The sequence below is a fragment of the Equus caballus genome, chromosome 5, assembly GCF_041296265.1.
Source record: "Equus caballus isolate H_3958 breed thoroughbred chromosome 5, TB-T2T, whole genome shotgun sequence".
Lineage (NCBI taxonomy): Eukaryota > Metazoa > Chordata > Mammalia > Perissodactyla > Equidae > Equus > Equus caballus.
This window is the reverse complement of record NC_091688.1, coordinates 12959365-13090555: the sequence shown is the minus strand read 5'-3', so window position 1 is coordinate 13090555 and position 131191 is coordinate 12959365. Positions and strand designations below refer to the sequence as shown.

Sequence of the window (131191 nt, the reverse complement as noted above, 5' to 3'; positions counted from 1 at the left end):
GGGCTCCTGTGAGGCCAGAGCACCTGCCGTGCCTCTTCCTGCCCAGTTGCCACGTTTTCACCTGCTGGGGGCTGCATGCCCTGTGGTTCTATTTAATGATATGCCTCTCCCCAAACTTACTTCTGTGAGCTATTTTTGTATTTAAATGAAAGTTGGTTTTCAAAAATATCAAGACACCAACTTTGAGGCTAATTTTAGAATTTCCTGACACCGTTTGGGATAATTGAAGACATGCTGGAGAGACCCCGGGAGAGAAAGAAGAGAAACCAGGGTTGGGAAAAGTGCACAGGCCCTGCTGGAAGCCACCTGTCCCACTGTTCCGTGCTGATCAGTAGGTGTCACTAGTAATAAAGATCGATTGTCCCCAGCTCACTAACGTCAAAGTGACTTAGATTGAAAGAGGCAGTCATTAAGGAGAGCGAGTTTCCTCAGGTTTAACAAGTATTGGTTAGAACCCCTAATGACCTCCTCTCTGCTCGCCTGTGTTCCAGCTTCATTGGAATGATTTGATGTGAAAGCATTTGACTCATATTTTAGTCATTGTTTGGTGGTTCCATCTGAGCCATTAGTTAGTCTGAAAAAAGAATCAATGCAGCTCCAAGTGACAGCACTGGTTCTGTATTCACAGACTTGTCCCAGCTCTCCCTTGCAGGCTGGCTGCTGGAGACATCGCTCCCACATACCTGCCTCTTCTTTTTCAGTAGCTGAGGGTCTGGCCACCTGCACACACTTCAATCAACAGCTGAAGTGAGGTTTTGTCCTATTAGCTGTGGAAAAATCCTGTCTACACATCACCAGTATATTTGTCCCTGCTCCTTCCCTGCAATCTGCATGGTTTTAGAAAGCTGTCTTTTCTCTTGAAGCTATGGTATAGCCAACAAAAGATTTGTTATTTGGCAAGTGAAGGAAAATAAAGGTGTCTTCACATAATCACTTTTACTTAACCAAAAAATCTAAGTAAACTAAGAAAAATTCATGCTATTGTTTCTTTCTCTTATTTTTCCTTCTAAGGTTGTCTAAGAGAATCAAAAAGCAGTGAGTTTTCAAAATGTTTATTGTTTATAAAGTCATGTGAGGGGAAGACCTAATTAAATGATCAAATACTGGCTTGTCTAATTGTTCTTTTCCATTTGGCTTCTTTATCACAGCTTCTTGCTAGAGTGAAGATCTGAATTGGAAATATGCTGGTTTCTGGAACTTTATCATTGTTGAGGAATCATATATATACAAAGTGGTTATTTTAACTGTTTTTCTTTCCTGATGTATTTAGAAATAGTTTCCTGAACTTTAGTGAATTGCATCCTTATTTCTAAAATAGTGTTGTTAAAATAATTACAAGAATACCGCATGGTCATTGAAAAAAGTCAAACCAGCCAGAAGTTTATGAGTAGAAATTGTTCTATTTTCCTCTATCCTGTCTCATTCCCATTCTCCAAGGAAACCACTGTAAACAGTTTGGTGTTAGTCTTGCAGATCTTTTAAAACTCATACACACAGGTTTGGTTTTTTTAAATAAAGACGTACATAGGTTTTAAAAATGAGTGATCATAGTACACATGCTGTTCTGTAATGTGCTGTTTTTAATCAATAATATGCCATGGACATCATTCCATATTAGTAAATATAGACATCTCATTCTTTGTGACAGCTGCTTAGTATTCCACAATGAGGATGTATATCATACACAACCATTTCCTTATTAGTGGGCTTATGCATTCATTTAACAAACATTTATTGATGTGCCTGTATGTGCCAAGCTCAGCACAGCACAGGGCATACAATGGTGAGGGAAAGGTTACAACTCTAGTGGAGGAGACAGACATTAACTAAATTCACAAAACCTTGCCAATCTAGTGCCGTATAAAGCATCATTGGGAAATTTAACTCAGGAAGGTCAAGAAAGATTTCCCTAAGGAAAGACCTTGAACCTCTATCTGAAGATTGAGGCTTCCAGGAATTAAATCCTAGGGATTTTGAATAGGCAGGGAAGAGAGGAAAGACTAGCATCCCATGGCTAATGAAAGCACGGCAAGTAAAAGGGGCTGAAAGAAGGCTGGTGGAACTGTAGCTTGAGAGATGAAGGCAAGTGCTGTGAGATGAGGCGGGAGGTGGGGACAGATTGGGCAGGGGCTTGTGGGCCAGTTATGGGAGTTTTGCCTTTACCCTAAAAGCAATGGGATGCTATTGAAGTGTTCTAAGCAGGGGTGGGGCAGAGGCAGCATGACCAGAATGGCATTTTGGAAGAATCCCTCCAGCTAGAGTGGGGAGAAAGGATTGGAGAGAAATAGACCAATAGGAGTCTGTGAAAGTCCACATTAAAGATGATGGCATCTTGGACTAAGGTGATGATGATGGGGAAGGGGAGAAATGGACCTTGGTGTTAGATTGGGTATAGGGGCGGGGTGAGGGGGAGTGAGAGGGAAATGTCAAGAGGACTCCTAGGTTCCCGGATAGATACTTGAGAGGAGGAACATCAAAAGAGAATTGGGTTTTGGCAGTGGAAGGGAATATGATGGGGGCAGAAAATTAAGTTTTGTACATAGTGAGACATCCAGGAGATGTCAAGTATGCACTTTTATATACCTGTCTGGTGCTTGGAGAAGAAGTGTGGCCAGAGATACACGTTTGTGAGTCACGTGCATGGAGGTGCTATTGATGCCGTGACATGGCTAAGATCGCCCTTGGAGAGCCTGCAGAGAGCAAAGAGGGTCTAGACTAGCCTTAAACAGTTTTCCTTTCAATAGAACTACAGAGTGTTTCGTGAGTGTGCTGTGGACCACTGAAAGAGACTTAGAGAGGTGTAGTTTGGTGATTTGAAATAAATCCCAAGTGGTTATAAGGAATGCTGTATTGCACAGTGGATAACACTGCATTCTCTCTATGGAGGGCCAGCGTCTGGGGCTCTGATTCCAGCTGTTTGACCTTGGGATGGACTCATTTTTTCACTTTTCTCACGTGAAAAATGAGGATAATAGTATGTGTTTTCTACCTTATATGGTTCATCTGAAGGTCAGATGAGATAATGTATGTGAAAGTGCTTTGCAAATTATCATTTTCATAATAGATTACAAGCTCGCCTAGTACCAGTGTGTTCAAAGTCATTTCAGAGTTGAAGCAAAATGTGCATTTTTCACCATGCACTGGGATGGCGTGGAGCAAAAGAGTTGTTTGATTTTTAAAAGTCTCTCTCAAATATTTCTACATTTTATTTTAGCTGAAGTCATTGTGTTCTTTTATACAGAATAATGGACAGAGTAATGGGGGCCTGGTGATCTGATGTACCTCAGACATACAGAGCCAGACAAGGCCTGTGCAAGGACGCCTCAATTGATCCAGAGGGTAGGGAGTGTTCTTTGTGAGGGATGATAAAAGAATTAGGGCTCTTCATTCTGGAAAGACACAGGCTGAGAGGGGAATATGATTGAAATTTGTAAAGTAATGAAAATCATAGGATAAAAATATGAACTTATTAAATCCCAGAGCATAAGAACTAGGGACAACTTTATCATTTTAAAGAAATAGTTTTAGGGCAAAGTAAAAATAGCACTTCTTTACACAGGAATAGTAAGCCTATGGAACTTAACGACTCTCAAAATTTGCTAGGACCGAAACCAAATAGAAGAGAAAGACTTAAATTGTTGGAGGATAGATTCATAGGAGATTATAAAATAAAATTAAAACTATTTGGGTAAATCTCCCTGATCTTGGAGGATGGCACCATAGGCAGTGACCATTAAGCTTTCCCATCCCTATCTGGCCTCCTTGTCCAAATCAGGAGTTCTGAGTGGATATGCCGGAGAGGACAGAGCACAGAATTTGAGCTCAGAGGGTGTGGCTGCAAGTTTGACCTCTCTGATCTTAGGGAGTCACTTCCTTTTTATGTACCTCAGTTTCCTCATATGTTAAACAAAAATTAATATCAGCAATAAAACCTGCCTAACTATTGTGAGAGATTCAAATGAAGGGATGTTTCTAGAAGTGCTTTGTAGTTGATAAACAGATATTATTTGTAGGAGCATAAGAATTTCCACTTTTATTGTAGCATTTCCAGTTCTGTGTCCTCCAGGTGGACTGACCTTCACCTTGTGCTTTCTGATCCTGACCTCATTAGGCAGCAGTATTTCCCAACTCGGAAATGCAGGAGAGGACTGAGGGCAGGGAACAGTCCCCTGTCCTCCAGGGAGGCAGAGAGAGCGCAGACCCTCTTCTCTCATCCCCCTTTCCTCCCTGCGAAGGTGGAGAATCACAGGTAAGGAGAACTTTGCAAGCATCTCTTCTCCTTTGGATGTTTTGGGTGGTTAAATGCCACTTAAAAGACTGGAGGGTTCTGGTGTCTGGGTGACTTCCAGGATTCTTGGGGATCTTAGGAAAACAAAAAGGCCAGTACAGGGGCCAGATGAGGAAAACCGTGAGGACTGGTTTCTTATGGCTTCTCATAGGTTTAGGATTTGAGGGAGAGAGAAAAATATGACTCTAAAGTCTCCTTTCAAGATGGCCGTTGCAGTTCACTATGGTAGGAAAGCTGATGGAGAGCTGGAGGGAGAGAGTATGTCTTACTGGGAGGGTCCTCTGAGTTTCATGTGTAGCTGTTGGGAATCTGACTCTGGCAGAAGGTATAGTGACAGGAGGAAGAGAGAACTGATAACAAATAACTTCTTATTTCCTCCATAGCAAATGTGAACTGTGTTACCTGGCTTCCCAGCCCACCACCATACAACCTCACCTGACCTCATTTCCCATGGGGTATAGTGGAAAGAGAATGGCCCACAAGCCAGGCAGCCCTGGATTTGAATTTGGCTTCACCACTAATGAGCTCTGCGAGCTCAGTTTCCAATCCATAAAATGAGGATGATAGTAACCCCCTCATCCTTGGGTTGCAGTGAGGATCAAACGAGATTATATTTGTGAAGCACTCCACATAGTCCTGGCACATCATAGGCCCTACATCAATGCCAGCTTTTGTTGTGACCCAGCAGCACCTCTACTCTAGGGAGACTGATTGCCAGCCTACAGGCTCTGTAAAAGCAGGGACCAGGTTGGGGCCGGCCCGGTGGTGTAGTGGTTAAGTTTGTGCGCTCTGCTTTGGCCACGCGGGGTTCACAGGGTCAGACCCCGGGTGTGGACTTATGCACCGCTCATCAGGCTGTCTGTGGTGCATCCAACGTACAAAATAGAGGAAGATTGGCACAGATATTAGCTCAGGGTCAGTTTTCCTGACACAAAGAAGCAGGGACCAGGATATGCTTTGCTCATGTTGTGTTTGTGGTGCACGCATAGCGCCTAAAGAAACAAATCTCTTGGCACCAGGAACCTGTCATTCCCTTTCTCTGCGAGTTGTATCCATTCAGGGCCCAGCTGAAGGCTCACTTCCTCAGTGAAACCAGCTTGCATTGATCTTGCTCTCCTAGGACCTCCCAGAGCACACAGTTGCGCCCTGAGACAGCCATGGGTTTGAAGAGTTGTCTTGTGGCGTTGTGTAGGTTAGTCTATCCTTCAATGATGTTCAACAGTTAGTGAACATTTTGCTGTGACCGGGGCGCTGGGTGAGAGATACAACCAGGGAGTAAATTCCTTAGACTCAGGACCTATATCAGAGACTTTCCCCCAACACGGGACTCAGTGCAGGAGAGTGCCCATCTTGCCTCTGGCCTGTTCTGTGCTGCTTTTGACACGTGACACAGTGGGATGCTTTGCAGGAAAGGTCCTGGGAGACAGATTTTCTGGCACTTACAGCTGCTTCATTCCTGGCATCTTTGAGTTGATGGGAAAGCTGTGCAGGGGGTTTGTATTATTGCTGATTAGTCTTAAAAACATAAAGCAGCACTCAGAATATCTTTTTACCTCATAAGAACAGCATTCACATGTCAATTGGTGCCACTTTGCTGTAACACAGGGCGATTGCTTAAAAGATTCCCTGACCTTTCCTTTTGTTCTGAAAATTGCAAAAGCTAATGGTAGAACCTGGAACACAGTCACTGAACTTCTTTCTCTGAAGAAAGGATCCAGGGCAATGTCTTTTTGAAGGCAGATATGGGGAAGTGGCGCTGGCACCTGCGTGCCTCCTGCCTTCACTTGCTGCTCATGTCTCAGGTCCACTTTCTGATGTCGATTCCAGGCCACCCTTCCCAGTTCTGATGGAGCCAGGAACCATTATGACCCACCAGGGACCCCTCCCTGCGGCTTCCTAGTCAGGGTCAATAACCTAGCTGTTCCTATTGAGCGGTTCCCTTTTGACTTCAGCTTGTAAAATTTCTGACATTTTTTTCATTTTTATCCTCTCCTTTTCTTTAAAGGTTATTTTTTTTTTTAAGTTAAAAATACCCATAAGGAGACCTTGTGATCCTCTTCTCACTGACCCAGATATTTTAAGAGCTGGAGGATTGACAGCAGCTTCTCATCTGGGGATGCAGGCCGGCTCTCTGGAGCCGATTAGCTAAATGTAATAATAAAATATTAATCCTATTTCCCACACATAAAACACTCTCCTCGCTTTTCCTTACCTATCCAAACCCAACTCATCCTTCAATGCATTGTAGAAAAAGTCATGGACTCAAGGACAAAGGACTTGGGTTTAATTCCTGACTTGGAAACTCACAAGCCATCTGACCTTGGGCAAGTCCTTTATGCATGTGAACTTCACTTTCTTCACCTTTGAAACAGATGCTGATGATCTTCTGGAGTGAGGGTTGAGGGTTCAGGGTCCAGCCCGGTGACTGGGGTGCACAGAATAGGCTCCGAAGAGATACTTATCAAAGTCCAGAAAGGCCAATTTGAGTAATTCTGGAATCATTCATCTCTCTTATTTTTGGAATTCTGTATTTTTGAGTCTGTCTACACTGGACAATTTAACAACGAACTGTACCTTCTCTTTCATATGTGGCTCTAGTTTCTTCACATGCTCAACTGGCAGACAGGTTCTTTGCAGGATGGTGCTGTGCGTTTTATTTTTTTTGTGTCAATGTTGCAATAATAGGCTCTCAATCCTTGATAACTGATTGCCAGAGGACATTACCCATTTAACTAAACTTGGGTTCTGCAGCACGACACAGGCTATTGTCTTTGTCTCTGTCTCTCTAGTTTCACTGCTTGTTGTTAATGGTGAGACAGCAGGAAATCTTTTATGCTTTCATTATCCTGTCAATTTGTAGCTTCTCATCAAATATATGCTATACACGTGTGTTCAAAGATACTGCTGGCCTGCCACGAACACAAACTTTGAATTGTTTACCAACTATGAGGATGGCTTTTCCCTGAATCAGATTGTTTTCCTACTGGGGCGGGGTTGAGGATGGCCCACCAAGCTGCCTGTGTGCCTGGTGAGACCACCCTTTGCTCTGCGCGGGCACTGAGGTCCATAAGGGAGGCCCAGAGCAGCCCTGTTCTGCCATGACAAGCTCTCAGCAGATTTAACAGCAGCCCGAAGAGCCTTTGTTCTTTGGGTAAGAACACTGTTCCCAGCTGTCACATCACCTCCAGGAACTGCCTGTTGTGCATTGGATTGTGTCCCCCCAGAAGACATGTTGAAATTCTAGCCCTTGATACCTGTGAATGTGACCTCATTTGAAAATAGGGTCTTTGTAGATGTAATCAAGTTAAGATGAGGTCATATTGGATTAGGGTGGCCCTCATCCAGTGACTGGGGTCCTTTAAGTAGAGAGAGATTTGGATGCACACAGGGAAGATCTGGCCATGTGAAGACGGAAGAAGATACTGGAGTGATGCATCTATAAGCCAAGGAGTGCCAAGGATTGTGGGAACCACCAGAACCTACCAACAGTCAGGAAGGATTCTCCCCTGGAGCCTTCAGAGGGAATGTGGTCCTGCCGACACCTTGATTTCAGACTTCCAGCCTCCAGAACTGTGAGAAATAAATTCCTGCTGTTTTAAGCCACCAAATTTCTGGCAATTTTTATGGCAGCCCTAGGAAACTAATACACTGCTCAAGAGTCTAAATGAAATGCGAAAGGGAGGCTCCAAATACAATTGGTTACCCATCTTCCCCTGAAAGTCCTCGGTACTAATTCCATCATGTCTTCCCTTGTCATCACTTCAATCCAAGACCCCCGGATCCTCTTTCGCCACACAGCTCTGTACATCTCATTTGATGTTATCTCCCACCCACTTGAGCCCCAAGCCCTTCCCCCTATGTCCTTGGCCTCTTCTCTGAGTGTCCCCCTCACCTTTTTGCTCTTACTGATACCTGATTCACTCCTGGGGACATGGGGACACCCCTCAAGTGTCCCAGGGCCTGACGGTGGGGTAGGTGTCTGCTTTGTTCCTCATGGCCACTCCCAGGCCATTGCTCCTCCCTAGCCACCCTCTGCACCCCAGCTTTGAAGCACAGGCCATTGAATCTCCATAAACCTCCCATGCTGTGGTCCTCTGCCAACCTGTGGTCACTCGTCCTCATCCAGGGATGCTTTGAGCCCCACTGGCTCACTCTCACCTTCTTCCCCACCACTTCTTCCCTCACTCTTGGTGGTTGGTTCACTTAGATCAGTTGGTCCCAACCCCGGCTGCACTTTAAAATTATTTGGGAAACTTTTTGAAAAAGCCCAGGGACTACACCCCCTGCCTCCCAACCACTTGAGCCAGAAGCTTTGGGGGTTGGAGGCCTGTGTATTTTTTTTTCCCCAAAGATTGGCACCTGAGCTAACATCTGTTGCCAATCTTCTTTTTTTCTTCTTCTTCTCCCCAAAGCCCCCCAGTATGTAGTTGTATATTCCAGTTGTAGGTCCTTCTGGCTGTGCTATGTGGGATGACACCTCAGCATGGCTTGAGGAGCCGTGCCATGTCCAGGCCCAGGATCCATACTGGTGAAACCCCAGGCTGCCAAATCAGAGCGCACGAACTTAACCACTCGACCACAGGGCGGGCCCAAGACCTGTGTATTTTTTAAGAGCTCCCCAGGTCATTCTAGTATGTCACCAGGTTTGACACTACTGGCCTAGGTGATCCAAGTGATATTCTGGCCTCTTGGATCCTTAACTTCTTTATTTCCAACAGTCCTTTCTCCCACCTTAGCTGCCCACTCTTACGGTAATACCCTGGAGCTTGTCCTTACTAGTACTTGCCCCAACTCAGAAATGTGTGTTTCCAGCATCCCACTCTGACCGCTTGCTCCTCACTTCCAGCTCAGTCCCTCTAGAACGCCAACTCCAATCGTTTTTTGACCTCACCAGGTCCACCAGTCCATCATCCCTACACATTTTCACTGAGACACAGCGTTCCCTACACCAACATGAGTCCATGGCCCTGGCTCAACTCCCTTGCTCTCTCTCCCTCTGCTGCTCTCCCCTGGCAAAGCCCCGGACCTGGTAACACTGTACTCACCTGTTCATGCCTGGCCCCAAGCACCAAGTCTCAGAAAGTGGCTAGATGATATTGGTCTTAATTTTATGGACACAGATTCACGTGGACTCCCAGTGCTTCCTGGCAGCGCTGCCTCTTTTCCCTGGTCAATCCCCTTTCCTAATCTTTGAGAGGCTTTTTTACGTTTTTCTGTCTCGGAACCAGCTCCCTCTGCTCCCTCTGACCGGCTTCCTCCTCCAACAGGCTGAACTCGTTCCTGCCTGGGGACCCTGGCACTTACAGTTCACCCTGCCTTCCACACTTTCCTCCAGATCTTGCCATGGGACACCCTCACTGGATTCATCTCCCTTCTCAGGGGAATATTCCCTGACTCCTCTACCTGAAATATCCTCCCACCTCCACCCTGACGCTCTCTGTCCTCTGACTCTTTCTCATCGTCTTTATCGTACTCACCACCATCTGATATTACCGGATGGGTTTATTTCTGTTTGCCTGTCTGTCTCCCTCGCTAGCATGTGGGTTTCATAAAGGCGGTTCCTCCTGGTCTGCCTAGTTCATGTCCAGATCCCCAACACCAGGTAAAACAGCAAAACAATTGATAAATTGGACTTTATCGAAATTAAAATTTTTTGCTTATCAAAAGACAGTTAATAAATGAAAAGTCAAGCCATAGACTGGGAGAAAATATTCCCAATACATATATCTGACAAAGGACTCACATCCAGAACTAGAACTTCCACAAATCAATAATAAAAACAAAAATAAAGTTTAAAATGAGCAAAATTAAAGAAAAAAAAAAAAAGAGAGAGAAAGGGGATAACAGGAGCTACTCCATAAGGCTGCTGTGTGGATTACATGAAATTATATATGAAAGACACTTAGCCCAAAGCCTGGCACATTGTAAGTGCTCAACAAATGGTAAACAATAGTAGCAGTAGTAATAAGGCTATAGAATAAGGCTGATTATTAGGCTGGAGGTATGAAGCACAGACTGCAGCGCTTTTCTAAGTTCTTTACCTGTAGCGATCCAATTATTCGGGGTAGTTGCTATCAACCCCATCTTACAGATAAGGAAACTGAGGCCCAGAGAGATTCAGTGAATTGCCCGATGTCAGTGAAGCTAGGGAGTAGTGGAGGCAGGACCCCAGCCTGGCAGTGTGGATCCAGAGACCACGCACGGAACCGCTGAGGTAAGTTGCCTATGCTCAGAACCTTTTGCATAATCTCTCCTGGGGAGTTCCAGATGTTCTCTCATCACCGGACTCAGTCTCATGGTGGGTAAACAAGAGATTTTTGGTCTGTCTTATAGAAGTAACTTAGTTTAAGGGATGGAGCTTAGAATTATTTCAAGGAGAGACATTTATACCTGTTTCCTGCCACTGGTTTTGGTACAGCGAAGCCTGAGCTGGTACCTCCAGTCTGCTGACAAAGCTGGGAAGAATGTGCCTACAAGACCCAAAATGTATGTGTCTGTGAGCTCAGCAGTCACTGCATTTTCCACTTCGTGGTCAGTTGTTTAGTTACATACAGACAAGTCTGTAACTTCCTCAATTTACCCGAGATGTCTGAGCCAAGGAAAATGCAAGTTTATGAATATATGAGTGTAGGTTTTTTGCACACTTTTCAAATGTGTCTGCTTTTAAGTGAGTGGAATGTGTGGAAAATGAGACTGCTGGATTGTCTTCGGATCAGGGTCATGAGTCTTGTGTAAACTAAGGCCCAATATTGTCAATAATAACCTGAACAGTAGAAAACTTCTCCAAAAAGGAACTTTGTATTGTTAATATTCTTTCCTAACTCTTTTTTCATTGATTTCTTTTCTCACCCTCAGAATTACCTGAGATTTATCTCCCTCTCCTGATCTCTTGTGGCACCTATGGCTGCCATCACAGATTTGGCATTTGTCTACATTCTGGTTTTATGGATGTCTGTTTGTATTCTTCATTTCATCTAATTGAGTGATTATTAACAAGATAAAGGAGAATAAACTAATTGTAAGACAAGATGGCACATGCAGGTCATAGCTAACTATGAATAAATCTGAGGAGGTGCTCTATGCATACAAAGCAAGAATGTGATAATTATGAGTGTCTTCTCTAGTTATGACAAGTCAGGTTGGGGTCTGTTCTTAATATTTACAGCACAATGTTGTGGGATGACCTCTGAGAGTCAGAAGTTCTAAGGTCCTACTGTGTGAGCTTCAGTCCTACTGAATCTGTAATTATTTCTATGTAAAATGATAGATTGAATTAAAGATTCTTTTAGGATAAAAATTTTTTTGGACTCTACTGTGGATTATTTTTACAATTGAAAGTAAAAGAGCAATGTTTCTTTTTAAAAAGCTATTTTTAAAACAGTTCTATAATTCAGACATTTTACCTAACTCAGGCCTTTTCCCCATTTAAGTTTAAAATTGAGAGCTTCCCCCACACCAGGGTAATGGATAAATACAAACAAGATATGCCTTCTGTTTCATCACATATCTACTTCCTACACAGCCTTTATGATGATGGGATACCTTGAATTTTCTACGATTACTCCAATTGAAATAACCTCTGTGTTGATGTCCATAAAATTAAGATAATGTAATGTCCGAGTACATTCATATACCTCCCTTCATTTTAATTCAGAAAATGTGGCTGTGAACACATAGTGGCCTTTCTTGTGTTCTAATTACGTAAAATGTGTTGATTATTTGGTGATTGATCAATAAGAGCTTATTTCCCAGCTCCTGGCTCTGTTGCTGAAATACAGGGATTGGTTGGTGAATTCCAACTCCCTTCTTCTTTTCCTCAATTGGCATTTTCCCGAGTGATTTCTGAGTTACCCCTAGAGGCATCATCTGAGACAGTATGGCTTGAACAGCACTGTCAGCAATATCCCTCTGTGTGCCTGTGCTGTGGGGCCCTCCCCCTGCACCACACATCATGGAAGGGCGTGAAGATGTGACCCACTTCTGACATCAATCTCAAAGGACAGGCGGGCAGTGTGAGGTCTGGGCTAGAAAAGGGTTTTACATTTCTCTTTGGCCTGGCCTGTCTGTTCCAGATAAGCACAAGAACCTCTTTAGAATTCTTGAGTGTATTTGGAACACAGAGAGGAAAAAAACCGGATCTGTTTAAGATTCAGCAGAGGAACTCAGAAGCACAAGAGTCCAGGCGAGCTACCACTTGTCAATAATTTTTACATAATAGAAACAGCTTTATTGTTTCTTCTGATTACATAAATAAATTTTGGGAGGGCCAGCCCAGTGGTGTAGTGGTTTAGTTCACATGCTCCACTTCAGCGGCCCAGGGTTCATGGGTTCAGGTCCTGGGCGTGGACCTACACACAACTCATCAAACCAAACTGTGGTAGCGTCCCACATACAAAGTAGAGGAAGATGGGCACAGATGTTAGCTCAGCAACAGTCTTCCTCAAGCAAAAAGTGGAAGATTGGCAACAGATGTTAGCTCAGGGACATCTTCCTCACCAAAAAAAAAAAAAAAAGTTTTTTCTTGAAAAAATTGAAGTATACATGAAATTACAGTCATGCGTCACATAATGAGGGGGATACGTTCTGAGAAATGAATCATTAGGGGATTTTGTCATTGTGTGAACATCACAGAGTGTACATACATAAAGCCAGATGATTTAACCTATTACACACCTAGGCTATATGGTACTGATCTTGTAGGACCACCGTCATATATGCAGTCTGTTGTTGACTGAATCGTCGTTAGGCAGCGCTTAACTGTGTAGAGAATAAAATAAAAGTTACCTGGAATCCCACCAGATATATATCTTTTGTATACTTTTATCTATATAGATGCAAACTACTTATATATAATCACATATATGCATATATAATAGCATATGGGATAATATTATCCTTTTTCACTCAGTAATATGCCATAGAAACCCCTCCAAGTCAACTGGTATAGCTCTAACTTATTATTTTTTATTAGATATCCTAATATTCCACAACATAAATGTCTCAATCTATTCAACCATTTCTCTATCATGAGCACTCACTTTTTCATTTTTTGCCACTCCAAGATTGTAATTTTTTTCCAGCTTAAGCCCATACTTTTTTAATGACCTAAAATCCTATAATGTTAAGAGTCTCTAAATTTTACTTTTTCACCTTCTAATCCTGATTTTTTTCTGCCAGTTATTAACTTGCTGTCATGATTGTTTAGAAAGCTAACATAATATTTAGATTCTCCTTGGAACTCTGATTTAAACACACAAGGGGTTTGCGTGGTTTCTTTCTGTGATCTCAGGTAGTGGCCTCTTGTACTCAGACCTTCTCATTATGGAGGTCAGATCATGTTTCCAGCCTCAGGCTCTACATACAAAATCATTCCGTTGGGAAACTGTTGCTGAAGCAGAAAGATTCTGGGCGGCTGACGTGGCAGCGCAGTTTACAGCGTCTGCCAGTTGTGAGTAACAGCAGGCTGTCATGATGGGATAGAGCAGCGGCAGCAGCAGCAGCAGCAACTCCTGATTTAGGGGCAAAAGATGTAAGTACTTATTTTACCATTAACCAGTTAACCCAAATCAAACCCAAACTGAAGAATACTAAGAGGGAATACAGTTCCCGCTAGAGACCTTTCCAGCAGATTCATTTGAGAAGCATTTATTCTCAACCAGATTAGTAAAGCGTCAAGCCAGCACATGGTTTTCAGCAAAATGAAGAACCTCACAGGGTCTTGTTTGAAAAACAAACTTCGACAGTGGTTAATGCCACTTTCAAACCCTAACTCCTCGAAGTGCCTGCACTCTGGCAGGGGCTGTCCCTGTGGGATGGAACGTGTCGCTAAGGTGCTAAAGGACGTGTAATTTCAATTTACATCAAGATTTTAGGCAGGTGTGATTATGGGAAGATGAAAGGAGGCTTAGCGGGTTTAGCGTTTAGGGGAGAGGAGAGAGCCTGTTAAATATTTTAAGGAGGATTCAAGCTGGTTAAAGCCGACTTAGAGGCAAGTGGAAACCTCTGTTCTCCAGCTGTACAGATGACTAGGGGCATGGTGCCTGCCAAGCCAATGACAAACGAAACCCTGGCAGGGATCCATTAGCAGGAGGTGGCTCTACAGCTGCTGTTCCCAAGGTTTCCAGCCTGGAAGTCCTGTCTGGAGTTTCTGGAATTTTCAGAGTTCATAAAGCATGTGTTTATGGGTTGGTGATTTTTTTCCTTTTCTGTGGAGACCTTTAGCTCTGATGTTCAGCTCTGCGTGAAACCTCACAAATGACGAACTGTGATCCACCCTGAGTGTGGTCAACTTACTGACACATATTTTTGATGGTCACCCTTATGCTGGGGATACGTAAGTGACAAGATGGACGAGGTCCCTGGCCCTGTGTCATTTGCTGCCCTGCAGGAAAAACAGATGTTCTGAGAGGAGGAAAGAATAGTGGGTGGGTGGCAGGAGACCTGGATTTGAGTCCTGGCCCTGATCCCAATTAACCATATGGCACCCTGGGCTTCAGTTTATGTGCTATAAAATGAATGGGTTGGAAAGGATAACCTCTTCAGTCATGGATTCCTCACCCTCTGTGAGTTTTTCCCCTGCTGAACAGCTTTTCACACAGCATTGAGTGTGCTCCCCATCCAATATGGAAACAGGTGCTTTATTTATGAAAGGGACCTCACATCTCACCAACCAGACTTCATCAGATTGTGAGTTTCTGTAACAGAAACTTGAAGGGTCCTCCTGGATGGGCCCACATACAATATGATACTAGTAGGAGGAAAGGCTGCTTCTGAGAAAGATGTCTTAAAGCTAGCAATTCCACACAGACTCATGTTAAATATCCGTGTTCTGGTTTTCAAATGGTTACAGATTGGAACAAATACCTTTCCAACTGCTGTTGATTGTTGAGGGGAAAAGACACAAGAGCCTGACACGAAGGAAAATGAAATTGCTTGAAATAGGTGTTATTCATAGGCTGCAGCTTGAAAGAAATTAAACTGAGTCAAAAAAAAAGCCAGGTTGTGGTTTCAAACAGAATAGAAATTACCAAAAAAAAAAAAAAAAAGCAAATAGCCACCACTGATGACTGTGCTGTGCATCGTTAGCTTCCTGAAACTCATCACCATCAGCTCAGTCATTTTTAGCTTTGGAAATTGTGGGAGTCTCATTAGCATGTTTTAATAGAATGAAGGGTAAAATCAATTTCTTTAACATAATTAGTACGCATACGTTTTTCCCATCGGCCTTGCCTAGCCTAGCTCACAAAATATCCCTGTGGGCATTCATATATCCCTTCCTGCCTCCTTGCTCCGCAGTGGCAGACGTGTGCTTCCTGACGCCTGAGTAATCTCTTCTCTCTGGCTATGAGCTCCATGACCCTTGGCCTCCTGGGGAACCACGTCCATCCCTCATTTCCTTTATTCCTCCATCTCTTCAGTCTCTCCCCTACAGTGGCTTTCCACCATAGGTAAAAACGCATTTGAATGTCCCCCATTTATACCAACCAACCAGCCAGCCAATGAACAAACACTCATGGTCCCTCTTTACTGTCCTATCCTTTTCTGAGCATCCCACCAGCCCTATGTAATCCAGTGGATGCTCTCAAGTTCTTATATAGCTTGATCTCTTATTGTGTTTGTTCTCTTTACCTCACTCCTCCCTTCACTTCCTGGATGCTGTTTTGACTCTGCCTTCTCAGTCTTCACAAACTTCTCTTTCTCTGCCTTTTACCTTGAACTATTATTTTCTTACTTTGAAGTCCGTGCTCTTCCTTGACAATCTCATCCATATCCATGGTTTTAATTATGATTTGTGTGCTGATCAAAGCATGTACAAATCTTCAGGAAAGAAGCAACATATAAACAAATGAGTACTACCCACTGCAAATGTGAGTCCCTGCAGACGTCTCTCAGGAGCTCCTGACTCATCTCCATTGCCTGAGACACCTCCAGTAGACTGTCCAGCAGCCAACTCCACTCACCGTGGCCCAGCCTGAGCTTACCTTGCCTCACAACATCTGCTTCTTCCAGTAAAATGCATTTCAGTCTTGTTCAGGGACATTACCATCTACCATCACTAGGCCAGAGCTGCGTAAATCCAATCAACCTCCAAATCCCATTTTTTCTGCTTCATCACTCTCTCCTGATTCTGACACCCACCCCCTGCTCACCTTTTCCCCTCTACCAGTGCTTTCCTTTGGCTTGCATTGACTTCAAAAAGGAGGATGATGGCAACTGCCCCATAAGGCTCACGCTGCCTGCAGTCTGGGGGTCCCCAAGCCATTCTCTACAATGGGACTTGTGTGGTTTTCTGAAATGCCAGCTTGATGGAGTCACTCACCTGCTTTGATCTTTCAGAAGCTCCGTCAGTAAGAATCCAAGGCCTCCGTGACTTAGTCCCAGCTTGGCCATCTGGCTTCCTTTCACTTACCTTCCTGAATGGGGATTATCTTCCAGTCTGATTGAATATGGTGGGTCACCAGAACTTGCCCAGCTGAACCCCCTCTCCAAGACTTTGTGCTTACTGATTCCTCTTCTGGAACCACCCCCATGCCCAAATTGACCCGATTAAGTCCTAATTATCCAACAAGTTCAATGAGTGTTTTCTTCCCCGGGAAGCCTTGCCTGAGTTGGCTGCGCCTTCCTGCACAAATAATAATCTATGTAACGTTGATCACGTGTTATTAAAGTGATTAGTTTACTTTATTTACCTCTACAGTTGATGGTGAAAGCCTAAAGGACAGAATCATGTCTTTTATTTCTGTATCCCTAATGCCTACAAAAGCATGAGCCATGTAATAGTTATTCAGTCAACTATTATTGACTGAAGGACTGGAGGACAGATGGCTGCCTGCAGCTCCAGGTCGGTGTTCTGTCATCTCAGTGAACCCTAATGGAAAGCACGCTTCTTTCCTAGTAGTTCAAGCATAAGTTCTGGGCACATGCTTCTTAGACATGTCCCTGGACATACACTAGCCACTGAATTAATCACTATGGCCAAGGAGCTGCAAAACTCTTACTATCCAGGTATGAATTTTGTGTCCATTCTTAGATCAAGGGATGGGGTCAGTCCCACACATGCTATATAAACTGAGAGGGGGCAGGGAAGTTCATCAAAGGAAAACTGATGATTTATTACCAGAAGCCAGAGGTTAGGATGCTGGGCAGGCTGAAATAGCACGTGCTCACCATAAGTGTGTGCACATGATCTAGATATTGGGGAGAGCTGGGCTGCACTCTGCTCTTCTTGGCCGGGTGAGGCAGCTAGGACAGTGTCTTCAGCATCAGTGCTCAGCACTTCTGTCTTAGTATGTTTGAGCCGCTATAAGAGAATAACATAGGCTGGGTGGCTTATAGGCAAAGGAAACATTTCTCACAGTCCTGGAGACTGGGATGTCCAAGATCAACGCGCTGGCAGACTCGATGTCTGGCGAGGACCTGCTTCCTGGTTCAGAGACAGAGTCATCTTCTCACTGCCACTTCACATGGCAGAAGGGGCAAGGAAGCTCTCTAAGGTCTCTCTTTTTTTTTTCCTATTTAAAAGAATTTTTTTTATTGAGTTTATGATAGTTTACAACCTTGTGAAATTTCAGTTGTACATTTTTGTTTGTCAGTCGTGTTGTAGGTGCACCACTTCACCCTTTGTGCCCACCCCCCACCCCACCCTATCCCCTGGTAGCCACTAATCTGTTCTCTTTGTCTACATGTTTAACTTCCACATGTGAGTGGAGTCATACAAAGATTGTCTTTCTTTATCTGGCTTATTTCGCTTAACATAATTCCCTCAAGATGCAACAGTGTTGTTGTGAATGGGATGATTTTATTCCTTTTTACGGCTGTGTAGTATTCCATTGTATATGTATATACCATATCTTCTTTTTCAATCATCAGCTGATGGGCACTTAGGTTGCTTCCACGTCTTGACTATTGTGAATAATGCTGCAATGAACATAGGGGTGCATCAGTCTCTTTGAATTGCTGATTTCAAGTTCTTTGGATAGATACCCAGTAGTGGGATGGCTGGATCATATGGTAGTTCCAGTTTTAGTTTTTTGAGGAATCTCCATACTGTTTTCCATAGTGGCTGCACCAGTTTGCATTCCCACCAGCAGTGTATGAGGGTTCCTTTTTCTCCACAACCTCTCCAACATTTGTTATTTTTTATCTGGGTTATTTTAGCCATTCTAACAGGTGTAAGGTGAAATCTTAGTGTAGTTTTGATTTGCATTTCCCTGATGATCAGCGATGATGAACACCTTTTCATGTCCCTATTGGCCATCCGTATATCTTCTTTGGCGAAATGTTTGTTCATGTCCCCTGCCCATTTTTCGATCAGGTTGTTTGATTTTTTGTTGTTGAGTTTCTTTTTTTTTTTTTAATGGACATATAACTGACATATAGCATTGCATTAGTTTTAGGTGTACATGATGGTTTGACATATGCATATATCCTGAAATGCTTAGCACAATATGTTCCATCACCACACATAGATACAAATGTTTTTTGTGATGAAAACTTTTAAGATCTACTCTCTTAGCAGCTTTCAAATATGCGATACAGTCTTGTTAACTGTAGTCACCATGCTGTCCATTACATCGCCAGGACTTATTTATTTTATAACTGGAAGTTTGTACCTTTTGACCACCTTCACCCATTTCACCCACCCTCCACTCCTTACCTCTGGTAACCACCAATCTGTTCTCTGTACCTGTGAGTTGTTTTTTTTTAGATTCCACATATAAATGAAATGATACAGTATTTGTATTTCCCTGTGTTACTTATTTCACTTAGCACAATGCACTCAAGGTCCTCCCATGTAGTGGCAAATGACAGGGTTTCCTTCTTTTTATGGTTGAATAATATTCCATTGTGTGTGTATCTATCACATTTTCTTTATCCATTCATCCGTCAGAGGATGCTTAGGTTGTTTTCATGTCTTGGCTATAGTAAATAATGCCACAGTGAACATGGGGGTGAAGATATCTTTTTGAGATAGTGATTTGGTTTTCTTTGAATAAATACTCAGAAGTGGAGTTGCTGCATCATATGGTAGTTCCCTTTTTTTTTTTTTTTTTTAAAGATTTTATTTTTTCCTTTTTCTCCCCAAAGCCCCCCGGTACATAGTTGTGTATTCTTCGTTGTGGGTTCTTCTAGTTGTGGCATGTGGGACGCTGCCTCAGCGTGGTCTGACGAGCAGTGCCATGTCCGCGCCCAGGATTCGAACCGACGAAACACTGGGCCGCCTGCAGCGGAGCGCGCGAACTTAACCACTCGGCCACGGGGCCAGCCCCTGGTAGTTCCATTTTTAATTTTTTGAAGAACCTCCATCATGTTTTCCATAGTGGCTGCACCAACTTACATTCCCACCAACAGTGCACGAGGTTCCCTTTTCTTCACATCCTCGCCAACACTTGTTATTTCTTGACTTTTTGATAATAGCCCTACTAACAGGTGTGAGGTGATATCTCCTTGTGGTTTTGATTTACATTTTCCTGATGATTAGTGATGTCGAGGACCTTTTCATGTAACTATTGGCCATCTCTATATCTTTGGAAAAATTCAGAAACTCTGCCTAGTTTTTAATCAGATTTTTTTTTCTATTGAGTTGCATGAGTTCTTTATATTTTTGGATATTAACCCCTTATCAGATATGTGATTTACAAATATTTTCTCCCATTGTGCAGGTTGTCTTTTCATTTTTTTGATGGTTTTCTTTGCTGTGCAGAAGCTTTTTAGTTTGATGTTGTATCACTTGTTTATTTTTGTTTTTGGTATCAATCCAAAAAAATCATTGTTAAGACCAATATCAAGGGGCTTACTTCCTATATTTTTTCCTAAGGGATTTATGGTTTCAGGTCTTATTTTTAAGTCTTTAATCCATTTTGAGTTGATTTTTGTGTATGGTGTAAGATAGTGGTCCAGTTTCTTTTGCATGTGGCTGTCCAGTTTTCCCAACACCATTTATTGAAGAGTGTGTCCTTTCCCCATTGTATATTCTTGGCTCCTTTGTCATAAATTAATTGACCACATATGTGTGAATTTATTTCTGGACTCTTATTCTGTTCCATTGATCTCTGTGTCTGTTTTTATGCCAATACCCTACTGTTTTGATTACTATAACTTTGTAATATAGTTTGAAATCAGGAAGTGTGATGCCTCCAGCTTTGTTTTTCTTTCTCAAGATTGCTTTGGCTATTTAGGATCTGTTGTGGTTCCATACAAATTTTAGGGTTATTTGTTCTATTTCTGTGAAAAATGCCATTGAAGTTTTGACAGGGATTGCGTTGAATCTATAGATTGCTTTGAGTAGTGTGGACATTTTAACAATATTAATTTTTCCAATCCATGAGCATGGAATATTTTTCCATTTATTTGTGTCTTCTTCCATTTCTTTCTTGAATGTCTTATAGTTTTCAGTATACAAATCTTTCATCTGAGGTCTCTTTTTAAAAGAAACTAATCTCAGTCATGAGGGTTCAACCCTCAGGGCCTAATCACCTCCGGAAGGTCCCACCTCCAAATACCATCAACTTGGGGATTAGGTTTCGACATAGGAATTTTGGAGTGACACAAACATTCAGTCTATAGCAACTTCCTTTTGCGCTCTAGGCTCCAACCGCACTGAACATAAACCCATTGACGATGTGATGAATGCACACGCCCTCCTTCACCCTGGAGCCCTTCTGTATCCCTCTCTCTGCCGGGAACATACAAATTCTCTCTTGCTCTCCTTCCCCTCCTTCCAGGCTGATGCTCTCGCACCCTTCAATTCTTACTTGAGATCTCTTTCTGCTGGGAAGGTTCTCTGACTAGGTCTGGCACCTTTGCTGTGTGTTTCATCTGTTTTTCACTGGCATCCTCTTCCAGCACTGATCATTGGAAATGCCCGTTACCTTGTTTGCATCTCTATTAGGCAGTTGGCTCCAAGGGGACAAGGAAGAAGCTCACCTTGGTCACTTAGTGTGGCCTGCATGTAACACCTAAAGCAATGCTTGGCACATAGTAGGCACCGATAGATACATGATGAGTGAAGTACTCGGTTTCTCACCCATTCCTGGGTTATTAAAGAGGAGCAGGGTCTTTTTGGGTTTCTTCTGCATAGTCCAGGGGCTTATAAGCTTTATTAGAGGAGCCATGGAGAGTCAGCTCATACAGGAGAAAACACTTTTATTATAATGAACAATGACAAAATTTGTCTAAAATATTATTTGTTGAATGAAGAAAATAATATTTTTCTCTCCAGGGGTAAGACAATATACCCCAGTCAGATTAGTTTAGTGACATCATTCATTCAATGAATGACATTTAGACCAGCACTAGGACGTGGTGTCATAGTGGCATAATGTCATGGGGCATACAAAATATTGCATCCTTAGTGAAATAGGAAATATTCTTGGGAAGCTTGTACGGAAACTATGTCACAGAAGCAATGTTGAGATATGTACTTACTCAGCATGCAGAGAATCTATAGCATTCATCTATGGGATGCTCCCAGAAAATGATGAACTTTGTCCATCTCCTTTGTGATGGCTGCAGATATTTGTGCTTAGAAAAGAAACTTCTCCATCATCTTGTTGTGCCCTTCAATGTCCTCCAGAAATTGAAATTTGAACTTTGTGTTTTTGGCTCCTATGGGAATGGCCCTGATGTGCTAAATTCAGCATTAGAATGGCACTCCTGGGGATCTTTGCTCTATCTGCAGTCACTTATTCCAGATTGAGAGAATAGGGCTGTGAGGGCCACTAAAATACGTGCATGCACTCATGCTGTGCACACACACGGGCTGTTTCTGTACATGGAACAGTGGGCAGAGAATCGGAGCAGCGAAGTGCTGTGCACCTTTATTGACTGACAAATGGGACAAGGGGAAAATACAGAAATTAATCTTTGAGTTCTTATTTTGTGATTCTCTCGCTCTCTTTATATATATCAGGTTGAATGAACCTATTTACACTGGCTGGTAGCTTTGAAGATTGTAATCGTTGTATTTGCATGGAACGGATTTTTAAATAATTGCATTTTTGTGTTAAATCTATCACCAGGCTATTACTAACCAGTGTCCTTTTCTGAAGAAAGCTTTGACTAGAAGTCCTGTGATTGCTTTTCCTCTGTTTGATCACTGATATTGACACTGTGTGAGCTTGGTGAAATCTCTTACCCTTTCTGGTCTCACTTCTAATTACTCCCCAAATGGACAAACTCTCTACTGATGACACTGGGTAGTGAAAATAATGAGCCAAGGATGGGCGTCTCTGGGGATGACAAGCTGTGAATGCAGTGGATTACTATTATTTTTTTAAATTAATTTTATTTTTATTTATTTTTTTATTGAGGTTATGATAGTTTACAACCTTGTGAAATTTCAGTTGTACACTATTATTTGTCAGTCGTGTCGTAGGTGCACCACTTCACCCTTTGTGCCCACCTCCTACCCCCCTTTCCCCTGATAACCACTAATCCGTTCTCTTTGTCCATGTATTTTCTTATCTTCCATATATGAGTGGAATCATACAAAGTTTGTCTTTCTCTATCTGGCTTATTTCACTTAACATAATACCTTCAAGGTTCATCCATGTTGTTGTTAATGGGACGAGTTTATCCTTTTTTATGGCTAGGTAGTATTCCATTGTATATATATATATATATACACACCATATCTTCTTTATCCAATCATCAGTTGATGGGCACTTAGGTTGCTTCCACATCTTGACTATTGTGAATAATGTTGCAGTGAACATAGGGGTGCATCAGTCTCTTTGAATTGCTGATTTCAAGTTCTTTGGATAGATACCCAGTAGTGGGATAGCTAGGTCGTATGGTATTTCTATTTTTAATTTTTTGATAAATCTCCATGCTGTTTTCCATAGTGGCTGCACCAGTTTGCATTCCCACCAGCAGTGTATGAGGGTTCCTTTTTCTCCACAACCTCTCCAACATTTGTTATTTTTTATCTGGGTTATTTTAGCCATTCTAACAGGTGTAAGGTGAAATCTTAGTGTAGTTTTGATTTGCATTTCCCTGATGATCAGTGATGATGAACATCTTTTCATGTGCCTGTTGGCCATCTGTATATCTTCTTTTTTTGTTTTTGTTTTTGTTTTTTTTTGGAGGAAGATTAGCCCTCAGCTAACTACTGCCAGTCCTCCTCTTTTTGCTGAGGAAGCCTGGCTCTGAGCTAACATCCGTGCCCATCTTCCTCTAGTTTATACGTGGGACGCCTACCACAGCATGGCTGCCAAGCAGTGCCATGTCCGCACCTGGGATCCGAACCAGCGAACCCCGGGCCACCGAGAAGCGGAACGTGCGAACTTAACCGCTGCGCCACCGGGCCGGCCCCCTGTATATCTTCTTTTTTTAAACTAAAAAAAATTTTTTCCTTTTTCTCCCCAAAGCCCCCCGGTGCATAGTTGCACATTTTTTAGTTGTAGGTCTTTCTAGTTGTGGCATGTGGGATGCCACCTCAGCCTCCCTTGATGAGCAGTGCCGTGTCCGTGCCCAGAATCCAAACTGGTGAAACCCTGGGCCACTGAAGCAGAGCGTGCAAACTTAACCACTCGGCCACAGGGCTGGCCCCTGTATATCTTCTTTGGAGAAATATCTGTTGATATCCCCTGCCCATTTTTTGATCAGCTTGTTTGATTTTTTGTTGTTGAGTTGTGTGAGTTCTTTATATATTAAGGTGATTAACCCTTTGTTGGATGTATGATTTGCAAATATTTTTTCCCAGTTGGTGGGTTGTGTTTTTGTTTCAATCCTGTTTTCCATTGCTTTGTAGAAGCTCTTTAGTCTGATGAAATCCTATTTGTTTATTCTTTCCATTGTTTCCCTTGTCTGAGAAGATATGGTGTCCGGAAAGATCCTTTTATGACTGATGTCAAAGAGTATACTGCCTATATTTTCTTCTAGAAGTCTTATGGTTTCAGGTCTTAACTTTAAGTCTTTGATCCATTTTGAGTTTATTCTTGTGAATGGTGTAAAAGAATGGTCTGTTTTCATTCTTTTGCATGTGGCTGTCCAGTTTTCCCAACACCGTTTGTTAAAGAGATTTTCCTTTCTTCATTGCATATTCTCAGCTCCTTTGTCGAAGATTAACTGCCAAGAGATGTGTGGTTTTATTTCTGGGCTTTCAGTTGGGTTCCATTGATCTTTGTGCCTGTTTTTGTACCAGTACCATGCTGTTTTGATTACTGTAGCTTTGTAGTAAATTTTGAAGTCAGGATTGTGATGCGTCTAGCTTTGTTCTTTTTTCTCAGGATTGCTTTAGCAATTCTGGGTCTTTTGTTGCCCCATATGAATTTTAGGATTCTTTGTTCTATTTCTGTGAAGAATGTCATTGGGATTTCGATTGGGATTGCAGTGAATCTGTAGATTGCTTTAGATAGTATGGACATTTTAACTATGTTTATTCTTCCAATCCGCGTGCACGGAATGTCTTTCCATCTCTTTATGTTGTCATCAATTTCTTTCAGAAAAATCTTGTAGTTTTCATTGCATAGGTCTTTTACTTCCTTGGTTAAATTTATTCCAAGATATTTTATTCTTTTTGTTGCAATTGTGAATGGGATTGTGTTCTTGGGTTCTCTTTCTGTTAGTTCATTATTAGAGTATAGAAATGCTACCAATTTATGTAAGTTGATTTTGTATCCTCCAAATTTGCTGTAATTGTTGATTACTTCTAGTAGCTTTCCAATGGATTTTTTAGGGTTTTCTATATATAAGATCATGTTGTCTGCAAACACTGAGAGTTTTACTTCTTCGTTGCCTATTTTGATTCCTTTTATTTCTTTTTCTTGTCTAATTGCTCTGGCCAAAACCTCCAGTACTGTGTTGAATAAGAGTGGGGAGAGTGGGCACCCTTGTCTTGTTCCTGTTCTCAGAGGGATGGCTTTCAGTTTTTCCCCATTGAGTATGATGTTGGCTGTGGGTTTGTCATATATGGCCTTTATTATGTTGAGGTACTTTCCTTTTATCCCCATTTTATTGAGAGTTTTAATCATAAGTAGATGTTGGTTCTTGTTGAATGCTTTCTCTGCATCTATTGAGATGATCATGTGGTTTTTGGTTTCTCATTTTGTTAATGAGGTGTATCACATTGATTGACTTGTGGATGTTGAACCATCCCTGTGTCCCTGGTATAAATTCCACTTGATCATGGTGTGTGATCTTTTTAATGTATTGCTGTATTCAGTATGCCAATATTTTGTTGAGGATTTTGGCATCCATGCTCATCAGTGATATTGGCCTGTAGTTTTCCTTCTTTTTGTTGTCCTTGTCTGGTTTTGGGATCATGGTGATGTTGGCCTCATAGAATGTGTTAGGGAGTGCTCCATCTTCCTCAATTTTCTGGAATAGTTTGAGAAGGATAGGTATTAAATCCTCTTTGAATGTTTGGCAAAATTCTCCAGAGAAGCTGTCTGGTCCTGGACTTTTATTTTTGGGGAGATTTTTGATTACTGTTTCAATCTCTTTACTTGTGATTGGTCTATTCAGATTCTCCATTTCTTCTTGATTCGATTTTTGGAGGTTGTAAGAGTAAGAATTTATCCGTTTCTTCTAGGTTGTCCAATTCATTGGCATATAGTTTTTCATAGTATTCTCTTATAATCTTTTGTATTTCTGTGGTATCAGTTGTAATTTCTCCTCTTTCATTTCTGATTTTATTTATTCAACTCTTCTCTCTTTTTTTCTTCATAAGCCTGGCTAAGGGTTTGTCAATTTTGTTTATTTTCTCGAAGAACCAGCTCTTTGTTTCATTGATCCTTTCTACTGCCTTTTTTGTTTCAATTTCGTTTATTTCTGCTCTAATTTTTATTATTTCCCTCCTTCTACTGACTTTGGGCTTTGTTTATTCTTGTTTTTCTAATTCTTTTAGGTGTAGTTTGAGATTGCTTATTTGGGATTTTTCTGGTTTATTGAGGTGAGCCTGTATTGCAATGAATTTCTCTCTTAGGACTGCTTTTGCTGTATCCCAAATGAGTTGGTATGTTGTGTTTCCATTTTCATTTGTCTCCAGATAATACTTGATTTCTTCTTTGATTTTTTCAATGATCCATTGGTTGTTCAGTAGCATGTTGTTTAATCTTCACATCTTTGCCCCTCTCCCAGCTTTATTCTTGTAATTGATTTCTAGTTTCATAGCATTATGGTCAGAAAAGATGCTTGATATTATTTCAGTCCTCGTAAATTTATTGAGGCTTGCTTTGTTTCCCAGCATATGGTCTATCCTTGAGAATGTTCCATGAACACTTGAGAAGAATGTATAACCTGCTATTTTTGGATGGAGTGTTCTGTATATATCTATTAAGTCCACCTGGTCTAGTTTTTCATTTAATTCTACAATTTCCTTGTTGACTTTCTATCTGGATGATCTATCCATTGGTGTTAGAGTGAGTGAGGTCCCCTCCTATTATTGTATTATTGTTGCTATCTCCTTCTAGTTTTGTTAATAGTTGCTTTACGTGCTTTGGTGCTCCTGTGTTGGGTGCGTATATATTTATAAGTGTTATGTCTTGTTGGTGGAGCGTCCCTTTTATCATTATATACTGCTCCTCTTTGTCTCTCTTTATCTGTTTTGGCTTGAAGTCTACTTTGTCTGATATAAGTATGGTGACATCTGCTTTCTTATGTTCACTATTAGCTTGGAGTATCGTCTTCCATCCCTTCACTCTGAGTCTGTGTTTGTCTTTGGGGCTGAAGTGTGTTTCCTGGAGTCAGCACATTGTTGGGTCTTGTTTTTCAATCCATCCTGCCACTCTGTGTCTTTTGATTGGAGAATTCAATCCATTTACATTTAGAGTTACTATTGAAATGTGAGGGCCTAATGCTTCCATTTTATTGCTCATTTTCCGGTTCTCCTGCATTTCCTTTGTTTATCGTCCCATGTATTTTGCACTACCAATTCAGTTAGGTAGTTTTCTATGTTGGTTTTCTTAGTTTCCTCCTTATTTGTAATTTGTGTCTCTGTTCTAATTATTTGTTTAGTGGTTACCATGTGGTTTGTATAAAACTTCTCCTAGATGAGACAGTCCATTTTCTGATAGCCTCTTATTTCCTTAGACTAAACTGGTTCCATCCATTTCCTCTTCCCCTTCTAAGTTGTTATCATCACATCTTTTTTTCTCCTTGTGTCCTGAATTTGTGGTTAAAATGACAAGATTATATTTATTCTTGGTGTTGCCCTTCCCTTTATCTTTAATGTTATACTTAAGCATTTGCTAACCTGTTCTGATGGAGAGCTGCAATTTTCTGATTTTGTCTTTCTACTTATGTCCTTGCTTAGGGTTTTGTAACCCCTTTCTTTTCTTTTCTTTTTTTTAGGTATTAGGGCCTTCCTGAGGATTTATTGTAGGGGGGTCTTATGGTGATGAACTCCCTTAACTTTTGTTTATCTGGGAAAGTTTTTATTTCTCCATCATGTTTGAAGGATATTTCCGCTGGATAGAGTATTCTTGGCTGAAAGATTTTGTCTTTCAGAATTTTGAGTATATTGTTCCACTCTCTCCTAGCCTGTAAGATTTCTGCTGCAAAATCTGCTGACAGCCTGATAGGGGTTCCTTTGTAGGTTATTTTCTTCTGTCTTTCTGCCCTTAATATTTTATCTTTGTTGTTGACTTTTGCCAACTTCACTGCTATATGCCTTTGGTCTTTTTATATATGGGTTGGTCTTTTTACATTGATAAAGTTTGGGGATGTATTGGTTTTTGTCACATGGATTTCCAGCTTCCTCCCCAGGTTTGGGAAGTTCTCAGCTGTCATTTCTTTGAATAAGCTTTCTGCTCCATTCTCCTTCTCTTCTCCCTCTGGGATATCAATAATCCTTATGTTGCATTTCCTAATTGAGTCAGATATTTCTCGGAGAGTTTTTTCATTTCTTTTAGTCTTAGTTCTCTCTCCTCCTCTATCTGAAGCATTTCTATATTCCTATCCTCCAGACTGCTAATTCTGTCCTCCATATTATCAGCCCTACTATTCATGGAGTCCATATTTTTCTTAGTCTCCTCTATTGTGTTTTTCATCTCTGAGATTTCTGATTGGTTCTTCTTTATAGTATTAACCTCTTTTGTGCTGTAGCTCCCGAACTCGTTGAGTTGTCTATCTGTATTCTCTTTTAACTCATTGAGTTTTTTTAATGATAGCTATTTGGAATTCTTTGTCATTTAGGTTATAGATTTCTGTGTCTTTGGGATTGTTTTCTGGGTAGTCGTCATTTTCTTTCTGTTCTGGAGATTTAATATATTTTTTCATACTGCTTGATGGTGTGGATTTGTGCCTCTGCATAGAGATAGAGTTTGGCTACTGCTTCCACTTGCTGCCAGTGGGGGGAGGGGGCAGGAGCTGTGTAATCTGCACCCCCCAGGATCCCTGTCAGCTGTTCCTGACTGAGCCTGGGACACTCCTTGGGATTTCAGTTGTCCGTTGGTGTCTCCTGTAAACTGTGGGCACAATCACATGGGGACTTTGGGGTGCTGCTGCCTGCTCCCACAGACCTGCCTAGACACACTCCCTCCTTAGGGACTGTAGCAGTGTTGTGGGCTTTCATGGCAGCCGGAAGCTTGTTTGCCCAGACTCACAGCTCTGCCGCCATCTGGTCCCTCTGGATCTCACTTGCCCCCTCTGGGCTGCAGCAGAGCTATGGGCATCTAATGTAGCCAGTGGTTAGCTTGCCCAGCTGTGCTTCATCTGCTCCTAGGTTGCCCAGCCTTTGTGCTTGGTGGGCGGGACCTCTCAATAGGGCCGAGCCAACACTCTCCCTGGGGCTGCTGTGAGATTGTGGATTTTCCCACTGGACCAAGAAGCAATCATGCTGGGGCTCCAGATTGTCACAGCCTGCTCATGTGGTCCCACTGGATCTCACTTGACCCCTCAGGGCTGCAGCGGAGCTATGGGTGGGTAACGCAGCTGGTGGGTAGCTAACCCAGCCCAGCCACTTCTGCTCCAGCCTTTGTGCCTAGTGGGCGGGGCCTCTCCACTAGGGCCAAGTGGAGACTCCCTGGGGCTGCTGTGGGACCGTAGATTTTCCCACTGGTCCACAGAGCAATCATGGTGGGCTTAGGGCTGTGGTGACCTGTTTCCACAGTCGTATAAATGTGCATGCCCACCCTTGGGGCCATGGCAGTGCTATGAGCATGTCAACTGGGAGAGAGTCACTCACAGGTACTAGGCTGTCTGGGGGCCCCAGAGTTCTCACTTATCTCCACCTCCTCCCTGGGGTAGTCCATCTATCTTCTGACGTAGAGCAGCATGGGTCTCTCTGGCAGCCTGAGGTGCTGTGTGAGTATCCTCTGTTGATCAACGAATGTCCATTTAGCTGTAGTTCGAAGGGGGAGAGTCAAAGAAAACTGCTCACTGTGCCATGTTGCTGATGTCACTCCTCAAGCCACAATGGATTATTTTGATGTGAGAGAGGGCAGAATAAAAATAAAAACAATCACCTCATTTTAGATTCTATGCCAATGATAAAAAAACCCAGCTGAGATAAAAATTAAATATCAATTGCTATGATAAAAGCTAAGTAAGAACAGATCCCCTGAATAGCCCAGAAAGTGCTTCTTCTGCTCTGCTCTTTCCAACAACAAAGTTGACAACACCATTTGCTGAATGCTTACTGTGTGTGGGCACTGTGCTAAGTGCTTTTCCTTGACCATGCATTCATCTCTTCATCGAATGTTAAGTGAGCAGCTACCACATGCCATGAATAATACATTATCTCATTTATCCTACAACAACCTTGTGATGATATCTATTGTTATACAGTCATTTAATAAATGAGAACCCTCGGCCTGAGAGGTTTAGCACCTTGCCTGAGGACTCACAGCTGGTCAGTGGAGGGACTGGGAGTCACTCCAATTCTGACTGCAAAGCCTGCCTCTTCACCACTATCTGCTACCAGACCCTGAGCTTTGGGTACATTCAGCTTGTCACACCTTTAACGAAATGTAAGGAGCCTGGAAGAGGGAAAGGCAAAGATTGATTGAAAACCCACTCCTCTATTTAACAGACACTTTGGTGTTTTTCCATATAGCATTTCTTTTCATCTATGCTGCAGCCTGCGAGGTATTTTTAGACTCATTTTAAAGATGAAGAGACTGGGGCTCATAGAGATTGTCATTTTTTTCCCCCAAGTCTCATGGCTGGGAAATGACACAGTTAAAACTGAATCCAGGTTTAAATTCCTATTTCTTTTTCCCTGGGCCTTTGCTGCCACGCAAAATGATTGCGGGAAGGAAATTTTATAAGGAAACCTACTAGGATTGGGATGATGGAACCTGGAAAGGAGCAGGCTGCTGAGGGGCACGATGACTGTTTTCCCCTATTCAAGAGTTCAAATGAGAGTTTGTCACCCATGTGTTATACAGCAGGAAGAGCATCTTGATGCTAAAATATTGGGGTGTGTTTCTGTAAGGAGCCTGAAGACCTCTCTTCACTGGAGAATAAACACTCCCTGCCCAGGTGAACCGAGAAAGTCCCTGGACTCCTGGGTCCCCCAGACTGTCTTGTATAATAGAAGATTTTCATACAGCCTTAGAGAGCTTGTAGTGCTGGGTCTGTAAATGAAAGAGCTGTATGTGCCCGAGGGCCTTGGCCCCTGGCGTGGACACTGCCTCACCTGCAGGGATGGCCTTTTTCCAGCTCATCAGTTATGTGTCTGAATGTCTGCTCCTGTTCAGAATGGGTTCTCAAACATTTCCACCAGATGGCAGGCAGCGACTTCTGGGAGTGCAGGCTGTGTGTAGGTGAAGGCGTGCTCTGTCCCATTGAAAGCATGAAATTTCTTTGAAGTCTCATTCTTCACTGTAGAAATTAATACAAATTTGAATTTTATTCCATAATAGTCAATAATACAGCATTTGTTTAAAATTAAAATACATTTTAAAATTGCTTATATAATAAAATTAATGCTTATCCTGTGGCATCCTGCATTGTCCTTGGGGCTACAAGTACTCCTGTGTGAGAAGCACTGGGCTATATTTTCTTGAAGTTTCTAATTCTGATGTTCTTAACTTAACCCATTCCTTTTTCCTATGTAATCATGTGATATAGTTTCTCTATTTTCTCCTGATCTCATGGCTCAGTGGGGCACTGAATTAACAGTTAAGGAGGAGCTGTGGATTTCACAGCAGCAATGGATCATCAATCCCTTTCTGATGTCTTCTGCAGAAAACTTCCTAGACGCTTTACAGTATTTCCAGGGAAATGATAACAGTTACCATTTATTGAGCATTTGCTAAATACCAAGTACTTTGCAGGTTTTTTTTTTTCATTTTATTTTTGGTGAGGAAGATTAGCCCTGAGCTAACATCTGTGCGAATCTTCCTTTATTTTGTATGTGGGACGGCTGCCACAGCATAGCTTGATAAGCCGTGTGTAGGTCTGCACCAGGGATCTGAACCTGCGAACCCCCTGGCCACCAAAGAAGAGCTCAAGAACGTACCCACTTCGCCAGCAGGCAGGCCCCCTTTGTAGGTTTTTAATCTAATTTTACCCTTGTAATGACTCTGTGAGGTGGATTGCATCATTATTCCCATCTTATAGACGAAGTAAAGGAGATACAGGATAACTTGCCAACGTTCACACGGCCAGCAGATGGTGGAGCTGAGAGGCACATCCACGCAGCCTTATTCTGGGGCCACCAAGGTCTACCACACCTCTGGGGAATTTATGTCCCGTTGGCCCCGGGGGCTCAGAGAACACTCAGAGCATGCTACAGCCCTTTATTTCATTTAGGAGGTGTGTGAATCACCAATGTCTGCGCATGTGGGGTCAGAAGTCACAGCAGCATCCATCTGCCACCCCACTTATTCTGGGTTCAGGGGCGTCAATAAAATGGGAGGGGGGAAGAGAGGTGAAGTTGGGGCGGCCTCTGCCAGCCCAGGGCTGAGAAAGAAGGATGGAGGTTTTCTTCCTCTTGACGGAATGCGCTACTTCTCCAGCTCTCGGCAGCAGAGGTGGAGGCAGGGGGCAGGTTTGCAGGCAGCCAGGTAGGTGACATTTAAAGGAGCCCTTTTGTTGGGGCTCATTCACAGGGTTCCTTGAGCCTGTAGGAAACCTGCATTGTGCCCAAACTTTCACATCTAAGACTGAGGGAAGAGCAACAGTTCCAGGATTGGCACTGGTAGCTTATGGCGCCTGTGCCAGGCTAATTGTCTCTGGCCCTCAGACCATGTTTTCCTGGCGCAGTCCTTCCTGATAAATGGAATACTGACTGGCGCCTGCTGCTCTGCATCTGGCATGCCACGCAGCTCACCAGAAGGAAGAGGTCAAAGCCTTGGCACCCATCACTGGCCAAGGCCACGAGCTCCATAGCTGTAAAGCTGGCTCCAAGTGGTGGCTTTCCTGGAGTCATGAGGCTGCTCTGCACCACACCTTCACCCCCTGACTCATTCTGGGAGTCAGGTATGAGACACTTGCTGACTGAAAAGAGCCTCAATGTATCAGATGTTGTGGGAAATGCAGATGTGGACATTAGCCAGTCACTCCCAATTTGACTGAGGTTTTGTTTTGCTTTTTCAGTTGTGGTTTCATGTTTTTCTTTCACTGTCCTATTGGAGTGTCTCAAGTATCGGTAGGGACCTCAGTTTAACCAGGTATGCAGATAACTTGCATCTGTTTTTGTCTCATTTGTGTCCCAGATGGCATCTCTTTAACCATTCTCTGGTCAGTCCCCTTAACTCACTGCCTCAACTTTCTCTTTTACTTTCTCTAGAAACTGCCTGTCAGAGTCTAATTCTGTACTTAGGATAACGAGAAGGAAAACTGCTGCATGCCATCATACAGCCAGGCTGTTGCAGCTATACATTCTAGCTGTCTATTGATTCAAAGATGAAATCTGTGAGCTCTTGTCATTTGTCAGGCCCTGTGCTGGGCACTGAGGGTGTAGCAGAGAGCAAAGCACAGACGGTCAGTGTCTCCGTGGAGCTTCAAGTCTGTTAGGTGAGCACTAACGCTGCATCTCCAGCCTGCTGGTTACTCTGAGCACGTGTTCCTAGTTAAAGCACACCTCCGTCTTCCACACCGGCCAGTCCAAGTCTTCACAATGTTTCTCGAGGCTCTTGCCAAATGCTCACCCTGATCTCTAGCCAGTAGAGCTCGGCAGTCTGCTCCACAGAGAGTTCTCCGTATCCGGTCCCTTTACGTGCAAATCTATGGGCCTCCATCTATGCCCACCTTCACCTCCCTTCATTATCCCTTTCTCTGAGGAAGAGGTGCCCTTCCTCTCACCTGGGCTTAATTTTTGCTCCTATACTCTGGATCCCATGTGACCAGCCTCTTTTGAGATTTATTCTTTTAGTAATGATGTTTCTTTTCTGTATCTCCATATGAATCAGCATGTAACTCTCTTTTGTCTTTTCCGTCCTAAACCCATTCTTCAAACCTGGCTGCCTCAGTCTTCCCAGCTATTGCCCCCTTTTCTTCACACTCAGGCTTCTAGAAAGATGAATTTTACTTGGAGCCCCCATTTCCTGACTTTCCATTCTCTGTGTAAGTGATTTCTGTGTCTAATTCCTCACTCCTTTGACCTTAATTCTACTGAAATTGTTCATAATATGATCATCAAACCTTCTAATTGTTGAATCCAGTGAGGAAGAGAATGCTTTTGCTTATTGCCTTTCTCAATATTTCTCCTAAGTTTGGCGTTGTTGACCACTCTCACTTTTTTTTTTTTTTTAAAGATTTTATTTTACTTTTAAATTTTACTCCCCAAAGCCCCCTGGTACATAGTTGTATATATTTTAGTTGTGGGTCCTTCTAGTTGTGGCATGTGGGACGCCACCTCAACGTGGCCTGACAAGCAGTGCCATGTCCGTGCCCAAGATCTGAACCAGTGAAACCCTGGGCTGCTGAAGCGGAGCGTGCGAGCTTAACCACTTGGCCACGGGGCCGGCCCCCACTCTCACATTTTTGAAGCCACTACCTCTCTTGGCTCTGGGAACACCATCCTCTCCTGGCTGTCTGCTTACCTTTCTGGCATCTGCTTATTGTCTTTCCTAGGCTCCTCTTTCTGTGTTCAGCTCTTAAACGTTGGTGTTCCTCAGAGCTCTTTCCTAGGACCTGTCTTCGAATTCTAAGCTTTTCTTAGGCAATACCATCTATGCCTGCGGCTTCATCACATCTCTCTCCTCAGACCTTTCTTGAGCTCTACACTCTTACAGCCAACTACTTATCGACCATCCTTACCTTTGTCAACACACAGAGACCCCTCACAATTAGCATGTCCAAAACTGGAGCCATCTTTTTCCCTACCAAAGCGGTTCTTCTTCCAAGAGGATTATCCAAAAAAAGGCAGCGTGGTCCCCTCTTTACAGCCTGAAAATGGAGCTGGACTTCACTTCTCCTTCACCTTCATTTTCTACGTTCAACAGAGTGTGGTTTCATGTTGATTCTATTTTATAAACATATAATATGTGTATACGTATATATTTCTCCCTCCCCTCTCCTGCAGCCTTTCTGCAGCTGCCCTAGTTCAGGTGTTCCTCTGTCAGGAATAACCTTGAACAGCACACCTCCCGGTTTCTACTCTCGTGCCTTCTCTTGTGCATCCTTCCTTTAGAAAAATCAGTGATATATCCATAGAGTAGTGATTGCATTGCATAAGGATTGCATATTTGAGTGTCTGCTGCTCCACTGGACTGAATGATTCTTTGGGACAGAGATTGTATGTTATTTATCTTTGTATCATCAATGCATGTGACAATGCTGGGCATAGAGTGGCTGCTCCATAAACATTTGTTTAGTGCATGATTTCCAGAATCTTCTTTCTAGAAGAGCAGTGTGAGCACAGTTAACTAATCTCGAACTCTTTAGGGAGTCGTTGCCCCATTTTAGCAACTTGGGTGCGTAATTACTTAATGATGTGACAGTACCACATTTGGATATAGTATTGATTAAAAATAATGTTGATTTTTGTCTTTCAAAATGATACATGCTTATTGTAGAAAATTAAGTTAGAAAATACGGACAAGCAAGAAGAGAGAAACAAAATCATCCACAATGCCATCACCCAGACTGGAGTAATTGCTGTTAACCTGCTGACAGAGAGCCTCTTGGTTTGTTTTCTAAATTTTTACTTTCAGTAGAGGAATGAGATCAAGTCTGAGGGATGTCTCAACTGCTGAGCTGTCCCTTGCAAGTGTAACTAGTCATTAAGTCATAGTGCTCAGGATTCATGGCAAAGCTGACCTGGATCTAGGTAGGTGATCACATCCAGCAGTGTTGACCTGGTGGGTAGGGATTAGCAGCATCATTAGTAGTGATGGTAATTTTGTTAGATGTCAAACTAGGGTAGGTACTCTTGTTTGATGCAAGATCTTCTCAGTGGTTTGGCATTTGGAAAGGGGAGCAGGGTCTGGGAAAGGAAATTCAGCAAGGGGCCAGGGCTCCAATTCTGGTGACTAGTTGGGATGCAAAGCAGGAGTCAGGCATGAGGACAGGACACTCAGGGGAGGGATCCCATAAAGACTATAGCTGTTCTGGCACCAGGGAGGGAACTGCAACCAGGACTTGGGGTGGCAAAACTGATTGTAGCCTATCTCTTGGTGGAGAGGAGCTGCTCATGTACTGTCAAGCTGGATACATTTGATTGGAAATCAGGAGGAATTGAGCTCCCAAGTTGAAAGACTTAGTAACTGTAGATATGTGGGACTGGGGAAAGCAGGGACTGATAAATAAATCCCAAGCCTTTTGGAGTGATAAGATCCCACTACAACCTATTTCATTCCATGACCCATATAACTGTTGAATGCCATATGTCTATATAAAATAATTAAAGCTAATTAAAATTAATTTTGGTTAGTGAATGTTTGAAGAGTTTCATAATAACTCTTGAGATAATTAGAGATGCTTTGGGATGTCACAAAAGGAGCATTTGGAATAACTGGGCTAGATGTTTCAACTAGAGATGTGCAATGAAGGCTAGTCACAGAATGACAATTCTGTAGTTGAAAGAACACTGAATTAGGTACCAGGAGTTTGGGGTTATAAGCAGGATGCTGGTAAACTGGCTTTCTGAAAACAACAACCTTGCTTTGTAGCATTTGCCAATTTCTGTGTAAATATTCCCATATGGTGGATTTCAAATTACCAATGTTTTAACTATCGGTACACACGATTCCTGAATATTTAATAATCAGCTCTTGTAATTCTGGTGCGAGCTAACTCCAGCACACCAATATAATGCTGCCTGAGCTTCTAGTTAGCTTTGTGATCTTGGGTAAATCACTTCACTTCTCTGGATATTAGTTTTATTATCAATAAAGTGAAGTTGCTAAAATAACCTCTAAGGTGCCCTCCAAAGTTAACATTCTGGTAATGTAGCTGGTGTTATAGGGGCAGGACTAACATCACCTTATAAGTCAAAAGGGTTACAGCAGACTCTCATGAATGTTGTTGTGACATATCAGAGCACATAATTTGATATCTGAGTTTGTGTCATAATCAATCAAGTTTTGATTTCTGTTTTTTTTTTTTTGAGGAAGATTAGCGCTGAGCTAACTACTGCCAGTCCTCTGCTTTTTTTGCTGAGGAAGCCTGGCCCTGAGTTAACATCCGTGCCCATCTTCCTCTACTTTATATGTGGGACGCCTACCACAGCATGGCGTGCCAAGCAGTGCCATGTCCGCACCCGGGATCCGAACTGGCGAACCCCAGGCTGCCAAGAAGCAGAATGTGTGAACTTAACCGCTGCGCCACTGGGCTGGCCCCCTGATTTCTGTTTTTAAGGTGTGTGCCCTTCTCCAGTTATCTCTTCCCAGGAGGATTAAAAGTGGCAGTGTAGCCATTAATGAGACAAGTTTCACAGCCTACCAGTGGGGTAAGAAATCCTTAGCCACAGTCAGAGAATTCTGCACTCAGTTGTCAGGTCCTAGGAGTCAGTTGAGGATCTGAGACAAAATCATATAGTTTAGGTTCATTACATGATCTGACCACGAGACCAACCATGTGGTCTTCCCTGGACTAGTAACAACATGAGAAGTGAATTTGCTCCGAGCTTTTTTTTTTTGCTAAGAAAGATTAGCCCTGAGCTAACATCTGTTGCCAATCTTCCTCTTTTTTTGCTTGAGGAAGATTAGCCCTGAGCTAACATCTGTGCCAATCTTCCTCTACGTTATATGTGGGTCACCACCACAGCATGGTTGATGAGTAGCATAGGTCTGTGCCTGGGATCCAAACCTGTGACCCCGGGCAGCCAAAGCAGAGTGCACGAACTTAACCACTATGCCACCAGGCCAGCCACTGCTCGAAGCTTTTTTGAGGGCAAGGACTGTGTCTTATGTATTTATGTGTGTCAAATCATGACACACAGTAGGGACTCAGTAAGTGTTTGTTGAAAAAAAGAATAGACTATTTTGGCCTTTTTAGAGCAAATTCTAAATTTTGTTTATTTTTTTCCCAGCTTTATTGAGATGTAATTGACATATAACACTGTGTAAGTTAAAGGTGTAATAACATGATGATTTGCTGAATTTTAAATAGTAACTCAAAAGTAGACACGAGTTTCTCTGTGTTTACCTTAATAATGATGAAAAAATGCATTTTTTGAACATGAAAAGTATTTTCTTGTTGTGAGAGAAAACTTTTCAGTGCCTTCAGTTCAATATTGGGCTTTGGAATTTGCCTTCCATCTGGATAACACAGTTGATATACAACCAGAACCCAGTGGATAGAAACATGGATGAAAAAATCCCAAACCAGACAAAGCGGGTATTTATTCCCCACCTGTGAGTACCCCTGCCTCACTCAGTGGAATAGCTTATCTCTTTTGAAAGGAAAAGATACTACTTATGTATAGAGCATACATATTTATATATCAGGTGCCATTTTACCAACATTTAATCCTCATACTGACCTTGATACGCTAAGCATTGTTATTCTCCTTTCAGAGAAGAAGAAATTGAGACTCAGAGAGGTTAAGTAAGAGAGCCAGCCAGTGGGAGAGCCATGAGTCAACAGCCCAAAGATGGTTCCCCTCTCACCAGGCCAGGCTGCCTCAGGGCTTTCTGGATGTCCTCTCCTCATGTCCCTGTTCCTTGTTTGTGTGGGGTTTGGATCCTTTCTCATGTGAGTATGTCTGGTTCAGCCCTCGACCAGGCAAACAGAAACACGAGTCTCCGACAGTGTTCTGAGCAAATATGTCAAGTCACGTCAGTTCCAGACTGAGGTAACTGAGCTGTACTTTGCCCTAGTGAATCAGCTCCCTGGAGGCCGGGCGGTTGCAAAGGTAACTGCCAGGCTGTAGATCTGAGGGCCAGGTAAGTCTTGGTAGATGTGGCACTCGGACTTTGACAGTCTCCAAGAGGAGAGGAGACACTCTTGGGCCAGGTTCCGGAGCTGTGCCGAAGGAAGGTGGGGAGCCGTCAGAGCAGGTGTGTGGGAGCGCTGGTTCCGTTGTTTTCTTTCTTTTAGCTGTGCTTGCTGTGCTGTAGATTAGGAAAGGCGATATTACTCTTCCTGGGACCAGGGAAGGTCATTTACGTGAATGCACGTGTGAGACTTCTCAACGTAGACGTAGTTCCTTCATTTTGAGAGTCTGTGGTGCTTTTCTCTTGGTGTCTTTAATTATAATCCGAGGTCTAACCTACTGGAGTTGAAACATCTTGGCAACAAGATGATGTGATTCTGGTGGAGAGATCCGGTATTGTGCCTTTGCAGTCGGGGAAGGCTGGCTGATGAAAATACGTGGGGACAAGGTGAAAGAGGCTTCCTTCTTGTTAAGATTACTTGCGTCCAAACGGTGCCGAGTTCCGTGGGCCTCCAGGGAAGAACTACTCACCCTTTTCCTGTGTCTGGGGCATTTGGCCTTTGCTGGGGTTTACTGGAAAAAGCTTTTTTGCACCTGGTTTTTTCAAGGAAGTGGGCTGACACGGAAGGAAAGTGCCAGCTCCCTGAACCGTGATTGATGTTGAAGTGGAAGTCACTTCTGCGCCTTGCTCTTCTGGCATGTTCTGCTTACAGCTCTTGGCTCAAAGCTGTGGACCCCGGCTCCATGGCATTCAAGCAGAGTGACGTTTTGATTTCGACACACACCCTTTGACCTTTTGTTCCAACAAGAATTTTTATATTAGTCTGGGAGTTTCAGGAGCGGGAGCAAGTTAACTGGATTCAAGGAGAATCTTGCAACCGAAAACAGTCCCAGGGAGAAAAAACGCGGGGTCTGACTGAGCTAACGTGTGTTCTTGACACAGGAGGATCCCCGAGCCGGGGTGGGGTCTGTGTGCTTGCCTTTTGGGAGCAGCTGGAGGCAGGCGCTCCTCTTGATGTGGGCAGACGAGCTCGGAAGGCAATCCATGCTCTGGCGCTATGTCCCATTTTGGAGGATAAGTGGAGAATATTAGTTTGATTTGGGGAGAATTCCAGGGTTTAAAAATCTCCAGCCAGGAAGATGACTGAGACGTGACTCTCTGGTTTTTCATGTAAGCAATCCCAAACCTAGAGGGGCAGGCGTGCCCACATCGTAGGGCCTAGTTTTTCTAAGAGGTTAATTTAAGGATTTAGAAACGAGGTCTCCGAGGTCAATTTAAGTTTCTTTTTGTTTAAAATGTCTTTAGCCACTCACACTACCCTGTCTTTATCTCTGATAACACCACTATTTATTGAATGATTACTGTTTACCAGGCAGTGTTTTGGGCAATTTTCATATATCTCCTTTTTTTTTGGTGAGAAAGATTGGTACTGAGATAATATCTGTGCCGATTTTCCTCTATTTTGTATGTGGGATGCCTGTCACAGCATGGCTGGATGAGCGGTGGGTAGGGCCATGCCTAGGATCCAAACTTGCGAACCCTGGGCCACCAAAGCGGAGTGTGCGAACTTAACCACCACGCCAGCAGGCTAGCCCCTCCTACCTTATCTCTTGATGGAGGCTTGAAAAAATTAATTTTCTAGTAAGTGGCAGAGTTAGGATTTGAACTCTGGTCTTTGAAGGATCTGAACTCTTTCCAAGGCCCACTCTATTTCTCTGATAGCATGGGGCCTCCCTGGGAAGTGTTGAATAAATATTTGCTGGTGGAGTAAATGAACAAACGCTTATTTAACTGGAATGCTTTGACGGTGTTTTGGAGTTTCTCTTCTCTGTCTCCCACGCCTCCCACATCCATTATTGCTCCAAATAGACTTTAACATCTTTTAAGCCACATCAACGTAATCGTCTAGCCTGTTAATTATTTCATGTATCTGCCTGAGATTTTTTTCCCAGATATCTCTGTATCAGTGCCCATGTGGTTTGTTTTAGATAGAAGATTTTGAGGCTCACAGGTGCTTTTTTCATCAAACCTAATCAACCATCACATTTGGATATAGGCCTAAAATGATGATAATTTTTTTGTCTTTTTGTTTTGTCTACAGGAAGATAAAATAACTATACGACTGACTCAAAACACGAGAGAAATTCTGAGAGTCAAGGATGGAACCTTGGGTCCCCCAGTGGCCACCTCGGCCCCGGGGGTGGCCCACAGCACCGTCAAAGGATCCAGACCGAGGGCTTTGGAGAGATGGATATCATCGGCCTGTTCCTCGCTCTTGGCACGATGGAGAGAGGTTCCAGCAATGGCAAGACATCCGCCAGAGCCCCCAGCCACAGCAGGACCCCAGGGCAGACCACCAGCAGCCTCCTTATGCATCCAGGCCTGGCGAGTGGCGTCAGCCTGGGTCTGGGGTTGACTATTATGAAGGTTATTATCCCAGTCAGGTGTATTCAAGGTACGGTTTTAGAGCTTGGAATTGACCCAACTCTCCTAAACGCTTATGAACAGATTGTTCTTTTCATTCTTCCTTTTCCTTTTATTTCTCCTCTTTTTCTTCTTTTTCCTTCTCTACCCTCCGACTTTGACTTAGCTAAACCCTTTCCCCTCCCAAATTGGATTTTGGCGACTGAAGATAGTATTTCCCTCCTCTGTATCCCCTAGTGGGGCTTCTTAAGGAAGCCATCATAATGTGATTGGGTGTTGGGGGCTGGGGAGAGGGTAAGAACAGTGAAATTCAAGATGGCACAGGGGTCCCTCTTACTCTGGGATTGCAAAAGGCAATGTTTGTAGACTATGGAAAAGCCTTTCCTCCTAAACAGAGTTTTGTGCCATCTTTGGATGACTCTGACCCAGGGGGAGCGTGACACCACCAGCACCACGAAGAGCTGTGGTGCCTGGGACAGTACCTAGAGTGATGGGCAAACAGAACAACAAGCGTGGAATGAAGGAAAGGGAACTTAGAAAAAATCAGCCTCTGAGAAAGCAGATAGAAGCGTGCAGCCTTCAAGTTCAGAATGAAGAGGTCTCGGTGAGGTTGTTCTGGGAGAATCTGGAATTTCTGCTCCTAATTCTGACTGATAGCACTGGACTTAATATTTTATGGAATATTGTAAGCCATCTATGTTATACTTAAGCTTTTGAGGTGGGGTGATACTTACCTGCCTACAGATTTAGGGTTCAAATTATGACAATTATTGTAAAGAATTTTGCCCCTATGAAATACTAAAGAATTATTAATTGGTGTAAACACTAACAACAGGATGTTCCTTTCCCCAATCTTTCTGTATTGTTGAGTTCTCGAAGGAAGATAGGTTAAACTCAGAGGTGTTAAAAGCAATCAGATTTAAGGTAGTCCAACTTAACTTTTTCATCTCTTTCCATCTGCGATATGCATGGGAATTACGATGGCATATTGAGCACTTATATCGTCATCCCAGGAAGGGGTTTTCTAAGATAATATCAGGGCAGTGTTTTCTAAGATAACATTGGATGTGTGTATTTGAGGAGAAAGCGGGATCATGGGGAAGGAGAATGAGACACTCGGCTACGGTTTTGCTATAAAAATTCCAGCCTTGTTCTGAAACAGAGGTCCTACTCCTGCTCTGGTTCTGAATTTTGTGTTTATAGGATCTAGAATTAACTGTGGTTTTAAAGCAGATTTTTTTTTTTTATTTAAAGACTTTATTTTTTTTCCTTTCTCTCCCGAAAGCCCCCCGGTACATAGTTGTATATTCTTAGTTGTGGGTCCTTCTAGTTGTGGCATGTGGGACGCCGCCTTAGCGTGGCTTGACGAGCAGCGCCATGTCCGTGCCCAGGATTCGAACTGACAAAACACTGGGCCACCTGCAGCAGAGCGTGTGGACTTAGCCACTTGGCCACGGAGCCGGCCCCTTAAAGCAGATTTTTGAGTGGGGTAGTAATTCTGTCCTCTAAAATTGTTTAGTTTGTCAAGTCCTCCAATGGTTTCTCTCTTTACCACACTCATCCTTGAATGACCAGCCTTCTTTGTGCTATTTTAGGCCAGGCATCGAGGATCCATATCAGAGCTATCATTCTCCAACCCCAAGGGAAGAATATGCTTATGCAAGTTATTATTACCATGGATATCCACGGCAGCTACAGGAAGAAAGAGGTATGGAATAATCGCCAAGAAGCCTTTGGGATGGTGCGGCTGGTCTGATAGGCAGGGCAGAGGCCAGAGGAGCCGTACTCAGAGCCTCTGCTTGGGCATCCTGCTCGGCTGATGTACAGCTCCTGCCCCCAGCTGCTTCTTTCTTGGCCAGACCAGGCCATGACAAAGACACTGCTGCTAGATGTCCTGAGGAGAAGAGATAGAAAGGAGTCATTTTTGTTTGTACATGTAGATGGTAGTACTGAAACTATCATTATGTTACTAGTATTGTGGATAGTTTGTACTTCATCCACATCTTTTGTTCTGCTCCTGATTATAGCCAAGATTATAGTCTCTGACCAAGTAACAGTGAAGTCAGTTCTTAACGGTGATGTCATCCAGTGTGTGGCTGAGCTGTAATGAGTCTGACCATTATTTACCTTGAGGGTGGCAGAAATGCACCAATAGAAATTTATACCCTACACCAAGAGTAAGGCTTTAGGTATGTGCTAATGGCAGCTTCTGACCTGCTGGCAAAGCGAAATCTGTTTCAACATAGAAAACACAAATAGACACACACACACGATTCCCACCGTTGTACAGTTGTACAAAGCCATGCTATTGGTTCAGAGAGAACTGAGGGGCATTTATGGACTTTCATTGGTAGCTCTCACTTGTCAATTTTATTCCATTTGGCAAATACGTTTTTATACCAATAACAGCCTCACAGCTTGCTAGTGTCTTTCTGAACTTCTAGGAAGAGGAAGTGACCTGTCTTTATTTTGTTTTCTCTGAGGGTGCAGTGCCAAGGCAAGGGAGTCCTTATATCTGGCATGAGGATTATCAAGATCAAAAGTACCTCAATGAACATCATCATGAAACCCAGAATAATCTGTTTGGAACAAACAGTGAGACCCGGTTCCAGTAAGTGTGAAAGGAGAGGCTAGTTCAACACGATTCAGCCAAACTCAGACTATGTTAGGCAAATCTATGGCATCTGGTGCTGGTCCCTCATCTCTGGATGCCTTGTTGCTTTTGTTCTGGCCACAGGGACATGGGAATAGCCTAGGATGGCCTGGGACTCTTAAGAGGGACCCTGGGAGGAGAGATGCTTAACTCTGAGAGGAAGTTCCCACACCTGGGCTAGTCCGAGTCCTGGGAGGTTACTTGAGGTCCATCCTAACGGAGGGCCTTAATTTACGTTGGCCTCAGAACAGATGTGGCCTTGCAAACGTCCTCATGATTGGGTCCTGCCTGGGGCTGGGGTGATTCTCCTCTGCCCACTCCTGTGCCCCGAGAGTGGGATGAGGCGAGCAGGGAAGTGTCTTTTGCGCAAGTACCTGTCCTGGTGCCCTTAGGCCTGGTGACTTTACCCTGCTTGGAACTCACCTACCCAGCTCCTCCCATAAAAGCCATTCCTGGCTGTCGGGCTGCAGAGGCCAACCCTTCTCTACGGGGTTTGGGGCCGCTTCTAGCAACTGCAGTATTGAACCCAGGAGCTCCTGTTTTTCTGGTGTTGATAGATTGAGGAGCTGAACAGCAGGACAGTGCTTTTTGCTGTGGCACACAGGCTGACCTGACACCTGCCGGTGCAGAAGAACAGCCTCCAGCAGAGAGCAGCTCAGCCTTGCTGGCTTGCCCAGGACCCCCTCTCATCTGCTCCTGTCATTTTGCTGCAGATCTCAGAGTCGGAACCCTTATAAAGACAGTCCTGCTTCTAACTCTGGACAGGAGAGGCCTGGGGACCTGCTTCCAGAAAGTCTGCTAACTGGGGCCCAGAAGAATAAGGTAACCTGAAGTGACATGGGGGTTGGTGGCCTGTGACAGTGCATCAAAACTGACATCGTCAGTGGTGGGAGGGCAGGGCCCTTGGGGATGGGGGTCTCTAGCGGCCATCAGTCTGAGAGGTCCCATTCCTCCTCTCTCGGCAGAGCCTCAACTCCCACCTCCTCCTTTCCCTGCGTTCTTGTCTCAGTATTGTGGGTCTGGGGCCCTGATCTGACCTTTTTGCACTTATGTCAAGTTGGCTGGATCAGGAAATGTCACCCAAGTCACTCCAAGGTGCTGGGAAAGAGGAGAAGAGGCTGCCACCAATACTCCAGTGGACTAGCAATTGGGTTTACCCAGGGAGTTGCAAGAATCTTTTAATTTAGGTCTGAAAAGCAGAGGTTGAAGCCTTTCTTGACTTTTCCATCTCTTCTAAAATCTTACTGTGTGTACCAGCTGGGCTTTAATTTGGAGATCTTAAATTTATAAAAATAAACTTTTATTTTGGAATAATTTTAGATTTACAGAAAAGTTGCAAAGATACTATAGAAACCAGCTCTTTAATTTTTGACAGTCTTGTGTTAATTTTCTTTCCCTGATTGGATTTACATGATTTTGAGAACAGTTTCTTCCGTATACCTAATGCTGAACAGGGCAGGGCACATCTCATGTGACTAAGAGTGACAACCACAATAACAGCAGCCACACACGTGTACAGCACTTTACAGTGCACGGAGAGCTTTTGCATCCATTATTTCATTTGTACCCTCCCAGGATGTAAGTTCCGTGAATTTCTCATACACCTGTATCGTCAGGGGAAGGACGGTGCCTGCAGCATAGTGAGTGCTCATTAAATAGTTGGTGAATGAATGCACGAGTACGTACTTGAACTGTACAGGGCAGATGTGACAGCTATATTACAGATGAGGGTACTGAGCTCAGAAAGCCTAAGTCGCTTGTCCAAAGTCACAGCAGCTAAGGGTTGATAAAGCTGGGATTTGAATTCAGGCCGCCGGACCTGCACTCATTCCCCTAGGACATAATGGATCCTTTAGCAAACACATGTCAGTTGAATTATCCCTTCTTCTCCTTTCAATACATCCACCTTAACTGTATTTATTTGAAAGTTTGAATTTTGTTGCTTTGGAGGAACCCTTGGGAGAACCATCTCTTTAAAACTGCTTCTGATTCTTCTCCTATGTTCTCATTGTTTTTAACTCTCAGTTATCACCGACCGATGAGTCCAACCTTCTCCGGCAGCACGAGTCTGGTCTCAGCTCCAGCAGCTATGAGCTCAGTCAGTACATGGCAGATGCCTCTGAGCCGTATGACCGCATGGCTTCAGCAGCTTGGAGTCCCATTCAGGCTGGTGGGTCCTGAAGAGATCAAAGGAGTTGGTTGAGTCTGATGAGAAGAGGGTTGGGTGGCAAGTCTCTTGGAAAGTCGCCCTTAGCCTGTGTTTCCCAGAGTGGATCATTGTCCACCTCATTTGCTTATGTAGGTCTCCTGGGCAGAGAGGCCAACTTTGGCTCCATTTCCCACCTTTTCTCTTGAACTGGATATTGCATCACAGCTGATTCTTGGAAGGGAACAGTGCCCCTAGCCATCTTCAGGCTGGGAGAGGAGGCCCTCGGAGGTACTTTTAAGGACCAGGCGAAGACAGTGAAGACCGGAGTCAAGGTGGTAAAGCAAAGGCAGCCCACAGGGCGTAACTGCTTTGTCTGGATATAGGAGACTCGTCAGGAGTATCGGGGCTATGAAAGCCAGCGAGTCCCCAGCCTCTCACTGTCACTGAGAGTCTGGGCCTGATGCATTATAATTTGGACCAAACCATCAAATCCTTGCATTATATTCTGACATAGTCTTAGAGGCTTAAATCTGACTTGGAGCATGGTCTTCTTATAATGATGTAGCCCTTCCAGAATCTTATCTTGGTCCCAGATGGAATTTGGACAGAAAGGTGTCTGTGGTCTATTTCTAAAGTAAAAAAGAGCAGTGCCAGTAATGCTCACAATGTCCACCTGTGTCTGTTGGTCAGAGGAAGTCTCGGCAGCTGGTCCCAAGGCACCCATGAAGTTCTATGTCCCTCATGTGCCTGTGAGTTTTGGACCAGGAGGTCAGCTGGTGTGTGTGAGTCCCAGCTCTCCCCGTGATGGACAAACGGCCCTTGTTGAACTGCACAGCATGGAGGTAAACAAGATTTGGTGTCCCTGGAATGCCAGCACGCTGCTCCCTGCTTCCCTTTACCTGAGCCTGGGCATCTCCAGGAACGGGGTGCTCTCATGGGGAGCTGGGCCATGCACCCTGTGGATTGGGGAGTGTATGTGTGTGAAGGAATGGGTGGGGCTCTTCTCTGAAAGAAGTGATGCTAGACTTATGTTTTTCCTGATATGCTATTGGCTCATTTTCAGCAACTGGAGAACTCACTTTCATCCTCTGCTTTCTCCATGAGGCACTGAGCCACATCCTAGGACCACGGCTTGGCTTCTGATACTAGACTTGGCTGAAAGGAGCATTGAGTGGCCATAGTCTTGAAGACCAAATCTTATTTTTGTTCCAGATTATTCTAAATGATTCTGAGGAACAAGAAGAGATGAGGACTTTCTCAGGACCCCTGATCAGGTAAACTGCCATACGAGCTGCCGAGTACGGGCTTTTGAAAGCTGCAGAATCTTCCGGCACAGCAAATGTTTCCAGAACAGCATTTTGGGATTTGTTCTCGGCTTCCTGGAAAGAAAATGTCTATCCCCATTGGAGCAGAATTCTCTGTGCTACAAGATAGAGCTCAATGTGGCCTGAGCCATTTTGACAAGCAATTCGATAGTTGAAGGGCAGAAAGAAAAATTAACTTAAAGGTTTAAATATCTGAAATCAGTTCCATTTTGCAGGGGCTACATGACAGGAAGTTTTAGCATTCCGTGTACTTAATAGATATTAATGGAAAAGCGGAGGACAGCCTGGGAAATCATAGTCAAATGGATCACAGTGGAAAAAGCTCTTGCCTTGTTCTAGAGAGAACACGGTCAGTTTGTTACTGGATAGTGTGCAAGTCTGCCCTCTGCAGGATTGAGTTAGAACTGCTTTTAAATTCCTAGTCATTTCTGCTAAGTATTTAGGGCGGCCATTGTTGTGAAGAGTCCTGGCCTGTGTCAGAGGACCTGGGTCCTAGGCCCAGGCACCCTGCTAACTAGAGGTACCATGGCGGACAGGTCAGTTAGCCGTCTCCGAGCCTTAGTTTTCTGTTTAAGAAATGATGTAAAACCGGCTGTGCCTACTCCAGGCAGTGACTATGCACGTGGAAGCCCTTTAAATATCATCACTGTTATATAAATGTATTCTTATCCTGAATCTCCTCCTCCAAGAAAATCCCACATAGTATTTTGACAGTTCCTTCTAGTGAAAATGAGTGTTGTCTCCATTTCTTCCACACAGGTACACAGATGTGGGGTACAGACGAGTTGGGTATTTTGACACTGGAGTACTGGGCCCAACTTGGCGTTGATTTTATGGGATGATCTGGAGTAAATTATAATGCCCGTTTATTGAGCACTTCAAATATGCCACACAATTTGCTAAGGCCTTTTTGTATGGAGATAGATTTTTTAAAAATTATCCCTATCTTGGGGCTGGCCCCGTGGCCGAGTGGTTAAGTTCGCGCACTCCGCAGCAGGCGGCCCAGTGTTTCGTGAGTTCGAATCCTGGGCGCGGACATGGCACTGCTCATCAGACCACACTGAGGCAGCGTCCCACATGCCACAACTAGAAGAACCCACAGCGAAGAATACACAACTATGTACCGGGGGGCTTTGGGGAGAAAAAGGAAAAAATAAAATCTTTAAAAAAAAAAATTATCCCTATCTTAGGGGGAAAAACTGAGGCTCAGAGGAGAGAAGAGATCGTGTAAGCCTGGAAGCGCAGGCCAGATTTAAGCCCGGGGTATCTAACTCCAAAGTCTGTGCTTTGACCTGCTACCTTCTGTAGTCATTTCCGGTACCCGGGCATCAGCCTCCTCATCCGGAAAATGGAGAGGGTGTGTGAGAGAATGTCTGGAGTCCCCTCCCGTTCTACGAGGAAACAACTAGCCTGTAGCCAGAGGCTCATTCCCCAGTCCCGGGTTGTCAGACTTGCACCTCAGTCCCAGCGCCCCCGGCGCCCTCACGCTGTGGGAGGGGCCAGCGGCCCTGTACGGGGAACCGTCTGCCCCTCACTCTTTGCTCCCTGAATCTCTCCCCAGGGAAGACGTACACAAGGTGGATATCATGACGTTTTGCCAGCAGAAAGCAGCTCAGAGCTGCAGAACTGACACACTGGGGAGCAGAGACTCGGCTCTGCTGTGGCGGCTGTTGGTTCTTCTTTGTCGGCAGAATGGGGTGAGTGTCACCGCCCTGACGCGTGGGCACAGGCAGGCTGAGTTGAAGTTGAAGTCTTCCCGGGACGGATAAGATTCGGCTTATGGGATGATTATAAAAGGTGATATTAAAGAAGCAACAAATGGCCTCAAGGGAAAAATTGCTCAGATGGCAATGCCAGTCTGCTACTGCTAACCTTTCCGCTGCCCTCTGCCGTGGCCTGGGGTTATTGTACGGTTCTTGGGTTACCGCCCCAACCAAGTAATACACCTGTGAGAGTGTGAATATTTCACAGAACCTTTGTGGCCTCTGACAGGCAGAGAATAACCATGAGAATGAAGCTGCAGCTTGAAATACAGCAATCCAAGAAAGGACTGCCTTGTGTTTGCCTGTTGGCCTCCTCATGAAGGAGGCAGGTGATCTGGCGCCTCCTTTCTCAGCCTGCGCTGCCAGCGTGGGGACGAACAGCAGTGTTCCTCAGGATGTCTGTCTCTCTTTGCCTTGCAGTCCATGGTGGGGTCTGACATTGCGGAGCTGCTGATGCAAGACTGCAAGAAGCTGGAGAAGTACAAGAGGCAGCCCGCTGTGGCCAACCTCATCAACCTGACCGATGAGGACTGGCCGGTGCTGAGCTCGGGGAGCCGGAACCTGCTCACCGGGGAGATTCCCCCCAGCGTGGAGACGCCTGCGCAGATCGTGGAGAAGTTCACTAAGCTGCTGTACTATGGAAGGAAGAAGGCAAGTCAGGGCCCCCGCACGCTGTTTTTCAAAAGTCACCACCATCCCCACTACTCCCCCCTCTCCCAATTATATATGAGTACCAGATACTCATTTTACAGCACTGTAAGTTCAGAAAGCTGCAAAGAAAAAAACATCCACAGTCTACCATTAAATAATCGTGCCTGTTAACATTTTGATATATTTACTTCTAGCATTTTTCTATGCATATATATTAAAAATCAAATTAAGTTACATACACAATTATTTCTGTTTTTCACTTAAGATTATGTGGTGAAATACTCTCATGGCATTAAAATGCATCACTTAAAAAAATGGTTGGACAATATTCCATTGCATGAGTGTATCATATTTTTTTTAATCAATCCACTATTGAATATATAGGCTAGCTACAATTTTGTCACCCATTATAAATTATTCATTTTGAACATCTTGTTACATAAGTCATTGGCAGATCTTTTTATTATTTTTTTTAGGATAGATTCCTACAAGTGAAATTACTGGGTTAAAGGGTATGCACTTTTAAAATGTTCTTCCTATATACTCTAAATTAGTTTCCAGAAAGTTTGTTTACAAATGATACCCCCACTAGCTATATCTAAGGAATGCCTATCAATATTGAATACTTTAATTCAACAGATGAAGAATGATGCTTCGTTTAATTTTTTGATGTATAAATTGGGCTATTTTTATTAAAAAAATTTTTATTGAGGCATATTTGACAGATAACATTGGAAGATATTTGAAATGTACACTGTGATGATTTGATATATGTATATATTGTGAAAGGATTCCCCGACTGAGTTAACACATCCACCACCTCACGTTTACCGATTTTTAAATGACTTTTTAAAAGTTGAAGTTGAACTCACATTTCAGAAAAGTCTTAAAGCAAACTTAAATATTTGAATATATGATTAAAATCAATTTTATTCAAAAATCAAAAGATAAAAGATATAATAGGGGCCATGATGCTCCCACCCCTAGCCACTCAATTTCTCTCTCTGAAATATCCAGAGATATTTTACGTATATCCAATTATTTCCTCTTTTTTTTTCTTATAGCATACTATATTACCACCTCTTTAACTTCTTTTTTATTAAAAAATATCTTAGAAAATATAGTGGCTTGGCAAATTTTTTTCTGTAAAAAGACAGTCAGTAAATATTTTCAGGTTTGTAGACCATAGTGTTTTTGTTGTAATTACTCAATTCTGCCCTTGTAGTGTGAAAGCAGACACAGACACTGTGTAAATAAATGGGTGCGGCTGTGTTCCAATAAAACTTTATTTATGGACATAGAAATTTCAATTATATATAATTTTCATGGATAATGAAATACTATTCTTTTAATTTTTTCCAATCGCTTACAAGTGTAAAAACTATTCTTGGCTTGTGGGCTTTACCAAAATAGGCAGTGGGCTGAATTTGGCCTTCAGGCCACATATTGCTGACCCCTGTTCCTTATATATAAATACCTTCCTCACTATTTCTTATAGCCACACAGGTTTCTATAGATAAATTATAATTAATTTAACCAAACTCCTCTAGATTGATGTTTAGATTCTTTCCAGTCTTTTGCTATTACAAACAACAGCTGGAGTGAAGAACCATTGTCATTTTGCCCAGTGTGACGGACTCTATCTCTGAGAGATTTCTAGAAGTGGAGGTGTTGGGTCAATGGGTATGTGGTTTGTAATTTTGATAGATAGTGACAAATTGCCTTTCTAGAGGATGACCCGTACCCTACCAGTGCTGTACGAGGCTCCCTGTTTTCCCACACTCTCACCAACCCTCTGTGTTTCCAGTCTTTTGATATGTGCCCATCTGTGGGGTGAAAAAAATATATAATTTAGTGTAGTTATTTGCATTTCTCTTGTTGTAAATGAAGTTGAATATCTTTTAATCTGTGAATTTTTTTGTCATGGATTTTCCACATTTTTCTGTTGGGTTTTTTATCCTCACTTATTGATTTGTAGAAGCTCTTTATTTTTTTTACGACTGTCTGTCCAAAATCTAATTTGGGGGGGCCATATTTAGAAAGACTTTTCCTACTTCAAAATGAATTTATGAAAATGAAGTTGAAGTACTTTTTTTTTTTTTTTAAAGATTTTATTATTTCCTTTTTCTCCCCAACACCCCCCAGTACACAGTTGTATATTCTTCGTTGTGGATTCTTCTAGTTGTGGTATGTGGGACGCTGCCTCAGCGTGGTTTGATGAGCAGTGCCATGTCCGCGCCCAGGATTCGAACCAACGAAACACTGGGCCGCCTGCAGTGGAGCGCGTGAACTTAACCACTCGGCCACGGGGCCAGCCCCAAAGTTGAAGTACTTTTGTACTTCATTTAAATCTTTAATCTCTGGGTTTTTTGGTATATGATGTTATCTTTTTTTTTTTTTTAAGATTTTATTTTTTCCTTTTTCTCCTCAAAGCCCCCCGGTACATAGCCGTACATTCTTCGTTGTGTGTCCATCTAGTTGTGGCATGTGGGACGCTGCCTCAGCGTGGCTTGATGAGCAGTGTCATGTCCGCGCCCAAGATTCGAACCAACGAAACACTGGGCCGCCTGCAGCGGAGCGTGCGAACTTAACCGCTCGGCCATGGGGCCAGCCCCTATGATGTTATCTTTTAAATGAGTGTTAGACATGATACTCAGTGAAAATTAGTGGGATCAAATTATAGCCATCCTATATATATATATATATAGGTGAAACAGCAATATATATATATTCACTATGTAGTAGAGACTTGCAATTTCACCAGTGATTTACTTATTCAATAAATATTTATTAAGCAGCTCCTACTTCTAAGGTATTGAATCCAGTGGGGGACACAGAGATATATCAGTGATGATCCCTTTAGAAAGATAAATAATGACCACCACCACCACAATAACAAAAGCAAAAATTTAACAAGTTCTTTCTACGTGCCAGATGCTCACTTAACATGTTACATACATTATTTCATTTATCTTCACAGAAACCCTGTAAGTTAGGTTCTAAACTTGTTTTAGGTATTTACAGATGAGGAAAGTTAGTAAGTGATAGAGCCGGGGTTTAGATCTAGGCGGTCAGATGCCTGAGTTTGGGCTCCTCACCACCCGCCACACCAGTGTCATCACATTGACCCAAAGGTGAGCGCGGGATAGATATGGGAGATCAGAGAGATTCATGAGGAACTGGATACCAAAATATCTTTAAAAGCTTTATTAATATTTGACTGGGGTCTTATTTCTGGCATTGTGCGAGATTGATAGCCTCGATATAAATTCTCAATTTCTTCACTTATTCTTAAATTATATGTTTTGGAGGAGCAGATTTTTGAGTAAACTGGTGATTCCCAGCCAATCATTACTAACTCCTTTTTAAAAAAATCCTATTATGAAATAGTTTAAACACACAAACAGAGTAACTCTTAATGTCATTTTTTATTTACGTTGGATGTAAGGCTGAATTCCCTGTGGCTGTTTAAATTTCTTCTCTCTTTCTTTCTCTCGTCAAATAAGAAAACATGGGGAGATGTTGAGATGATCAAAGACATCTTCATTTGGAGGTGGAATTACCTCATTAGTGACTTCCTGTCCCCAAATCACATTATTTGGGGGCACTAAGGAAATTATTAATACCAGGTCAAAACCTCACAAGTAAGTTAAGCCCCTACTAAAGAGTTCTGAAAATTGAATGAAAAGGTGAATATGTGTATGTTTTAAAATTTACAGTTCTAGTCCATCTTGCTACATTAATGGTGTCATTAATTTGGCATATGAAGGCACTTGATAGTTAACAAACAGTTATGGTGTTCGGTGGGCAGGTTAACTGCTATGTGTACTGGCTCAAATGTAATAGCTTCTTTCTATTTGTGTGAGAGTACTGGGCAGGAAGTCTCCACGTGTGGGCAGCCCTCCTCCATGTCGTCGTTCAGGGCCTGAGGATGTAGGAGGCTCTACCATCTCAACACATAGTCTCTAAGGTTTCTCAGAAGCATCTTCATTCCAGCCAGCCGGCTGGGGAAAAGGCCAAGGAGGACTGAGCGGGGGGGTGGGGGTGGGTCTATGGCCAGACCGGAAGCGGCACGTGTCACTTCCGTTCCCATCCCACCGCCTAGAACTCAGCCACATCTAGACACAGGGGAGGTGGGAACATGTAGTCTAACTCTTTGTCCAGGAAGGAGAACGTGGATTTTGGTGAGGAACTAGTGGTTTCTGCCACAGTTATAAAGAGAAACTCATCCTTTGACATGCCTCCACGAATGCCATCTTGCCACTCATGATCTGAGACTCAGTCCTAGGGGTGCGGTGCTTCTCTTCCTTTTGATGCTTCGATTCATAAGAGTTGTGTGACTCTTGCTAAAGAGATAAAGCTAACTGGAAACTATGTTTGAGGGGGAGACATGACATGCTAATGAAATAGCACAATGGATTTTGATCAAGTGAAGACTGGAGAACGGGACAACTTAGAGAGAAATATGTGCCAGTGAGGCCTCTTTCCCCACTATTGTTTTTCACATTCACCTGTGATGCTCTCAGAGTCTTCCTGGAAGCCCAGCCCTGACTGCTCGGGAGCGGCAGGACCTGAGCACAGTCATCTGTTGCTGTTGTTAGAGGAAGGCGAGTAAGGCAGTACTGAATGTGATGCTTCTGTTGTCAGGAAGCCTTGGAGTGGGCCATGAAGAACCATTTGTGGGGCCACGCTTTGTTCCTGGCCAGCAAGATGGACGCAAGGACCTACAGCTGGGTTATGAATGGGTGAGTTGAGGACTTGCAAAGGAGACCAATGGAGCAGAGAGACCCCCTGCCAAAGGTGGGGGTGAGGGTGGGGAGAAGTGCCAGATGCACTGAGAAGCCCCATGCTCAAAGCATCTTTCCAATTTCTCTTTTCTGAGCTGGACATAGCGTTTCTCTTCTCCAGATTCATACAACCTAGACACAGACACATTCTTTCTACCTGCTAAGTTGAATAAAAGATTTTAGTAGTATTTCCCAGGGTCAGAGTTTCCAAAAATTAAGTTTCTGCGTTGCAGTAGCCCTCTCTCTTTGGGAGGGGCTGTTCTAGATAGTTCCATCAGTGAGAGAATAGGTGATCACTTCAGGTTAACTGACGGAGCCTTAGGACTGACAGTGAGTAACTGTCTACAGCTTAGTCTTGCAGTGCAGATGTGGGTGCTGAGAAGAAGGTAGAGATACTGGGTAGCAGGACCATAAACTCTGGCAAAGGGGTTTATAGGGCTGGGAATTAGACCCAGAAGTCTTCCTCTAGGGCGGTGGGAGATGACGAGACTGAAGGGGTGCATTTAGTCAGAAATCACGCTGGCACACTAAGATCCAGGAGCCAGGCTGGACCAGGAGGAATGCCCAAACAGGGACGAGATAGGAATGGAGTGAGTCCAGAACCAGGAGTTTGGAATTAGCGGGGTGAAACAGCAAGGAGAATCAGGATCGAATGGAGATGGTGGGTGTAGGGGAGCTGCAGTAAGTCCTTCAGGCTGCTCTAGTATCCATGGGTGGCAAGGACAGATACGTGGCAGCAGTGGGGAGACCGGAGTGGGGGGACCCTCCTATAAGGAGCAGGCTTGGGTCGGACGGTGAGAAGGATGTTACCTCAAAATGTCTATCTTCTAGTGTTGGTTAAAGCTGTGAAGCTACCCTCTCAGCTTAACCTATATTTGAAGCGGCCACAAACCCTATTGGGTGGAGATCTAGCTGAGAGAGCGACACTCTAAGTTCTGCAAGGGTAAGGGCTGTCACACTCTCAGAAGCCTGTTCTTCACGATGGCCCCCGTCTTCATTCCTCTAACCCTCGTCTTCCCAGACTAGGAACACCACTGTGCACTTCATTATGTTCAGAGACCGGAAGGGCAAAGGGCACTGAATTTTATGATAAGTGCTCCGAGCTCCCGGGCAAGGGTGCTATGAAATAAAAGATGCTGTTCTGAGGGACGATTTTCCTCTGGGTTTTGGAAATGAACATCCCACAACCCCACGTTGTAGCATACATCTCCGTTACAGATTTTTGCCTTGGGCCATTGATTTTTGATGGGGCCCAGTGAATTGTGAAAAATCTCTCTTACTGAGTATGCTTAAATCTCAAATCAGCTATAGAGCTTATTATATCCTTGTTAGACATATCCCACGGTTTGTCATCAGCAGGATCATTTCTGGTCCCTGTTCTACGCCTCTTTGGTTACTGAAATGGCTATTTAGTGCTTATAAGTAAAAGCACTACAGACCTAGGCTAGTGATGAGCCAGAAAAACAGCACCGAGCGCTGTGGGCTTGTCGTGGAGGAGGGCTGCTGTGGGGGAGGGGAGTGGAGGGTCGCTGGGCAGGAGGGACCCACAGAGAAGAGGTCAGGTTAACTGCGAGGGCTCTCCAGGGGTCTCTGAGATGTTGGTGGGTCATCTCTGTGATGGAAGAAGGCCCACAGAAATGGTTACTCGAGAGTCAGGGTGTCAGTGCCAAGGTGCAGAAAATATCCCCCAACAATGAGATCTACCTGGTGTGTGCGGTAGAATAAAGATCCTGCCAATCCCTCACTCCCTAGGAAAGGGGGTGTGACAGAGGCACAACTGAAAAGCTCCCTTTCCAGAAGAAGCTGCAGGAATCAAATAGAAATTCACGAGGACTTATACCTCACTGGTGATGGTAAAAAGCTCTCTGGCGTGGTCCCCACTGATGGTCCCCTCTCTCTGCAGTTTCACCAGCACGCTGGCGCTCAACGACCCGCTGCAGACCCTTTTCCAGCTCATGTCGGGGAGGATCCCACAAGCGGCCACGGTACCCTTTGTGACAGGACTCCTCCAACACCCCAGCCTCCTAAGGGTTTCGGGGGTGGGGACCGCTCAGGCACGAGGTGATGGTTTTGAAGACGAAAAATAAATAGTAGTTCTTTGTTAATCACCTACCATGTGCCTGGCCCTGTGCAAAGGGCTTTGATGCGTATCATTTCATTCAATGTACAGAGGCAGAAATTCTCATCCCTGGTTTGCACACGTGGAAACTGAGGTGCAAAGGTGTAAAATGACCCAAGATCACAGAGGTAGCGAGTCGTGTAGTCAGGATCAGCTCAGGTCTGTCTGATTCTAAAGACCCTGCCCTTTCCATGATACCTTGGCTGCCTGCTTTGTCGTGAGAAGCGAGAAAACCGCCCTCCAGGCTTCCCCCAGCAAGGTTGCCCTTCTCCTGCACCGCTGCTCATGGATCCTTCACAGCTGGACAGAGATGTGACCTCTCGTCTAGAATTGCCTATGGCTCAGAAGTCTGAGGCCAGCTGGATAGTTTTCCCTTTGTAAGAGACTTGATCTTTTTGCCCCTAAGTATTCCTTCCTTATCTTTGAAGTCCAATAACTGTGCTAGGACATATCTTGGTGTTGACTGTCTAGGTCAGTTTTTTCTTGGGGCACACCCTACTCTTTTACTAGGTGCATTCATATCCTACAGTTCAGGAAGATTTTCTTGAATTATATTCTCTAATGTTTGTTTTGTTTCATTATTTGGTTTTCTTTTCAGGAACTCCACTATATACTTTACATATATATGTACATGACATATATGAACTACGTATATATATATGTGAATTATATATAATTTTCTCTTTAAAAAAACCTTTTTTGTTTCATTTCTTCTTATTTGCTTTTTTTTTTTTTTTGCTTTTCTCATTTCCATCCTGTAGCCCTTACTGTGTTTTCATCAGTGTCTCCTCACTTTCGTGCTCTTTCCCTTTCTGTCTTTATTTCTTTGATTTTCCTCCACTTCTTTCCTGACCTCTGCAGGTCACATTTATCCCCTCGTGTTGTCTGCCGTCTCTTTCCTGAGCTCTTAGAGCTCAGCTTGAGGCCCTTGCTTCAGAGAAGAAATGGTTTCCGTACTTAAATTCATGATGAGAGTTTGGTGACCAGTTTTCGTCTGTTTTGTGGTAACATTTTTTCTGGCAAATGTTCTCTCCATCTTCTGTTTATTTTTCCAGTTACCTCCCTCCTTTTATCTTTCTAGGATGTTTGTACAGATCCTGTGCTTGTCCCTTTACAGGAGCCGAGTCTTCCCTGGACCAGTTATTTATGGGAAGTTTGTGCTGGTGAGGGGCTGGGGCCAGATTCCAGGCTATCTGGCAAGTTCCACACGACCTAGAGTTTTCTGGGAGCACTTGTGTAGCCTTTGCTTTTCCCCAGCCAGCGGAGATGGCTATGGGGTCCTCTCCCTCTGGTGTTCTCTCTCTGCTTCCTCTTGAACCACCTCTGTTCCATCTCCGTTACCTTTGGCCACCTTTTCTTGTATTTTGAGGCTTGGGCTTTTGCTGACAGCTAGTTTTAATGAAAATGGACTTCACGCTTTTGCTTTTTACTCTTCTTATTGCTTGTGAACAATTCCAAGAAAAGAAAAGAGAAATGATAACTTTCATGCCCCATCATCAAACCAACTGGCTATTTTGGAAAACAGAACGCGCCTCACAATTCAGCTGAATGGCCTGTGTTCTGCAATGAAATTCTGTCATGTCCTGAAGCACTAAATGCAGGAAATGATGTCATCAGCTTATGGTCCATTGGGTCTCACTGCAATGGTAGAGTTAGCTAAATGTTCCTTATTTTTAGGTGAGAAAACTGATGAGCCAGAGTTGATGTGCTGATGCAGTATTTGATCTTAGTGTCGGAGAGTTTCCTAGCATCGTAGCATCCAGTAGAAGGCTAGACTTTAGCTACTTGTAATGAGTGGTGAAGTGGAACAGACATGGCAGCTGGAAACAGACTTGGGCTTCTATCTCAGGTTTAAACTCCACTCTTCTTACTGCTGTGTGAACTTGGCCTTGTTCCTTAACCTCAGAGTCTCAGTTTTTCATCTTTATAGGCATTTTGGTGCCTAACCAATAGAGTTATTGTGGAAATTAAAGGAGACAATATCTGAACATTATCAACCACCACGCTCGGCCCATTGCTCTCTCTCTCTCTCTCTCTTTCTTTATAGTTCTGCTTCTCATAGTTTGACTTTTTTCCAAATCACTTGGGGAGGAGACAGAAGAATGACTTCCAAGTTTTTGTTCTTTTTAGCAAAAGGGCTTTTCCTTTGCTGGTTCCTTTAGTTCTAGCAAGAAAGGGCCTGGCTGACATGTTCAATGGTGATAATAATAGGACCCTGTGCATGTGACTGTTCACAGGAGAATTACTTAGCACAGAGAGGGTCTGGTTCATGGTCAGAGGCAATAAGTGAGACCGGCTATTATTTTTGTGAGTTATTATTATCATCATCCTCATTCACACTGCATTGCCCAGATAAACAAAGAGTAACTATAAAATGGAGTGGAATTAAGCATCTTTTGTTCCTTGGGATAATTGCAAAGACCAAATCACTGTGAATTGTTTGACCTCCAAGTCTTAGCTATTACTGTCAATCTCCTGCTCTACTCGTTCTCTGCAACAAATTGGAAGATAGACGGGTCTGCAGATCACCTCTTTCCTTTGCTGGGCTTCCCTCCGTGTGCGTGCATGGGTGTGTGTGTGTGCATTTATACCTACATGTGATTTATAAAGTGCAAACCTAGTGTAAAGCATTATGCTATGTGCTTTACCTACCTGTCTTATTTTATTATCAACAATAACCCTGTTAGGTAGGAATATTATCTTCATTTAAGAGAGGAGGAAACAAAGGTTCAAAGATATTAGGAAACTTGCTCAAGGTCACACAGCTAGTAAGAGGCAGGGCTCCAGTTGAACTCAGGGCCTGGGTTGTTTCTGTGACATTATGTTGTTTCTTTATTGATATTTTCTGCCCTGAAATTCCCCTTCATTCGGGAGAAGCGTGGCCCTGGCCCCATTTGTGTGGGGCTTCTTCCCACTTCTCTGCTAGCATTCTATTGCCCCCTTGTGGAGTTCTGCTGCTGCATTGTCACCAGAGGGAGGCGGCACAGTCCTCAGTTGGGAGGAAGATGATTGGGGACTGAGTGCTGGCTGGGCCACTCGGCTTGGTTTTCTCTTTCCTCAAGTTGCCATAGGAATTAGACTTCATGGGGTTGTTTTGAAGATTAAATAAGGTGATGGGTGGGAAAGGGCTTTGTAAAGCCAGAAGACACAAGCAATTGGGTAAGGTATCGAGGAGCTCAGTGTTCCCCTGCCTTCTAACAGGCTAATGTGGGCTCTTCTTCTCATGAGCCAAGGATGCTTGATCTTCCTTCTCTCACTGGAACATCAGGGTTTTCCAAACTTTTTAATTTTTAAAAATTTTGTCCCTAGCTATTGGGTTTAGGGGCACCAGGAAGAAATTTGGAAATTAGTAAGTGAGCAATAGTGTCATTTTATTTATCTCCCAATATCCCTATGTATGTATGTATGTATGTATATATATATATATATATATGTATTTGTCTGTCTCCCTATCCATCCTTCCAGAATTTTTGCTTTTTTAAAAAGAGAACTTGAAATCAATGACTAGCAGCATTGCAGGAGGTATAACGGGCGTTCCCTGAACTCCTCCAAACCAGGAAATAGAAAACAACCTTTACCTACATTGTGTCTAGTATGACATTATTCAGTAAATCTTCAATTCTTTCTGCTGCTTTTCAGTGTTGTGGGGACAAACAGTGGGGAGACTGGAGGCCTCACTTGGCTGTGATTCTGTCAAATCAGGGTGGGGACCCGGAGCTGCATCAGCGCACGATTGTCACCATGGGGGACACCCTGGGTAAGCAGAAGGCAGCACTGTCCCCCTCTCCTCTAGGGTATCTCCAGGCCAGCTTTAAACATTCTGTCCTTGGGTTCTGGGGTTCTGGAGAGGGCCCAAGTCTATGCCTCAGGCTTTCCTTTGATGCAGAAGCCTCAGTGTTTTGGGAACAGAAACTCCAGGGAAAGGAGTGTCCTTCTTGCCTCTCTGTTTCCTGGAATTTCTGCTGCAAGCCAGAACAGGCCAGACCCTGAGACTCTGGTGCTGTGCTGCGGTGGGAGGCTCCCCTTGGCCCCTGATCTTCTGTCCCTGTCTGATTCCCCTGAAGACAGAGTTAACACATGGGCATCTTGCCTCCGGTTACCGTTAGTCTCACAGTGACCCAGCTGAGTCAGAGAGGAAATTCTATTATTGCCTGAACTGTCTGGGTCATTGTATAATCTTTATTTCCGTCATCTCCCTGTGAACGTGGCCTTGGAAACACATGGGGGCTATTGAATGTTCCAGATCAGTGGCTCTCAAATTTAGTCAAGAGACAGAACATCTAGAAAGTGTGGTACTCTTTGTGGAACTTTGTGAAATATTGCTTTGTTAAACTTAAAACAGTGATGTGGGAGGTTGTGCCAAGTCAGAGGGCAGATTGTTCACCCCCCGGGTAGAAAGGGAACTGACTTTTGTTGAGAATTTCTTGGATGCCAGGCTCTGCTGGCTACTTTATCTACTCGAATTAATCCAATTTGAGGTAATGGAACATGTACGGGAGAGCATTTTAAAATTGGGAACAATTTGGTAATTAATGTGATTTTTATGGGCACCGGGAAAAGTCTTCTATTGTTTGATTTTAGCAGGGGAGGCGTTAGCGCCCCAAGAAGCCTAGTCTAAGAAGTGCTGCTCCCAGTGGCCCGCATCCTCGCTCAGGTGTAGGCATCTCTGCTCACTTCTCACCCTCAGGAAGGACTGAAATGCTTAGAGAATTCCTAATCGAAAACCTGTTAGGGGGAACGTGAAATGGTGTCTTATTCTGGTTGAAGAGAATTGAAATGTAATGTCTGAGGCCGCAGATGCGGGTGGGAGAGGGAGCGGGGCTTGGGGTCTATGACTCATGCTATGAGAAATTTATTCTTTTATTCCCTGAGGTTTCTCCCCTCTGATCTCTGAGCCCACACTCCCCTCTCTCTCCCATCCCATCCAGAGGATGGGTTCCCACGTGGGCGTGTTCCATGACTGGGGCTTGTTCTCCTCCTGCAGCTGGGAAGGGGCTGGTGGAGGCAGCTCACTTCTGCTACCTCATGGCTCACGTGCCCTTCGGCCACTACACCGTGAAGACAGACCCTCTGGCCTTGCTGGGCAGTAGTCACAGGTATGCAATCTTCTGGGGGGAAAGGCAGTGGAAAGAACATTTTCCATGGGATTTTTTTAGCCCTTGCTGGGTTTCATGGCTCCATTTTCCGTTTTCTCGTGTGAATTTCGGCAACCGCTGGTCCCCTCCTCTGCGGGTCTGGGCACAGGTTGGGGCAAGGAGATGCCCAGTGGGTGCAGCATCACACCACCAGGGGGCCTCAGACCCCAGGTCCTGTTCCCGGAAGCTGCGAGCTGGTGTCTTTGGGTTGTGTTGTGCCCCTCTGGCCACTCGGTGGCGCCCTGGCTCCACGACCGGAGACTGTCTCTTAGAAAATACCGTGAGCGTAGTGGCTTGTGGCTCTGTGTTAGGCAGCCCTGAGGCTGATCTGAGAGCCCACTCTGGGCAAAACTGGAAAGTGGGCGAAGTTTCTGTTTAGCTGCTACAGTCCTATACTGACTGGGTGCACAAGCTACTCAAAGTCTCCTGTCACTTTTTATCTCTTGGCCATAACTTTAGGCTTTTCACACAGAAGGACCTTAATGACAATGGATAATAGGCGAAAAGACCAGTTTGCTCCCTGGTGCTCCTCCACGTTCTGGATCTCTCCTTCCCCCTCTTTGTAACAGTTATGATTTCCTAAGCTCTGATGTTGTGTCAGTCATTTTATTTTCACTATTTAATTTAATCATTTCAAATTTGCTCTATGAAGGTGTATGTTTAATCTTCACTTTATAGAGGAGGGAAACCGAGGCACAGAGAGGTTAAAGAACTTGTCTAAGGTAGCATAGCTGATGGGGGGTCAATTTGGACTTGGGATTCAGACTGTCAGGCTGCAGAGCCCTTACTTTCAGCTGTTGCCCCAAACTGCCCGCACTGTGGAAAGGTCCCTCTCACGGTCTGCTCTCTCAAGGCCCTGGGCTCTGACAGCGTGTGGTTAGCTTGTCGAGGAAGCTGATCCGCCACATGTGACAGTCAGTGTGCCTGGGTTAGTAGCTCTCCCTCCTGTGTCCATGTCGTACGAGGATATTTCTGAGATACAGTCGTAAGCCAGGGATAGCCCTGGTGACTGTGACTTCAAACACCCTGTTGTTGAGGGGAGACTGGGGTGCGTGGGGTCTCCGATGACCTCTCACATCACATTCACGGGGTCTGCTTCCTCATTGGCTGCTTGAGCTTCCAACGCAGGGATGTCATTGATTTCGGCCTGGCAGTCCCCCCATTCTCCGCCTTGCCTTCTTTCTCCAGGGCTCCTGAAGCCTCACATTGCTCCCTCTTTCTTGCTTTTCTGCTCAGGCTAGGAGGGCCCTTTCACAGGGGCACATCCTAGGCTTCCAGGGCACTAAGGTTGGCCCTCAGGGCATTTAAGAGGAGGACCCAGTGCCCCGCCGAGCTGGGATGGAGAGCAGCTTGCCTAAGTGACCCCCCCAGCAAAGAAGGCGGAGGACCCGTCCCCGCAGTCTCTGCCTCCAGCGCCTGTGGTGCAGGCTCTGTTCTGGTCCTTCCTCAGCCAGGAGGTGGAGCGAAGGAGGCAAAGCTTTCCCTCTGGGAGGCCCAGAGTCTCTCTTCTCTTTGGAGTCTCCCCAGGGATCGGCTGCGGACAGAAACTCCACCAGGAGCTGGTGCAGCTGGTGTTTGGCTCTCTATGAGGATTGAAATTCCTCCCCCGCCCCCACCTCAATCTCTTTTATTGTTATTCCCTGGTTTTAGTCAAGAGTTTTTGAAATTTGCAACAACTGAGGCTATCCAGAGGACGGAAATCTTCGAGTACTGTCAGATGCTGGGCCACCCCAAAGCCTTCATCCCTTCTTTCCAGGTAACTGATCCCACACGAGGCCCCTGCCTTAGCTGTGTCAGCCGGCCGCGGGCGGCTGCATGTTCCACTTTGCTGTTTGGCGCACAGTAGCTGGGCTGAGTCAACTTTCCCTCATTAGCCTGAGAACGGGAAGGGTTGCAATTTGTTTCTAGGTTCCCTGAAAGTCTGCATTTTTTTTATTTTTTATTTTTTCCTTTTTCTCTCCAACGCCCCCCGGTACATAGTTGTGTATTCTTCATTGTGGGTTCTTCTAGTTGTGGCATGTGGGACGCTGCCTCAGCGTGGTCTGATGAGCAGTGCCATGTCCGCGCCCGGGATTCGAACCAACGAAACACTGGGCCGCCTGCAGCGGAGCGCGCGAACCCAACCACTCGGCCACGGGGCCAGCCCCCCTGAAAGTCTGCATTTTAAGACATGAAAGCACAATGCTGCAGTGGCGTCTGTGGAGGCTCCTGCCTCACTCTTGACCAATGAGAACCATGTGGAGGCCCGGGGCCCGGCGCTGGCACCTGCAGCTCCTGCTCTTCTCTCCCCAAACAGCCCTACTTCTCTGCGGCCCTCAGGAGCAGGAGCATAAAGTCCTAACCCTTTATGGGCTGCTCCCCTGCTCCCTTGCCTTCTGACCTGCTCCTCCCATCCTTTTTGGACCTCTCTGTCCAACTCTGAAGTTCCTCCCTCCTCTGTCCGTGGCCCCCATCCTCCTGTCTTCCCCTCGGGGCTTCAGCTGTGCAGGTGGCGTCCACGTCGCACATTCTAACCTTTCTTCTCAATTTCTCTACTTGAGGCCTGTTGTCCCCTTAATTCATAAAGACTCCTTCAGTGCCTGTTTTGAGAGGGCGCACGACGGTGGCAGCACACTCACACACAACACGAACACAACACAAACAAAACCTTGAAAAGGAATGAATTACTGTAACCGTGTGTAGGGAAATGAACCAGTTAGCATCTTCTTGAAGAATCTTACCAAAGACTCGCCTTCTCCAGCAAAGCCTTGCCCGGCCAGCTCCCTCCGGTACAGGCCTTCGGTCTCCCTCCCTCCCTTCTTCAGTCATCCCCCGTCTCACTTATCCTTGGCTGATGGTAATGAGATTACCTAGGGGTAGTGAACGTGTTCGACATGGCTATAGTGTGCTGTCGTGCTTTCAGTGCGTCATTTCGACCCCCTGTGAGGCCGGCATGGTTCCGCCCACCTGTCGCAGGAGGGAGATGAGGTTCGGAGGAGTTACATGCTGTTGGCTCGCATCTCTTGCACACCATTTGTTCTAAGTACTTTATGTGGATTATCTCATTTAATCTTTACAAACATCAAGGTGTAAGTAGTATAATCCCCATGTTATAGTGAGGAAACTGAGGCACAGAGAGCGGGGATAACCAGCTCAATGTTCCACACCCAGCACAGAGCTGGGATTTGAACTTGGGTCTGTCTGATTCCCAGGTCCTCATGTTCTGTCTCACCCTGTCACTCATGCCTCTGTGAACGATCAACTGTATTTGTCTGTACTCTCTCCCTTGGCCTTTAAGCCCCTTGCACAAGAGTCATTTTTTCTTCTTTTCCCTGTCCCCCTGGGGCCTGGTCCTGCCCCACATACACCAGGCTTTCCAGAGATGTGGGCTGTCTGATGAGAAGTGGTCTGGCACATTTCCATGGTGACCAGGGCCTAGGGAGGTTGAGCTGATGGGACTTCATCTGTTTCTCTGTGATGCGGGAACTGCAGGCTGGGTTTGGAATTGTGCCCACACACAGGTAGAATGCCCCAATGGCACAGAGCCCTCCTTGATATCTGGATGCCAGAGTTAGAGGAAGCTGTCAGTCAGCTGACTTCCAAGAAGTCTTATCTACATTTCCCCCTTTCTATTCCTGCCTGGATGGACGAGTCACCGGCCCTGTTCCTCTTCACAGGTGTATAAGCTCCTTTATGCTTCCCGTCTGGCAGATTACGGCCTTGCGTCCCAGGCCTTGCATTACTGCGAAGCTGTTGGCACGGCCCTCCTTAGCCAGGGAGCGAGCAGTCACCCTGTGCTATTAGTGGAACTCATCAAGGTGAGCTTCGCAAAGCGTTCCCTGCAGGTGTTTTATCTTCAGTCTTCAGAGAAAGCTAAGCAAAGCAGCTTAGACTCCACATTTCATCTTCTTTGAACGTGCTGTAAAATTGGAGCCCGTGGCTGTCTTTGACCACGTATGCATGCCCAGATGTGATAAGCAGAGGCCTGACACTGCACAAAGAAGGATGCTGTGGGTGAGGGGTGGTGCGACTGGGGGCCTGGAAACCAGGCGTGTGCTACGCAAGAAATTCCTTCTTGCATCTGCTTTTCTGGTACAGTCAAACTGCATTTCCGGTGAACCATTCTAATTATAAGCGCTGGGCTTAGAAAGTATATTTTAGTGATTAAAACAGGAAATGATCCTTATTAAAATGCTTTTAAATGCATGGAATATTTTATCACATGTGGGATACATTTAAAAAAGAAAACAAAAACAGATCAACTTTTAGTTCCCGGGGAAGAAAACAATCAGGCAAATAGTTATTCCACTTAATTGAGGAAAAATCTATTCGCTGGAGAGTGAAAAGGCAGCCTACCATCATTTTTTGCTTTCCTTTAGGTGAGGCCCAAGTATTGGATGCTGTAACCAGTGAAAGCCGTGGTGCTGAGCCCCCTTACCCAGAAATTTTGGCCAACAGGATGATGGTTGTAGGGAGCTGAGGGACCCAGACTGGAGGAGTAGGGGACTTCATGATGGAATTGAGTCTTGCAACACAGAGTAGTCCCTGGACCAGCAGCATGGGCGTCACGGGGGAGCTTGTTAGAAATGCCGACTCTCAGGCCTCACCTAGACTTCTGGAATCTGCATTAGCATTTAACAAGGTCCCAGGGGGTTCCTCTGTGCACTGAAGTTTGAGAAGTGCTGCTACAGGGCAGACACCTTTGCAGAAACATAAAGCCGAGTCACAGTTTCTCCTCATATTTTATTTAGTATCTAACACCAAGATGGGTTAATTGTTTATGGTGCAATTTGGGGAAGATATCTGCTGAATTTGCTCCCTCTTAATTATTCTTTATAATCTAATTCACAAGTGAGTTGAGGCGCTCTTTCTTCTTTTCCCTTCTTGCCTCTTTCCCCGTGGTCTTTGCACTTCTCTCACTTCTCTCTCCCCCGACCCCCACCCTTTACTGTCTGCCACTGACCCACCTGGAAACCTGGCACAGCTAGCAGAGAAATTGAAGCTGTCAGATCCTCTGGTTCTGGAGCGACGTCGTGGAAGCACGGACCTGGAGCCAGACTGGCTAGTGCACCTTCGGAGGCGGCTCAAGGAGCTGGAGGTGAGTGGGGTTGGAGCCAGGTCAGTGGGGTGGGCCGCTTGTTTTCCTCTTGGCTCCTCTAGACACAGAGGAGGCAGGCACTGACCCCATGGAGCATCGTGGGGTCCTCCGTCACCCAGGAGGCTCGGTCTGACCCGGGAAGGGGTGGCACTCAGCTTCTTGGCTGCCGCCTCTCTCCTGTGTTTGCTTGTGAGACAGTGGGGCCCTCTTCCAATTCACCCTTGCCACACTCTCTGTGGTCCCAGAAAATACTTTTTATGACCATCAAAGCTTCCATCTCTCTGTTAGGAACAATGGATCACAGTGGACCCATGTCACTTTCATGTAATGTAGGGCAATTGCCTAAAAGACTTCCGGGCCTTTCCTTTTTGTTCTGACAATTGCAAAAGCTGCTGGTACTAATTGCAACGGTAATTGGGACAGGCCTCCTCCATTTTCTTTCTCCCACTTCTCTGAAGAGAGCACGGGGGAATTTTTTTTTTTTTTAAAGATTTTATTATTTTATTTTTTTTCCCTTTTTCTCCCCAAAGCCCCCCAGTACATAGTTGTATATTCTTCGTTGTGGGTCCTTCTAGTTGTGGCATGTGGGACGCTGCCTCAGCATGGTCTGACGAGCAGTGCCATGTCCGCGCCCAGGATTCGAACCAACGAAACACTGGGCCGCCTGCAGCGGAGCACGCGAACTTAACCACTCGGCCACGGGGCCAGCCCCGAGCACGGGGGAATTTTTAAAGGCACACATGCACGGCCCTTACTCCCTCCATGCACTGCACGCTCTGGGGCCCACAGTTTGGTTCCTTCCACTTGCCCCTTCTCCTGGGAGACGATGGATGGCCCTGGTCTCCTGGTCCCTGCCTGTTCTGAGCAGACCCGAGGGACAGGAGGGCTGAGCCCCGCTCCCATGACCCTCCCAGTTTCTTTTTGGTTTAATTTTTAAACCACTGTTCCCTGTTCTTGTTTTTCTCTGTGTTGCTTAAAAGGATTGTACTTTATTTTAAATAGCCAGGAGATGCTGGGGATCCTTGTTCTGCTCACTCAGCTACTTTGGGAGCCACAGGAACAACAGGTACCCAAACTGACGAACTCAGTGTATAAATGGCTGACTCTTAGGATCTGATTATATGAGATAATGTTCACGCCCTTCCCTTCCCAGAATGCATTCCATGCGTGTGTCAGTCTGACCCTTGGTCCAGGCATCTTCTCCACACGGCTCCAGGGGCCACAGGCATCCTGACACTTGTAACTTCCTGTTTACTAGTTTCTGTTTCACATTCAGGTTTTAATACTTGTTGCACCATGTTGTTATCTAATTGTTTCACCTTCTCCCCAGCTGAATACATTTCTTGAGGCCAGAGATGGTGGATTATCTGTATTTCATGTTAGTGTTGGGGACCTAGAAGCTCTTAAGATGTTTGAGCTATCAATTTCCATATAAATGTGAAATATGTTTCAAAGTGTTTTCAACACATCCCTCCTTTCCCCTCAGGATGCCTCTGAGCGTGGCGTTGGGCAGACATTGTTACCCCAATTAATTCCGTGCCCTTTTCCCAAAGTACACTCCATGGTGACGTCAGGACGGCTTCATTTCTTTACTTGCAGTCATTTCCCAGCCTTTAGCACTTCCTTCGGGAATGAGCGAGGGCAGGCCTTGGTTTGTGTTCCTTGGCTTTGCTGCTCTGTCTCAGAATCTGTGCAGGTGAAGGGCTGGAGGAGAGCCAGGCTGGGTGTCTCTGAATGGCTGCTTCTGCTAGGAAGCAGCAGTGTCTCCTGTCACTCATCTGAGCAGGTGGGTTGGCTGCTGACACCATTCCCATGACCTTGGGGCAATCATTGAACACGTCCACACATTAGTCCGCCTCATCAGCAAAATGGCAGAGCCAGAATGAATATCACCAAGATCCCTTCCAGGGCCGACGCTCTGATCCTTTGAAAGCAAAATCATCACTTCTGCAGTCTGATTTGAGTTTTAACTGGAAGCTTACTAAGTTTCAAATATCTAAGTCCATTAGGATATCTTTAAAGGAGAAAGTTTATCCAAAAATAAAAAAGTGTGGAGTTAAATGAGATGGTAATTTCTGCCTTCCCAACCCCCTGGTTTAAGGCTCAGAGATCATACAAGGCAGTGAGGGGAGTGATTTTGTCAACTTCCAGTCATAAGCAGCAAGGTGTTACAGTCACTGCTGTGTGGTACTTGCCATCAGAGTAATGGCAGCCACATTAAGCGGCCTGTCCTTGTGGTTACTTTCCAAAGAGGACACAGGCAGGAATGCTCCTGTCCATGCAAAGGCCACCTTTCTGGTCTCACTTCTTCTTTGCCCTGTGTCCTTAGAAAACACTTTCTACCAGGATCTTTCGGGACTTCAAGGCCACTCAGAAGCCCTTGGGGACTGCTCGGCCCTGGGGCCAACACCGGAGCAGACGGGCCCAGCCTGGTCCAGCCCACAGCTGCACTTTCCCCTCCAGCCCAGCTCCTATCCAGCAGGAGGAGGTTCTGGGCAGATGGCAGTCCCAGTGCCTCTGTACTCAGTTCTCGAGACCCGTCTGCCAGGACCTGGTGGCAGCGAGGCAGTGACAGGGGCTCCTGGAAGAAGGGCCTGGGAGGAAACCCAGCAGATACACCTACCCTCTGGTAAGACCTGCCAGCAAGGCTGAAAGCCTTGAGAGAGAGGAGTCTTGAGGGGAGGACGCAGATAAGGAAGGTGCAGAGACTCAGGGGAGGAGGTGGGGTTGGAGCTGGTGAGACCTGAACAGTGGGTATGCAGATGACTGAGAGCCCATGGTGTGTCAGCCGCAGCGCTGGCACTCTGCATGCATCTGAGGGAGACTGCGCTCTCCGTTCCCGTCTGCCTCTACTGGGACAAGCATAGCAAAGCCAACGGCCGCCACTTGCACCCTTCCCCGGGATCACATGGTTCCTAGGAGAAGAGGCTACAGAGTGGAGAAGCCAAGAAAATGCCACCTGCGCCTCAGGCTGCAGTTGAGGCTGTGTCCTCCTTCTGAAGTCACCCTGCATCCAAGAGCTCACTGGCAGGGACTGCCAGGCGAGGCCCGTGCTTTTGTCCTGTCCTGTTTCTTCAGGCCCATCAGGCCTTGGACAGCAGGGGCTAAGTGGGGTGAGCAAGGCTGAGTGATGCCAGGAAAGTGCTGGAAACCAAGGAGGAGGATAAGGACCTTCTAAGAGAGGGTCCTGTCCAAGAGGGGAGACTCAGTTGGCTGGGGGTGGGCGGGTGGGGGAGGATCCCTGTGATGTAGCACGATGTGGCTCTGATTTCCATGATTCCCAGGGAAGGACCTTGGTGTTCAGGGTAGAGGTTGGGTGACCAGCATGTCCGGGGGCGGCTAGGATTGAGAGGGCCATGCACGTGGACTTCATGTTTACTGTGATCTGCTTGGGGTTTTGGGCTCAGAGCTCCAGCTGCTTTGCAGTTAGGAAAGCTGACAGTGTCCCCATCACCCTTCTTCACGATGGATGGAGAAAGCACAACTTCAAATCACTATTTTTGTTTGTGTTTTGTGCCACAGGAGAGAACACAGTGTCTCAAGAAACCTTCCAGCAGCCTGATGATCAAAATGGCATTTCCAAACCACAGGTGAGAGGACAAAGCTTAGGAAGCCCACCCGAAGCTTCAGGTTTTTTCCAGACGCCCTGCTTTCTTAGCCACACACAGACTCCTTCCTGGGCCTTGCACCAGCTCTGTCTTCCACATTGCGCCCTGTCCCTCCTGTTTCTTTCTACACGGCATCCTGAGAGGCGGGCAGGAGGCTGTGTGTTTATGTTCAATCTCACCCACCTGTGTCTATGCGGACAGCAGGGCTGGGCTTAGTTTTGGCCTCACAGATCTGCCCCCTCTGACACCTTATTGCTGTTGCACCAAACCCTCCCTATGCCCAAACCCTCACCATGCCCTGCCCCATCATGGAAAATTCCTGGTATTTCTTTCTTTATTTTAATCTTTACCTTGCTTTATTTCAAAGAAAGATCTACAGTAGCTGTGTCTTTGCTCCTGAGTTAGGCTGTAAGGTCTTGGAGGTGACCGTGTCTAATCAATCATTCTATTCAGCTGTTGAATGAATGCCCTTCTTCCCCCAACAATGGGCAGTGCTGGTCCCAAATTTAAGAAGTTCTTCGGCTTTGCCTGGCTGGAGGGTGATTTCATGTAACTTTCTCAAGTAGTAACCGGGCTACAGGCCATAAAAAACTTTTATGCTTTACAATTTTTTTTCTGACTGAAAAAGTAGTATATTATTGTTATAGAAAACTTGAAAAATAAAGAAAAAGCATCCTATAAAAGACTCAAACATCTTTCATAATCCCACAGTCAAATATTTTGGTTATTTCCTTCCAACATTTTCCCCATATATATGTATGTATGTGTAAATGTATATATGCACATGTGTTTTTTTTTTTATTGTGGTGACATTAGTTTATAACATTATATAAATTTTGGGTGTACATCATTATATTTCTATTTCTGTGTAGATTACATCATGTTTACCACCCAAAGACTAATTACCATCCATCACCACACACATGTGCCTAATCACCCCATTCACCCCCCTCCCTCCCCCTCCCCCTCAGGTAACTGCCAATCCCATCTCTGTCTCTGTGTGATTGATTGTTGTTGGTTTTTATCTTCTACTTATGAGTGAGATCATATGATATTTGACTTTCTCCATCTGACTGATTTTTGCTTAGCATATTACCTTCAAGGTCCATCCATGTTGTGACAAATGGTCAGATTTCATCTTTTTTATGGCTGAGTAGTATTCCATTGTGTATATATACCACATCTTCCTTATCCATTTGTCCCTTGATGGGCCGCTAGGTTGCTTCCAAGTCTTGGCTATTGTGAATAATGCTGTGATGAACATAGGATCTTTATGCATTCTTGTTCTCATGTTCTTTGGATAAATACCCAGCAGTGGGATAGCTGGATTGTATGGTAGTTCTAGTCTTCATTTTTTGAGGAATCTCCATACTGTTTTCCATAGTGGCTGCACCAGGTTGCACTCCCACCAGCAGAGTATGAGAGTTCCCTTCTCTCCACATCCTCTCCAATGCTTGTTATTTCCTGTCTTGTTAACTATAGCCATTCTGATAGGAGTTACGTGATACCTCATTGTAGTTTTGATTTGCATTTCCCTGATAGCTAATGATGTTGAACATCTTTTCATGTGCCTGTTGGCCATCCAGATATCTTCTTTGGAAATGTCTGTTCAGCTCTTTTGCCCATTTTTAAATTGGGTTGTTAGTTTTGTTGTTGTGGAGATGTATGAGTTCTTTATATATTTTGGATATTAACCCCTTATCAGATATTTGGTTTACGAATATCTTCTCCCAATTGTTAGATTGTCTTTTCATTTTGTTGATGGTTTCCTTTGCTGTATAGAAACTTTTTAGTTTGATGTAGTCCCATTTGTTTATTTTTTCTATTGTTTCTCTTGCCCAGTCAGACATGGTACTTGAAAATATGATGCTAAGACTGATGTCAAACAGTGTACTGCTGATGTTTTCTTTTAGAGGTTTCATGGTTTTGGGCCTTACATTCAAGTCTTTAATCCATTTTGAGTTAATTTTTGTGTATGGTGGAAGATACTGGTCTACTTTCATTCTTTTGTATGTGGCTGTCCAGTTTTCCCAACATCGTTTATTGAAGAGACTTTCCTTTCTCCATTATATGTTCTTGGGTCCCTTGTTGAAAAGTAGCTGTCCATAGATGTGTGGGTTTATTTCTGTGCTCTTGATTCTGTTTCATTGATTTGTGTGTCTGTTTTTGGGCCAGTACCATGCTGTTTTGATTGCTGTAGCTTTGTAGTATATTTTGAAATCAGAGAGTGTGATAACTCCAACTTTGTTCTTTTTTCCTCAGGGTTGCTTTGGCTTCAGAGTCTTTTGTTGTTCCATAAAAATTTTAGGATTCTTTGTTCTATTTCTGTGAAGAATGTTGTTGGAACTTTGATAGGGATTGCGTTGAATCTGTAGGTTTCTTTAGGAAGTATGGACATTTTAACTATGTCACCTCTTCTGATCCAAGAGAATGGAATATCTTTCCATTTCTTTGTGTATTCTTCTATATCTTTTGTCAATGTTTTATAGTTTTCAGTGTACAGGTATTTCATCTCCTTGGTTAAGTTTATTCCTAGGTATTTTATTCTTTTTGTTACAATTGTAAATGGGGTTGTATTCTTAATTTCTATTTCTGCTACTTCATTGTTAGTGCATAGAAATGCAACTGATTTTTGTACGTTGATTTTGTATCCTGCAACTTTACCATATTCTTTTATTATTTCTAAATGTTTTCTGTTGGAATTCTTTAGAGTTTTCTATATATAAAATCATTTCTGCAAACAGTGACAGTTTTGCTTCTCCCTTTCCAATTTTCGTCCCTTTTATTTCTTTTTCTCGCCAGATTGCTCTGGCTAGGACTTCCAATGCTATGTTAAATAAGAGTGGTGACAGTGGGCAGCCTTGTCTGGTTCCTATTCTTAGAGGGATAGCTTTCAGTTTTTCTCCATTGAGAATGATATTAGCTGTGGGTTTGTCACATATGGCCTTTATGTTGTGTTACTTTCCTTCTATCCCCATTTTATTCAGAGTTTTTATCATAAATGGATGCTATATCTTGTCAAATGTCTCTGCATCTATTGAGATGATCAGGTGGTTTTTATTCTTCATTTTGTTAATGGGGTATATCACATTGATTGATTTGTGGATGTTGAACCCTCGCTGGAATAAATCCCACTTGATCATGGCGTATTATCTTTTAATGTATTGTTGTATTCGATTTGTTACTATTTTGTTGAGCATTTTTGCATCGATGTTTATCAGTGATATTGGCCTGTAATTTTCTTGTGTTGTCCTTCGCTGGTTTTGGTATCAGGGTAATGTTGACTTTGTAGAGTGAGTTAGGAAGCTTCCCCTCCTATTCAGTTTTTTGGAAGAATTCAAGAAGGATAGGTATTGTCTTCTTTGGATGTTTGGTAGAATTCACCAGAGAAGCCATCTGGTCTTGGACTTTTATTTTTGGGGAGGTTTTTGATTACTGTTTTGATCTCCTTGCAGGTGATTGATCTATTCAAATTCTCTATTACTTCTTGATTCAGTTTTGAAAGATTGTATGATTCTAAGAATTTATCTATTTCTTCTAGATTATCCAATTTGTTGGCATATAGCTTTTTGTAGTATTCTTATAATCTTTTGTGTTTCTGTGGTGTCTGTTGCAATTTTTCCTCTTTCATTTCTGATTTTATTTATTTGAGCCTTCTCCCTTTTTTTCTTGGTGAGTCTAGCTAAAGGTTTGTCAATTTTGTTTATCTTTTCAAAGAACCAGCTCCTAGTTTCATTGATTTTTTCCTTTTTTTTTTTTTTTTGTCTCTATTTCATTTATTTCTGCTCTGACTTTTATTATTTCCTTCCTTGTACTAATTTTGTGCTTTGTTCTTATTTTTCCAGTTCCTTTAGGTGCACTGTTAGATTGTTTATTTGAGATTTGTCTTGTTTGTTGAGGTAGGCCTGTATTGCTATAAATTTTGCTCTTAGAACTGCTTTTGCTATATCCCATAAATTTTGCCATGTCATATTTTCATTTTCATTTGTCTCCAAGTATTTTTTGATTTCTCATTTGATTTCTTCATTGACCCAATCATTGTTCAGTAGCATTTTGTTTAATCTCCACATATTTCTGGTGATTTTCTTCCAGTATGTAATCTATCGGAGAATGTTCCATGTGCATTTGAAAAGAATGTGTATTTTACAGTTTTTGGATGGAATGTGTATATCTATTAAGCCCATCTGGTCTAATGTGTCATTTAAGGCCAATCTTTCCTTATTGATCTTCTGTTTGGATGATCTATCCATTGGTGTAAGTGGAGTGTTAAACTCCCCTATTATTGTGTTGCTATCTATTTCTCCTTTTATGCCCATTAATAGTTGCTTTATATTTACGTGCTCCTATGTTGGGTGCATAGATACTTAACAAGTGTTATATCCTCTTGTTGGACTGTTCCCTTTATCATTATGTAGTGTCCTTCCTTGTCTCATTACAGTTTTTGTTTCAAAATCTATTTTGTCTGATGTAAGTATTGCTACCCCAGCTTTCTTTTCATTGCCGTTTGCATGGAGTATCTTTTTCCATCCTTTCACTTTCAGTTTGTGAGTGTCTTTAGGTCTGAAGTGTGTCTCTTGTATGCAGCATATATGTGGGTCTTGTTTTTTTATTCAGTTGGCCACCCTATGTCTTTTGATTGGAGCATTTAGTCCATTGACATTTTTTTTAAGATTTTTTAAAAAAATTTTTTTTCCTTTTTCTCCCCAAAGCCCCCCAGTACATAGTTGTATATTCTTCATTGTGCGTCCTTCTAGTTGTGGCATGTGGGACGCTGCCTCAGTGTGGTTTGATGAGCAGTGCCATGTCCGCGCCCAGGATTCGAACCAACGAAACACTGGGCCGCCTGCAGCAGAGCGCGCGAACTTAACCACTCGGCCACGGGGCCAGCCCCAAGTCCATTGACATTTAAAGTAGCTATTGAGAAGAATGTACTTATTGCCATTTTGTTACTTTTTTTCTGTGTTTTAGTAGTTCTTCGCTGTTCCTTTCTTCTTCTCTTGCTCTCTTCCCTTGTGGTTTGATGGCTTTCTTTAGTATTATGTTTGGATTCCTTTCTCTTAATTTTTTGTGTATTTATTATAGGTTTGTGGCTTGTGATTTACATGAAGTTCATATATAATAACCTACGTATATAGCAATCTTTATGAAGTTGATAGTCTCTTTAGTTTGACCTCTTGCTAAAATCTCTACTCTTTTACTCCCTTCCTCCCACATTTTATTTTTGACATCATGTCTATCCTCCTTTTCTGTTCATGTGTCTCTGTTACCCTCTTATCATGGAAATAGATAATTTTAGTACTTTTGTCTTTTGACCTTCATGTTAGCTTCATAGGTGGTTGATCTCCTTCCGTTACTGTATATTTGCCTTTACCAGTGATTTTATTGCTTTTTTTTGGTGATAATTTTCTTATTCCAATTTGTGGTCTTCTCTTTTCCACTTAAATAAGTCCCTTCAGCATTTCTTGTAAGGCTGGTTTCTTGGTGATAAACTCCTTCAGTTTTTGCTTATCTGGGAAACACTTTATTTCTCCTTCCATTATGAATGATGACCTTGCCAGGTAAAGTATTCTTGGCTATAGGTTTTTTTCTGTTCAATACTTTAAATATACTGTGCCACTTCCTTCTAGCTTGTAAGGTTTCTGCTGATAAGTCAGCTGATAGCCTTATGGAATTTCCTTTGTATGTAACTTGTTGCCTTTCTCTTGCAGCTTTTAGGATTCTCTCTTTATCTTTAATTTTTTTTTTTAAGATTTTTAATTTTTTTCCTTTTTCTCCCCAAAGCCCCCTGGTACATAGTTGTGTATTTTTAGTTGTGGGTCCTTCTAGTTGTGGCATGTGGGATGCTGCCTCAGCATGGCCTGATGAGCGGTGCCATGACTGCACCCAGGATTTGAACTGGTGAAACCCCAGGCTGCTGATGTGGAGCACATGAACTTTACCGCTCGGCCATGGGGCTGGCGCCTTTATCTTTAATTCTTGACATTTTATTTATAATGTGTCTTGGTGTGTGCCTCTTTGGGTTTATCCTGTTTGGTGCGTTCTGTGCTTCCTGTACCTGGAAGTCTGCTTCCTTCTGTAGCTTAGGAAAGTTTTCAGCTATTTTTTATTAAATAGATTTCTGCCCCTTTGTCTCCCTCTTCTTCTGGGACACCTGTAATACGAATTTTAGTGCACTTGATGTTGTCCCAGAGATCCCTTAGACTGTCTGTTCTTTTTAATTTTTTCTTTTATCTGTTCAGCTTGGGTGACTTCCTCTAGTCTTTCATCCAGCTTGCTGATCCGTTCTTCTGTATCATCTACTCTGCTATTGAGTCCCTCTAGTGAATTTTTCATTTCCATTATTGTATTCTTCATTTCTGATTGGTTCTTTTTTTATATTTTCTAATTCTTTGTTGAAGTTCTCACTGTGTTCATCCATCCTTCTCCCAAGATCAGTGAGCAGCTTATGACTTTTTGTTTGAACACTTTGTCAGGTAGATTGCTTATTTCTGTTTCATTTAGTTCTTTTTCTGGAGTTTTGTCCTGTTCCTTTACTTGGAATGTACTCCTTTGCCTCCCTATTTTGCCTCTTTCTCTGTGCTTATATCTATGTGTTAGGTATGTCAGCTATATCTCCCAATCTTGGAGAGGTGGCCTTATGTAAGAGATGCCTTCTGAGGCCCAACAGTGCACTTCCCTCTCATCACCAGTTCCAAATGTTCCAGGAGTGTCCCTGTGTTGGCTATGTGTGTCCGTCTGTTGTGGCAGGGTTGCTCTTGCTGCAGGTGCCTGGGGAGGCTGGGCTGTCCCCCTGGCCAGCTGGTTGTAATGCTCAGTTGCATGTGGCTGCTGTGGACCCTTCAAACACTTTATTGTGTGTGGGAAGCCCCAGCACAGTTGACTGCAAGGTCTAATAGCACTTTCCTGTTGCAGTTTTTCTGTTAAGTCAGTAGGCCCCAGGGGGACTGGGTGCAAGGCTCAAGGGCTTACAATTGCTGCAGGCCTCTGGCCTGCAAGGCTGTTGTCAGCTCTCTCAGGATGAAGCTGAGTGGGGCCAACCTCAGGCATGGGAGCACCCCATTGTTTCAGCCTTTGGAAGGTGGGGCTGATCTGCTATATGGCTGTTTGAGAAGCACAAGTCTGCTGCAGCTGATAAGCCCCACTGCCCACAGGGCCAGACACCCTATCAACCCGGTCCTGCCCCATGCGTGTACCCCAACTCACTGAAGCAGACCCAGTTGACCCACTGCAGAAGCCCCACACACTCCACCAACACAGACTGGCTCCTCCTGCATGCCCTGCCAACAGAGGCAGACCCACTCACCTGGCTGCAGAGGATCCAGGCATCCAGCCAATGTGGGCCCACAAGTTGCCTGAGGGCTTGCTGTTAGGCGGGGCCATCCTAAGGGTGGGCTGCCTGCCTTGTCTGAGCTGGATTAAATTGGTGTTCTAGTGGATGGGGCAGACCCCTGGGCTAACAGACCAGGGGAAGAACTCCAATGGCATCTTCCAGCATCTGTGTCAGCATGCCTGTACTAGGTCACAATAATGGCTGCCACCAATGTCTCAGACCCTGGGGAGGTCCCACCTCTCACCGTGATGCCTCCAGAGCCTGTCAAGTGAGTTTCTTTTCACCAAAGGACTGTGAACCTTTCTTGTGATTTTAGGTTGCTTTCTGAAACTGGTGAATTTGTCCGTGGGCCCTTTAAGAACTGGCTTTTCCCCTGATATGCCCGATAGATTTTCTAGGAGTACTCTCTATTGTAGTTAATAGCCAGAAAAGCCAGATATTGTGACCCTTATCTCGGTTGTGCTGAGTCCAAAAGCTGCTTATTGTGGTGATGTTCCCCGGCTCAGATCCCACCCCCCGTCGTGTACCTTGGGATTGCTCCCTGCTGGCTGTGAGGTGCCGCAGTTCAAAGGGGACTTTGTTTCTCTCCAGAAGGGAATTTCTGCCTCTTCCACCTCAGTCAGCACTGTCCCTTGTTGTGGGGGTTTTTTCATCCAGTTTTCCGTTCTCTCAGGGGTAATTCTTCCAAGAGTAGTTGTAAATTTGTTGTGTCTGTGGGAGGAGGTGAGTTCAGAGTCTGCCCACGCTGCCATCTTGACTTAAATTCCTCTACGCATGTTTTTAAATTGTTAAGAACATGTTTATGTGGAAGCTTTATTTCCTATTTGTTATTTAATACTATATACTGAGATTTCTATGTCATTCATAAATATGATTTTTAAGGTTGGAATGATACAATCTATTGTATGAACGCATTGCCGTCCGCTCATTCATTTGTCCACACGTGCTGAGTTCCTCGGTGTGCCTGGCCCTGTTACAGGTGCTGGGGACACACAGGAACCAGACAGAGTCCACCCTCCTGGTGCTCCACTTAGTGGTGGTGACAGCAAGTGAACAGCTGACTCCTGGGGGTTTACCTAGATGGGGTGGCTGGGGGAGGCGTCGGGGGGAAGGCGTCTGGGAGGACGCCTCCAGCTAGGTCAGGCTGGGCCGTGGGCATGAGCCAGGTGAGTGTGTAGGAACAAGTGTTCAGGCAGAGGGAACAGCAAGAACAAAGGCTCTGAAATGGGACTGACCTGGTGCCATCAAAGAAGAGCAAGGGACTCAGTGCACTGAGAAGTGGGAAGCCACAGCGGGGAGCCCTAGGAAGCCAGGCCAGAGAGGTGGGGAGAGGCAAGACCACCCACCGAGGGCGTGGTGGGCCCTGCTGAGGAGCTCGGGTTTTCATTCTCATTCCCACATGCGGAGCTCTGATGCTAGTTCCTCATTCTCACATTGTTAAACCTTTCAAGTGCGTTGCTTCTTGTTTCCTTTTCTTTCTTCCCTCCTCTTTCTCTCTATCTACCTCTTCCTTCTTTCCTTTCTCTCATATAAAACACAGTGATGGAATCCTAGCATATAAACCCTTGTCTATTTCTTGAATTTTTCCATTAGGAGAAATTCTTAGAAGGAGAGCCAGACTGCTTAGGTTTGAATCCTTGCTCTGCCATTTACTAGCTGTGTGACCTTCAACAGGATCCCTAACCTTTCTGTGCCCTAGTTTTATCATACGTAAAATGAGATGATAATAATGGTACTGACCTCACAGGACAGTTGTAAGGTTAGATGAGTCACTATAGAGAAAGCACTTAGGACAGTGCTTGTACGTAGGAAATTCTCTGCTCAGAATAAAAACGAAAGCTTTTTCTATATTTGCCGAAGTGTTTTCCAAAGGTTGTACCAATTACCCCCCCTTTTTTTTTAAAGATTGGCACCTGAGCTAACAACCGTTGCCAATCTTTTTTTTTTTCTGCTTTATCTCCCCCAACCCCCCCATACATAGTTGTATATCTTAGTTGTGGGTCCTTCTAGTTGTGGCATGTGGGACGCCACCTCAACGTGACCTGATGAGCAGTGCCATGTCCGCGCCCAGGATCCGAACCCTGGGCCGCTGCAGCGGAGTGCGTGAACTTAACCACTCGGCCACAGGGCTGGCCCCCCAATTACCCTTTTTTTGAGAGTGGGAAATGTAAATACAACACAACAGGGCAAATGTAGTATGATTCCACTTATACGCGGTACCTAGAATAGGCAAATTTATAGAGACAAAAGAGTAGAGGTGACTGGGGCTGGGGGAGGGGAAATGGGAAGTTGGTGTTTAATGGGAATAGAGCGTCTGTTGAGGTTGATGACAAGTTCTGGGAATGGATTGTACAACATTGTGAATATACCAAGGCCACTGAATTGTACACTTCAAAATGGTTAAATTGGTAAACTTTATGCTATGTATATTTTACCACAATAAAAAAGTTAATATAAAGGGATGTGGGCACACTGTACTCCCCTCTGGTGCATTTATTCACAGTTGATCCGGAGTGGGTCTGTTAGGAAGTGAGCTCTCGGATGAGTCAGGTCCAGTGGTTGGTGCATTCTCTGCTTGGGTTCATGGGTCCCTGTGGAGTGTTTCCTGGCTCTCTTCATCCCTAGCAGTTCCACACCCCCTGCTCCAGGCCTTGGTGTGGTTCTGGAAACCTTGTTTCTGGGGAGGTTGCACAGCGAACAGAACCCCATAGGATTAGGGATAATATGAGGGCTGGGTTTGGGCTCTGGCCCTGTGCTGAGACCGTCAGCAGATCACCTCTCATGGCTAAGCCCTGCTCTGTCACCAGTAAATATGATCCTGTAAGACGATTCCCCCGATTTATTGAGCAGGTCAGGCGAGGGAGTACACAGAAATGCGCCTTTGGAGCCTGTCAAGTGTTACACAAACGTTAGTTCTTATTTTCTTTAATTCCAGGCACCACTGATTCCCAGAGCACGAAATATTTCCGAGAGTTCCACCATTTCATTCAAGGAGGATGAGGAGGAGTCCTCCAATGAGGCAGATAAAAAATCTTCCCAAAATACTGCACACAGCGAAAAGCCAGGAGACGTGAAAGGGAACACGAAGGTGGGGGACTTCCTCTTCTCCTCCCTTCATTTCCCTCCCAAAGGGTGGAGTGGACGTGGGAACCTGGGCTTTGGTTGTGTCCCCCCACTGTCTCACCACCATCATGTTGGGGGGGTTAGTCTCGTATTTAGGGGGAGAAGCAAACCTGTGGGCCATGAAACTTCCCCTTCCCTTCCAGAGCTCAGGGTTTGGCTGGTTCAGCTGGTTTCGCTCGAAGCCCACCAGCGTCGTGTCCCCCTCTGGAGACGAAGACTCATCTGACAGTCCCGACTCGGAGGTAGCTTCGCTGGGGGATGGGAAGCCTCCTCCCCTGTGGGCCTTCAGATGAAGTGTCCTCAGCACTTGGGGCACCCAGAGCTGGCATAGACTCTACGATGGGAGATTGTGGGAAATAAATTTGTCCTGTGAGGGGAAAGGCAGATGACGAAAGGCCTTACAAGTTAGGATGAGGAATATTGACTTTAGAGGGCTGGCAGTAGTTTGGATTGTTGAGCAGAGAAGTGGCGCGAAGAAAGTGGAGTTTTGGGGAGAGGACCCAGCAGCAGGCTGTGAGGGGAGGCCACCGTTGTGTGCGCTGCAGGAATCCAAGCAGGAGGACGTGACTTTGTTAACCTCCAGTGCTGCCTTTCTTTCTTCACTAAGTAGGAGACCCCCAGAGCATCTTCTCCTCCCCAGGCTAGCCCGGGCCTCTCATTGACACCTCTCCCAGGGCCCCAGTCTCTGCTGGGCACCAGCGCCTTCTCCAGGGGCACAGGTACCGCCAATCCCATGTCCTCTGGGCTGTCTGTGGTCCTCTCTGTGCTCCCTGGGGATGGAGGGTACCTTCTGGGAGTAGGGACTCTTCAGTCCTGAGCAGTGGAAACAGGTCTGACCCATTGCTTTCTAGGTGAGGGTGAGGTCCGAGGATCAGCGTCCAGTGGGGGAACAGCCGAGGCCACTGGGAGTGGAGGCTTGTCTGGGCCTGAGGTGAGCAACCTGTAGGCTAAGCCTCGGCCCCTCCAGATGCCTGTGTGTGTCAGGACTGAACTTTCAGCCTGGCCTGGAGGTGCCACCCTGTGAGGGCCTGACTCACGGGGGACACGGAGAGAGCTTTTGTGTTAGTCTGCTAGGGCTGCCATGACAAGACGTCACAGACTATGCAGCTTCAACAACAGAAATTTATTTCCTCACAGTCTGAGGCTGGAAGTCCAAGATCAAGGTGTCGGCAGGGTTGGTGTCCCCTGAGGCCTCTCTCCTTGGCTTACAGATGGCCGTCTTCTCCCTGAGTCTTCACATGGTCTTCCCTCTGTGTCTGTGTCCAATCTCCTCTTCTTATAAGGACACCAGTCACATTGGATTAGGGCCCACCCCAATGACCTCGTTTTACGTTAGTCACCTCTTTAAAGACCCTGTCCCCAAATACATTCTGAGGTACTGGGTTAGGATTTCAACATAGGAAGTTTTGGGGGAACACGATTTAGCCCATTACTGCTTCCTTAGGTGGAGTCTGGAGAACGGCCTCTCTCCCTGTGCCAGGAGGGGCCAGGGTTCACTGGCATCCTTAGCAAGGGCTGCGATAAACTCTCAATGAATTGTCCACACTGGTATGGTTTTCATGCTGAGTGTTAGGAAAACGTTTTTATTTCTTGTGGTCTGGTTAGAGCACTCTTGTAGTATATTAAGCCTTTCATGAATATGATATTACTTTTTATGATGCTATTAATATAATTTCTTTCTTCTCATGTGCTCCAGCAGCACCTGAGCCTCTGCAATGCCACCCCACACCCCGGGGTCAGCGGTGCCCGGGTCATTGAGCCACGTTTGCTTGAGATACCCTGAGTTGTATCAAGAAACCCTTCCCACTTGCATCTCTTGGCCAATGTTGATGCTCAGGGAAGCCCTTGACGTTCTGGAATCTGGGAAGTGGCGACTGATGGCACTTTCTATTGTTTTCCATCACAGGGTGTCTCCTCTGAGCTCTGCTTCAACCCTGGGCTTCTACCTCCCTCGCCTGCCTTGAAAGGGGCTGTTCCTCTCTACAACCCATCTCAGGTCCCCCAGGTAAGGAAGCCCTGAGGGAGGGGGGTTAGGGGCACAGGCTTCAGATTAGGGAGAACTGGGTTTACAATCCTAGTTTATCACTTCCTCCGTGTGAGTTCTTGAGCAATGACTTAACCTCTCTAAGTCTCAGTTTCTGCATCTGTAAAATGGGGTTGGTGCTTGCTACCTCACAGGGTAGTAGTGAGGATTAAATGGGAGCATGTATGTGAAGGGTCTGGCACATAGAAGATGCTCCATAAAGGTTGCTATGATTAATATTGCTTTTGACCTTTCATAAGTCTCAAGACTCAAGAGACACAATTGGTGTTGGTATCACTGGAGTGGTTGTGTTGTCCCTCTGTCCTGGGCATGGAGGGATCATTGCAAACTGTGAGAGAAGCGGAACTCCCTGTTTCTCAGTGAGCTGGGGCAGACTGATCGCTCCAATGCATCATTTGGCCTCCCCCTTCATAAGATCCACCTTCTTTCTCCATATTTAAGACGGCGTTGGGGGAAAGTGAATAGTTAGCACACCACCACGGGAAGCCAAAGGCAGCTGCTGTTCTAGACGCTCAGGATGCCCTAGCTCAATGCAGCCAGGCAGCCCCAGTGGAGTCATGCTTGGGGCAATAATCTGATGCAACGTTTGTTGTTTTCCAGCTCCCCACAGCTACCAGCCTGAACCGGCCGAATCGCCTAGCTCAGCGCCGCTATCCAACCCAGCCGTGAGGAGAACGGCCACCTGTCCCAGGCTGGTCTCCCTGAGGCACAACTTTAATGTTGCTCTCCTTTCCTAACCTCCCAGCCCCTCTGCCATACTGGGGCCCCCAAGAGGGTGGTGCTAGCCTATTGCCTCCCCTGGGCATGGAGAAGGCAAGGGGACAGGGTCTCCCAGTACACAGCTCAGGCCAGTCTCCTAAGATTAGCTTCAGAACCACGGAAGGTACTTCATCAGATGGAAAAGCTGAGTATAGCAGCAGCCTGGGGGTGAGCAGAATGCCATGGCGGCAGCTTTTGGGTGGTGGCTTCCGATCCTCAGGAAAGTCAGAGCCTACGAATACCACTGCTGGGATCAACGATGACACCGCTGGGCTCTGCCGCAGGAAATTATTGAGGGGGAGGCGCTTAGAGCAATATTCTAAATGAACTTTGCCTCCTCCCTCAGTCTTAGTTATAGACTGATTCACGGCTCTAGTTAGCAAAGTTTTTATCCTGAAACTTGGTTGGCACATCCTGTCATCATTCTCTCTCCAGTGACATTTCAGCAGTTTCCCTCTTGGTCCCAGTTTTGTGCACATTTTTTATGTGGTTCAGATTAATTATATTTCTCTCACTTTCTTAGCTGGTCCTATTTTTTCACATTCTGGCAACTGGCTATCAAGTTAGATTGCTGTAGGCATCATATCGTCATGGTAACTACTGAACCTAATGATGCAGATGGATGGAACATCAGTATAATAAACGATGGAAAATGTTTCCTAAAAATTCACTCCTTCCAGAAGAGAGGAGGAATAAGTGCCTGATATTGTTAATACCTCCCTTTCTACCTCAGGCCTTTGCAAATTGATGTTCGGAGGGTCACTGGAGCCAGAGGGAGGGGGGAGACCTCTTGGAAATTTCCATTTCTCCTTTCAAACCCAAAATAGGAATGACTCTTGCTGTTTGTCAGATTTGCTGAAAATTGCTCCTCACAAAGAACATTTTTTTGCATGTGTAATTGTACATACAGGTTTTGTACTCTAATGTACTACGGTTCTGATGTCAATGGTGATTAAACCAGATAATTTTATAGCAAAGGCTTGTCTCTGGCTGGTTTTTTGCAGAGGGAGAGGACAGAGTGAGTGTGTTCTGAAGTCTTTCTGGAAATGGTTCCATTGTGTGATAAGGAGCGAATGGCTGGAAAGAGCCCTTTGTTAACAAAGAATCTAGGGACTGGTCTCTTAACTTGCAAGTCTGTTCTAATGTCGTTTTTTCAATTAAAAAAAATACGGACAAAAGCTCCTCTGATGCAAATTAGTCATTCCATTAACTAAACCGTGCCTATTGTGTTCTCTAAAGAGTTTATTCATCTCTCAGATTAAATTAGGAAATGTAGGCATAAGTATTTTGCACTTAGAAGGCCCTCAGGAAAGGCTTCCTTAACAGACTGCTACTCCTTGGGATGTTATGCTGACACCCAGTGGTGGCACTGTGGCAGTAGGATGTGAGTTTTGTAGGAACCAAGCTGTTTAGACTTGAATCCTGGCTCATCCACAGTTCACCTTGCAGCGTTGGGCAAGGTGACCTAACTGTCCTGTGCTTCAGTCCTGCTATGTATAAAATGAGATGATAATTACAATCATACCTACCACGTAGGGAGCTTCCAAGAATTAGGTGAGTCAAGGGCTTAGAAAAGTTCCTGGTACGTGCTGAGCACTCTAAGCATTTATTATTAGTATACAATCTACTGAGTAAACTCTTGACTGTCTTGTTGCCCACCAGATTAAACTGTGGACCCTTCATTCCTGGTATAGGTGTATAATGGGAATAATAATTTAAAACTGCTTTGCAATATGCGTCCTTATTACTAAGCCAGTTTTTCTTCCTGCATCCCATCTGCCACCCATGCTAGGCCATGTGGCTCAGTGCCCGTGGGAACAATGACGTAGGGGAAGACCTACCCCCTGCAAAGGAGCACTTTGGAGGAGGAGAGGGAGGACGAGAGAGCGGGGCAAAGACGTGCGATGCCTGTGTCCTCACTTCCTCCTCCTGTTGGGATGATTGATGGAAAACCAGTGGCCACAGTGTCCACAGAGCAAGCGCTCTGCTCAGTTACTTCCCAGGCAAGGTACACAGCAGTGAAGAAATTTCTGAGGGGGAATGTCAGGGGGTTTTATGCACAAGAAAGGGAGGAGGTCACGGTATTGATGCTAATTCTTGACTGAAAGCTTGGACTCTGGCAAAGTCAGAGTGCATCCCTGAATCAGTGTGTGATTGGCTAAGACGAGTCCTGTTGTTCATTGGTCATTTGGGTCCAGTAAGGGTCTGACGAACCCGGGTCACTTGGAGTTCTTAGTTGTTTGTCAGTTTTAGTGGTGGTGAGGTTGCTAAGGGTCATGACCATTTTACAGTTTCAGCTGGTTAAAACCAGTTGTGGTGAAACAAAGCAAGTACAGCTATAAGAGGAGAATTTTTTTCTGCTTTACAAGGTAGAAGCTTGGGGAGTAGGGGAGGTTGTGATGGAAATCTGCTGCTAGGGGTGGGAGCCTGAGAGCACTGGGCTCGTGGCCCCCTTCCGCATCCATGACTGGGGAAAGGCTGCAAGCCTTGAGCAGAAGCTGGCTTTGCATTGGCACTTTGTCCAACGTGGCTCGGGAACTGTAGAAGCTTGACCTTGGGGATGACCATGGTCTGAGGCAGAACCTCTAGCTCCCTGCAGCCTGGTGTATGTGGACAGGGAACGATTGCGTCAGTGTCCCAAAAGGCCACAAGGGACCAGTCATGCCCCAGCAGACTCCGGATCAGCGCTGGGCCAGGCCAGCCACTGCAAAGAATAGGGCCCCCCGTATGGGCCACTGGCCCTCCTTCCCACCACTATGAGCCATTTTGGGGAGAGAAAACAAATAGAATTCTCTCTCTCTTAAAAAAAAGGAATCACCAAAGACACTGTCTAAAAGGGAAGAGACTGAGATATTATTAATTGGCAAGTTTGTCTTTTTCCCTTACTCCTCAGTGGGGTGTGAGCTTGGAGGAAGAATGGTTATAGGAAATAAACAAGCTACATTTTCCTTAAAAAACTGAGTGGTAATGTGAAAATTTGCCATCTGCTATATACATATAGTTTAATATTTATACGAAAACATTTAAACTTAATGTTTAATAATTTGGAAGAGAACAAACCGTTGAACTCCACTTGTGTCTGTCACATATCACATTCCAGCCTTCTGTCTAATCCCCTTATATGGCTATAAAACTGCAAACAAGCCTTGATTCCTCAGTCACCTATAGAGGCTCCCCTTTCAGCCTTAACTCCAGCTTCAGGCTGCTCAGGATCAAAGCCTCTGCTGGCTTTTTTCCCCCTAGAAATCTTCTTTCTCTTTGGTCTCTTCCTCTGAGCAACCAAGAAGAAGAGCAACAGCCTGCATCCACGTCTTCACTCAAATCAGAATATTTTCTTCCCAAGAGGAAATATGCAAAATACTCTTCTGCTTGAAAAGAATAATAGGTATGGAATTTGGGTCTCTCCACTTGCAGGAATTTCTCTGACACTTTCCCCCTCGGAGAGTAGAATGGCAGTGACTTTCCCCTCATCTATTTGCCATCGTAACCTGGAAATTGTGTATAGCATGATCTGCACACAGTAGGATGTCAGTATGTACCTGAGGTTCCTCTGCACACGGCCCCCAGCGCTGCCCCCTATCATGAAGCACCTACACCAGGCGCCATTCATCCAGGTCCTTCGGAAATGGTTTCTTAATGAGATTTGAAGTTATTTTGAATGAGGATTAGCCGCATATTAAAATATTTTTGTTACAATCTCAGTAAGTAGAGGGATCTGCTTCCCCCACTTTCTTTCCGTTTTGTATGTATCTCCAGGTGATAGTACTTCCTTGGAACTAGGTCAACAGCAGAGTAACTCAAACTTGACTGCCCGAGCCAACTGCTTGTTACTTTAACGTGAGATGCTCTCCTGGTCTTTATCCATCTTTGAGCGAGCTGGTTAAGTATCCAATTTTTAACAAATCTCACGAGAGGGGACTCCATGGCTTCCCTTGAAGCTTCCGCCTAGAGTTCCGCACTCTCAAACGCTGGGATGCCATTCCTGATGCTTTATACCCAAATCACTCCTGTGGCTCTTTAAGGCTCTCAGCTGGTCTTCAACAGAGATGGAAAACAGCTGCTCACTGCCACCTGCACCCGGAACTCTTTCATGTTCTGGAAGGCCATTAAGCTGTGTCTCAGCTTATGAAATAAAGGCTTACAAAATGGCTTTTTCTTGACTAAAGTTGGGGATTAAACGAGCTAAATGCGTGTTGTCTTTTGGTGGCTACCTTGGCCAGACATTCTGAAGTTCAATTATAATAGTAATAGTGTTTATTGAGTATTTACTTTGTGTTGGGCACTGTGGTATGCATTCTATGAAGTATATAGTATTATTGCAACATATCATAGATGGGGAATCTGAAAACTCAAGAGAGAGATTAAGCAATTTGTCCAAGGTCACACAGCTACTAAGGTGGAGCTAGGATTAGAATCCGGGCAGTCAGACCTCCGAATCTGGGCTTTTAGCCACATAGACCCCGGACATATGTACATTTATGGGTTCACTTATCCATCAAATATTAACTGAATGATGTGTCAGGCTTTGCACTGCTTTCCCAACAAGATGCTCTTGACACTTAAAATACTCGTAGGCTAGTGAGAGAGATAGACATATAAACACAGAAATTACTGCATAATTTGAGAACTATTATACTTAAAGATATATTCAAAGAACTTTGTACCTTGATATCTCTTAACAATATAGGGGTTTCATCTATTTATATAATCTGGGGGCTAACATGTAATATGTTCACATTGTACCACTTCTTGTAGGTTAAGATCAAAGTTAAGTTCACTGCTAGTGTGTAGAATAGCAACCCTGTTGGCCAGAGTTTGAAGTGGCGTTACTATGTGGCAGATGTACATGAAGTCTAAAGGAACAAGGGTAGTGGTGCACTGTGACCACGAACAACACGGAGCAACGGCATCTGAAAGGCAGGTAATGCGATTTAATCTTGCTGAACTGCTATCACAGAATCCCTTCTTGCTTCTTCCTGCCCTTTACTGAGTTCTGAGTCAGGAGAAGACAGTGAATACTGCAGTGGAACTCTCCGAAGGGAAGGGTCCAAGGTGGGGAATGTTGTGATTGTGTGTGCGCACATACATGGATGCCGTTCCCTGAGGATCCCTTTGCAGTGAATCTAAATCTCTTTTCGCCTAAGCTCCATCCCCATCTGTTTATTTCCTCTTCTTCACAACTACTACTAAGAGACGATTATCTAGAAGATGGCCTCTCCAGTAAGCATCTTCCAAGTGGCTGATACTATGTAAGATATCCACGGAGTCTCACATACCAGAAGAGGATGTAACAGATCCTCTGTCAATAAATCCTAACTTTTGGCTAGAAAATTTTAGCTACTTTTTTATGTTCCCCAGAACTGTGTTCTTGGAAATCAAAGGCCTTGACTTTTTTTTTTTTTTTAAAGATTTTATTTTTTCCTTTTTCTCCCCAAAGCCCCCCGGTACATAGTTGTGTATTCTTCGTTGTGGGTTCTTCTAGTTGTGGCATGTGGGACGCTGCCTCAGCGTGGTCTGACGAGCAGTGCCATGTCCGCACCCAGGATTCGAACCAACGAAACACTGGGCCACCTGCAGCGGAGCGCGCGAACTTAACCACTCGGCCACGGGGCCAGCCCCCAAAGGCCTTGACTTTTAAAACTTGTCTTTGATTTCTAAGAGGCAATTTTGGAATATAAAAGACATCAGCTTGGAATATAAAAGAACAGTTTCTTTTTCACTGTTCTTGTGTTCTATGATCATCATTTGGGATCATAGGAGATCTCATTGTCCTGGAGTAGAAATAATTTGATTTGGGCTTCAAGATTTCGTTTCCACTTCTTTGGGTATTTGGGTAAATATCCAGGAATTAAGAACAAACCAGAGCCTTCCAGCCATGACTTCTTTATGTAATGTTTCAGCTTCTCTTTGCAGACAACGACAACAGCCCACAGATGGTGCCAGTCATCCCGATAACGTACACCCGTTAATTCTGTGAGTCAGGATCCAGCCGCACTTGCTTTGTGCAACAGGTCTGTCACCGACAAGTTGCAGATACACTGACATTTGCTAAATCAAATTAGTTTTTAAAGTAGCTTGCAATTTAAAAGTAATTGATGTTAAGGCCCGAAAATAAAGAATTCTTTGCAAAGAAAACAATCGCTCCCAATTTTCCACTCTGTAGAGGCTGACTTTGTAGTCTCAGGGAAGACGTTGTAATCAGAATAAGACTCTCAGTTCTAGGCTCACATCTTCCTCTAGCTAAACTGGTGACTTGAAGGAAGTTAGTGGAATTTCTCAGTGTCCCCAAAGTTCTCGGCTAAAAACTTGGATTTGCTCATTCAGTAAACATTTATTAGGACCTCTCATGAGGTGGATAGGTGAAAGGAAACACCAGCTCTCAAAGCTCACAGGCGAGGGGGGAGACTGCCGCCAGGCTTATCCCAGGATAGGCCTTGCTCCAGGCGCCGTTGAGGAGGCCTTCATTCTGCCTACCAGGCGACTGGGTGGGTTCTGGAGGAGGTAACTTTATCCATCAAAAGACCACGGCCCAGAGAGGTTAATCAATTTTTCCTAAATCCCCTTAATTAACTTTCTGATTTCCAGGCTGATACTCTTTTCCTTTGAATATGAGAACATAATTTAAAATGTAAAGTTTTAAAATTATTTCATTGAGAGTGTTTGTAGTAATAAAAACATCAATAATAATAACTAAGATGTGCTAGGCATTGTTGCAAGAGTTTCCACGTGTTTATTCATTAAATTCTCTTAACATGCTATGAGGTAGGTGTTTTGAAGAAACTAAGCACAGAGTTAAACAACTTGCACGACATCACACAGCTGACGATGGAGCCGGGAGAGCACTGTGCTGGGTGCCTCACGTATGTTGTCTTCTTTGATCCTAAAACAACTCAGAGAGGTTGCTTTATTAGCCTCACTTTACAGATGGGGAAATGGAGGCACAGAGAATTTAAGTAACTTCCCCAAGAGTGCACAGTAATTGGAGGAACTGGAATTTGAACCCTGGCCCCAGAGCCTAGACTCTTACCTCTTGTTGACTTAGTTTAAAATCCATAGCAGTTGTACCTGTTCTGCAAAGCAAGCAGGATCACTGAGCCGTATTCCAGGCTTATGGTGCTGTCTCAGCTGGGGCCAATCTCTGTTCCTCTGTTTCCCACCTGCAGCTGAGGGCTGCTACTCACTATCTTGTGTTTATGCATATGTCTGTTTTTTCCATTAGACTTGTGACTTCTGGGGGACAGGGGAGATATAACTTGTTCATCTTTATATTTCCAGCACCTTGCACAACGCCTATGCCTAATAAGGGCTCCATATTCAAAATAGACCTGAATGAATAATTTCCCATCAGGAGAACCTCAAAACTGTTTGCAGAAAAATGTCTAAGATTATTTCTGCCAGGAGATTGCCATTTGGGTCATCCTATTTGATCCATCTCTGCATCTTTAGAAGCTGAGATGGGTCTTGATATATAGTAAATGCTCAAAAAAAAAAAAAAATCCATGAATGAATGAATGGCTTAGTAAGGGAGGCAAGGGGCACAAATGAGAGGCTCATTGCAGCTTTTGAGAAAGTGTCCCTAGGAGAGATGACAGTTCTTCAGAAGAGGGAGCCCCATGCTCCTCGCAGAGACCCTCAGGCAGGCCGCCTTGGTGGCAGCTGACGGGAGGGTGGTACCCTGCTTGAGTGATGGCCTGCATTTACACTCCTCCCTTGAGCCTCAGGGGTGCTTGTTTCTGGCAGAAGCATTTTTTGGTTTTAAAAGGTACTTCACCCCTTTACAATCTGTGTAATTGTTATTGGAATGCTTTGCCCCGGTAGTGTCTTAATTAGGTCAAATTTAATACCAAGGGCTATAGCTTAATGCTGTATTTTCAATTCTAAGGCACCCTACTCTTGACCCTGCCAGGAAACATTCACATTTTCTAAACGTGGGGGCACCCTGACCCAGAGCCCATTTTTGCACTCTTCCAGGAGGCAGGGTAGGGATGGGGTCCAGGGGAGCTGGGCCAAAGGAGATGTGTGTGCCAGGAGAATCATCTAAATGCTTCTAGAAAGAAAATCCTCTCTGAGTTACCCTGCTCCAAGCATCGCTTGGAAGTTGCTTGGGTAATTGCAGGATCCGAAGCTCTTTGCGTTTGGTTAAATTATATAGTTTTGTTCTCGGTGTGTTAAAAAAAAACCTCCATCCTCTTTTTTCCTGCCTTTTATCAGGCAGAACACGCCCCTAGAGTTACACCCTTCTTCTCCCCACCATGCCACCCCAATAATGAGAAGTAAGCCATCTGCCAAGAAAACAAACACAGTATAAAAATTACGCAAATGCATCATCCCCAACGCAGAAGGAAAGGAGCAGCCACCACCTGGCCTCCAACAGAAGAGAGGGCCCCCTACAGGCTGCCATTCTCTGTGGGCTGGAGGAGGCCGAGGGGAGGTGAGGGATGGAAATCACTGCACAGGCCCGGTCTAAAAAGGGACACGGTGGAAATCAAGTCAGCGAGCTCAGTGTTGCTGTCCCCTGTCACGGGTGCATACAGAAGGTGCCTGAGGAGGCCATCAATCTGTCACTGGAAAGAGGAGAGGAGGGGGGTAAAGGAGGTAATTGGAACTGAGGTTCGCTGGGGCCTGTTCCTCCAGCTGGAAGCGTAGCTAGAGAGATGCAGAGCAGAGCCAACCCCACAGTAAGGTAAACTGGGCCTTTTGCCCCTGGTCTTGGGCAACAGTGCCTGTGAGAAATGAAAATCTGCTCTGACTATACCATTTCAGACAAGCCTCTTTGCTAACTCCCGGTCTGGTCCCGGCTCGGGATAAAATTTTACTCCCCTCGCCTGAGAATGCACTTTCCATTGCCCCACTCGACTCCAGGCTTGCACTGATTTGTACGTAATTTGTATCTAACTCCTTAATCAAAGGTTGTCTGAGGGAACAGAAATTCCATTATTAGAAATTGTGCGTGCATGGAAGCTAGTCAATCTTCCGTTTTATTGATAAATTGGAATGTTAAAACAACTATACCAGTCGACATGACAGTTCTTTCTAAGAAAGAGGCAGTTTACAGAGCTGTGCAAATCAGAAGTGTCCTTAAACTGTGGTTGGGGAGACATGATCTGGCAAAACATCTACCAATAAAATGGAGTATTACAGCAAATTACCCCGTTTACACATGCAGGCAAAGCTTCACTTCTCATGCCATGTTTGAGAGCCAATAAAGCTTGCAAATGTGATGGGAGCCACCATTTCTGCCTCCGTGCAGCTGTTTATCAGCAGCTTTTTAACACATTTTCATGTATTAATGAGGTGGCATAGCAGTTCCAGAATTAGAACAGTGGGATGTATCATTGTCTGCCTTACCTGAAGATACGCCTGCTGTCAGCATCGTTACCATGGCGTGTACAATGGCAGATGGAAATTTCGGCGGATGTAGCACATGCACAGACCCCTCCCTCCCTGTGCCCCAAACCCCCTCATCTTCTGACCACACCTGCGTGGGCCCTGGCACTGCTGTTTGCAGGTCTTGCTGCATTTTGCAACGTTGTCTCCTTGTTTCATGATTTATGTGCCAGTAGGGCTTGAGAATTCTTCTTTCCTTCCCTATTTCCTAAAATAGTTCCTGGCATTCAGCAGGTGCTCTGTAAATGCTGAGTGAATGAATGAGTGGGTAGGTGGATGGATGAAAGCATTTGTTCCCCCAAAGACTACCCTGTGCCAGCACAGTCTACCTGTCACTGTGGCTTCAAGGCACAAAATAGGTACGTGACTCGGCTTTCCTTGAGTCTGGATACAAACGGTAAAATGAGATCTATAAACTGAGAGTCGTCAGAGGGCTCAGGAGCATTTAACCCAGAGACTTCCAAACACAGGTCTGGCCCTGGGGCTAGAATATTGCAAAGTTTTCAACAGTCTGCAATGAAATGAGAAAAATAAGGACAATGTAGTGTTTTCATAGATCTACATGAATTCTCTGTTAGAATTCTGAGATTAGGTCCTTTTACTTTATTTGACATAAAACGCCCTTTCTTTTACAGAATGATGGTCATAGCAGATGATAGCAATTTTTTAAATGCCTTCACTTGGCAAAACAAAAATTTCCTAAGTCCCCCACATTTATTTCGAGGAAGGAGGGGAAGTTTAATGGGTCTGTGAAATCCCAAAGTCTGGACCCACTGGTTTAATTCATTTCCGTCCTTCTGAAAAAAATTCACTGAAATCACCTATTGGCCTTAAGTGAGACACTAAGCTACTTAAAAGAATTAGCTCATTTTGGCAAATGATAAGACACTTCCAGTCCTACAAGTACCTCTCTGTCTTGTCTCTTCGGAGCAGGGATCCGGGCTGGGTCACCTAAGTCTTATAGTAATGCCATTGCTAAGCAATAGATTTCTTTAATCCAGGTCACTCACTAGAACAGAGGAGCACAGAGGCCCGAGCTCCTAATGTCTAACACATTCTCGTCTATTGTATTGTCTTTAGGGAGAACATATACGTGCTCTGACCGAGGAAGGACGGAGCACCTCCCTGAGCTACGAGAATTCTAGTTGGTATGAAACGTGGGGAAAAAAGGCATAGACACACCTCCACAGTCACACGAATGGCAGCCACACGCCTTTCTCTGAATTCCTGCAGCTCTTACTGTCTATGCCACCCAGCATAGCCCGTGGTTTCTACACTGTCTTCTGTTCTCTCGTTATTATTCACGTCTTATCTCCTCTAAAGAATGGGGACACTCTACTTGAATCCTGTTATTAATTGATACTTCTTTTTGTAAACACAGTCTTTTCTGGATCTTGTTGGCTGCTGCTGGTTCTACGTATGTTGGAAAGCTCTGAGACCCTGTTGACCTGGTTTCCAGCCTCGGCTCTGTCACTGATGGGTGACAAGTGTAGGAGTGAGGGCTGTGTCTCCCAGCAGCTGGATCCCTGTGGCTAAGAGGGAGTAACAGAACTGCCCTGGCACATCGAGAGAATGTCGTGTGTTTAACTTCCTAATGATGCTGATGCTCTCTGGGAGTATAAACGCGAACCATTATCACTATGGGTAATACTAGTCTTTGGTTTTCAAATTTCTCTTTCTCAAGGAGGAGAGGCAGAAAGATTATTTAAAGAAACAGTGAATAGAAGGCTCCAGTTTGCTCTTAGTTCCTGGTCGACTTTGATGAGGACGGCATAAGCAGCAGGAATGCGGTCTCGAAGGCCTGAGGTAATTATTTCTACTTCAGGGCATCAAGTCTTTTCTTTCTCCTCCTCCCTTTGGGGAAAAAAGAAAGAAAGAAAAAGCTAGGAGAGCTAATGCTCTTAAAAGAAAAAAAGATGATTTCTGTATGCCAGGTCTGGAAACAGTGTTTCCTAAAGCTTCTGCTACAAAAGAGGCCAAGCTGAGTAGACAGGGACTGGCCCAGGGCTGGCTCAGCCTCCACCGTCTTGCCGTGGAAGGAGACAGGAGCAGGAGAGACTGCAAGAATTTTTTAAAGTTCCTTTAGTTTCTTAGAATTTCAAGAGTAAAAGAATTCTTCTTTTGTGTGTGTGAGGAAGGTTGGCCCTGAGCTAACATCTGTTGCCAATCTTTCTCTTTTTTTTCTTTTTGCTTGAGGAAGATTGTCACTGAGCTAACATCTGTGCTAATCCACCTATGTTTTATGTGGGATGCTGTCACAGCGTGGCTTAATGAGTGGTGCTAGGTCCACATCCAGGAAAAGAATTCTTGCAGATCCATCAAACTTGTCCAGTGCCCTTCATACTTGTGACAGACATTGGTGGTTCCCCAGGTGTATCGGTTCTCCATTGCTGCTGTAACAAATTACCAAAACTCAGTGGCTTGAAAAAACACAAATTTGTTATCTTATAGTTCTGGAGGCCTGAAGTCTGAAATGAGTCTGAGGGAGCTAAAATCAAGGTGTTAGCAGGCTGGTTCCTTCTGGAGGCTGCCTGCATTCCTTGGCTTGTGGCCACATCACTCCAATCTCTGCTTTCATCATCACCCTGCCTTCTCTTCTCTGTCAAACCTCCCTCTGCCTCCCTCTTATAAGAAGCTTTTTCATTACACTGGAGTTGCCTGGATAATCTTCCCATCTCAAGATCCAGGCCAAGGGAACAGCAGGTGTAAAGGTCCTGAGGTAGAGCAGGCTTGGTGTGTAATAGCAAAGAGGCCAGCATGCGGGGGGAGATGCAGGGGGTGGGCGCAGTAGGAGAAGAGCTCAGAGAAGGGGGCAGGGTCAGGGCATGTAGGACAGAGAGGCCAAGGTAAGGACTTCAGCATTTACTCTGAGTGGGAGGAAAACTCCTGATGGGTTTTGAGCAGAGAAGTGGCTGACATGATCTGACTTACAGTTTTCAAGGATCACTCTGGCTGCTGGGTGGAAACTAGACTTGGGGTGGGAGATGGGAGGCTCTTGCAATAATCCAGGCCATAGATCATGACGGCTGGACCATGGTGGTAGCTGCGGTGGGAGATGGTGGTGGGAAGTGGTGGGATTCTGGGTATATCTTCAGGGTTGAGCTATTAGAATTTTCTGATGGATTGGCTGTGGGATGTCAGAGAAAGAAAGGAGTAAGATTGACCCCCGGGTTTTTGGCTCTGCAGTGGGAAAATGGGGAAGACGGCAGGAAGAGCAGATGTTGAGAGAAGATGGAGAGTTTGGTTTGGACATATCAGGTCTGAGATGTGTATGAGAATTACAAGTGGAGATGTGCCCAGTCCATGCAGCTGGATTTGCTAGTCCAGAGCTCAAGGGAGGGATAGGGGAAGTCTTCAGAAAAACGAATAGTCACAGCCTGTAATCTCTGCCTACTTGTTCAAGGACAAAGGCCAAGCCCTTTAATGTGACCGTTAAGGTCTTTCTGTGGGCTGGTTTCAGCCTCATGTCTTATTGAGCTTCTATACGCGAAGCTTCAGTCATTGATATTCTTCAAGACCCTACACCCTTTCATGCTTCATAGCCCTTACTTGCGTTGTTCTCTTGACCTAGAGTGTGCCTCCCCTCCCTTGCCATCAAAATCCTGTCCATTCTTCAAGGGCTGTGAAGCCTCTTCTGACGCTTGAGTGGAAGTCCGTCATGCCCTCCTCTGTGTTCCCAGCTAGACAGACTGTGTGTTCCCTGTCTACCTTATAGCTGACCTCTTGCATTTGTGTCTATAGCCCCACTAGATTGTAAGTTCCTTGAAGGTGGGAAAGGACCACGGTTCGTTGATCCTTATATCTCTAAGATGTCTCCAAGATGGAGATGGATGTAGATGGGATCCTGAAAACCAGAATCCTCAATCAGGCACAGTTCACCACTACTGGTTTTGAAGTAGACCTGCATGGAGGACATGGAGAGACAATAGCACACTGTGGATTACTACAGGGTGTTGGCCAAACCCCCGTGCGGAACCCACAGCTCGGGTGAGCAGGCTTCACCGTGTGAGTCACAGCTGCTTCTCTGGCCTTCCAAAGAGCTCAAAGACTAGACTGAAAACTTGTTTCCTTGGTCCCTTTCTCTGAGGCCCCCACTCAAATCTTGACCAAATCTGAAGGTAAGAGGGCAAGGACAACTGAATCTATCAGAGAGATGCTCTGGGGAAATACAGCCTAGAGCAGAGCTGGCCTAAGTCATCCCCCGAGGGACTTGAGAGAAGCACGTTGGTAGGAAGCCGAAGGTTTAACTTACCACCCTCACCAAATATGAGGACACAATCTGGAAATAAAGTCAGGGACTAAATAAGGAAGGGAGAGAGCAGGTCAGGGATGCATGCGCGTTTAACTTCTTGCTCATCGCACAGAATGTGCCACCCTGCCTTACGGTCCAGCGGGGTTCTAAACCATATCCCACATCAGTGCAGCTCCTCCTTGGAAGGGAGCTGCAGTGTGGAGAGCCCTGTCTCCCACACCAGAGGGAGCCTGCCCCTGCATCTAGCCCTGATTTTCACCTAGCACGTGCTGAAAGGTTTCAGTGGATTTGCTGAATTGAATAAATCCTCAGGAAGACATATATATTCCCAGTGGAAAGACCAAGGGGTCACTCTGTGCCGATGACTGTGAGATAAAAATCTAAGACAGTTTCCCTGGGATCCTAATACAAGACACAGTATAGTGCAGTGGGTAAGAGAGAGGGTCCCGGAGCCATGCGATCTTGGACAAGTTAACCTCCCAGGGCCAGTTCCCTCATCCGTGAAATGGCAGTAATGATATTTCTCACCTTATAGAATTTTTTGCATTTATTAAATGAGTTAATACTTGTGAATACTTATAACAGCACTGGGCACATAGAATGTTGGATGTTTTCTGGCTGTTTTAGAAAAGTGAGTTAGCTGTATAATGGTAGAGCGTAGCCATGTCAGAGGACATCTCTAGGTCTTTGTTCCAAGAAGGTTTGAAATTTCTGAGGAAGAGAGAGAGAGATTTTATCACATTGTCAGCCTCTTTTACATGAATATCTCTTCTTGCCTTGCAACCCATATCCTGGCAGCATAAATGACCCTTCTCATCCAGTGGGAAAATATTCCTGGAGCTTGTTATGGGGCTGTTATTCAGGCAGCTGCTTTTTGGCATGATCCCAAGTGAAATGTTTGAGCTGGCTCTTTCCTCAGGCTCAGAAGTCACCTGGCAAATGTGAACTCCGAGAGTCCTGGGATGCTCAGCTGGAATAGCTGGCTTGTGTCACACCAAGCAGGTGGTTTGAGACCAAGGGCACAGCATTGGCAACAATGGTTGTTGGAAGGTTACCAAGGCCTGGAAACAGTCTCATCAGTTGTGTGTGTGTGTGTGTGTGGTCTCTCCAGATGGGTAAAAAGGGTCTTATTGGGAATCTTAGAAACAGTATTTTCTTCCCCGTTTTCCTGGCTTTCATTGTTCGGAATTTTCATTGTTGTCCTGGTAGTCCGAGGGTCTTTTGCAAACGCAGCCCTCTGCTCTCTCTCCCTCCTATTAATATTTGTCTGACCACTCAGAACTTTGACCTGAAAAGCCTGCCTGCCTTTCTAATGGTGCCCTTTTAACTCTTTTATTTGCCTTTTCAGGCCGCATTTCCCCTCATTTCCGCGAGGATCAACCCTGAGAAGTGGAAGCTCTTCACAGTCAGAGGCATCTGGCAGGAGCAGAGGGACTCAGGCGAACCAAGATTTCTGTTTGGATACCGATTAATTCAGTCTCCCCGTCCCCAGATTCCAGTGTCAATACCTCCTGCCACTTTCTGAATCCTGAGAGGAGGACTTACTTTTGGAATCAGAAAAAAAAAAATCACTGCTTAAAGGCTTCTCTTTTTTGAACCGTGTTTAGTTGGATCAGTTATAATCTCTTATTTCCCATGATAGATTTTACACAAGAATATTCATTCAATGAATATTTACTGAGTGTCTGTGGGAGGCAAGGCCTGGTTCTAGCATTGAAGGGGGATGTAAAATATACAACACATCTCTTTCTCTGTATCTACACATGTAATATAGATTATAATCCAGTGGCGGGACACAACATATGCAAAGGTGGGAGACCCTAGCGGAGAAAAAGTTGAAAAATGCTGCTCCTGGACCTCATGACTCCAGCTTGTAAGAAAACCTCTCTTTCCTTTCCTCAGGGGGAGGAGATAGTTCTGATGTCACTGAAATGTGTGAAGACTCATTCCCCTCTCCTACTGTACCCATGCAAAGGGGGTGGCCCAGATTTAAGCTCTTCATAGGGCATTGTTGCTCATTGCCGTGAGCCCCATGGGACGTACTATGTGGCTGACTGCAGGCCCCATGCCGTCATGAGAGGAGAGCAGCTCAGCGTGAAGCACGTCCAGGTCCACACCCAGCTCCTCCACCTCCCGTGGGCCTTCGTGTGAGCTGTTTCACTTCTTTGAACCTAAGTTGCATCATCTGCAAAGTAGTAGCATCTACCTCATGATGTAAAAATTAGAATGAGATCATGTATGGACCACACATGGGACACAGAAAATGAGCAGTTCACGTAAATTCCCTCTGTTCTAATATCAAGATTTACTTTATCTTTTCTTTCTTCTTCTTTTTTTAAAATTTCCTCTTCTTTTCTCTTGGGGTGGGGGTGAATGCCCGAATCATCTCAGTTAGTCTTTCTGGGTTCCAGGCACATCTGAGATTAATCTTGGTCAGAACTTGAGCATCACGGCCAAATTGTCAGCTCCTTCTGCTAACACGTGGACCACATGAAGGGACTTCTCTCAGTGCTAGGTGATGCTAATTGCCGTCTGATCTGAAGCCAGAGTTGCTTTCCTTTGTTTAATAATTTACATCTTCTCTGAGAACACTGAGCTGAAGTTTAAAATTACAGAAAGGGATGATATATCTAAATGCCAACAAAGCTAAAGCATAGTAAAATCACCCAAAGCCCCTTTGTGGGCTGCCAATCACTCACCACCCAAACACGGGTGGCATTTGAGGGAGTGCACACGTGAGACAGTAAGAGCGTTAAGCTCTCGAGATGCTGGGTCTTGGTCAAGCCTCGCTCTGTGGGCGTCACTGGCTCGTGCTAGCTGAGAAGCATGGCAGGTCATTGAAATGAGCACAGTGGGCGTGCCCCGACTGGACGGTACTGCACTGTACTTTCCATTTATTTTTTCCTCAAGAATTTATTGAATACCTACTACGTGGTAGGTCCTCTGCTGGGCACTGTGCAGAGTTAGAAAGTTCTGGAGACTGCTGCTTCAAGCTGCTCACAGCCTGGCAGAGAAAATACACATTAATAGCCGGTTAGCCCTCCTCCCCCTCCCGACCCATGCTCCCCATGTAGCAACAGAGCAACAACCTCCTCCAGTATTTTTTCTGCTTTGTAGCACTTTGGAAGTGTGGAAGTTGGGGAGGGTGAGGGAATAAGACGAGAATAACAGGAATAACCACTTACAGCAGTTACAACGTGCCAGGTTTAGCACTAGGCATTTTTATATAATATCTCAATTAATTGGCGAATCCAGGAGGGAAAGAGATTTATGCTCCATAGATGGGAACAGATCGGGAATTTTCAGCTGTGTCCCTTCCTGATCAGATTGAGAAATCCAGTTTCACTCTACAAACACACTTGAGTTAACAAAGTTGGTGGTACTCTGACTTTGTGGAAAACTCGGTTCTGTAAGCTGACTTTGATCACTCAGGTGCTGAAGGCAATACTCCCCGTTTCAGAGAGACTGTGACAGCTGTCCCTGAGGGGCCACCAGTCAGAGCACAGTGAAAACGAGCTGATCCTTGCTCTCCCAGGTCCCTCTAACTGGCAGGCTCTAGCCCTGCATCCCCGTGGCTGCTCCCTCACTCCTCAGCAGACTGCAAGGGGCCCCCTGTCAGGCCCGTCTCCCCTCGGCTCTCGGGGTACACTGAGCACCCCTGCTCCTGGCATTCTTGCCATTCAGTTTTTCTCCATAGCAGAGACCATCATCTAACATACCTACTTTACTTCTTTGTCACCTCCCTCCCCCTATGAAAGGTAAGCTCCTCGAGGCCTTGTAATTTCTGTTCCCCTGCTGTACTTTCAGCTCCCGGAGAAGGACCTGGCCCAGAGAAGGTGGCCAACAAGTATTTGTGGAATGAATTGATGACCTGACAGTATTAGGAGGAAATGACTCTGCAGCCAGAGGAGGGAGAGAGCCTTTCCTACACGGCAGGATGATGGAATGTACCATTCATTCATTGATTCGTTCATTCACTACGTGTTCACTGAGCAATTAAATGGTGGCTGGCACAAGGCTAGTCTTTGGGGGAACAAATATAATGAGACACAGTTCCTCCTTTCAGGGAACTCAGCCTACTGAGGGCAATGGACACAGAAAGAACGCTAATAGTAGTAATGACGATGACTCACGTCTATGGAGTGTCCTATGTGCCGGGTGCTGTTCTAAGCACGTTTACGTGTATTAACTCTTCTAATTCTTACAACAAAAATGAGGTAGGGACTACTCTTATGGCCATTTTGCAGATGAGGAAACAGAGGCACAAAGAAGCCACCCTCCTAATTACAGTGCAGGGTGAGAAGTGTTCTGAGGTGCGGATGGGGTGTGTGAAAACAGCTTCCACTTTAACCGGGCACTCCCAGGGTGGGCAGGGGCAGGTGGCAGCTCTGAGAAGCCTGTCGGTGATAATTGCTCTCCTGCCCCCATCCCCACTGACCGGCCCTTTAAGTTGCTGGACGCCTCTACCCTCCCTCCTCACTCCCATCCAGCTGCTGGACCTGGTCTCCACCCCGCCCCCCCCACCCAGCTCAGCGAATGCTCTCGCTCTGACGCTCGCGACCTCCTGCTGTTCTGATCCTGAGTCTGCAGGCCCCTCCAGTGCTCTAAAGCAGGCAGATGGCTCAGCCCAGATGCCCCAATTCCCCACCCTGTGCTCTCGAAGCTGTGCCCTCAGACACCCCGTATTGAGTCCTGCTGCCCTCTGTGAGAGGGGAGAGTGTCAACAGCCCCGGATTCTGTCACTGCTCCTCTGCCCCGGACCCTGGAGGTCTCCATTCCCTGAAAGGGCCTTCGGGAGTCTCCCAAAGGAGAAAGTTTAACCCCTTCAACCTCTCTCCTTCTCTGCTCTCCCCTCAGTCCCTTCTGAGTCTTGGGTGACCACCCTTTGTGCTTCAGAACTCTAGGAGGCCACTTGTCTTCCTCGCCTAATGATGTGTTACAGAAAACAAGCTTCTATTACTTGCAAAAGTGTGACGGGAACATGAATATTAATAACTCCCATGGGTTTCCTGCAAACATCCATCACCTCGGCTTAGAAGGCTTGTTCTGACTTGCCTGGCATGGGGGTAACAGCTCCGCCGAACAATAATAAAGCATTCATGAGCCCAGCTTAGGCGGAGTCTTCCTGGGGCTTTGAACTTCAGTGCTCCTGCAGGGCCGAGGTGGGGAACATGCGCTCCTCCACCCGGATTCCGGCAGGAAGATGTTGGACTTCAGTCAGGGACAGGACTTGGCAGCTGTGCCCGGACCCGGTGGAGCTGGGGTAGGGATTTCTCTTTATCAAAAAGAAATTCTCCTTGGTGACAGAATCTTGGTGAGCAGGTGCATTTGACCTAAGCTGAATCCGGATGCTGAATCTGGAGCTGGAGAGCTACCTGGTCCAGTACAGACTTATAGAACTTCAGGGCTCAGAGATCATCATTTTGGGTAAACTGAGGCCACAAAAGGCAGAAGAAAAAGCAGCGGCAGGGTCAAAAGTAGAGAATCTGGAGATGACCATTTCCTTTGGAGAACCCTAGAGCAAGGGACATCAGGACAATGCCGTCCTTGTCCTTTACTCAGTGTTTCCATCGAAATCTGCTGACATATTCTTCTCAATGAAAGTCCTTGTCTCCTGGGAGTCTCCAAGTAGGAGCTGTTTTCTGCTCTGGGTCCCTGGATGCCAGATGAGGATCTCAAAGGGTAGGCCGAGGCTGTGATAGAGCTCACAGGATTCCCATCTCAGGCAGTGCCCTTCTAGTAAAAAGGGCTCCTGGGATCTGAAGGGAATTCCTGGCAAGGCAGTAGAGTGGATAGAGCACAAGGAGATCAGAGCCCCCGAGGCAGAGAAACACGATGGTCCTGTTTCTTGGGTTCTGTTGTCCCGGAAACCCCATGTGATCTTTGGGGGTTCATCTCCTGGTTTGATGGCTGTTCAAGAACACTGCATCCTGGGGCCCCTAGCTGAAAAGCCACTGTTGATATTTATTTTAATGTCTTGTGTGTGCTTTTCTTCTTATTAGAATTTAAACGTCATCCATATCTTTAGCTCACAAAAGTAAAATAGAAAATCATTTGGATTTTCTAGAGAAAAATATCTTCTTAGGTAATTTCAATGTGATCAAGCTAGCATCTCTTCTGCTGAACTTTAGGTCACTCATTAAATCCATGGTGTTAATGAAAATGCTCATTTTCTTGGGCAGCAGCATGCAAAATCTCTCTGCTGGACAATTAACAGTGGTGGGGTGATCTCTGCCATTTCTGCTAGCTCTCAGATTTTCTTGTGGTTAGCATTCCAATGTCTTGCGTCGGGGCAGGCCATGCAGATGGAAGTCATGGAAACAGTCATGGCTTTCCCCCTAAAAGCCTTTATTGCAGGAGGTCCTGCCCCCGCAGGGTTCTGACATAGGATGCTCTGGGTCACAGCAGCTTCTGCCTAGCTATGTTTACTTGGAAGGCAGCTTGGTATCCTCATGGAAGGAGTGAAAGAGTTGGAGCCAGAGGATCGGTAAAGTGAACCCTGGCTCTGAAATTTGCTAGCTGTGTGATTCTGCCCTTTCTGAGCTTCGGTTTTCCCATCTGTAAAAAGAAAATAAAAGTAACTACTTTTTCTACCTTATAGAATTGTCCTGGGGATAGCATGAAACCGTTTATGGGAAATTGTTTTAAAGACTGTGCATTGCTAAAGGGTTATTGTTTTGGTTGGATATAGAAACAGAGTTAGTCAAACTTTTTCTAAGGATATCCAAGAACATTCTTTGAAACATCCATAAAGTGGTTACAGGGTATGTACAATCAAAGCTTATAATACAGGAAGGCTATTTTCCAGTCAAAAAGGATGAAAATTAACATGGGATTATAACAGATAATGTTGGCTATCTATTCAACATCTATTCTTCTTTTGCTACTTCATAAGAGAACCCCCATTTTGTTTATATATCCATCCTTCGTGATGACCACATGTTTCAAGGGAGGCAGATTTTAACCCAGAAGAAGGTCTGGATTGAGCCGGTAGTTCCTAAACTTTAGTGTGCATCAGAATCACGAGGAGGGCCTGTTAAAACACAAACTTAATTGGCAGGGTTTCTGATTTAGTAAGTCTGGATGGGGTCAGAGAACTTGCATCAGGTGATGCTGATGCCGCTGGTCTGAAGACCACGCTTTGAGAGCTGCTGTCTAAGCCAGTCATGGTGGTCCCATTCTCTTCTCCAGCTGTTGGTTAGATAGAGATACATGAGGCAGTTCTGGCCAACGAGATATGATAAGTCTGCTGGGGGCTTGTGGAAAAGGTTTTCTCACTCTTCAAAAGAGACACAAGGAAGAGGTGGTTCCCTTTCTACCTCTGGACCTTGTCTCGGGATGGAGCACCCGGGACTGCTGCAGACATTGACGGACTATGAAGGGAGAAATCCTAAGGACAAAGTGGACACTCTGAGGGTGACCAAGAGAAAAAGATGAAAGGCATCTGGGTCACTAATGATGTCCTTGGGCTGCCAAATTAACTGTGGAGCTGCCCACCTCTTATTTGCTGAACCATTTTGAGTTGGAATTCTCTGCTACTTTCAGTCAAAGGGAACTTAATGGATAAAGGATAATGTTAAAATTTCTTTTCCCACATGGGGACATGGGCATAGGTTATGGAGCCCTGAGCCTTACCAGAGACAGTGGGAGATGTCTGGCGCTGAGATTACACTCAGCCCGAAGCCATGCACCTGCGTCAAGGTCTAAGGTCTATCAGAAAAGCTGGGAAGAGACCAATTTTAGGAAGGGCTGCAGGTAGCGAGGCTAAAGGACCACAACCTGGGAGATGTGGCCACATTAGAATAGTTTGGGAGCACATGGTAGGCGGAAAGGTATACCGGGTGTCTTAAGAACAGAAACTTTTGAGGATTTTGTGGTCTGAGCGGGACATGATGGGTGGGAAGACAGACCCAGGTTTGGAAAGAAAAGCTGAGGAAATGCAAGCTAAGGGGGTCAGGATTGGAAATTAGAAAACAAAAAAATGGCAAGGGGACTTGGGAGCTTGGGTGCTGATTGGGACATTATGCCCCCACATGATACATTATTTTCTTCTATTTTGACACAGTACAGCTTGTCTCGGTTAAAACATAACGTGGGGTCCTGAAGTGGTCCTCATCCAGGGGTATGCATGCCATCAGGGTGGCCAGTAGTTTCACAATACTTATGAAAAATTCTCTTTTCCTCAAACTCTAGGACTTGTTGTGAGTGTTTTCTTCCAGTAACCAATGGGCCTGGTCTGTGACCTTCTGGGGTTTGTCCCATTTCCTTCCTCATCTCTCCAGAGCATCTTCAATGGGCCAGTACCTACCAACCCCACCTGTAAACATTATCTACTGTGGTTCTGCCCCTGCCCGTCTGCCCAGAGCCGGGTCTGAGTGTGTCTGCTCTCAGCATTGGTGAGGCAATAATGGCAAGGCGGGAGCCTTGATCTCAAGGTGCTCAGTCTAGGGCAGCGCTGTCCAGTAGAAATACAATAGCAGCCACAAATGCAAGCCACATGTGTCATTTTAAATTGCTAGTAGCCACACTAAAAACAGTAAAATGAAACAGTAATACTAATTTTAATAATATATTTTATTTATCCCAGTGGTTCTCAACCAGGGAGATTTTGCCCCCTTGGGGGGCATTTGCTAATGTCTAGCAACGTCACTTGGCAACGTCCTTAGGCAATTCTTGGTTGTCACAACTGGGAGGGTGCTACGGTATTTAGTGGGTGGAAGCCAGGGATGCAGCTAAACATCCTACAAAGCACGGAGGACAGCCCCAACAGCAAGGAACTCTGGGGCCCAAAATGTTAATAGTACTGAGGTTGAGAAAACCTGATTTAACCCAATATATCCAAAAGATTTCATTTCAATATGTAATCAAATATAAAAAATCAATAATCTGATATTTCGCATTTAAAAAAAATCTGTTTTAAAATCTGGTGTGTGTTTTATGCTCATAACACATCTCAATTCAGGCCAGCCATGTTTTAACCACTCGATTGCCACGCGTGGCTAGCAGCTACACCATAGGCGAAGGGAGTGTATAGTTACAGGGCAGAAAGCTCTCCGTGACCCCTGTTCCCTGGGCATGGCAAATATGATGAGACACAAAGCCCTACTACCTTTAAGAGACCCACACGATAAGGAATTAGGATAAAAGAATTGCACGAGGTCTCTCTGATCGTCAAACTAGGTAGGAAAGAAGTACTCAAAACAACATCTATCCAACCGCTTGCATTATTTCCTGCAAAATGCCAGCGAGAGGTTGCAGTTTATGATTCCCCTGAGGCAAAGGTCACCGGACCCGGTGGGAAGATTACTGAGCGAGACAGCTTCAGCGCAGCTCTGAGGATTTAGATATTGATCACTAAGGCTTTCATGTAGTTAAAACAACCAGCCGAGCAACACCCTTTGCCTCCTCCAAAACAATCTATAATTTTTCCCTTTTGAAAAACGAGAAATAAAGGTTTCAGGTTCAAAAGAAGGCTATCATGTAGTAATCAGAGCTTTAGAACAACCCAAACCGACCTCAGCGCCACACGCTGCACTTGGTAATCCCCGACTTGAAGGCTTCGCAGCATCTCATTAGTCTGGAGTTGCAGCGCAGATAATTCTGTATTGAGTGAGTAATTAAATGTGACACAGAAGCAGGCGAATGGATTAGCGACACACCCAGGGGTCCCTCTGAGCAGGCCTTTCCTGTCTCTGCCCGTGAGGGAAGGCGTAGGGAGGCTTAGCAGAGTCCCTATGAGGGGGATGCTGGTGCAAAGGCAAACCAAGGTTTTGTGCATTATCTGTGGGCCAGGGCGGTGTGCCAGTCAGTGTGGGGACAGGAGCTTGTGGAAGGACCCTTATGGAAGCCAGGCCCCATCGTGAGGCAACAGGGTCTACTCTGTGGTGCTGCTGATCCTTCCCGGGCTAAAGCTAGGGGTCCGCCCTTAGCTTTCCCGAGTGGGCTGCTCTTTCTGTCCTCGGTGGGACGAAAGCCTGCTGTGTTTACTTTAAGTCAGAGTGGAGAATGCTACCCGTTATTCCAGAGCCCTGGGAAACCTGAGCATCTCTGACAAAGCCAGGCTTTGTCTAAAATGAAGGAAGACAAAAGAGCGTTTTCTCATTTTTACAGTGTCAACATGACACATTTTCATAGAATTGAATGCTTGGAGAGCGACTCACCTAGTTTACCTTTCAGTTTCCAGAAAGCTTTTCACTCAGCTTTCCCACACACCTGAAAATCTATCCTATTTTTCAAAGTCCGCCAGGGAAGGACTACATAAAAATCTTTTTGGAAACAGTCCATTTCTTGTCAGCTCTCGATGAACATATATCGGGGAGGGACTCTGTGCAAGGAGTTAGGAGCCAAGAGATTCAAGGAAAGAGAAGACACAACTTCTGCTTTTCAGGAGCTCATGAGAGAGACATAAACAGATGGGGTGACAAGCGCACAGCCATTAAGGCCTGTAGGAGTTGAGAAGGGGAAACTCATTTAAGGCTGTGGTGGAGAAGAGAGATTTCCTGGAGTAGATGAAGTTTGAGTTGGGCTTCAGGGCTTGGATGGAGGGGGAGGGCTTGGCGCAAGGAAATCCCATCTCATACTCTCCCTTCCCCTGTCCTCCCTTTTTAAGTTGAGTCACTAATGTCTGAGCAGCAACGCTGGGCACCACAGCTACAAGAAGAGTCAGGCTCAGTCCCAGCTTATAATCTACAATGGACAGATGCAAATTTCCAAAAACATGGTCTTCCATAGAGACGTGACTCATGATTCACTTGCTCACTCATTCAACAAATATTCATTGAGCTTCTCTTCTGTGCCCGGTCCTGTTCTTGATGCTAAGGATGTGGTGGGAAAGAAGACAGACACAAGCCCTGCTTTATAAAGTCCATGGTCTAGAGGGGTGAAGACAACGAACTACTAATTCCAAGTGTGATGAGAATTATGAAATGGGAGCAAGACGTGCTGTGGGAGGACATAGCAAGGTATTCGACCTGGTCTGGGGAAGAAGGGTTCGCTTGGGAAGTGCCGTTTCAGCTGAAAGGTGAATGCAGAACCGAGTACCCAGGTGAAGGGAGAGGGGGCAACGAGGGAGAAGAATGTGCCCGTCAGAAGGAGGAGACGGGGAAAGCCCCAAAGTGGACAGAATGTGGCACTTTTGAGGCACTAAAAATTGTCCAAGATGACTGTAGCAAGGATGGAGATGAAGCCCAGAGTTTGGGCAGGCCCTTCCTGTGCTGGAAAGTGACCACATGTTCCCCATGGCACAAGGGTCAAAACAAATCAAAGCTGAAACAAACATTGTCTCTTGTCTCCCACCGCTAGCTGGGGGAGAGGAGGCTGCCTCCTCGCACGGTTGCGGAGGGCTAGTGAAGACCACGTGCATGTTGTCTAGGAGGGTTCCTGCACCCACTGCCTCCTCTCTTCCCCCACCAGCCCCTCAGCACAGGACTCATGGATGCCCTCGACCAACAAGGTCCGCCCCCGTGTCCCTAGGTTGATTCTGACCATGAAGGAAGTGCTATGAGATTGTGAGTTTCTTGAGTGCCTGGAGCCGAGTGTGCTCTGTGAGTGTGTCTCTGGTGAGCCAGGAGGGCGCCTGGTATTCAGCTCTTTCTTGCAGTCGAGCTGAGTCCTGAATACCTGAGAAGGCTCCAGGTGGCAGTCTTTTTAAATGCCACTGACTTAGTTCATAACTGGGCTTCTGCCTCAGTTTCCCTGCTTAATATTCTACTTACCTGCTGAGGCTGGAGTTCTGCCCAGAAACTCCAGTCCCCATTGTTTACTGAGTACCTGCTGAGTGTAGAGACAGTGTCAGGATGTTGAGGACTGCATACATGACAAAAAATAAACGCACTGGAAGACCTGGCCTGTGATCACTTATAGCTGAGTGTTTGTAATAATTTAATGTGCTGGATTATCATTAGTATTTTGAAAATGTGAAAATCATCTTTTTCATTACTTCAAAGGAAAAGATGATTCTTATTATAAATATGACACTTACGCAATTTCACCCTTTTTAAAAAAAAATTTGGTCTTTGTAGGTGCCAACAATTGCTTCTTTCTTTTTTCACTTGACAGTTTTCACATTCATTACATTTTTATGTTATGAAACCTACATGAAGTAAAAAGTGGCACCGGTTCAGGAGACAGAGTAGAGTTCAAAATTCTTAATTAGACACTGAAAGCCTTTCACCATCTAATTCCAACCTCTTCTATTCCTTTTCACTTTCTCTACGCTTTTGGCTTTCTCCTCTACATTTTTGCTCAAACCCTCCCCTCTGCCTGGAATGTCCTTCCCCTTTATCTGCGAGCGGCCACATTCTCTTCCATTCCCACCTGCTCTCACTCTTCCTTCTCCATCTCTGACTTCTTCCTCTATTCTTGGTTCCTCACTTTCCATCTTCATCTTTCTCATCTATTACTTGGTCCCCAGCTCAGACACATGTTCTCATAAATCAGCTGTGTGTAGCTAACATCAATTTTTGAGGGCTAGCCTAGAAAGCTAATGACAAAATATCTTCCTAATTGTACAATTAAAACTGTTTATTTTTAAATTTGAGAAATGTGGAAAGTATGAAGAACATAAGGGTCTCCACTGACTATGGAGCAGTGGTGAAGAGCTCAGGTTTCAAACCTTAGCTTTGTTGCTTTGTGATATTGGGCAAGTTACTTAGCTTCTCTGAGCCTTAGTAATCTCATCTGTGAAATGGAAATGATAAACCCTATCTCATGAGTTTACTGTGAGTATCACATGAGGATTACGTGCAAAATGCTTAGCACACTTTCTCGCAAGTAATAAGCACTCAATACTTGGTAACTATTGTTATTATAATAATCATGGTAACATTTTCAAACTCTTATTTATAATGTCATTTCTATTAAAAACACTTTTCACATTCCAATCAACAATCTCGAAGGCAAAATTTGGATCCATTTCATTATCAAGCTGTGGACTGCTTTTTCTCCCAGTGTGGACAAATGACTGGCCTTACATCAAAGAAGAAATCACAGGTGTCACCAGGAAATGGAACACACCTACTTGACTCTCTTATCCGTGCCTTCAGATCGTGTTGAGGTGCTGAACACAGTCATCTCGGTGTGAAACCAGCAGAAGGTGAGTGCTGAGGGCTCAGTCACTTGACTCAGTAACAGGTGCCATTTATAGCACCCAAATTCTTCCCCGGAGCCTCTTTGCATTTGTGACATGGACCGTGTGTGAAGAGTGCATGCAAACCACATTTTGTCACACGTGACACACTGACGGTAGAAACGACCTTTGGTTTTGACAATGCAGTGGAACCCTGTGGGTCGAGCAGGGGCTTCTCCTCCACCACCCAACCTTCCACCCCATGCCACTCAGGCTGTCGGGATAACTGGCTCACCTCCCGTTAGGAAGAATTACCATGATCACTAATGGGTAGTTAGGGACAGCATTTCAGTTTAAAGGTTTTCATGGGCTGTGAAAACTAGTGAGTAAATAACCATTTATCAGCCAGTCACTTAGAGGACACAGCACGAAACGATGTTCCAGGACTTCCAAAGGCATAGGAGCCATACATCATAACGGCACATAAAAGTTATATGGGAATAGGCTGTAAAACTGAACAACTGTTTACCTCCATGAAGGTTTTATTTACATGCCCTCCAGCAGATACTTAAATGCGCTTCATTTGAGGCTCCGATCACAGCTTCAAGCAGAGCCTGTAAGGCGGCGAGGCATCGGGTAGATGCCAGTTGCAGCGTGATTGCAGGGGCCCAGGGAGAGCCTCTCCGGCTCCCTCCAAGTCTCATTTTGCCTGCTCGATGCTTAAAACTTCTTGAAACTATAGCTTTATTTCTATAATTGAGGAAATTTAGTTTGACAAGTTCAACGTTGGATCCAATACGAAATACTGTGTAATGCACGGACAGCCGACATTTGTAGTGCTATATTCTTTACAGAGCGCGTCTATGTGTGGATTCTTCTTTGTCTCTTATCTGAATTTCTGCTTACACTCCGATAAGTGGAATCGTTGCCCCCAGTTATGAGGAGGGACCTGTGACGTGGAGAAGTTAGATGGCCTGTCTCAGGCACATACAGGTTATGGCAGAATTGGGACTGGTAAACACTGTACGGGAGGAAGTCCACGACTGCAATTTATACCATCCTGGAAGGCAGTTTCGCAAGGCAGAGATGTGAGCGGGAGAGTGGGTCCTCAGTCTTCCTGGGCCCTGCTCAGCTGGGGCAGCCCTGAGCTCTCCTCCTCTGCAGGGCTCCCTGCCCCCTCCTGGTTGATCCTGCCCCGACTGGCTGGGGAGTGTGCACACACTTCCTCTAAGCTTTGCTGAGTGGACTCCATTCCACACTGGCCTTCCCTGGGGATTGGAGCCCTGTTCCCATCCTCACTCTCCTTGCCTGAAGTCCTGGAAGCCTGCTCCTTCTTTGCCCGTCCTCTCGCCCAGGAAGCTAAGCTCTGTTGCTTCTGCTCCCACCCTCAGCTGGGGTTGTATTCCTCTGGAGAGATCTGCCAGAATTGCATGCTGATTGTTGTATGTTCCCTCTGACTCCCGCTATTGCAGAGAACTGCCAGTTGTTCATTATTTCTTCACTCGTGGAACACGTTTTCATTCAGCACCTACTACATTAAAGACACAATCCAGAGTGGATTCCCCCGGCCTCTCAAGGTAACCCTAATGAAACACGAGTTTGCCACGTGCCTTTGGAAACCGTACTTTGTTCTACCGTTGACCAGTTCACCAGATGCCTTGAAGCTGGGCCTTGGTTCCCTACCTCTCCCACCCACTGTCACTCACGGGAATTGACAGCTTAATGGGAGCACTGAAGAGGCTGGAGGGAGGGTGGGTCATGGTTGGGGCAGAACACAGGAAATGGGTTCTAGGAGACCCTGAAGACATGGGGATTTCTTATTATCACAAGGCCTGGCTGGCCTTAGCTCCAGGTAAGTCAGCAAGCGAGCGACTCTGCTGAGTGACAGTCGATGAGCCAAAGCTGAAGTGGGATAATTTATAGAAAAGGGTAACAAGGAATGACCTTCAGCATCATTGTTTAATAACATTACCTTCACAAGCTGCAATCTTTTAGTTTCGCAGATACCGGTGACAAGATTTAGGGAATTTTATCTGAATTTCTACTTTATTTATCTCCCTGCTAGCTTCATTTCTAAAATCACCTTTTCTGAATGACAACTCAATCAATTCAATAACATGCAATTTTACACAGCAGGAACCTATTCCCGTATTCCACTTCGTACTTGTAATTGTCAGCTGCTTTCCTGAATAGCCTGTGTGTGTTTCAAAGCCGAGTTATTTTCATCTCTGGACTCCCAAGGTGGAACGACACTGTGAGATGGATGGAGTTCTGAGGCTGGAGCTGAAGAGTCCCTCCTCTTCCCCTCTTTGTTCACATTCATCCGTCGTTTGTCACAGCCAGAGCTGCCAGCTCACGTCCAATTTCCCATCAGTTCAGTTGTGTTAAGGATGCTTCGGCTTGATCAGCTTCATTTTAGAAGCTTTCTGAGATGCTGGGATTTTTCACTTTGTTTCCCATGCTTTTGGAATCCTGCCAAAGTAAATGAAGGTAAAATGAACACGTACATTTTGGCTTTGTTTTCCAGGGCCGGGTAAGGCTTTGGACAGGACTGTATTGCTAGAGGAATTAAGGAGGAGAAGGGCAGCACGCATTGGTTGATCCACAGAGTCTGCGGGTAATGAACTGGAAAAAAACCTGCTGATTGAAAATTTGAATAATTAAAAGCACTGAAATCAACAGCATCTTTTAGAATTTCAGTCTCCTCTGATTTGCTTAGAGTCAGTGCTGCAATGGTCTGAGCCACAGGCCAAATTGTCAATCAAAATGAGCACGGTTTGCTCACGGTCTCTGTGGTTTCAAAGATTATATTAAACACTTCAAAAGGCTGCAGGAACTCTTCCAGGGCACCCGAGTGGTCAGCATGGCATAGTGTTCCCCCGACTTTCATTGATTTAGAATTTGCATTTCTCATTGTTTGCAAATGACCCTCTAGGTTCAAAATATATTATCTTCTGTATTTTTGTTGAAGCACGAATTAGAATTGCACTTGCTGGCTGGGATGCTGGAGTGTAGTAGTTAGTTACCATGGCTGGTGAATGAGTCTAATACCCTGCCCCCAGCCACCCAAAGAAAAAATGTTTTTCTCTCATTGTATACCAATACCATAGGGGTATTATGTGATATAGTGGTTCTTTGTGAATCGGAGGGATTCGTGAAGGTCTCGGATAGAATTACTCTCGACTATCAGGCTGTTCTGTAAGTATATCTTATTGTAATGAAACTGAGGAAGGCAATGCCCTTCTTATCTGTGGATGACTTATCTGGACATTACGAAATGATTTCTTTTGTCATCAGTGTGTAAAGAGAAAGGGCTGCTGAGCAGGTAATGTAGATGTTCCCACACCTATCCACACTAAAACTCATGCTCTTAGCTCAAAGGTGATCTCCTCAAGTTCTCATCCGGAGCTACCCTCTGCCCCTTTTTCTCCAGTTTGGACCTCAGGGGCACAGAATTGAAGTCAACATCCTAAGACGCTCATGGCATCTGCCTGTTCACGTTCTCACCTAGGTTAGTTTATTTAGTACGCCCCCTTCATGCCCATCTCTATGCCGAGTCTCTCCCTTCATGTGTAGTAAACATGCATACTGATATGTTTAGAATATGGCATTGAAATGTATGACATTTAGATTTATATAATGGTATTTCAGTATATATCTTTTTTCTCCATTTTTTCTTTTTATTGTTTCCACTCAGCATAGTTTTTCAGGATTTATCTAGGATTTGTCCACATTCACCGCGTTTGTGAGTGTGTATCTGGTTAATTTTTCTGCTGCATTGTCTTGCAGAGAATGCGTCCACCATGTTTTACTTAGAACCCCAGTTATAGACATCACTGTTGGCTCAGTGCTTTGCTACCACAAACCACACTGTGAGGACCATCCTTACCGTCCTGGTGAGTGTTCCTGGCGTGTTAGCCCTAGAGTGGGATTGCAGATTACAGGGGATATGCACACTTCATCTCACATAGTACTGCCAACTTGCTCTCCAGAATGGCTGTTCCACTTTCCTCTCCTACCGGGAGTGAACTATTTCTCCTATTGTCTCACATTCTCATCAATATACACTTTTTCCCCAAATAGATTCATATAAATTTACTTCTTTAATTTTATTTAGCATATTTCTGGTTACTAGTGATGTAGAACATCTCTTCATATATTTATTAGTCATTTGAATTTCCCTCCTGGGAATTGTCTAGTCATATCCTTGTCCATTTTACCATTGGGTTTCTTGTCTTCCTCATTAATTTGTTGGAGTTCCATGTATATTTTAGACATCAATTTTTGTCAGTCTTATTTGATGCAAGTTTATTCTGACATCTTTTGTTGACGAGCAATTATTTTTTATATGGCAAGTATTTTATTTTGGAATAATTTCAGATTTACAGAAAAGTTGTGAAGATACTATAGAAAGCTCCCATATTATTTTCACCAAGCTTCCCCTGTTGTTAACATCTTGTATAACTTGGTACATTTGTCAAAACCAAGAAATTAACATTAGTATGATACTATTAACAAAAGCACAGATTTACTCAGATTTCACTGTTTTTTTCCACTGATGTTCTTTTACTGCTCCAGGATCCAATCCAGGGTACCACACTGCATTTAGTTGCTGTATCTTTTTCATCTCTTTTGTTCTGTGACAGTTTCTCAGTCTTTCCTTGTTTTTCAGGACCTTCTCAGTTTTGAAGACTATTGGTCAGGCATTTTGTAGAATGTCTCTCAATTTGGGTTTGACTGCTGTTTTCTTATGATTAGACTGGGCTTATGCATTTTTGGAAGAAGACCACAGAAGTGAAGTGTAGTTGTTATCACATCATATCGGCGGGTACACAATACCAACATGACTTATCACTGGTGTTGGTAACGTTGAACACTTGGTTAAGGTGATGTCTGCCAGTTTTCTCCACTGAAAAGTTAAACTTTTTCCTTTCCTGTTCTTTGTTCTTTGAAGTACTCTGTTCTTTGAAGTAAGGCACCAGGTTCGACCCACACTCAAGAGGAGAGGATTTAAGCTTCACCTATGGACAGGAGAGTATCTACGTATATTATCAGGAATTCTATAAGAAAGAAGAAATCCTTAATTTTAATGTAATCGAAATTGCCCAGTTTTCACCATACAGCTTGTGCTTTTGAGGTCTTGTTTAAGAAAACTTTTCCATCCCAAAGGCCATGAAGATATCCTTTTACATATTTTTTTCTTTATACACACACACACACACACACACACACACCCCTCAATACACTATCGTTAATATTTAGGTTTTTAATCCATCTGGATTTTAGCTTTATATGAGATGTGAAGTAGGGCCCAGATTAAAATTATCTCCAAATAGTTTTTTTAAAACTCTTTTCTTAGGGGCTGGCCCCATGGCTGAGTGGTTAAGTTTGTGCGCTCCGCTGAGGAGGCCCAGGGTTTCGCCAGTTTAAATCCTGGGCGCGGACATGGCACCACTCATCAAGCCATGTTGAGGTGGCGTCCCACATGCCACAACTAGAAGGACCCACAACTAAGAATATACAGCTATGTACTGGGGGACTTTGAGGAGAAAAAACGAAAAAATAAAATCTTTAAAACTTTTTTCTTAAATAGATGCTTCCCCACTGATTTATCATGTCAGCTGTCCCATATATCCAATTTCCAACTTGGAACTCTTTCTGGGCTCTATTTTGTTCCATTGGTCTACGAGTCTGTTATTGTGCCAGTACACAATAGAGTTATACTATAGCTTTACGGTATGCCTTCATATCTGGTAGGGTAAGTGTTGTGGGTTGAATGGTGGCCTCCAAAAAGTTGTGTCTACATCCAGATGCCTAGAACTTGTGAATGTTACTTTATTTGGAAAAAGACTCTTTGCAGATACAAATAAATTAAAGATCTTGAGATGAAATTAGCCTGGATTACCTGGATGGGTCTTAAATCCAATGACAAGTGTCCTTCCAAGAGACAGAAGAGGGGAAGATGCAGACATACAGAAAAGAAGTGATGTGAAGACAGAGGCAGCGATAGAAGTGATGCAGCCACAAGCCAAGGAAGGCCAAGGAATGCTGGTGTCCAGTAGAAGCTGGAAGAGGCCAGGAATGGATTCTCCCCTCGAACTTCCAGAGGGAATATGGCTCTGCCAACACCTTAGTTTTGGACTTCTAGCCTCCAAACTGTGAGAGAATACCCTTCTGCTGTTTTAAGCCACTCAGTTTGTGGTAATTTGTTACAGCAGCCCTAAGAAACTCATACAGCAATTGTCTGCTTCTGCCCCGTGTTTTGCAAAGTTGTCTTTATTATTCTTGGACATTTATTCTTCCATACTCATTTTAGAATCAGTTTGATGAGATGTGAAAAAAATCCTATTGAAATTTTCTTTGTGATTTCATTAAATTTTGTAAATAAATTTGGGATGAGAATTTACATCTTCACAGTGTTAAATAATCTCATCTATAAAGCATTAGGTTTTTCTGCATTAATCAGAACTTACATGATTTAATGGGTTTTAAGATGTTCTGGATAAAATTCTTGTGCTTTCCTTGTTTTTTGCAAACAATGGCAGTTTTGCTCTTCCCTTACCATCTTCATGTCTCACTGCATTGGCCGAGACATTGAGAACTATGTAAGGCAGTGGCAGTAATAGTGAGCATCTTTGCTTCTTCTCGTATTAAAGGAGGTCTATTTAAAATGCATTGATTATGTGTGAAGGTTCCTGTGGGTCTTTTTGGTAGATCTCCTTTCTCCTTTATCAACGTAAGGAATTTCCTTTTCATTCCTGATTCAAGAGGATGGGAAAATAGACCCCACATCTTGATAAAAGTAGATGCAAAATTACATTGCAAGGTCAAGGACATAGTGACTAGTGGACAATTGTGATCATTTTTGCCCATTGTGACCATGTATGTACCACGCCCCCACTGGGTAAGTTATCAGCTATATTTGGCGTAGTGAGTTTCTGGATGGAAGAAAGATGAAGAGATTGGCAGGTGTGGAGTCAGGGACTCCTTAGTCTTGAAGGAAACATCCATGGCTTAGAGGTGGGTGTTGGTGAAAGGAAACTAATGGCAACAGGGACATCATAGGGCAGAATACTGAAAAATGCAGTCATATTTTGTGAAGATTTTTTTCAGAGTAAATTACCAATAGGTAAAACCTTGTGTATTATGGAATTGACCATTAACTTGAGCACCAACCCATCAGCAAATATTTACTAAATCATTACCATAGGCCAAGCACTGTCATTGTGTCTGGAGGAAGACAAAGAAAAGGACAGTTTACCCTCAAAAATCTTTCAATCTATCGGGAAGATATGACATTCCCCCGGAGAGGGTCAATAATACAAAGTAAAATGTAACAGACATCAAAAGAGAGGCCCATAGAGCTGGCAATAAAGCATTCATCTCTTTAAAGAGGTTTAAAAAAACATGAATATGTCTTCAATAATGTAACGAAAACCAGTGGAGAGGAGATTCACTTTTCATAACTAGGCCACCAAAGTGTTTAAATTCCAAAAAGCAAAGAACGCTTATATTAAAATTTCGTCACAAATGGCACCCTACTAAGCGAATTTCCTAGAGGTTTGAAAGAATTATTGTGACTTTGAAATTAGCTTCTCACAATCCGGCTCTATGAATTAACTGTAAGAGACATGAAGAGGTTCCCAGACCTTTTGTATTTGAGTCTCTTTACTTGCAAGCCACTAATAACAAAACTAACTCAATTTATGTGTTGACGTGAGAATTAGCTAATAGAAGCCATTGCAAAGCCCTATGGGAATCTTAAGTGCCATGGAGTTAGGTCAGTAATGGACTTTGGCTTGCCTCCAGTTGCTCCTGAAAGGGAGAAGGAGTTTGATGACAGTTGAGTGACCATTTAACCTGCTAAACAGGTGACTGGAGGGTTGCCTGGTGACAAGCGGAAGAAGAAAATTTGTAGAAGACAAAGATGGTGCAGCAAAAGAGATCAAATACTATGCTTCTCAACAGAGGCACTGCTGGCGTTTTGGGCAGGACGAGTCTTTGTTGTCCGGACTTCCCAGTGTGATGAGGATATTTGGCATCACTGGCCCTTGTGGAACTAAATGCCAGTTTACCTGCCCTCCCCCTCAACTTATGAATATAGCAACAAAATAGAAGAAATAAGAAATGCCAACTAATTTTCAAATCCTTTGCCTCTCCACTGGTTGGAAATCACTGAGACAGAGAGCTGGGAATCCTTAGGAAACAATATTGCCAGGGAGTTTTGAGGGAGCAGAGTTTGAAGATGCAATGAACGGGGAAAGTGAAAGGTCTGGTTAGAATGACAGCAAGGCTTTAGTGTTTGAGCCATTTCAGTCAAGTTAATCCGTTTTGCACAGGGCTGCCAGACTATTCTCAAAAATTTGCTTGCATCTCATCATGGCTCTGCTCTAAAGCCTTCAATGACTCCCTATTGCTAACAAATGTAGACCACATTCCAAGGCCTGACATTTACCTTCCCTCCAAAACTCATTTCCATCCCCCCATCTTCCATTTTCTCATGTGGACTTTTCTGGTTCAGTTAGAGCCTGACAAAAGAAGCTTGACTGATCCAGAATGACCAAGATGGGCAGAGAACTAATGTTGAACTATTTTGTGATTGAAAGTGTTGATGAAGAGTTTCAGATGGGCTCACCCCCTAGGCGTAGTCCTTTGGTGCTCCGTACTGGGACTCGTTAGCAGTAGCACCCTAAGTCGCAACAGTTCACTCTCTCCTTGCAGTTGCCTCACTTGAAATCACCTCTCCAAAGTTGTCCTCATCACAGTCCTCCTATCTGGACGTTTGTTCTGAACCTAGGAAGCTTTGCTTCCGTATGTTTCCCCCAGCCCTTCCATCTGGTCTTCTTTGTGTGGGTTGTCATTTCCAGGGGACTGAACTTCAGAAGAAGATGCTTCGGTTGACTACAAGATCCATTGCTACCTGGAAAATTTGTCCATTTGAGGCTTCAGGGTCTAGAAATTAAGTTTGTTCTTTGTTATCCGGTTGGTAAGATTAAATCTGTATTTAACATTGTCTTGAAATTAAGAATAAGTATCATGTAAATCCAAATACTCTTAGGATTTCTAACTCATAAATTGAAGCTGGATTTCTCATTTATGACAGAAAGCTGGGACTCATTCACTTCCATCTCCTCTCCCTTCTCTTCCTAACCAGTCCCATATCCTGAGGATCTAACCTCCTAAATAGTTCTGAAATGTTTTCACTCCTTTCAATCCTACCGACAGGTCCTTAGTTCGGGTTCTTACCATCTCTCACTTGGATTATTATAAATAATCACTAAATGGTTTCTGCTTCTAGATATTCTCCCTACTCCTTGCCCTCCCCTCCCCCCAGAAAAACCCTCTCACTTCTACCCCAGGCCAGCTTTTATCACATTGCTCCCAGCTAGAACCCTTCAATGTTTCCTCTTTCATCCCAGGGTGATATCTAAAAGACTCTAGTCCTCTCATAGTCCGGTATCTGCCAATTTTCCCAGTCTCATTTCCTACCCCTCCTCCTTACCCTGTTCCCTCCAGTGGTGCCAAATGACCATAGTTACAAAATCACATTATATTTTTCATGCCATATGATGCTTTCTAAATATGCTATTCTTTTGTTAATGACTACTCATTCTTCAAGACCCATCTCTGGAATCACCTCCTCCTGGCAGCCTTTTCTGACCTACCTGTCTGGGTGGGATGCCTCTTCTCTGTTCTCTGCGAACTCCCTGTGCATTTCTCTGACTTAGCTCTCGTCGTACTGCATTGAAGTGATCTGTCCAGCTGCCTGTCTACCCCCCGACTATGACCTGGAAGCTAACGTATGCCTGATTCAGCCTTACATCTGCAAAGCCCAGCACAGTGCCTGGCACAAAAATGATGCTCAATAAATGTTCCCTGAAAGGTTGAATTCAAATTTGTAGACTTTATAGGTGAGAGAGGCCAAAGAAAAGTGTGAAGTTGAGAAATACCTGGTAATTTGAGTGATAGTGACAATTCAGACGTTTCAGTCCAAAAGACACCACACAATTTTTATGGTCTCTCAACAAAAGATTAGACCAGGAGTTTCCATTTGACCTCTGACCTCTCCTCTGCTGAGATGGGAGAATTGAAGGCAGGCCCCTGAGTTATGCAGGTCTAGGGTGCTTCTGAGGACTGACAGAGCTTCCTCAGCAGAGGGTGGCAAGGGGTGCTTATTACTGAAGGTTCCGGGGAATCAGTCTTCTCTTGTCTTGGGGTCTGTTGAGGGGTGTGCATGTGAGTGTATCAGACACATGCATGTGGTGGTTGTGACAGCAAACAGGGTGTTTGGAAGAAGCCCGTGGGCATTGAAGGAGTCATCTCCATTGGCCTGATTATAAGGTGCCAGAGACCTTGAAGGTGGAGGACTTTATTCACCAATTCTATCAACCAACATTTATGGAGCACCTGCTATGTGCCAGGCAATGTTCCAAGTGCTTTGTGTGTATTGACTCATTTGATCTTCACAACAACCCCATGATGTAGGTACTATTATTGTCTTCATTTTATAGATGAGGAAACCAAGCCACATAGAATTTAAGCAAGATGTTCAAGATCTCCCAGCTAAGAAACATCAAAGGCAGGGGCAGTCACAGGCCCTCCGACTCAAGAGCCCAGATTGAGGCTAACCTGCCTCGAGCATCATTCTATCCTGCCTGTCATGCGCTGTGATGGTCCTGAACCAGTGCTGCTCACTCTCTGAGAGCCCAGGCCTACAGCCAGTCACTAGAAATGACAAAGGGATGTTGCTCTCTAAGGAGAGGTGGGGATCCCTACCCGGTGGGCCTCTGGGTGCCGGGGCAGCCGAGCGCAGCCAGAGAGGAAGTCTCCTTGGGAGTGTATCCAGAGCTGTGATCTTTGGAGGAAGAGCGGTAATTGCTGGCCAGCCAACAGGCTCCCAGTGCACCCTCCAGTCCTGGTTAGAAGTTGGACGGGACCATGGGAGGCTGGTAGAGTGAACCCGCCCCGCGAGAACTGTGGGAGTGGAACCCGCTGGGTCCAGAGGTGGTAGTGGAGTAACACAGTCATGATCGAGAAGCTAAGTGCCAAGATCCATGCCTGGACTCTCCACATGCTTACCTGGACTCTCACACCAACCCTGCAAGGTGGATATTCACCCTGTTTCACTGATAAGGAAACAGTCTGGGGGTGGCTAAGTCACCTGCCAAGTTACAGCATTGATAAGTCTCTGAGCTGGAACTGAAGCCAGTCCTACTCGATTCCAAAGCCCATCTTTTAAACCCATACCCACTCCCTTTCCTACAGAATGCCTGTTTCTTTTCTTTCTTTCTTTTTCTTGTTTTGATCAAACTTCCTTCTGAATCTTTGAGGGAGCACTGTGGCCTGCCTTGTGGACTACATGGTGGAAACACTTCCCCAAGATCTGGGGGAGCACCAGAATCAGGAGGACTGTGACACTCCCCGCAAAAAAGTAGAGTAAAATTCACTTTTAACTTCCAGGTGTCTGCAGTAAGAATTCACCTCAAATTTGGTGTCGTTCCTTTTCCAGCTTGTCACATGCTTGGGAAGTTGGTATGTGAGCAAAAGCTGCGAGTGTGGAGCCCAGAGTACTCTCCGTGCAGCTCTAGAGAGGGCTCAGGGGGCAGCAGTGGGATGCATAGCTGCTGGGGGGCTGGAGGCCTGATGGCCGAGAGCCTGCAATTCAGCGAGGGCCTGGAGACCTAATCCTGAAAGCAACAGGCGCTCCTAGAGCCTTGTTGACTTGGAGATTGGTAAAATCAATACACACTTTCTGTGGATTATTCTGGAGACATGTGCATGGTGGGTGGGGAGGGGGAGTGACTGAGAGAGAGGAGGTGCGGCAGGAATAGAGACAATGTGATCTGGGGCTGAAATTAGACAACGGAGGGGCCCTGGGAAGCCAGGGACAGATGGGAAAAGCATGAAGATGCTGCAAGGAAGGAGTAACAGGACTTGCTGGAGTGTGGGGAGTGATGGAGAGTGCCGTGAGATGAGAAAAGTAAGACATCACAACAGAACAGAGGAAATCAGCATTGGGAACTCCTTTGGGGAGAAAGAGAGGTTAATTTTAAACAGTTTTAGCATTTTGGAGTTTTGGGGGTATTGTGAAAAGCATCAGGTTGGCAATGTTTCCATTGCAGAGATTGTCTCTTGCCTTTCAGAGACCCTGTAATTTGGGAAATGTGAATCTTGTACCCATCTATTCAGGACTCCTGAAGACAAAGATGAGCCTTCTGTTTCCAGTGATCATGGGCCCCAGATGAAGCCAGCCTGGGGGTAATAAACCAGGTAATTATCTCCATCCTTCCTGTGACAATAATGGTGTAGAGGCAGGTAAAAATTCATCAGAGGTGGCTTCGCAAGTCCCCAGGGAGACTCACGATAAAGGGGCTGATTGTCAGAATCCGCCTCTGCAGCATTACACCAGGGCTCTGTAATGACGGCCCAGGGCCACATTGTGCCTCCAGAGTAAAGAACTGTGGAGATGAAAAAGAGACAGACACCTACATTCCAGCACGGTACCCCACCAAGTCTGCGTGGATGGCCTGGATCAGTAATTAGAAACACAGTGCCGTAAATATTGAAAGAAACTTCTGTAAACATTCTAGAGGACAATGAAATTGGAAACAATAAGCAGATGGGCTTTTTTTCAAAGCAAATCCTGCCAGATGGACCCAGTACTTCTTCTTCTTCTTTTTTTTTTGATAAAAGTACAAAGTTGGTGATGAAGGGAAAATGGCACGTTTGATGTCATATGTTTGAACATTGTTAAAACATTTGAGTCTTCCAAGAAGGCTGATTTGCAGAATTGGCTCAGAATGCTTGGAATAGAAGCACATACCTGACAAAAAAGTTGGATAAATGCTGCTAATTGGGCAAGAGAAAGTGCTGGAATACTGGGCTGGCGGGACAGCCTCAGGAGCGGTCCTTCAAGGAACCATGGAGCTTTGCAACCTGAAAGGACCTTAGAGATCATCAGTTCCAACCCTCTCATTTAAGGCTAAGGAAACTCAACCAAAAGGAGACAATGACTGCACACAACCAGGGCTAGAAGAGCTTACTTGACAATTCGTTCTACAGAGTGAGGGCTAGGTCTCCTCTCCACCTGGCAGCTCTCGTATGTGGAAAGGAAATAAAATGTGGTCAACTACAATTCTGAAAGGATTCTCAATACACAGATGAAATAATTGGACCCTGAGCAAATCAAGGCCAAGATATAGATCATGCGCCCTTAACATGGTGCGGCCTCAGACACAGCGGAGATGGTGGTTGAGAAGTGGAAAGTTTTCCTACAGACCATGCTTCCAAGGTCCCTGCAGTTTTTAAGTCCCTTTCAATGGTATTAATTCATCATTGCTGTGAAGCTGAGAAGATGTCAAAACTTGGGGAGATTTGATGACTTGTCCAACTAAGGTCAAACAGCAACATGTAGTTGATCGGGGACAGAGCACATGTCGTCTGAGTGTAGCCAGGCTCCACCTCACCCCAATTTGGCCTTTGGTAAAATTCTGATGAAGGCCTAGCCTTCTCTTCTGCCCTGGGACCCCCTCAGAAGTCTCCGCTCTTTCTCTGCTGGGCCCTTGTCCGACTCAGGTTCCTGCCCTTACGCAGTTCCCCAGAAGCCCATCGTTCCTAACTTCACAGCCCTGCCCGAGCCCTCCTCCCATTCCCTCCCCATTCTTCGCCAGAACCTCTGGGTCTCCTTTCCTGTTTCTGCCCAGCTCTGTGCTCAGTGTTTTGTCACCCTAAAATGCATAAAGCTTTCATAAACTAATTTCCACCATTGCCTTCACAGGTGATAGTTTCACCTTCAGGAAGTCATTTCTCCTCCCAAGCCTGCTTCCTCATTAAAAAACAGAACACAGCAATGATGTTTGTGACTTACAGTGTGTTGTGACCTACAGTGAAGGAGCGTGCGTGAACACCACCTAGTCAATGCCTAATACAGGTAGATGCTCATAGTGCATTTATTTATTGATTTTTTTAAAGATTGGCACCTGAGCTAACAACTGCTGCCAATCTTCTTTTTTTCCCTTTTTTCCTGCTTTTTTCTCCCCAAATCCCCCCAGTACATAGCTGCATATTTTAGTTGTGTGTCCTTCTAAGTGTGGCATATGGGACGCTGCCTCAACATGGCCTAATGAGCGGTGCCATGTCCATGCCCAGGATCCGAACCCTGGGCTGCCGAAGCGGAGCGTGGGAACTTAACCACTGGACCATGGGGCCGGCCCCAACATTGGGAATTTATTAAGAGAATTTTAGGTTGGGAACTTTCCTCAAGGCACCTCACAATAGCTCTTCCTTTCTTATGTAGAGTAATTTATTGCCCTCAAGTCATATTGAAACACCCCTACTCTACCCGCTAAACAGGAGACCCTCTGCTTAACAGGACCCAGTCTTTTGGGTGGATTGCAGGGTGAAGCGGGAGGTAAAATGTTCACAAATGATTTTGTTCCTTTCACACATAATCCTTTCTCTGTCAGGGTGTGGAAGAGCTTTTTTAACAGGCAGCTTTTTTTTTTTTTTGAAAGAGGAGTTACTGAAATTCAGGAAAAAAATGGAAGCTTGTCTGCATTTCCTGCTACTGCTGAAAAATGGCTCCTTGGTCTTCATTGGCCCAGGTTTTCTGCTCTGGGTGACCCATGAGGCAACACAGTTAAAATAAAACTCTTGCAGTTATTTTTTGCCTTTTCTTTTCTTTTTTTTGGAAATAACCTTTATTGCACTCTTACTAGGAAACACTCTCTTTACCATCTACTATGGACTGAATATTTGTGTCCCCCCCAAGTTCATATATTGAAATCCTAACCCCCAAGGTGATGGTATTAGGAGGTGAGTCTTTGGGAGGCGATTGGACATGAGTGTGGAGGACTTGAGGCCTTCTAAAGGAGGCCTAGGAGAGACCCCTAGCCCCTTCCGCCATGTGAGGACACAGCGAAAAATGGTTGTCTATGAACCAGAAAGTGGGTCCTCACTAGACTCTGAGTCTCCTGGTGCCTTGATCTGGGACTTCCCAGCCTCCAGAGATGTGAGAGAGAAGTTTCCGTTGTTTTAAACCAGCCACTCTATGGTATTGGTTGTAGCAGCCCAAGGGGACTGAGACACCATCTGATGACTGTGGTGTTATTTTTTCTTTTACTTACCTTCCACAGAGGGGCACAGCAGCTAAAGAAACGTCCTTTCCCCGCTTCTCACGAAATGTGAGCTATTGGAAAGAGCAGTGTCTGGGGGTTACTAGACCTGTGTTTGCGTCCCGTCCTACCACACGGGGAGCCTTGGACAAGGGTCTTCACCTCTCTGTGCTGCAGCCGGTCCTGGGTCTGTTGAATTCAGTGCACTATGACCTCCCTGAGGGCAGGAAACATAGCGCGTAGCTTGTTTATCTTTATAGTGCTTGACGTAAGAGGAACAAATTTAGTCAATGTTTGGGAATCAGACCTCTAAATGCTGCTGGAACACATCATCACACACACACATCCATCGCTAACAAACATCGCTCAATAGAGTGCCAAATGTATGCCTTTCACTGCTTAATCTAACCATCGTAACAACTCTGCGATACAGCTGTTACTGTCACTATTCTGCCGATAAGAAAACTGAGGTGTAGCGAGATTAAGTGATTTACCTCTTTGCTAGTTGGTAGCAGAGTCAGGATTTGAACTCAGGTCCGTCTGCCTCTGGTCTTCTACTAACCTGCTTTCAGGGTCTATGATGCTCATTTAATAACACTTTACAGTTGCAAAGGGCTTTCGACTTTTTACGTGTAATATCTAAGAGACTTTGCTCCAACACTGAGTAAGAAGAAGCCACAGATTCTGAAAAGGAAGCTCCAAAGGGCTTTGACTGCGAAGGGGAAAAATCTAGTCTTTGAGATGTTTTTCTCCAGGACTGCCTCTCTAGGCCCCCTCCCTCTGCGGGTCCTTGACCTGGTTTACCTTGGATGTTGGATGCTGGCTGTTTTGGGGTTTGCCCCACACCTAGGTTCAGATGCTCCATCTCTTCCACTCAGAGACTTCAATGAAGTCAGCATGGTTATTGAGCCCCTGAATGTGCAGCACGTGAATGAGATATGCCTTTCCTGTTTCTTCTGGGAACTTCTAGTCTAGTGGGGAGACGGAGAAGTAAACAGACAGTTCCTACGAGGTGGTGATTACAGGGAGCCGTGCAAACACGTGGCGTCACGTAGCTCAGCCTTGGGAGCTGGGGAAGTTGGGCTACGCAAAGTGGGCTGTGTGTAAAGACCACATGATGAGTGGGCTAGCCTGGGGTAAGGCAGAGGCAACAGCCTAAACAAAGTCCTGGAGGCCATACGTAGAGAGCAGCTTAGGTTTGGAGACTGAATTTTGCATTATTTTCTTCTGATCCAGAGCAGCAATATTCCGGGAAAACATTCACCCCCCCCAACCATACCCCACTTTCACTCAATAAGGCCACTGTGCTTATTTTCTAGCTTCACCATCAGACACTCCATCTCCTTCCCTGTCCCCGCTGGTGGTGTTTGCTGGAGTCCAGGCCTCTCAGGCGCCGACTCCTCTAATGAGGTCGTTTCAGCACTTTAGGAGCTGAAGGGCTCTGTGCCACGCCTGCTCTGTATAAAATTCAGCTCAAAACCAGTACTATTACACCTGGGAGCTGTCAGTGTATTTATCTGGCCTGCATTTTTACTCAGGGACAACTGGGTGCTTAGAAGGAGGCTCCGATACTCAGTTTATGTGTTTTTTTATGTAGAAAATGTATAAAGAACATCCCAAGTGGCTTTTACTCACTTAATTATCGTGTTTCCTCTTAACCTTCCTATGCTAATAGTAAGCAAATCCTATATATTTTTTTCTCTTAAACCTTTCATTGCAATCCCCACTTGAAAGTTTTTCTCTTTCTTTCTTTTTTGTACTTCTTTGATAGGTTTGATTAATGTCTTCAGAAAAAGAAGAGATTGGTTTTTCTTACTCCGTAATTAGCATTACTGCAGAGGGAGACAGAAGCTGGAGCCCAGGGAAGAAAGCCTGGGACAATGGCTTCATCTCCAGCGTGACCTCCACACCCGCATGGAGCCAGCAGTAATGGAGCAGCCCTCATTGTGTTGAATCTTCCGTCCGTCCTATTATTTACTATCTTTGCGGCTAAAGACAGAAATCCTTCCATTTTCCCGTATGCTCGGAGAGGTCTCTCCAAACGTCCTGCCTACTGTCCCCAGAGCAAAACTATTCCTCACAATGTGAAATATGGCATGCACAACTTTTTCTAGTTTTCTCCTTCTTTTTTCTCCCCCCAGGTTTTGCAAAGTAACTCTGAAAGCAACTTCTGCAGTGATGTGAATCTGCCCACGGGGTATTTTTACCCTGAATAACAATAACTCCCCATAGAACCGAACGGCTCCTTTTGGCAGAGCTCTATTATTGTTATTTGGGACTGACGGCCTGTCAGTCTTTTCTTCCAGAAGCAGAAATGCTAATCAGGCCTTCAGCATGATGGGACTGAGGACTCACACTCCTGTGCTTTGCTTGGGCCCACGTGGACAACGGTTTTGCTGAATCTTGTTTTTGGAGGTCCTTCTGGAGAGGTGGCCTGAAAGAAACTCTGGCAATCAAGAGAATGTTGTTGTAACCCAGCTTGCTGTACGACATGGTTCACCAAATTACATTAGCATATAAAACTTGGACTATTGATTTCTTCTTGACTTGTTGCGGTTTCTGGGCAAAAGTCCAGTTTATAGAAGCAGAGAGAACATACACACACTTGAGTTGGGAGTCGTTTATTTATTTATTTTTTCTCTATTTTAGAGACTGCTGACATGATCCAGAAAGGGAGTACGACTTCGTGCTCTGATTTTCCCCACCCAATGCCTCCATCAGGCTGCACTCAAGCCTTCCATGGTACAGGCCTTCCAGACTCGAGAGGGAGGAACAGGCAGGGGACCGTTTGCCAAGGACAGCAGAGAACTTGCCTGTGTTAAGCACCTACCACGCATCAGGCAGTGAGCGCACTGTGCAGTGAGGGTACAATGAGAAAGTACCCTCATTTTGCAGATGAGGAAATTGGGGCTTAGTGAGGTGCAGTGACTTGTTCCAGGTCATCTAGAAGCAAGGGCAAGATTCATGGCTATTTACTGTGAAAAAGAATCTGGCAGTTCTTCAAAAGAACTAGACATAGACTTCTAAGTGTATACCCAGGAGAAATGAACACATATGTTCACACAAAAATTTGTACACCAGTGTTCATAGCAGCGTTATTCATAATAGCTAAAATGTAGAAACAACCCAAATAGCCATCAACTAATGAATGGATAAATAAAATGTGGTCTATCCATACAATGGAATATTATTTGGTGGCCAAAAGTAAAGAAGTATTGATACGTGCTAAGCCTGGACGAATCTTGAAAACATTATATGAAGTAAAAGAAGTCAGTCGTGAAGGACCATGTATTGCAAGATCCCATGGATATGAAATGTCCAGAATATAGAGGAGGTAGATTAGTAGTTGCTGGGGGCGGGGGGTGAGAGCTGGGGGGAGATGGAGGGTGATTGCCAATGGATTCAGAGTTTCGTTTTTGGGTGATGAAATATTCCCCAGAATTAATTCTTTGTTTGGTTCTAAATTCTAAATTGGTTTTAAAATTGATTGTGATGATATTGTACAACTCTGAGAGTATATTAAAAACCGTTGAATCGTACACTTCAAATGGGGAATGGTATTGGTATATGAATTATATCTAAATAAAGTTATAAAAAAATTCATGACTCCTGTCTACTGCTCTTACAGTGAGAGCCAGTGACCACGCAGACTGGGGAGTAACCCAAGGTGCTCCTCGTGGTAGAAAGCCAAGTACCACGTAGCAGCAGCAGCATCTAGCTTTTATCGAGTATTTACTACATGCCTGGCACTGCGCTAAGTGCTTCATGTGCACTGTCTAATGTAATCGTCACACTAACCCCATGAGCTCAGTGTTATTCTTACTCTCCTTTTCTAGAAGACGAAACCAAGGCTTAGAGAAGTTTAGTAATTCTCTCAAGGTTACGTATCTCGTAAATACTCCTGCTGCCTCCTACTGAATAAGAACCTTGGAAACAACTGTGTTTATTTGTCTAAGTGCCAGCATTGTACGTAGTGGCTAAGAGAGTAGGATCAGAGCTAGATGGGCTGGAGTTGAATCAGAATTTTGCCTCCCATGTCTTGTGTAAATGGAAACAAGTTGCTTGGGTTTTGGACTCCAGTTTCCCCATCTGAATAATAGAATAACAAAGTGTTAAACTCATAGGGCTGATGATTAAATGAGCTAATATGAAAACCATCTGGACAGCGCCTGGCACACAGTAAGTGCTCAATACACGGAAACTCTGATTATATATGGTCTTTGTTGGGGGATGGGCATAAGACACAGACTGTGGTTCAGCTAGTCCAGCGGGCAAGACAGATGTAGACATAATTGGAATCGGGACCGATGGTGACAGCAGGCAGGAGGCAGAGCAGCAGCACAGAGTCAGAGTGACGCGTGATTAATTAGAGCCACTCGTTCTTGTGGTCCTAGATCTTTGGTCTTTCAGGCTCTGGTAAGAGTCTTTACAGCAGCAGGATTTTCTTCCCTTTCCCTCAGGGTTTCAGGCATACACAAGAATTATGAAATCTGGTTGGGGAGTTTCATGATTGTGTATTTCCTGACAGCTTGGTAAAAATTTAACACTTGAAAGGGCAGAGCAGAGAGAGTAGCAAAGGTTCTTTGTCTGGGCTTCTTGAAAATTTAGCATCAGTTAGATCTTTAGGCTAACACAATAGAAACTTGATCAGGAGGTGGAAAGTCATGAAAGGAGGGTGCGGGAGGTGTGTTCATACTCTATGTGGGCAGTTTCTCATATTTTAATTACACTGAATCTTAGGAATCTGTTGAAAATTAGTCTTTTATTGATGAGCATGAACTGTCAGATTTATAAGTAAACGTCTATGTATATGAAAGTATATGTAAAAGTCAAGAAAGAGAGTGAGAGAGAGCAAGGGAGAGAGAGAGAGAGAAAATGAATTTGAAGCAGAAAACTAGGTCTCCAAATATGAAGGGGCCAAAGGGAGAGCAAATCAAATGGAGAAACTGATGCACATGCTGTGTCTTATCTCCTAGCAGAGCATCTGGTGCATAGTAGGTATTCAACGAATATTTGTTTAATGTGAATAAATAGATGGTTTGTATTCTAGTTCATGTAGGGGAGGAGGACATTTCCTCTCCCCAAATGGGGGTTCGTCTGGCCGGAGAACGAATTAAATTCACATGAGACAGAATAGCAAGAGAAAATTAAACAAAGCCTTATGAGGAGCCATGGCCCGGGGCCTTTCTTCCCGAAGGAAGAAAGGGCACCGAAGAAGTGGGGTGCACTTAGTGGTTATATACCCCCAAACAGGGTGTTTCACATATGATTGAAATGTCCCTTTTACAATAGTCACGAGGCCGCTCTGTCAGCACAGAACTCGATGGAAACGACAGATAGGTCTGCTGTCCCAGTGAACGCCGTGGGGTGGCAGGTGTGTTGCCTCGGGCTGGGGGGGGGGGGTGGTCACAGATGAGCGCCACAATCGGTTCCCAGCCTAAAGAAAGATGCTTAATCTTTAAGGAGATGCCAACGTTGGGAGGGGGAGGGAAGTCAGTTACAGGAGGTTACCAGACTAGCACAATAAAATGCAGATTTTAGTCCTTGCCTTTGGTATTGATTAAGAGTTTTTGGAGAGAAGGTCATCTCCTTTCTTCTTCCTGGTACAGAGAGGGAGGCACCTTTTACAGATAGAGATTTACCTTACAAATGTAAACGTGTCCTAACAAAGGGCAAGTTCCATTCCTCAGAGCCTCCTTCCCTGTCCCAGTTTATCAAAAGCAATCAGCCTCAAATAATCCTGATGCCAAAGAGACACATCTTGGGGTGGCCAATTTCAGGTCCCCACATTCATAGGTTGAAGATGACCTCTATGGCCTTCAGATTCTGGGTTTAAGTTTACCCCTGGAGGGTTTATTCAGGAAGACAGTGATAACTGAGACCACCTTTGTCACGTATTCCCAAGAGCAGGTGTCTGTCCTTGC

At 44.7% G+C, this 131191-nt stretch overlaps 1 protein-coding gene and 1 long non-coding RNA gene across 17 annotated transcripts; both read left to right on the top strand.

The window, feature by feature from the left end:
- Positions 1-13694: 13694 nt before the first annotated feature.
- SEC16B (SEC16 homolog B, endoplasmic reticulum export factor) lies at positions 13695-84426 on the top strand. 15 transcript variants are annotated; one of them, XM_070267748.1, is made up of 26 exons: positions 13695-13817; positions 40604-40957; positions 42522-42634; positions 43417-43537; positions 44293-44401; positions 45605-45749; positions 46419-46570; positions 46941-47002; positions 48615-48750; positions 49237-49467; positions 54115-54212; positions 56158-56239; positions 60013-60130; positions 61358-61469; positions 63159-63264; positions 65165-65305; positions 66472-66585; positions 67588-67651; positions 68915-69214; positions 70108-70175; positions 80459-80611; positions 80790-80888; positions 81287-81365; positions 81498-81577; positions 82553-82651; positions 83291-84426. In XM_070267748.1, exons 2-26 carry the CDS (start codon positions 40662-40664, stop codon positions 83357-83359), a joined length of 3147 nt encoding a protein of 1048 aa, XP_070123849.1. In that variant the 5' UTR covers positions 13695-13817; positions 40604-40661; the 3' UTR covers positions 83360-84426. The 15 variants fall into 15 exon arrangements, with proteins under 15 accessions (XP_070123849.1, XP_014595016.3, XP_070123856.1 ...); XM_014739530.3 differs by having other exon boundaries at positions 81257-81365; XM_070267752.1 differs by having other exon boundaries at positions 13749-13817; positions 43410-43537; positions 81257-81365.
- A 32652-nt stretch (positions 84427-117078) lies between these two features.
- On the top strand, positions 117079-127802 carry LOC102149314 (uncharacterized). 2 transcript variants are annotated; one of them, XR_001380686.3, is made up of 4 exons: positions 117079-117174; positions 122298-122424; positions 123932-124084; positions 127409-127799. It is a non-coding gene; the product is annotated as an uncharacterized lncRNA (long non-coding RNA). The 2 variants fall into 2 exon arrangements; XR_011439404.1 differs by having other exon boundaries at positions 117084-117174; positions 127039-127802.
- The last annotated feature ends 3389 nt before the right edge of the window (positions 127803-131191 follow it).

Bases quoted from the DNA above. Each gene is read 5' to 3' on its own strand.
- SEC16B (XM_014739530.3), top strand. From the start codon at position 40,662: ATGGAACCTTGGGTCCCCCAGTGGCCACCTCGGCCCCGGGGGTGGCCC. The intron at 45,750-46,418 runs GTGGGTCCTGAA...TCTGTTGGTCAG, and splicing joins TTGGAGTCCCATTCAGGCTG to AGGAAGTCTCGGCAGCTGGT. The intron at 66,586-67,587 runs GTGAGTGGGGTT...TATTTTAAATAG, and splicing joins GGCGGCTCAAGGAGCTGGAG to CCAGGAGATGCTGGGGATCC.